Source organism: Mustelus asterias, chromosome 2 (genome assembly GCF_964213995.1).
Source record: "Mustelus asterias chromosome 2, sMusAst1.hap1.1, whole genome shotgun sequence".
Taxonomy (NCBI): Eukaryota; Metazoa; Chordata; class Chondrichthyes; order Carcharhiniformes; family Triakidae; genus Mustelus; species Mustelus asterias.
Genome location: NC_135802.1, coordinates 146,717,076 through 146,824,735, shown reverse-complemented (window position 1 = coordinate 146,824,735; position 107,660 = coordinate 146,717,076). Strand labels below are relative to the sequence as shown.

At 41.3% G+C, this 107,660-nt stretch overlaps 2 protein-coding genes across 40 annotated transcripts; one reads left to right on the top strand and one right to left on the bottom strand.

Annotated features, from left to right (window-relative positions):
• Positions 1–9,731: 9,731 nt before the first annotated feature.
• On the bottom strand, positions 9,732–69,672 carry brd9 (bromodomain containing 9). Of its 39 annotated transcripts, XR_013495518.1 has the most exons (19): positions 69,566–69,655; positions 67,395–67,613; positions 59,691–59,822; positions 55,992–56,052; positions 51,958–52,102; positions 48,071–48,181; positions 47,031–47,209; positions 44,812–44,944; positions 44,418–44,493; positions 40,044–40,148; positions 39,263–39,395; positions 37,395–37,506; positions 33,668–33,727; positions 28,686–28,757; positions 25,919–26,027; positions 23,625–23,795; positions 23,240–23,279; positions 22,895–23,039; positions 9,732–11,657 (listed from the first exon to the last, which is right to left on the bottom strand). XR_013495518.1 is itself a non-coding variant. In XM_078197986.1 (18 exons), the coding sequence occupies exons 1-18, from the start codon at positions 69,612–69,614 to the stop codon at positions 11,640–11,642; spliced, it is 1,959 nt and encodes a 652-aa protein (XP_078054112.1). In that variant the 5' UTR covers positions 69,615–69,655; the 3' UTR covers positions 9,732–11,639. The 39 variants fall into 39 exon arrangements, 29 of the variants coding, with proteins under 29 accessions (XP_078054112.1, XP_078054104.1, XP_078054109.1 ...); XR_013495537.1 differs by lacking the exon at positions 23,625–23,795 and having other exon boundaries at positions 47,031–47,149; positions 59,691–59,826; positions 67,399–67,613; positions 69,566–69,664; XR_013495522.1 differs by lacking the exon at positions 23,240–23,279 and having other exon boundaries at positions 22,895–23,073.
• Positions 69,673–70,213: 541 nt separating this feature from the next.
• On the top strand, positions 70,214–105,547 carry trip13 (thyroid hormone receptor interactor 13). The gene is made up of 14 exons (XM_078198218.1): positions 70,214–70,275; positions 76,699–76,796; positions 79,823–79,988; positions 81,742–81,871; positions 83,100–83,155; positions 84,215–84,305; positions 86,186–86,258; positions 87,622–87,685; positions 90,421–90,507; positions 93,463–93,569; positions 99,032–99,185; positions 99,325–99,437; positions 99,844–99,913; positions 105,226–105,547. Exons 2-14 carry the CDS (start codon positions 76,708–76,710, stop codon positions 105,352–105,354), a joined length of 1,329 nt encoding a protein of 442 aa, XP_078054344.1. The 5' UTR covers positions 70,214–70,275; positions 76,699–76,707; the 3' UTR covers positions 105,355–105,547.
• Positions 105,548–107,660: the final 2,113 nt, after the last annotated feature.

The following is a 107,660-nucleotide window of genomic DNA, read 5'->3' as shown; positions in this document are numbered from 1 at the left end:
GAATATTGGGAGCACATTTTGAGATCTCTTTTCAAGTAGAGCTAATCCGCGGTTGTAGAATTCTAAAATGCACTTCAGTCTGCGATCCCTACGGGGAAGGTCTTATATTTGTAGTTTGGAATGCAGCCAGGTGAATTGGTTTGAAACACTCAGGGGCCTTTGAACTTCATTCTTTTTGAAAGGACAAATGGTTTTTTCATTTCTGATCTAATATGAAGGTCTGAAGATGCCTTTCATCTCTGGTGGATGAAAGTTTTCTCACCTTAATGCTTTTGAAGCCCTGTATAACCTGTAGAGTTTAGGCCAAGTGTTTAGCCCCTGGCTAATTGGCAGTCCCCTGCTTTAATCCAATTGTGTCTCATCAAAGCATTAAATGGTCAAAGGAAGCACTCTGTAGGCTTCCCTTAGGAGATTTGGTATCAATTTCAAATCATGGAAGAAGCATGCCCAGGATTGTTGCACCTAGCGCAACTAAATAAAAAATGGCATGACCTTTGAAAGCAAGCGCACATCAGAATTAGAGAGGTAGGGAAAAGCCTATGCCAGCAGCTTATTCAAAACTCAATCATCTACGACATCCTGTTCCATTGGCAGCAAAACCTTCTGACTGCTGATTACCTTGGCAGTCACCCATATGCCCACCGGGTACCCTATCAAACACCCTAGTTGATAAACATGGTCATTCTCGCCTCAAAGGACAAACAAGAACCTGGACGGCACGGTGGCACAGTAGTTAGCACTGTGACCTGGGTTCGATTCCAGCCTCGGGTTTGATTCCAGCCTCGGGTGACCGTCTGTGTGGAGTTTGCACATTCTCCCCATGTGTGCGTGGGTTTCCTCTGGGTGCTCCAGTTTCCTCCCACAGATGTGCGGATTAGGTAGATTGTCAATGATAATTTGCCTCTTAGTGACAGTGGGATTAGCAGGGTAAATACGAAGGGTAAATACAGGGTGGGATTGTTGTCAGTGCAGGCTTGATGGGCCAAATGGCCTCCTTCTGCACTGTAGGGATTCTAAGAACTGGATATGAAAGTGAATAAAATTTTTGATGATCTTTTTTATTAACTGTGCAAACTCCGAGACTCCATTTCCATATAATTATTGGAAGTATTGGCCAGTTCAATATGACTCATGATTTGACGACTTAGCTTTATGCTCCCGAGGTTAGGTGGATCTGTGGCACCTGGAACTTCAGTTCAAGAATTCCAGAAAAAAGGATGAGACATTTCATTTGAACGTATGGGAAAGGGAAGTGGAGAAGTGCAAGAAAAAAATCAATGATCACCCTAGTCTCTGGGGTCTATAACAAAGGACCACATGCAGTCAGGCCGAGTGGTTAAGGCGAAGGACTAGAAATCCATTGGGGAATTCCCACGCAGGTTCGATTCCTGCTGACTATGTATTTTTCAATTGAGTTGCACCACATCCCTTTCGAAAGCATTGTCCCTTCCATGGGGTGGCACAGTGGTTAGCACTGCTGCCTCACAGCGCCAGGGACCCGGGTTCAATTCCGGCCTTGGATCGCTGTTTGAGTGAAGTTTACACATTCTCCCCATGTCTGCCTGGGTTTCCTCCGGGTGCTCCAGTTTCCCCCTACAGTCCAAAGATGTGCGGGTTAGGTTGGTTGGCCATGATAAATTGCCCCTTAGTGTCAGGGGGATTAGACCTGGGTGGGATTGTTGTCGGTGCAGACTCGATGGGCCAAATGGCCTCCTTCTGCACTGTAGATTCAATGAATCAAAATTAAATGCAAGACATTTGGAATAGAGGGCAGGAGAAACTTCTTTACAGAAGGCGTTGTTGCTAGGCTGTGGAATTTACTTCCAGAGCTAATGGTTAGAGCAGAAGCTATGTCAAATAGTCAAGATTAAAATTGAATAGGTAGATGAAGAAAAAAGGTTGGTAAACATGATTAAAACTATTTACTCACATAGAGGGTAAATATTTAAACAGCTTAAGGAAGCCATCTGCACCATTTATATGTTGTAATTTCTACATATAAATTCATGTATCTCCTTCCCTATTCCCATGGGGAGGCAAACAAATTTAGAGAAAAACTATATTCCTTCTGAACTGCACAAAGATCATAGTTAGCAAGATGTACATTATGAAACCCCTCCCGTTACCCAAAGGAATATAGGATGGGCCACGCCCCAAAAAAGATAATTTTATCCATTGGGCCTAACTATCACAATGGTCACAAAAGGGCGGCATGGTGGCACAGTGGTTAGCACTGTTCCCTCACAGCGCCAGGGACCCAGGTTTGATCCCTGTCTGTGCAGAGTCTGCATGTCTGTGTGGGTTTCCTCCGAGTGCTCCGGTTTCCTCCCAGTCTGAAAGGCGTGCTGGTTAGGTGCACTGGCTGTGCTACATTCTCCCTCAGTGTAACTGAACAGGTGCCGGAATGTGGCGACTCGGGGATTTTCCCAGTAATTTCTTTGCAGTGTTAATGTAAGCCTACTTGTGACATAAACTTTAAGATACTGGAAAAAGGTATTGTGTTGAACTGAGACTATTTAACGAACTGTTGCAAATACTGTAATGCTCTGTAATCTAATTCTCTCATTGTCTTGTATGAATTTCCTTTAAAAACATTTGATTCGTGTCAACTAATATAGTGAGTGGTTGCATGCTAACATGGAGATTGGGCCTGAAGCATGGTACCTCTAATATAACATGGTTAGTTTGCATTCATAAGAAGTTGGCATGCCATGCTATTCATGGGCACTGCTATGCCCTGTCTGCTAGAATAGAATACTTACCTATGTAATTAATGTGACCCTGCTGCTCTGTTATAGGAGGCCATTTGGCTAGAGCCTGTGCCAGTTCTCTGCAAGAGCAATTTAGCCGGTCCTTCGCAACCTTGTAAATTCTTTCTGTTTAGATGCTTACCAAATTCTCTTTGACAGCCACAATTGAATCTGCATCCAGCACTCCCTCAGGCAGTGCCTTTCAGATCCTAACCACTCATTTCCCAAAAAGGTTTTTCCTCGTCTCACTTGATTCTTTTGCCTTAAATCATTCTCCTCCTGTTTTCGCCCCTTCCGCCGATGGGAGCAGGTTCTCTCTATCCATTCCGGATAAACTCCTCATGATTTTGAGCATGCCTCCCCCCTCAAATCTCCCCTCAACCTTTTCTTTCCTGGAAGAGAACTCCAGCTTCTTCAATCTATCCACAAAACTGAAGTCACTCATCCCTGGAACGATTCTCATGAATCTTTTCTTCACTCCCTTCAAACTCTTTGGCCAGAATTTTCCAATGCAACTGTTGCCAGCGAGAACGGAGAATTTGGCACTCAGCCAAATCTCCATTCATGGCAGCGGGACTGGAGAATCCCAGCTGTGGAGGAGCTTGGCAAATTCCAGCCATATTATCCTCCCTAAAGCATGGTGCCAGGAATTGGACACAATTTTTCAGTTGAGGTCAAACTCACTGTTTTATAAAGGTACATTGTAACTTCCTAACTTCTTAACTTTACACCTCCATTTATAAAGCCCAGAATGATATGCCTTTTTATCCATTTTCACCTCTTTCACATGCTTGCCACCTGCAACAATTTGTGCACTTGTACCTCCCCAGGACTCTCTCCCGCTGCTCCCATTTAGAACTGTATCCTTTTGTTTATCTGGCCTCTCCTCACTCCTCTTATCAAAACAAATCACCCTCACACTGTTTTACGTTGAATTGAATTTTCCATGCGTCGATCCATTTCACCAAAATATTTATATCTTCTTATCATTGTGCTCCTCACAGTTTACAATACTTCAGAGTTTTTTGTGATATCTGAAAATTTTTGAAATTGAGCCCTGCATACCAAAATCATTAATCTCTATGAAGAAGGCAATGGCCCGAGTATCGACCTGTGGGGAACACCTTTGTATATACCTTCCTCCCGTCATTCAGCTCGCTTCATATCCAGGCTACTTTTACTCCATGGGTTTCAACTTACCTGACAACCTTTAATGTAGCATCATGTTAGTGGTGCAATGTTCAAAAACACAGGTTGCCATTGGTGCCAAAACAAAATTCATCAGTTGCTTCCCAATGTTTATTCATTTTTTATGAATTTAAGATTAATCCCATCTGAAGATGGCAATCATAAAATACTATGACTGTGCTTACTGTAGTTAGTGAAACTCTCAATCCTACAATTGACAGCCAGACAATGTCCTCTCAGTTTTTAAACTTGAACTATTGATAATTGTACAGTTTTGTTTTCATTCTGAAACTTGAATGCAAAATTTGAGTGGGTTCGATTCTGGCCTTGGATAACTTGTGTGTGGAATTGCACGTTCTCTCCGTGTCTGCATCGGTTTCCTCCAGGTGCTCCGGTTTCCTCCAACAGTCCAAGGATGTGCAGATTAGATGGATTGACCATAGCAAATTGCCCCTTAGCATCCAAAGATGTGTAGGTTAGATGTTTTAGTCATGGGAAATGTGTGGGGTTACGGGGATAGAGCAGGAAAGGGGGCCTGGGTAAGTTAGCCTATCAGAGAGTCAGTGCAGACTCGATGGGCCGAATGGCCTCTTTCTTAACTGTAGGGATTCTATGATTCTATGAAAATAAACTTTTTTTTGGAAAACAAAATCGAGTGTAGGAGAAAATGAAATCTGTTTATCCCACCATTTTATACATTAATGAAGAGGGGCAAATTGTGTTACTGCTTCCACATGGACACGGACATATTTTAGCTCAAACTCTGTTTTTGTATTCGCTGTTATTAGATCAGTGTTACTTAGCAGCATTTAAAAATTCTGTATTAGTCAGGACATGGTGATGCTTGGTAATGCTAGCGAATGAGTAGCACGCAAATTAAATATTTACCTTGGTAAGTTGATAATGCAATTTTATTTTTTTTAAAACTCCATCCATAAACTCTGGGATAAACATAAATGGGTCCTCCCCTCTATAATACTTCAGTGTGACATGGGTAAATTACTGACAATGTCAGCTGGATAGTTAATTTCCTCGCCTATTTATGTGTCATGTCAAACTGTTCATGATTGCCTGATTATAATCAGTTTTTACAGCAGCACAATGTTAAGGCACAAAGCTTGTTGCCTCGCCAGCTTGGACCTAGAATTATGTGAAAAATACATTCTCCATTTTCCAAAACTGTGCAACACAAACATGTCATTCTCAGATATCTAGTTCTTTCAACTAATCTCTGTGAAGCATCAAGTGTTAATGTTAATAAATTGCAAATCATAGAATAGAATCTCTACAGTACAGATGGAGGCCATTCAGCCCATCATGTCTGTACCCACCACAATCCCACCCAGGCCCCATTCCCATAACCCTCATTTACCCTGCTAATCCCCCTGACACTAGGATCAATTTGGCATGGCCAAACAATCTAACCTGCACATCTTTGGACTGTGGGAGGAAACCGGAGCACCTAGAGGAAACCCATGCAGACACGATGAGGAAGTGCAAACTCCACATTGACAGTGTCCCGAGGCTGGAATTAAACCTGGGTCCACAGGCACTGTGAGGCAGCAGTGCAAACCACTGCGCCACCGTGCCGTCCATCCAAATGCTGGCCTAGCTATAACACCCTCATCCTGTGAACAGATAAAAAAGTATTAGTCATTTTTGACATTGTTTCATACTAAGTCAAGCAATCCGAATACAATTCTTTAAAAAAGTTACTTAAGCTGTAATTTATCTCTGGTATTTAACAGCAGTTAAGTCCCCCTTAGTATTAGGGGGACGAGTGAGGGTAAATATGTGGGGTTACAGGGATATGGCCTGGATGGGATTGTGGTCAATGCAGGCTCGATGGGCCAAATGGCCTCCTTCTGCACTGTAGGGATTCTACGATTCTAAGTTGGCACCTTCCCTGGTGTATTTAGGCTCTGCACCCCCCACCCCCCCCCTCACCCCACCCACCCCCCCCCCCCTCACCCCACCCACCCACCCCCCCCTCACCCCACCCACCCCCCCCCCCCTCACCCCACCCACCCCCCCCTCACCCCACCCACCCCCCCCCCTCACCCCACCCACCCCCCCCCCCCCCCCTCACCCCCCAGCACAAACCTCTCAGCTGTCAGAAAAACTGACAAGAGTGCTGGAGGTTGAAGTGCCAAGTTCACCCAAAAGACCGGCATGGAGGACTCCCGTTTTTACGTTGTTATGACATTTAAGAACTACTTTGGGAAAATTCAGCCCAATACCTCCAGCAGTGCAATGGTGCAAACCCTTTTTTAATAAAGGATGTAAAGATAAGCCCAGCAATTGCAGGCCAGCTAGTTTAACCTCACTGGTGGGGAAGCTTCTCGAAATGATAAATAGGGACAAAATTGGGTAAATGCAGATTAAATTACGGAAAGGTAGCATAGATTTGTTATGGGAAAATTGTGTTTAGCTATCTTGCTCAAGTTTTCTGATGAGGTAACAGAGAAGATTGATGAGGTTAATTTTGTTGAAATGATGTACCTGGGCTTTGAGAAGGCATTTTATGAAGCGCTACACAAGCCTTATGAGCAAAGTCATCGCTCATGGAATTAAGCAGACAGTAGCAACAGGGATGCAAAATTGTCTGTGACAGGAAATAGGCTAATGGATGATTTTCAGACTGGAGGAAGATTTATTGTGGAGTTCCACAGGGATCAGTGTTGGGACCCTTGCACTTCCTAGTATATATTATAGGCTTTGGAGGATAGGCACAGTTGCACATTAGTTAGCACTGCTGCCTCACAGTGCCAGAGACCCAGGTTTGCTTCCGGCCTTGGGTGACTGTGTGGAGTTTGCATGGTCTCCCCCTGTCTGCATGGGTTTCCTCCAGGTGCTCCGGTTTTCTCTCTCAGCCTAAAGATGTGCAGGTTAGGTGCTTTGACCATGCTAAATTGCCCCTTAGCATCCAAAATGTGTAGGTTAAGTGGATTAGCCATGGTAAATTTACTGGGTACAGGAATAGGGCGGGGGGAGTGGGCCTGATGCTCTTTGGGAGAGTTGGTGCAGACTTTTTTGGGCCAAATGGCTTCCTTTGGCACTGTAGGCATTCTATAAAGGATAAAGTTCACAGGGTTTCAGTGCTCTTGCTCTGAAGCTCCTAATGTGGAGACTGGCGACTGGTCCCAGTAGATGTCTGGAGGTTCTCACCAACAAAGTTAGAGTTTAAAATTTATTAGTCACAAGTAGGCTTACATTCACACTGCAATGAAGTTACTGTGAAAATCCTCTAGTTGCCACACTCCGCCACCTGTTCGGGTACACTGAGGGAGGATTTAGCATGGCCAATGCACTGAACCAGCACGTCTTTGGACTGTGGGAGGAATCCGGAGCATCCGGAGGAAACCCACGCAGACACGGGGAGAATGTGCAGACTCCACACAGACAGTGATTCAAGCCGGGAATTGAACCCGGGTCCCTGGCGCTGTGAGGCAACAGTGCTAATCTCCGTGCCGCCCCAAAGCTTTGGTGTGGAGAATAGAATAAAACTGCATTAATTCTTCTCATCTCGGCTTTTCAGGTTTCCACATACAGACAATTTATACTTGGATGAGGATTCTCTGGCTGCAGGTTGATAACCACACACTGAATTTCAGGCCAGGCAGGGAGAGAGTGTTAGGGCATATTTCCTTCTCAGGTTATTCCCCAAAATACTGAGTTCAAAAACAACAGGTCCAAAATTTAAAGCTTGGCTGTCATGTGATTTCCAGCAAACCACTGCCCTTACCAGTTTTGCCCCCATGAATTAAAGTGATGAGGATGTCTCCTGGTTCACTGGTATATCAGGGTGCTCTGCGCGATGGGGCCCGAGCACTCTGAAGTTGGGGCCTCACAGCTCCAGTGACCCAGATTCGATTACGCCTCGGGTGACCGTGTGGAGTTTGCACGTTCTCCCCGTATCTGCATGGGTTTCCTCCCACACTCCAAAGATGTGCAGGTTAGGTGGATTGGCCATGTTAAATTGCCCCTTAGTATTAGGGGGACTAGCTGAGGTAAATACGTGGGGATATGGGGATATGGCCTGGATGGGATTGTGGTCAATGCAGGCTCGATGGGCCAAATGGCCTCCTTCTGCACTGTAGGAATTCTACAATTCTAAGTTGGCTCTTTCCTAGGGTATTTAGGCTCTGCCATCCCTCCCCACCCCCCAACCAGCACAAACCTCCCAGCTGTCAGAAAAACTGACAAAAGTGCTAGAGGTTGGAGTGCCGAGCTCACCCAAAAGACAGGCATGGAGGACTCCCGTTTCACACTGTTATGACATTTAAGAACCACTTTGGGAAAATTCTGCCTGATACCTCCAACTGTGCAATGCTCCCCTAGTACCATAATGAAATATCAGCCTAGTTAATGTGCTCAAGACCTGGAGTTGGGCTAGAACACACACCATTCTGACTTAAAATAGTGCTACCACTGAGCCACTGTAATTTATACAGGTGGTAGCATAACAAGGCCCAGTCAGTAGTTCTGCCAAGACAAAATATTTCAAAAATTCCAATAAAGCAGCGATGGGAGAAGGGACATCCGAAAGAAAAGTAAAAACCTAGGTCTAAGTAATTTTAAACTGGTTTTGATTAAAAGTCTACATAACTAAAGAAAATTTGCTACATTTTCTGAATGTCGGAATTGTGTCATCAGAACTAGCAGAAAAGCAGCTGTAAATAGCAACTGGGTTTTAAGCAATACCTACAGTCGCAGTTTTAGAATGGCTTTATTTCGAAAGCTTACTTGGTGGAGTTGAAAATTTACCAAAGCAACTTAACTGCTGTCACATACCAGAGATAAATTACAGCTTAAGTAACTTTAAAAAAAAATTGTATTCGGATTGCTTGACTTAGTATGAAACAATGTCAAAAATGACTAATGTTTTTTCATTCGCTCACAGGATGAGGGTGTTATGGCTTGGCCAGCATTTGTTGTCGTTGATAAGGTGATGGTGAGCCACCTTCTTGAACTGCTGAAGTTTGTATAGTGTCATTACACCTACAGTGCTGTTAGGAAAGGAGTTCCAGGATTTTAATCCAGTGAACATAAACGGCAATCCAATTTCAAGTCAGGATGGTTTTTGCTTGGAGGGAAACTTGCAGGTGATTGTATTCCCATGCATCTGCTGCCGCTGTCCTTCAGGTGGTAGAGGTTGCAGGTTTGAAAGGTGCTGTTGAAGGAGCCTTGGTGAGTTGCTGCAGTGAATCTTGTACACAACACACACTGCTGCCACTGTTCATGAGTGGTGGAGTGGGAGAATGTTTAACGTGCTGGATGGAGGGTGCCAATCAAGCAGGCTGCTTTGTCTTGGATGGTCTCCAGCTTTGAGTGCTGTTGGATCTGCACTCATCCAGGCAAGTGATGAGTATTCCATCACACTCCTGATTTGTGCCTTGCTGATGGTGAACATGCTTTGGAAGAGTAGGAGGTGAGTTACTTGCTGCACGATTCCTATCCTCTGACCCAGACACCTCGCCACATTATTTAAATGGCAGGTCCAGTTCAGTTTCTGGCAACCCCACCGCAGGATGTTGATAATGGGGGAAGCAGTGTAAATGCTACTGTACATCATGGGGAGATGGTTATTCATGCCACACAAGTGCCGGGAATGTTTTGCCACTTGTCAGCCCAGGCCTGGATATTGTCCAGGTCTTGCTGCAAATAGACATTAACTGTTTCTGTATCGGAGGGATCACAAATGTATTGAATTAAAATTTCCAGAAGTCAAAGAAAACAAACTATTTTGGTCATCGCCAGGTTCAGTTAACTAAATGTTTATAGAATGCAATGTTTCACCATGTGACTTTTTCTTTCATTTTAATAAGTGGTTTCATGTTTAGCAATAACACTCCATCCAATAAAAATTATTAAAATTCATAATATGCATGTTACAAAGGCTTTGATTTTTTTCTGCAACAAATTCTGATTTAGAATATTTATTAAGTAGAAACAATTTCTTGTAAGCACATTATTTCAACGTTGCAAGTGTGATGGTGGACGTGTAACATTGTTATTCAGGAGCTGTAAAACTTAGAAGAGTCACATTTCTGTGCACCTAAACTTAGGTTGTACCTGAAGGAAATATTTTGAGTAAATAATGCAAGGATGAATTACTGGCATTGGGAGCAAAGAGAAGAAATGAGTTGGCGTAGTCCACAATAATGCGTATTGTAATGCGTAACTGCGTCAGTTTAAGTTGAATTGCCGTAAACCGTAAGTACCACCCAGTACTATGACAAATAAACCTAGCGTAACAGTGTATTTGGTTAAACCGCAGGACATCAATATTCCAGTGAAACCAAGAGTTGTGTTAGAGACTCTGGAGAATATGGGAGATATTCCTAAAACTATGAATTGCTAGGGTGCAGCAAATAGAGTGGATCAGATGAGTGCTTGCACAACAGCCATCCCATTTTCCTCCATTTAAAGTGACAACAGAAAACTGGACGGATTTCTTCACAGGAGTTATGCTCTAATAATTGTTGGCCCAATCTCCCAAGTAGTGGTGTAAATATCCCCACAAAAAATAAGTCAGGCTAATTCCTCAAATGGTTAGGTTGGCAAATGCCAAAAATTAAGCGGCACATCACAAACGCTGTCAATCGGAGGTCAGCAATACCAACAAAGAAACCATGCTGCAATGGGAGCTTACAGAACAAGTTATAAGGGTGAGTGTAAAATCTGCAACCCAACCCCACACAATTTCAACAGATACTGAATCAGGTGATTCCTGGCTGTAAGTCTTGGTATACTTTCTGAAATCATAGCAAATACACATGCTGAAACAAACTGCCACACAAAGCTGTCATTCAGCTTAATGCTAAAGAATTAGCAAACCAAGTTGGTGGTCACCATCTCATTTACCTTTCTAAGTTATGCATAAATCCTGATATCACAGTCCTGTAGTGTATCAAAGAGGAATTCAAACTAGTTGGAACCCTTCTAATTATACCCAGTTCTGATGAAAGGTTACTCAACCCGAAACGTTAACTCTGTTTCCCCCCCACAGCTGCTGCCTGACCCGCTGAGTGTTTCCAGCCCCTGTTGCTACTGTATTACCTTTTTGAAGTTTGTTGGACCTATTCTCAACTGTCTTAGGGGTTGCCAAGACTGGAGAGGAAGGAAATGAATCTATTGTGCACACATTAAGTGTCATTTTGCCAAGAAACATCAACAAGTTTTTGAAAAGGTGAAGGGATGCCTGAAAATGCATACCATCGACACTGATGAACAAGATTAAAACCAATAAATCCTATGTACAAAACTACTTTTAAAAACTGTACATTCTTCAAAAACTATAGCACACCTACCTGACAAAACCAAGTGAAAATTTCTCAATTCACATAACAAACACTTGTGGTTATGTACAGAATGGACAATATATGTTATATGATCCAATCACTTCTGTTCATTCAATGCGTACTGAAATGAGAACCGGAGACTTCCCTTGAGTTGCAGCACATTTCAAGTTAGAAATTGTCCAGCTTGCATTTAAAAGCTGATGGAAAAATCTCTTTCCCATGGCTCTCAGGTCTGTATGTAAAAGTGAAGAAGAATCCATTCTTTTGTTTGACACAATGGCACAGTACGTGTACTAGGAATTTTCACTATTCCTGTTTAGGCTGCCTGCAGCTGTATTACTCGGAGACTGAAGAAATTCCCGGAAGTCTTGGACTAGGTCTCCTTGTTCTCCGACACTCAGGTGAGGAGGGCTACCTACAGGGAAAGAAGAAAATTAGGGTGCCATTTTGACAAAAATGTCAACAAACAAGTTCAAAGAAACCTTTAATCAGCAAGTCAAACACACGTGTTTATTTTAGCAATGCAGAATCTGGTTCAACTTCTTGGGTAAACCTAAGCTGGTCTAGTTGTGAGCACTGCTTTTACCAAGTTACCAAAATTCTGGTGTCATATTAAATATTAAGATAATTTTTTGAACTGTGAAGTTGAGATAATAACACTGTCTTAACATTTAAGCACAGTCCATAGATCACCACTTATCCAAAGTCTATAGATCATAATAGAGGCCAGATTTAAAAATTAAACCTGCAAATGTAAAGGCACGCTCATAATGCACCCTGTTACTAACAGGCAAACTGGCCAGCAGCTTGTAGTGAGGAAGAGGTACCTTGTGACATGCAAATCACAAGTTGCTGGAAAACCACTTGTTATCTTCACGGAAACAACATTCTTTCGTTAATCGAAAATTGCTGTATTTGCACAGTAACTGCCTATTAAAACTCAACACAAAGTCTAATCATATAAATAGTCTTTAATGACAGAAAATGTTAATGATTGTCACTCATCTCTTGCCTAGAAAGTTAACAATTCCAAGTGCAGTCTCATTCTTTCTGGTTATAAATTGAACTGAGTTTTGAAAATGTAACATTTAAAAATGTAGACTTCTTTCTTTTCTGTTTCTTTTCCACAAGATTCCTATAGTGCAGAAGGAGGCCATTTGGCCCATCAAGTCTGCACCAACTCTCTGAAAGAGCATCTTGCCCAGGCCTAACCCCCTGCCCTATCCCTGTAACCCCGCGCATTTACCAAGGCCAATCCACCTAACCTACACATCTTTGGAGTGAGGGAGGAATCTGGAGTGCCCAGAAGAAACCCACACACACATGGGGAGAACGTGCAAACTCCACACAGACACTCACCCAAGATCAGAATCGAACCTGGGGTCCCTGATGCTGTGAGGCAGCAATGCTCACCACTATGCCACCCTTTTCTTTTCTCTCTCACTCCAATCTTTCCATCTCATTTTGTACGTTTTGACATTGAATTCATCCACTTTAATTTGCCCTCCTGCTCAGTTGATCCTCTGGAAAAAATTTTAATCCTTAAATCTCACTGGTTTGGGAAATACTATTTGTTTCATTATTCACCAAAGTCCAAGATGCCCTGGATAAAAGCTTTGACAAAGGGTCATCTGGACTGGAAACATCAGCTCTTTTCTCTCCTTACAGATGCTGCCAGACCTGCTGAGATTTCCCAGCATTTGCTCTTTTGGGTCCAAGATGCCCTGTTGGCCTCGCTACTGTTATCAGTTCACACTTCCAAAACTTTGAGAGAATAAGTTTTTAAAACCCAAACATGCACGAACAAGTCTAACGGAGCATGCTACAAGCACCCCACTGTAGCAACACACGTTTAAATTACATACATTCAATTTGAATGCCAGATTGGGTGGTTCCGAAATGCACAGTTGTGCTACAAAAAGAATCTACAGACTTGTTTAAAAGGCTGGGCTTTTCCATTCAAATATCAATGGGTCAAGTGGAGGAGTCTTCAGCAGTAAAACAAATCGAAAGAAAGCAGTTCCCAAATTACTACTTTCATTGTGGAGCATCGAATTACCAGCAATTTTGCAGAGGAACTGTTTCTAAAATTTTGAAACTCAATGCATGGAACTGGGAGCCCAGTAGATCAGTAATCGTTTGGCATCGGAGGCATTTGGCCAATCGGGCGTGCTCTTTGAAAATGTTATTGAATAACTGCCACTTTACCCATGGACCTGAACATTTCTGTTCCTTCATGTTTATCCAATTCCAAGTTACAAGTTTCCACCATGCTTTCCAGAGGTAGTACATTCCAGATCATGATTTTTACTTCATGTCACCTCTAGTTCTTTTGCCAAGTACCTTAAATCTGTGTCCTCCAGTTATCACCCTTCCACCATCAGAAACACTTTCTCCTCATTTGCTCTATCAAAACCCTTCATCATTTTGAACATCTCTTGTCAAATAATTCTCCTTGACCTTCTCTGCTCTGAGAACTTTTCTGGGGTCAACACAGAACTGCAATCCCACATCTCTAGCATCATTCTCATACATGTCCCCATCTTCTTCCCAAAGCCCTGGCACCCTATCAGAAGTGTGGTTCCCAGAATGGAACACAACACTCCAACTGGGACCTAGCCAGTGCTTTATAAAAAAGGTTCAACACAATCTCCTTGTTCTTTTCATTTGCCATGGATTCTGTATGCCTCTTCAACAGCCTTCTCCTGCCACCTTCAATGATTTATAGACATAGACCACCCCCCCTCCCCAGGTATCTCCGTTCTTGCAAATAGTTTAAAATTGTACCATTTAGTTTACATTGATTCCCCTCATTCTCCGTCAAAACTAAATCACTTCATGGCTTTAAATTTCATTTCCCGATTTCACCAGTCTACGTCCTTCTGAAAATTACTATCCTCTGCACTAATTTGCTTCTGCCAAGTTTCACAGCTCATCTGAAAACTTTGAAATTACACACTGTATGCCCAAGTCCAAGTGATTTATATCAAAAAGAGCAGTGGTTCAGATGCCAAATCCTCAGAGATGTCACTGTATACTTTCCTCCATTCTGAAAAACAATGATTCACCTCTATACTCTTAGAATCCGTGCTGGCACTATCGCTTTAATCCCATGGGTTTTCTCAATCAAGTGCGTCAAACATGATTTGTATTGAACAAATCCACGCTGGCTTTTATTTATTAACTCATAAAAAGTTCAAATTCTGGTGCAATTAGTTGTTGTTGGGTTTATCGCTTTCATTTTTGAGCCTCTCTAGCATCATTCCTATTCTGCAAGGATTGTAATCTTGTAGTCAGAGCATCCACAGTTTCCACCTTTACTTCTCTCCGAGCTGCAATTCATCCTATCCGGATCAGGAGACTTTTCTACTTTGAGAACTGTCAACCTTTTAAGTACTTCCTCTTGATCTATTTTTAAACAGATCCGATCTTTCCACTACCTCCTCTATAAATGTGACACTGACAGCATCCTCTCCTTTATAAACAGATGCAAAGTACTCATTTAGTTCCTCGCCAAGCCCTCCATCTCCACAAGATAATATTTCTGGTCTCTAATCATCATTTATCTACTCAAGTACTGTAGGGCTGAGCTGTCCTCTTTTGGATTTTTAATCCAATGCTCAGATTTTAAATTTTAATCATATTTTGAATTCATAAATTCCCGAGGATATCCATTTGCTGTGTTCCAATGATGCCTCTATGATGCCATTGAAGGAGGTGAGATGTTTTGTACTGACTGCGTCTACTTACCACAGCAGGTACTGCTACTCAAGTTTCCAAACAGCAAAATATTATAAAAAAGATTAAGATAACAAGGAATTCAACTACTTACTTTTGGATGCATTCAGTGCAAAAGTTATACATTTGGTAGAGTTTGCATGGTTAATCTTTTGAAAAAGGTTTATAAAGCTATTCATTACTGGTAAAATTGTACAATGCACACTATAAACAGAGCACCGGATAAGCAAATAAACAATAGGAGTTGTAACTAAAGCAGATGCAGACGGCGTGCAGAATGAAATCCTCAACCTGAAAGGTTACATTTCTATTATCTGAAGTACCGTACATTTCACAATCTATTAGACCATGGCCATAAGGACTAAATGAGGACCAATTACAGAATGATTAATCCTGCTTTTACTCTTCAGATGCCATAGCAACATAATTACTGAGCAGCCATCAGTTAGGCCAGAATGCATTTAAAGTAACAATATTACAGAAACAGGTCACAGGGTAATTAGAGATGAAGGGTATTCGACCCATTTTAACTCTCCCATATTGCTGCATCCAATTGCTTAAATGATTACAAGATTTTCATCTCTATTTATCAGTCCTTTCTAAGTATTGATCCCTTTCTGCATGAAGAACTATTTTAAAAATATTACCAGTTTGAAGCTGTGTTTCTCATCTTACTCCCAGTTTTATTTAAGCTTATATTTTAGATTTTCCTTATGCATACCATCTACTACTGTAAAGTTCTCCAAAAGATCGCGTTTCAGGCGTCTCATTTCTGGGCTTCAAAACCCAAATCTCTCTGCTCTATTTGCATACCTGACCTTGCAGAACAGCCTTGTGATTTTTTTTTCCTGAATCGCCTTGCAGGCTCTTAATGTCTCCCTTTTTTCTTGTACAGCTGTTGTAATGCAGGCCAGGATAGACAAAAACAATTTCCAGTGATTCAAGGGTGGCAGGACACTGATTTAAAAGGTGCATGAAACTTGAGGGTCAAAGAGTAAGAGAATCTTTTTCTTTTAAACACAGATGGCTACAAGGGTGTGGAATCCATTTTCAGAGTTATTCATTGAAGCAGCAACCATGCGAATATTAAGGGGGGTAAATAGGCAATTAAACAAAACGCAGAATTAAGGTATCTGGAAACAAGGCAGGCATTTAGGATTAGGACCACTGATCAGATACACACCAACATGGATTAGTTGAGTTGAACAGCCCGCTTCTGCTTTGTAATATTTATCTAATTCTATATTAAGCAGGGAGCTATAGGCTTCAGCGGTTGCCTTTTAGAAGTAACAACAGGAAGGAAAAATATCGTGGTTAAAAAAAAACTAGTGACAGTGGGCTTTCAAATAGCAACCAATGGTTGAGCTAAAAAAAGTTGTTTGCTATTCTGGCAGGTTGGTCTATTCACGCCACCATAAATAGCAGACCACAGATGATACAACTCTCAGCTTTAGCAATCTGTTGCCAAAGGGTTTGCAAGATGACTCCTGGAAGATAGGGGAGTGAAAATATTTGCAAAGTCTACTCCACCTGTGTCACATCATTGCCAGCACTTGCAGCTTATAGCAGAAACCAGAGGGATTGCAGAGATACAGCTCTGCTGCTACATTCCCTTTAAAGATAGGGAATGTACAAACGCAAGCATCCCTGTACTGGGAATGATAGATGCACAAGAAAATTTAATCAAAGGGTTCTAAGCATGAGGGTAGAATTGGGGTTAAAGGAAGATTAAGAAAAGATTTAATAGCATCAGTCTGCATGGTAATGCTGACCTCAAAAGAGTAATAGATGCAGGTGGAATAAAGAATCTGCCAGCATCTGACTTCTGCTGATCAAAGCACGCTTCAGTGAAATTTTCTAAGAGTCCTTACAATTTCCTTTACTTTATTAAAAGGACATTAAAGACAGATGAAACTATGCAGCAAGATTTCTTAAATATCATGGAAATGAGGACAATTGAGGTAAATTGAAAGACTGCAATATCATACACAGTTTAAATGTTGTCACTGATACATGCATCACACAGGCGATGCATTTTGGTAGACTGAACCAGGGCAGGACTTACTCAGTTAATGGTAGGGCATTGGGGAGAGTTACAGAGCAAAGAGATCTAGGGGTACATGTTCATAGCTCCTTGAAAGTGGAGTCACAGGTGGACAGAGTGGTGAAGACGGCATTCGGCATGCTTGGTTTCATCGGTCAGAACATTGAATACAGGAGTTGGGACGTCTTGTTGAAGTTGTACAAGACATTGGTAAGGCCACACTTGGAATACTGTGTGCAATTCTGGTCACCCTATTATAGAAAGGATATTATTAAACTAGAAAGAGTGCAGAAAAGATTTACTAGGATGCTACTGGGACTTGATGGATTGAGTTATAAGGAGTGGCTGAATAGACTGGGACTTTTCTCTCTGGAGCGTAGGAGGCCGAGGGGTGACCTTATAGAGGTCTATAAAATAATGAGGGGCATAGTCAATATCTTTCCCCAAAGGTAGGGGAGTCTAAAACTAGAGGGCATAGGTTTAGGGTGAGAGGGGAGAGATACAAAAGTGTTCAGAGGGGCAATTTTTTCACAGAGGGTGGTGAGTGTCTGGAACAAGCTGCCAGAAGTAGTAGTAGAGACGGGTACAATTTTATCTTTTAAAAAGCATTTAGATAGTTACATGGGTACGATGGGTATAGAGGGATATGGACCAAATGGGATTAGCTTAGGGGTTTTAAAAAAAAAGGGTGGTATGGACAAGTTGGGCCGAAGGGCCTGTTTCCATGCTGTAAACCTCTATGACTCTTATGACAAAATGCTGACAAGTTAGGTTTAAATACATGGACTTTCACTGTTTCTGCTTGTTGGCACTGGTTTATAAAAATTCTAACTCCTCTATCACAAACACAATGTCATCTGCTCATGTACATAGAATCATAGAACACCTACAGTGCAGAAGGAGGCTATTCGGCCCATCCAGTCTGCACCAACCACAATCCCATCCAGCCCCTATCCCCGTAACCCCACCTATTTACCCTGATAATCCCCCTGACACTAAGTGGCAATTTAGCATGGCCAATCAACCTAACCCACACATCTTTGGACTGTGGGAGGAAACTGGAGCACCCAGAAGAAATCAACGCAGACACAGGGAGAATGTCTGTGCAGAGTGTGCATAGTCGCCCAAGCTGGGAATCGAACCCGGGCCCTAGTGCTGTGAGGCAGCAGTGCTAACCACTGTGCCACACAACAGGTTGTCAAGAAAGAATACTCACCTTACACTAAAGCTGAAAATTACTGTGGAAAATGTTTCTCGTTTGGTAACTAGTATCTCTGAGCATGACTGATCAAAATTACAACCTATCTTTCTGCAGATATTTTCCATCTGTTACACAAATAAAACTTGACCAGAATGACAATTATCACCTAGCACCGATCAATCTTTTCCCCCCAAAGTTCTCCTCTGGACATGAAGGTGTACAGTTTCATAGACACCTCTGGTACCTATTTATCATGTACGAGCTCAGGCAGCCAGTAGTGGAGGGATCACGGCCTAGGTTGGCCCTGGCATTTAGCGCATGCCGATAACACACTGCTGGTATATATAAACACCTCTCCCAAACATTGAGAAAGACCTGCAGCCAAATGTGGAGTTGGAACTGCACAGCTGTTTTTACGCTGCTGTCCAAAGTTCTAAGATCCGTCTCAATTGTAAAGAGGGGATAATGAGAGCACTCAAAACTGGTCCCATTTGAAGTGGCTCTGTACGAATTAAGACACATTCACATGGCAAGACTGCCTTTCTACTCTACAATTTTTGGACGAACAGGTATGGTCTTCAGCACAATTTTTGTACACGCACACGCGCACACGTTAGTCAAGGAAAGACAATTTTCTTGCATGACTTATTGATTCTCACTTTCACCACTTCAACTTTAACATTATTTCCTGTGCTTGCAAAGATGCTCAAGTTAAATCTATTCTCCCACCACTGATGATAGTTAAATTAGCTACATAATGCAGTACTGAATGAAAGCAGTAACATGTAGTTGCATACAGCATTGATGAATTAGGGAATTGAACTTAATGACATGTGGCAATAAAAAGTCTTGATGTCACTTATATTTGAATAATTAACAAGCAAACCATTAAAGTTCTCATACAGACCGAAAAAACCCTTCGTTCTAACTTGATAACCACAGATGATTAGTGGTAGCATTCAACAGATTGATCATGGGATTTACGTCAATGCAACAATTAGCAATTTGTCACTCGTTCGATAAACGTGCAGCAAAGTCCAACAATCACTCAATCGGAATGCAATTCTTCCCAATCTATCCCTATTCACACTGATGCGCATGTCAAGAGTCATTAAAATTAGTTCTGAAAACCTCCAAGTCTAGGCAATATGAGGATGAAAGATTTTACTCCAAAATATGACCACACTAAGTATCTTCCTGTAATTAATAACTGGCTACTTTCAAGATTTGTTTGCATTGTGCAGCACACCTCGGGTAGCTGTTATATTGAATGTTAGTGTCAAGCACTGAAAACTCAGGTGAACCTGCTGCTGTAGATCAGGGGCACTGATCAATACATACAGAAGTGCAGAAAGTTAACATTCTGCTAATAATTTCTTTTCTATCCCAACGTCTCACCTCCAGTCTAGCTGGGACAGCAGAGTAGCACAGTGGTGAGCACTGCTGCTTCACAGCACCATGGACCCAGGTTCGATTCTCAACTTGGGTCACTGTCTGTGTGGAATTTGCACATTCTCCCCCGTGTCTGCGTGGGTTTCCTCCGGGTGCTCCGGTTTCCTCCCACATTCTGAAAGACGTGCTGGTTAGGTGCATTGACCTGAACAAGCGCTGGACTGAAGCGACTAAGGGAATTTCACAGTAACTTCATTGCAGTGTTAATATAAGCCTTACTTGTGACTAATAAATAAACTTTAAACTCTAAGCTCTGTGGTGCTGCTCTTTTCTGGAGTCATTGCTCCCTATCATATCATGGATGTAACAGCCCAAATATTCTGGTTTCTGGATCATTGGAGACCAGACAAGATAAGATGTAGGACCCTTTGGAAGTCCCAACACAGTCTCTGTGGGAATTTCCCAGGAAGTTTGAACTTCTGGTGGGCATTTCTCGTGCTTCCCAGGACCCTCTGAAAATTCTCCAACACAGAGTTAGATTTGTAGACTTTGGATGGTTCCGAGCTACTTGTGTGAACAGTTACCTACTAAATGTGAGACAGGAAAATCCTGATCCGATTGGTCCCCACCATCCAACCCACCCATGGCCCTCCGACTCCCGCTCCCTGATCGACTAGCCCCCACCAACCGACTAGCAACCCGCCGACCCGCCCTCACATCCTTACCCCTTTACTATTTATCTCATCCACTGTCCCCTTACCATTAACATTTAAACTCAGTGGTTACCAGAATACAGCTGCTGGTACTGTAAGAAGGGGACATGGCTTCTGCATGGATTCCCTTCGCTGATATCTCAGAAATTCCTTTTGCTGAGTGAGTTTGGAAGCATCCTCCTTTGGAAGATCGCCCAGAAAAAAACAACGGAGGAGGTTAGGTGGTTATTTCTTTGTTTGATCAGTGTCATAAATTGGGGTTCAAACCCTGAATGCAGACTTGAGCAAATATTGCTTAGAATAGTCCCATCCTGGCATAGCATCCTTTTACTGAATCTTTTGGTTCCAGCTTTGACTTCCTTGCCCATAGTTTGCATTCTACCCCTCATCTGTAAACATGCAAACAGCTTTCATATGCAATCTTCTCGCTTTCCCCCCACAACCCTTTTTATTGCCACTGTTATTGATTGTGTATTGACATTAACTTGAGATGAGCTGCAACTCCAGGTTAATGCCAGTGAAACCAAAGTTTCACACTTTGGATTGTACAAACCTCAGCTTCAACTATACCCCTGGCTACTAGCTCAGGCAAAACCCAAAAGGACAGATCAATGCTATGTTGCTTAGTCCAAGCTCAAATGCCTCAGCCAACATCTGTGGCAGGACTTGCTTCCATTCCAACCTTCGACTGCTGCCTTCTGGCTTTCACTTTTTGCAAATTATTTGCCCAGAATGTTGTAGTCTACACTCGCAGCTGTACCAAGGTACACAGTGTCATTGTTAATGTATTCACCAAGCTCCACGCACTCCAGAAAACCAACCATCATGTTCAAATCCATCTACAACCACAGCCTCTCTCACCATCAGATCTATGTTTTTACTCTACTCCTCCAACCAGCTTACTGTTCCCGAAGCTTGATCATGAAAGGCTCTTTCTTCAGGCACTAGGCAGCCATCACCTGGAACATTCTCTCAGGATCTCACTCCAGTTACTTCACTCTATGCTTTCAAAAGGCCCCAAGCCCCTGAAGTCCCTTCTCCTCGAATAAATGTAGACCCTTCCACACCTATTCCCTCCTCTCCTCCCACCCCATTGGCCAATTGTTTTCCCAGAAAAGAACTCGTGCCTCCATGCGAGCAGCTTTATAAAATTAGAAACTGATACTCATTCCTAATCACCTATCCAGACCAGCCTAAAAAACCGTGAAGCAATTTCTGTTTTCTCCAATAAGTAGCTAATCTTTATCATTCGTGCACACACCACCATGGAGGCTGCCAGTATTTCAAATATATAATTCATATGATTTCATTGTGATATTAAAAATAGATAACTGGTGTTGTTGATTTGATTTTCACCTAAGAAGCTTCCTCCCATAATCTCGCCCAATCCAGTTGCTAAGCAACCCCTACAGGTTCCATACAAGAGACCATTTGGCCCAACTGATCCATTCTGCTATTATGCTTGCCAAAAGCCTCCTTCTATCCTCTTTACCTTACCCTATCAATCTAACTTTCCGTTCCTTTCCCCCTCATGTGATTATCCCTAACGCAAAAAGGATGCATGATATGGCACAATGGCTCACAGAAAATACTTAATGCAATCAAGTATTAACAGACCAATCATCTTTATAAGAACATGCCAATTAAAATATACTCCGTACTGAATGATTCAATTGTTGATGGAGACTTAAATTGAAAGAAAAAATTTAAAATGGACTCAGGACTTCAGCCAACATGAATACAGAATGCTCAAAATGGGTAGGAAACTTATGCAGTAAGTACAGGGGAAAACCACTGGAGTTTCATAAAACTTCAGATTTTACCGACCAGTACTGTAGACAATTGCTTTTGAAGCTAACTTAATGACTCCCTTTTCTTACCAGCACTTGGCCCAAGAATGGCATTTGTCCAGGAGAGGATAGTTGTGCAGGTAAAATATTGAGGAAAAACAAAGCAGAAGACGATAGATAATGTTCTGGAGGCTGAATGACAAAAAACTGGATTTCTGCACCAGTCTCACTGCCGCTACACTTTTAGCATTGCATTTTCTTCTTAGCTAACGATTTGCAACATATTACACCTTAACAATATCTACTTTGGTTGAGACTGCTATTCCCAAAATTACGCATAAGCATGCTAGAGACTTCCGAATCAAAGGCAAGATCATTACTTTTAGTGCCAATGCCCTTTTTGTAAAGTCGCACTATACCTCATCCATTTTTTATTTCCACACATTTAGCACACAAGGTCACGTTTTTTTACACATACTTCACACATGGTCACGCATTTCTTTTGTAGAAGGATGTGGGTTTGTGGTAGTTATTTTGCCTTCAAGCAAATAGCCAAAGATATTTTACACTATCAGAGAAAACTGTTCAGGCAACATGTGGCAGGCTTTTTGGGTCGCATACAAGAACAGAATTTTCACTCGCAAAACCCCCTGCATACATTTAGATGTGGGCAAATTTACATTAATATTCTTTTATTATCATATCATTTTCACACATCACGGCAGGGTCTTGTGAATAGAATGCATGCAAGATGAATGAGTCTCAAAACCGTACATAACATATTGCAAGACGATCTGCAGTTAGCTTAAGAAACAATGATGTATCCAAACAGCTGAACCTAGAGTTCGGCAGAACCATGATTAGCTGATTAAAGATGGACTCCAGCTGTCAGAGGATCTGGACTAGAAAAGCTTCCACTCTTCAACCATGAAAGGAAGCAAATGAGAGAGGACCTTAGAGGTAAAAAAAAAAGCATCAAGTGGAACAGGAAACATAACCCCAGAGTACTATTTTAAGTCATACCCCCTGATTCTGCAGTCAAGTTTTAAGTGTAAACTGATAAAAAGCAATTACAGAATTGATACCTGGATGCATTTCTTCACAGAAAGTGAATAATACCTGGAATAGTCTTCTGGGTTGGTTAGTGGAGACAATATCTCTGGAATAATTCAAAAAGCAGTTAGATACAACGATTGGAATGGGGGGTGGTGGTGGGTGCAGGGGAGAAGGGTAAAAGGGAGGTGGAAAAAAAAGGAAGAAAATAGGAAGAAAAGTCAACAGCAGAATTCTACAAAAGGAAGAGCAACTGGATAAAATGGCCTCCCTCATCTGCAATTATAAATCTACAGTACCACAACAGAACGTGCAGAGACATAAATTGAATCCCTCATACTTTTCCTCCCAAAAACTGAGAAGGGTCTGGAGGAGGGCTACTGAAGAATAATCAATCCTTATGCACTGCAGGCACAAACTGAACCAAGGCTAATTTTAACTTAGCTTATACCTAGGTGATGCTGCTCGCGGTCGGAGTTACTGGAGATTGAGCTGAGATTTGAGGAAGGTCGGGAGCCGACACGTTCTGTCTGAGCCTCATGCAAATCTTGCAGCAACTTGGTGGTCTCATCCAGATTTCTCTGGTTATCATCGTGATCAGGCTCCTTCTTCACTACTTTCCCTAAAACGTGACAAATTTTCAATTAAGGTATGGCTTTGGAATCTCAGGAAACCGGACAAGCTTTTATAAAAAGGGACAGGGTATGCAAAATGCTATCTGTAAAAGTTTTATTTTGCATTTTGTAAAAAGAAATGATGAATTTTCTGGGGGCATGGGATGTTTGCGATGAGAAACAGAATGTTTTCCATTTCAATTACCCAGTCAACATTAAGCAGTCTCAGGTCTAGTATAAGTAATGCTGCACTTACTGTAACCCAACAATCCATCTTAGCCCCTGCCTCCTTACCACTCTGCCATGACAGCTTTCTATTTCACATACCAATCATCCTATGGTCTCAAGATAAGGCTGCTGACTTAGCACTGAATTACAGATAGATTTTGTGCACTTGGAACCCAAACCCAGCAGAAACTGAATTGACAATAGACAGATTAATTTTACCTGGGAACTTTGCAGACAAAAGTCTTCTGTCTCAGTAATAGTCAGTTTTAAACTTGCAACCCAGAGCTGAAAGTATGTGCTAACCTACTGGACTATCCAACTCCCCATTATGGCATTATTTCAACAAGTGAATTTGAGCGGACAAAGACTTGGATGCATGACTCCAACGTTTACTAATATTTGACAGCATTGGACATTTCTTGCTAATTTTCTGAAGTATCTCAGTTAGAAAATTGAAACTCTTAGAAAATTCACTATGGGAAATTATATACATAATTAATCACCTTAAAATTATTTAAGCAATTGACCTGCAGTGCTGTGGAATGCCATAATGCATGTTCATTCAGCTGCTCAAGGATATGTGGAAACAAATGATTCGAGAAAGGAAAGAACAAAAAACTGAAACAGAAAACTAGCAAGAAAATCTCGTTCAAGAAGATCTGAATATTTTAGATTGAACTGAATATTGCAACAATCTTGGAAAGTCCCAACAATAGACACAGAAAAGTTGGCAGTGTTTGAAGCTGTCATTTCAGCAGTTCAGTATGAAACCATGAAGAGCAAAAGACTTGTATTTATAAAGCACTTTTCACAACCACAATGTGCCAAAGCGCTTTATAACAAGGGAAGTACTTTTGAAGATGTAGTCATTGTTGCAATGTAGGAAACACCACAGCCAAGGTGTACACAACAAACTCCCACAAACAGTAATGTGATAAAAATAGATAATCTGTTTTTAATTATGTGGGTTAAGAGAGAAGTTGCAACCGGAACACCAAGGACCACTCTCCCGCTCCTCTCAGAAGTGATGTTGTAGGTTCTTTTACGCCTACTTGAGAGAGCAGACAGAGCCTCAGATTAACGTCTCATCCAAAAGACGTCACTTCCAACAGTGCTGCACTCCCTCGGTACTGTACTGGAGTGTCCAGATTTGTGTGTTCAAGTATCTGGAGTGTAACCTGAACCCACAGTTTTCTGATTCAGGGATGAGAGTGCTACCACTGACCCACGGCAGACATTGCAGAATTGAACTACTGTCTTCAACTCTTTGTTGGATCATTAGAAGTACTATACTGATACATTTCCTCGATACACAAACTTTTAGGAAAATATAATATATGCGTTATGTTTAAGGAACTAATATGAAAGTTGTCACAAAGTCATGGTTTTATTCCTTACAGAATCATTGAAGGCATAAATAGATTGCATACATTATTCTTCTCCCTCAGTCCTCTCCTTCCATTCTAATGACCATGAGATAACTTGGAGTCGTCAAGATTACATGGAGTAAAGTGGCTGCCAATCGACGAACTTGTATCAATAATTTGCTTAGAACATTTCCTAGTATCTGAATAGCTGCCATAAAAGGACAGGGAAATTCAACAACTAGATATCACAAAAATACTCCAGATCCCAGATAAGCAATGTCAGAGGATACCATCTAGGAGCAATGCATTGTGTTCAAGTTAATAGCACATCAAGGTAAATCTAGGAGTGAAGCAAAACAAGACTGGTAACTTCAACTGTATGTGGTCAACAGTGGTTTAAGGAGATTACTTCTCCTGAAGAGAATGTTTAAAATTACACTTTTTAATTGAATACAAGTGTCTGTTAGGATTCAAGTAAGCCAATCCATACAAAGTCATTTAAAAAAGAACTGGGTTCAAATCAGAGTTGCACTTACCGAGTGAGTTCAATAAGGAAATATCCAAGGAGACATCAGAATAAGACTTTACAGGGATGAAATCCAAGCCACTCCTATTGTCGCCTGCACTACCATTTGCCGCTCCAGCCTGTAGCGATTAATAAAATACTAAGTTTTAACCCATTTTAAATTATCCTGTAGTGGGTCTCGATGTTAATTTTCATGGGTTATGGACAAATGAATATTTCACACTTCAATAATGGTTTTCTGCAGAAAACTATAAGTACTGCCTGAACCCATTAATACAGGTAGATCAATTCACAATTTAGATCGGTGAAAATCTATCCAACAAATTATGTTCAAGATCAGAGACATTTTGTTAATACATTTCCCAGTCAAACACTAATGTGTAAAATTGTTGAAACATCCTGCTAGTTCTGTGTTTCTGAGATCCATAATGCAAACTCATACTCTAAAATGATGAACCAGGACACCACACCTTCTGTCTATTGGACCACAGCATACCATGAAAAGAATAAAACTCAAAGATAATAAAGCCTGTCCCATACAGGAGGAGGAATTTAATCCAGGGGGTGGGGGCCTCGCCTGCAAACTGGAGAGCTGGCAAGAGCCACGTTTTACCTCCTTTGGGAAAGGCCACCATATTAAGTTCTAGTTAGGTACTTAAATAGTCAGTGGTAGGCCTTTTGTGGGATCAAGGACCCCCAAGGGGGTTAGAAATCCCTCCCACCACCTCCTTCAAGAACTGTTAGCCCCCTCATTGCTATCAGCACCACCAGGAGGGGGCTGGAGGCGAGGGGGATTTTTGCTGCTGGCAATACACCAACCAGATGCCCAGGATCAGCAAGGTACCCCAGGTCATCGATGAGGGTAGGTCGCTGGCTGGGAGAGGAGTTCAGAACAAGCAATGGTTAGCTCAGAACAGGGCTCTCCTCTTGATGCCAGATTCCCTTGCTGTCATGCACTTGGTCAAGAGACATCCACCCAGGGCCTCAATTGACATCAGTGATAAAGCTGTCCACAAGCCTTCCCGTCCTGTCGGGGCAGAGGTGGACTGGCAGTGGGGTCCACACCTAGCACCCTCCAGCCAAATTAAATGTTTTTCCCACCTCTAAATTCACACTGGGGGAGGGCACTAAATTCCATCAATAAGTTTGTATTTCAAAAAGCCCATCACATCAATACTGAAAGGTACAAGTCTGACAGGTAATACTTTTGGTCTTCCACCTTAAAATTTAATGCAAGTAATCTGTCTTAGTCTAAATCCTTCTTTTCTCAGACCTTTGCATTTACTTTTTAGTTCTATCTTCCATGGTGGATTTGTAGCATTTGCTGCCAATCGACGAACTTGTATCAATAATTTGCTTAGAACATTATCCTAGTATCTGAATAGCTGCCATAAAAGGACAGGGAAATTCAACATATAGATATCACAAAAATACTCCAGATCCCAGATAAGCAATGTCAGAGGATACAATCTAGGAGCAATGCATTGTGTTCAAGTTAATAGCACATCAAGGTAAATCTAGGAGTGAAGCAAAACTTATATATAATTCTAAAGATATTATGCCTGCTCCCCTTTAATTTCCACGGACATTTGTAGCTGTTTCTGAAAGGTCAAAGTAGAGCTGTACTAGAATGATTATTTCCACTGCTTGGTCTCATACGAGTGTTATCTTATCAGATGGCATTCACCACTGTCTGAGTTCTGACTAATACCAGCTACAATATCTGATGCTATCAGCTATAATGTCTGATGCTTGTGCCAATTCCTCTGCCTCCCTCCAATACAAAAACCATCTTACCACAAATGCCATAGTTCCGGGTTACTCATTAGCTCAATCCAAACACTTAAAATAATGGGAAATTTGTCATTGTTTTCTCCTCTCGTGCTTCTCCCAGTTTGCTGGTTCTACAGTAACAAGGTGAAAACTACAAATGCCATGTGCATCACTCAGATCAAATTCATCAACAGGAAAATTAACTTTATTGTGCTTTTCTACCAATGTGCTGTATCCTGGGTATTAGAAATCCATAGCTGCAAGATGCATATATATTCCTTCACAGACCTGTGTGAAACTTTCCAACTGAAGGCCCAGATTCTACTCATCTTCTCAAGGTGCTGCACAGTGGTTAGCACTGTTGCCTCACAGCGCCAGGGACCCAGGTTCGATTCCTGGCTTGGGTCACTGTCTGTGTGGAGTTTGCACATTCTCCCTTTGTCTGCGTGGGTTTCCTCTGGGTGCTCCGCTTTCCTCCCACAGTCCAAAGACATGCAGGTTAGGTTGATAGGGAGAATTTATCATGGCCAGTATACCTGAACAGACGCCGGAGTGTGGCAACTAGGGGATTTTCACAGTAACTTCATTGCAGTGTTAATGTAAGCCTACTTGTAACTGATAAACTTTAAATTTCTTCAGCAAGATTTCAGTCACTACTCCCAAGTCTTTTGCTGGCCCATTATCTACTTTTTGGAACATTAAAGGTCCGAGATAAATGCAAGCTTCCAATCAAGAGAAGAGACCGTTTTGAGTTGTATTAACTTGTAATACAATATAATTTTCTGTTCTTTATCTCTTTGAGACAACTGATTGTGTATAAGTTGACTGCCATGTTTCCTACATGACAACAATGACTACATTTCAGCAAGTACTTCATTGGCTATAAAGTGTGCAGAGATGGCATGAAGTTATGAAAAGTGATGCATAAATGCAAGTTATTTTTAATTAAAATACTATTTGCACATAACTTTCAGCATAACCTAGGAAAACTCATGCCCTCTCACCATTATTGGTTTAGATGCTTCTGGACAGGCAGGCTGCAGTTTGGGTTCCTCTTTTATAAAAATTGTTGGAGCCTGCAATAAAATAAATAGTTAGTTACGACATTGGCAGTACAGGGGAAAGGAAAAGATGAGGGAGGGAGGGGTAAAAGAGATAAATGCGTGTGCAGTTGAATTAGAAAATAGGGCAATATACAATAAAAGTTAACAGTTATCTACTGAAAAATTAATTTTGAGACAAGTCTAAAATTTGTTGCACATTATAAATAAGAATTATCGCAAGAGTACTGGCCAGCACTTAGATTAACAGTTTTAAGAAATCTTACTGTCATTTTAAATCAGCTTGCAGCAGGTTATGCTGAAGAGATTGTATGTCCTAAGTACAGACCAAATTTTATTCTCGTCTAGAAATTAGAGTTGCTCCAGCAAGCAATCCCAGAAACTATCCAGTCATATCATAATGTAACCAGAGTTGTACAAACTGGATATCATCTTGCATTTTCTTCTATTTTCTGGAAGAGGCAGTCTGACATCACAAGGTCTATTATAAATCATGACCAAGACTTGGATGTACAGGGCACAATTTCAAAAGTTGTGTGTCCATCTGCAAGTTATGTGAACTGCAAGGAGGATAGTAACAAGACTTCTAGAAGACATAAGCCAGATGGTAGACACGTGGCAAGTGTAATTTAATGCAGAGAAGTGCAAAGCGATACATTTTGCAAAAAACCACAAAGAGAGGCAACATAAAACAAAGGGTGCAATTTTTAAGGGGATGCAGAAACAGAAAAAATCTGGGGAGGTATATGTGCATAATCATAGAATCCCTACAGTGCAGGAGGCCATGAGGCCCATCAAGCCTGCACCGACAACAATCCCACCCAGACCCTATCCCCATAACCCCATGTATTTACACCGCTAATCCCTTGACAGTAAGGGGGCAATTTAGCATGGCCAATCCACCTAACCTGCACACCTTTGGAATGAGGGGGGAAACCGGAACATCCGGAGGAAACCCACGCAGACACAGGGAGAACGTGCAAACTCCACACAGTCACCCAAGGCCAAAATTGAACAGAAATCATAGAAGGTGGCAGGGCAGACAGAGGAAGTGGTTAAAAAGGCATATGCTAGGCTTTACGAAAGAGACGCAGAGTACAAAAGCAAAAGTTATGAACCTTTATATAAACACTGAGGTTTGCCTCAATTGGAGTCTTGTATCTAATTCTGGGCACCATCCTTTAAGAAGGATGTGAAAACTTTAGAAGCTGCAGAAAAGGTTTACGAGAACAGTTCTGAGGTTAAGGAACCTTAGTTAAATGGATAGATTGGAGAATCTGGGTATGTTATCCTTAGAAGAGAGACAGCTGAGAGGAGATTTAATGAAAGTGTTCAAAATCATAACAGGTCTCGAGAGAGCAAATATGAAGAAATGGTTCTGGTTAGTGGAAGAGTAGAGAACCAGGAGAACATCTATTTAAGGCGATTGGCAAAAGAAGTAATGGCAAAGTGAGGATTTTTTTTTCTTTTAAACGTAGCAATCATTTGCAGGATCTGAAATAAAGGCCAAGCTGCTAGTAAAGTTGCCACAGTCCCAGATTACCATAGGTTTTGACTGGTAGTGATTTAACCTGAGGATCACCACACCTCAGGCGAAGGGCAAAGTTGAGAAGGTGGGCCTGCATAACAAACCTCAGTCGGGACAAGAATTGAACCCGCGCTGTTGGCGTCACCCTGCATCACTAATCAGCTGTCCAGCCAACTGACCTGAACACTGCCTGTGAATGTTATAGTGTGGAGATGCCGGCGTTGGACTGGGTTGAACACAGTAAGAGTTTTAACAACACCAGGTTAAAGTCCAACAGGTTTATTTGGTGGCAAATACCATTAGCTTTCGGAGCGCTGCTCCTTCGTCAGGGTTCGTCAATGACGAAGGAGCAGCGCTCCGAAAGCTAATGGTATTTGCTACCAAATAAACCTGTTGGACTTTAACCTGGTGTTGTTAAAACGCTTACTGTGAATGTTATAGTACAGGTTCTATTTTGGCTCTCAATAGGGAATTCGATGAGCGTCTGAAAAAAAATACTTTGCACGGCTGGGGGGAAAGGGTAGGGGAATGATACGAATGGTACCAGATAAGCTGACCTTGCAAAGAGGTGGCAGAAATGTCATGGGCCAACTGGCCTCCTTCTATACTATAACTATTCTTTGAACAACATAATGGGGGGAATTTTCACATCCTATCGCCACAGGAATCATAGCTGTGGGGTGGGGGTGGACCATGCAAAGGTCCGTTGACCTCTGTTTTGGAGCGAGTGCAGCCGGCAAATCCTGCCCCAGGACTCCAATGTCCCCATCTGCCAATAACCACAAAACCTCTGGTGGAGGCAAAACAAAAAAGCAGAAAATGTCCTGGACTAACTCAGGGAGTGTGATGTGAGGGGGGTTTTCTTTTTGATGGGGGGAGGGGTTGGATCTAAATTTGCCTGCGAGATAAGTGGGAAACTTGTTCTTTAAGTTGTTGAATTTCAAAAGGGAATTCAGAAGTGACAAGGAACATTTGCATTTTAAAAGGTTTCATGAGTAAACAAGATATATTCAATTTTACTGATCCAAAAACAAAGGCAAAATATAAAATATGAAAGATTTATATATTTGGAGATGTTAGATTCAAAGAGGTGGTTGAAGACAATGTAACCGGAGATGAAAGTGGGAAAAAGATAAGGAATGATGTTTAACTGAATTGAAACGGCTGTTGGGGGAAAACCCTGAAGACCAGCTTTTTTGTGTGTGAACTGCTGCAGAGCTACAAGTTTTAAATTGGAGGTGGTCACCCAATCCTAAACCAGAAGAGTCATCGCTTTCAAAAGACAGTTTGTTTCTGAACTTCCTTTTGCAATTCCACAAAGAGGAAATGTTCGAGAAGTCGTATGGCATACCTTTATTAAACGACAACAATTCCTCGACTTGGATGATATTACTGGACTTTTTAAGGTTTAAAAACCTACAAGGGGGTTATTGCCAAGAAGGTAGTTTACTTGTGCACTTTTGACCAAGCAGGTTTTTTTTGAAGGGGCGGGGGGGAGAATTGTTCTGTAAGACTGCTATGAGTAATTACCTTAATGTTGTGTGCTTCATTTTATTTATAAATCTTTTAATTCCTACAACCCTGGAGTTCTAAGCTTTTGGGATCAGTAGCTCTCCCTCCTTTTTTCCCCAATACTTTTCATAAAAAAAGGTTTATGATCAGTGAGACAGGCGCCACAATGGGGTCCAGCTTGCTCAACAATAACATCTGCTGTAGTCATAACAGGAGGGAAAGGATTTGGAAAGGCCTCTCTAAACCATTGTGATTAAAACATGCAGGTCACTGACCATGAGACACATCACCCAACACGTTGCCCACCTATTCCATGTTGTGATATCTGCCATAGTGACCCTTACACCAACTAAACATTAATGTGCAGTGCTTACAATATACATTTCAAAATACTCCGACTAATCTAGAAAATAAATCATATTATCCCCAATAATAGGTTAAGTATATTTTTCTGAAAATAACTAGCAGTCTCTTCCTTGAGCTATTAACTGTGGTGCTAAATCACAATAGTTCACCTTGCTTTTTAGTGATATGCAGATTCTCTATCTAAATACTGTACGTGCATACTAATTATTTGAATGCTTCCCGTTGTTTGTCTTTAAATTACTCTAACAGCTCTGTCAACATGTGGTTAATTACTCATCCTTCCCCAAATCTAAAATGTTAAGTGTGTGGCTCTCTCTTCCTCTCAAGCCTAATATCAAATTCAGTCATGTTCTGGTAGCTAATTTCACAAAGCAGGGAGTTTCCATTCTCTGACTTTTTCTGGTTGTTACAGACTGCCTGGGCTCTTTCATTTGGAGAGGAAACCAAAGACTTGACCTCTGACACAGTGTCATGCTTTGGTGTTTTTATAGTGAATTTAAAGTCTCTGAATGCAGTTTTTCTTCATACACACCCTAGAATGAGTATTTTCATTTAGAAGTATCAAAACAATAACATACGATTCTTGATCTGATCATGCCAGTGACTGTAATGATTCTACATTGGTCAAACATTGGCCCAAGGCAGGTATTGTTGAGTCACATAACAACAGAATAGGACTCGCCAGCTGGCAAAAGTGTTAAAGGCAACCTCTGGAATAATATCCTTTCTTCAACTTACTAACTGAAATCATATGATCTTATTATTTCTTAATAACGTGAATATAGAATGACAAAAGTTCTTGGTGCCTTGCTCTTAAGACAATGTTCACAACCCAAGGAAACCATGAATGAGAACAAGTGTTTAAAGTCACCTTTGAGACTTGTGCGATGCTACAATTATTGCCAGTTTCTAGTTGCTTTACAACCACGTAGCTTCAGAAGGCACCAAAAGTCAACCCTGTATTTCAGGAGTTAAGTCAGAAGTAGGTAGCTAATCCAGCATCATAACTGCAGTCTGCACCACTCTATGGCTTAAGCCCCAACCTCAAAAAAGTAGGCCTTATTGCACCAACATGCAATATCCCATGTGGAATATATCTACAGCCTGAGTGTGAATGAATTTGCACAAAATTAGAGGCAATTTTGCATTCTACACAAGTACTTTGGAAACTAGACTGAAGACAAGCCAATTGAATCGATTTAAGCAGCAGAGAGACGAAAGCTTCCTTATACAATATGGGTTGCATTCAAACCCAGGTCCAAACTCAAACATTCTAATCAACTGTAATGTTCAGCATTCTATTTGGACCAAATACCCTTGCACTCAAGCAGCATACATGCTTAGCCTGTACTACGGGCATAAGGAGATACTAGCTGGGATGATCAACATACACACAGTACCACCTCAAACTTAGCCCTAAAACAGTTTAGGCCTTTATTTAACTGTGCATTGTAATTTACAATAGTTACGGTTTGCATAAAATTAATTTCCCAAGATAATGTTAATTCTGTGGACTCACCTGCACTTCATCAAGACTCATATTGATATCTTTACTTGCTTTTTGCTCAATATTTCTTGTCTGAAAGAAAATATGCTAATGTTGTAAAAATCATTCAACAGAATGTAAAGCACAGAAACATTTGGCCTAGTTTATACTCTACATGAGATTCATGTCACCCAACTCAGCATCTCTCGTGCTCCTTTTCTCCCACATGCACTTACCTGAATTCCCGTTAAATAAGTCAATGCCATTTTCCCCCAACATCTCCAAGTGGTAACAAATTTGACATCCTAAACACTCTCCAGATAGAGAAGTTTCAGATTCATTAGTATCTGATATTTGTGATCTTTTCCAACCAACATTGCAGCACAAAATATAAAATTGGTTTTGGCGTAGGAACAATTTTCATGTCATTTACATTTTTTTTTAAAAAGCAGAGCAAAGCCAGGAAGTGTGTCTTAATGACTATCATCCTGTGGCTCTGACATTCATCATTGTGAAGTTCTTCGAAAGATTAGGCATGGCACGAATCAATTCTGGCCTCCCAGATTGCCTGGATTCACTACCAGAAAGCCCACCAATCCCTCTACTTTCACAGGACGCTAAGGAAATCTGGTATGTCCGCTACGACTCTCACCAACTTTTACAAATGCACTATAGAAAGCATTCTTTCTGGTTGTATCACAGCTTGGTATGGCTCCTGCTCAAAGACCGCAAAAAACTACAAAGGGTCATAAACAAAGCCCAGTCCATCACTCAAACCAGTCTCCCATCCAGTGACTCAATCTACACTTCTCGCTGCCTTGGGAAAAACAGCCAGCATAATCAAGGACCTCACACACCCCGGACGTATTCTCTTCCACCTTCTTCCGTTGGAAAAAGATACAAAAGTCTGAGGACACATACCAACCGACTGAGGAACAGCTTCTTCCCTGGTGCCATCAGACTTTTGAATGGATCTATCTCGCTCAAGTTGATCTTTCTCTACACTCTAGCTATGACTATAATGCTACATTCTGCACGCTTTCCTTCTCTTTGTACATTTGGAAGAAAATGGACTAGTTAGTGACAGGCAGCATGGTTTTGTACGGAGAACGACATGTCTCACCAACTTGATTGTCACCTCTTCAAAAAAAAATCAAAGATAATTGGTGAGGGAAGGGCTGTGGATGTAGCTTATATGGACTTTGGTAAGGCGTTTCACAAGGTCCCACAAGGCAGACTGGTACAAAAACTAAAATCACATGGGATTCGGGATGGGCTGGCCAGGGCTAGCTAGATGGATACAGAACTGCCTTGGTTATAGAAGACAAAGACAGAGTAGCTGTAGAAGGGTGTTTTTCAGAATGAAGATCTGTAGCTGGTGGTGTTCTGCAGGGATCAGTGCTGGGATCCCGGTTGTTTGTAGTATAGATAAATGATCTGGAGGAAAATGTGGGGGTTCTGATGGGTAAGTCTGTGGATGACATGAAGATTGGTGGAGTTGCTGATAGTGCTGGGGATTGTCAGAGGGTATAACAGGATATAGATAGATTGGAGAATTGGGCACAAAAATGGCAGATGGAGTTTAATCCGGACAAATGCGAGGTGATGTATTTTGGAGGATCAAGTTTAGGTATGAATTGTACTGTAAATGGCAGAACCCTCAGGAAAATTAACATAAAAGAGGGGTCTGGGCATGCAGGTCCACAGTTCCCTAAAAGTGGCAACACAGGTGGCCAAGTGATTAAGGCCGCATATGGCATGCTTCCCTTCATCAGCCACGGTATTGGTACAGTCCAGGAGTTGGGAAATCACGTTGCTGCCATATAAAACCTTGGTTAAGACTGCATTTGGAGGATTGTGTGCAGTTCTGGTCACCACACTACCAGAAGGACGTGGAAGCTTTGGAGAGACTGCAAAGAAGGTTCATCAGGATATTGCCTGGTCTTGAGGGTGTTGGCTATGAGGAGAGGTTGAATAAACTAATATTGCTTTTACTGAGAAGACAGAGGCTGAGTAGAGACCTGATAGAGGTCTACAAAATTATGGGAGGCATAGACAGGGTGGATAGTCAGAGGCTTTTTCCCAGGGTAGAAGGGTAAATCACAAGGGGGTACAGGTTCGAGGTGAGAGGGGGAAGTTTATGGGAGATGTGCGGGGGAAGTTTTTCCACACAGAGTGGTGGTGCCTGCAATGCACTGCCAAAGGAGGTGGTGGAAGCAGGCACATTAGTAACATTTAAGAGGCACCTAGGTGGGTACATGAATAGGGAGGGAATACAGGGATACAGCGCGAGTCCAGGCGGCACGGTGGCACACAGTGGTTAGTACTGCTGCCTCAAAGTGCCAGGGACCCGGGTTTGATTCCCGGCTTGGGTCACTGTCTGTGTGGAGTTTGCACATTCTCCCCATGTCTGCGTGGGTTTCCTCCGGGTGCTCCAGTTTCCTCCCATTGTCCCAAGATGTGTGGGTCAGGTTGATTGGCCATGCTAAATTGCCACTTAGAGTGAGGGGGATTAGCAGGGTAAATATGTGGGGCTAAGGGGATAGGGGCTGGGTGGGATTGTGATTGGTGCAGACTCAACGTGCCGAATGGCCTCCTTCTGCACTTCTGGATTCTATGAGCAAGGGCAGAAGATTTTTTTAGTGTAGTTAGGGCATCATGATCGGCACAGGCTTGGAGAGCTGAAGCGCTGATCCTGTGCTGTACTTTCCTTTGTTCTTTATTCTCCATCTATGGTATGCTTTGTCTGTTTATGTGCAAGAAACAATACTTTTCATTGTATACGAATACATGTGACAAAAAAATCAAATCAAATATGGCTACTGAGGACAACTTGCAGATAATTTATTTTCACTCGGAATTGTTTGGACTTCACTGTGAAAGAGGCATTAGATTATCATCAAGTTGAAACAGATGACTATATGTGATCAGAAAGATTTGCATTTATATGGCACGTTCCACAAACCCTGGATGCTTTAAAGAGTTTAACAGTTAACGCAGTACTTCTGAAATGTAGTTGCTGTTGTAATTTTGGAAACCTGGCAGCCAATTTGGACACAGCAAAACAGCATTATGACAACGACACGATGATCTGTTTCTGGTGTTGTAGATTGAGGGATAAATATTAACGAGTACACTGCAGATAACTCCCCTATTCTCCTTCAAAGCAGCGCCATGGATCTTTTACGTCCACCTGAGAGAAGCTGGGGCCTGAGTTTAACACCTCACCCAAAGAACAGCAGCTCTAACAATGCAGCAATCCTTCAGTACACTGGAACATTAGTCTTGATTTTTAGATTCAAGTCCTGGAGTGGCACTCAAACCTGACTCAGAGACAAGAGCACTAGCTATTGTGCCATGGCTGACACACTGATCTAACTGTCTCTCCCAAAAATGGTCAAGTTTGTTTAGAGTTTGAAATTATCCTAGGACAGTGTTCAAATTGCAGATCTTGTGATACGTTATTAAATCAAAAGCTTATTCACTTGTACATTTTCCTTCAACGCCCCTTACTCCCAAGAGTTGCAAGGTCAAACGGTCTAAGCATTAACTCTGTTTCTCTACCCACAGATGTTGCTTGACCTGAGTATTTCCAGCAATTTCTGTTTTGATTCTAAGTATTAACTGACTAACAAGTTTGCCGCCCCCTGCTGACTCCATTCTCCAGCCCTCCCTTAGGCACTCCCACTAAAAGCAGAAGCGGCTCATGTGAGAATAACCTGTGGTAAGAAAAGTTCCACCATGAAAAAAATGTTCTTACCTGTGATAAATGATAGACAGCTTTGGAATGTTCCCCCGCTGTGATCTGATTCAACAAGTCATCAACCATTTTCTTTGTGGAGTTACCACAGTCTTTAACAAATTCTTGTAAGCTGTAGAGAAACATGCATTATAAAAAAACTACCAAAGTTTTGGGCTCTGCATTTTCAAAATATTTCTTGCAATTGAAAGAATAAAAAGTTACAATTTTATTATACCAACGAAAAAAAACAGGGAGGGGGATGTTTTGCTGCAATTGTGTAGGACATTGGTGAGGCTACACTTGGAGTACTGTGTGCAGTTTGTGTCCTTATCTGAGGAAGGATATCCTTGCTTTAGAGGGAGTACAGCGATGGTTTACCAGGCTGATTCCAGGGATAGCATATGAGGAGAGACTAAGCCAGTTAGGATTATGTTCACTGGAGTTTAGAAGAGTGAAGGGGGCTGTCTTGGAAACGTATAAAATTCTAACAGGATTAGACAGGGCAGATTCAGAAAGAATGTTCCCAATGGTGAGGCAGTGCAGAACTAGAGGTATAGGGTCAACAGGATAAAGGGTTTTTAAGAACTGAGGTGAGGAGAATTCACTACCACAGAAAGTAGTTGAGGCCAAAACGTTGTCTGATTTCAGGAAGGAACTAGATATAGCTCTTGGGGCTAAAGGGATCAAGGGAGATGGGGGAAAGGCGGGATCAGGATATTGAATTTAATGATCAGCCATGATCAAACTGAATGGTGGAACAGGCATGAAAGGCTAAGTGGTCTACTCCTGCTTCGAGTTTCTATGTTAAAATTTTTTTTTGCAGTTAGTTGATTTTGGGCATTAGTGATGAAAAATTAACATTGCGAAATTTAACAGGTAATTGTAAAAATACATGTTCCCCACAATCTGCTTTGTAGCAAGGGAAAAGGAATCAATCAGTACTGGCACATTTATATCAAATGTTTACAGTTAAAGGTTAGAAGCTCCTCTTGCATAATGGTTTGCTGCCATCTGGTGACCATTTTTACACCTCTACACTGTCAGCTATTTAGCTCTGCCAGATTGCACTGAACTGCAAGCAAATCATCTTTCAACAGCACTCCTGGCCAACGATAACATTGGTTCTATTTCATCCTGTTCTATTAGCATTTAAAAGTCCACTGAAAAATGCATCTTCCTGAGCAGGAAAAAGTCATCGAATTATAGAATTCTACAGTGCAGAAGGAAGCCATTCGGCCCATCGAGGCTGCATCCAGCACAAATCCCCCCCCCCTCTTAGGCTCTATCTCCATAACCCCATGCATTTACTCTAGCTGGTCCCCCTGACACTAAGGAGCAATTTAGCATGGCCAATCCACCTAACTCTCGCATCTTTGGACTGTGGGAGGAAACTGGGAACACCCGGAGGAAACCCACACAGACACCAGAAGAATGTGCAAACTCCACACAGTTACCCAAGCTGGGAATCGAACCCGGGTCCCTGGCACTGTGAGGCAGCAGTGCTAACTGCTATGCCACCATGCTGCCCCACTTAAGTCACTTTAAAAAAGAACACAGCGCTGCACAAGTTAAAGTTGTGCTTGTCAAATAATTCAGCCGCCATTTTCTTTCCCCACAATGGCTTTGTACTGCACATGAAATTAATTAATATTTGGAGTTATAAAAGATAACACACTGACCATCAAGGTGGTTCCTCACTGCTCCGAGGATAATGCGGATTACAATACGAACACTTACTGGTCGACAGCACTATGCCACTATAGACTCGCATGCAAATTCAAGCATAAGCTTTTAAAAAGCAAAACCACTTGTATACAAGATCTGCTCTCCCTTCGATAATAAAAACAAAGGCTTTCTCTGGAGCACAAATAAATAAATGCGTTTACCTTAAGGCACACTGCACCCCAGTCTCTTCTCCGTATGTGGAATATAGGAGTTCAGTCTCCTCTGGGGTAAGGTTGGGGAAGATGGTATTGTTCTCAATGGACTGTGCTGTGTACACACAGTTCAGGTAAGTAACTGTAATGGGTAAAGAAAGGCTTCTAAATGCTTTTACATCCAACCTAATTTTCATTTCGAACAAGAGAAAAATGGGTATTGGATCTGACACATTCACGCACACATCGGGTCATGCTCAATTTGAACAATACTCTTGATTTTTGTTTCTTACAGGTTCAATAAATAGTCCAAAACATTTCTCCAATCAAATTTCTTTCAATAAATTATATAGCAAAGAGAGATAATTTCCAACACCCCCTAAATTTGCAGCTTTTCCTCCCAATTCTCAATATTCTCCCCTCTTGCCCTCAAATGTTGATTTAACATGAAATGGAAAGCATTGGTGCGATAAGAAAGGAATGAATCGTGAAGTGAATGGTATATATTCACAAGATAACGTGGTCTATTGTGAAAAAACACAAGAAACAAATTTGCACAAGAATTTTGTTAAGAACATACTTGGTGCCCCAACACAATACTTGTTACTGAACAGTAACGCAAACAACACCAGGTGCAATATTTGCAGAACAACCGGATATAAAGATTGACATTGTACGTACTGAATTGCAAAAGCCAAATTGAAATAAATTTCAGAAAGGTTCAAAGCAACATAGATTCCTACTCGAAAAAGAAACAAAATTTGGGCTGGAGAAATAGAGCAAACCTTACCCGACAAAGCTTTGTTTCTCCTGTCGTCTTTAAATCCCATAGTATTGATACCTGGTTGGAGTTTAGTTGTCAGGGAACTTAGATCAACTTGGTGAACCTCTTCCTCTGCAACACCAACAGAGAAGTCTAAATATATATTCAAGCCAGAAACAAGGCTGCAAGAAATAAATCTGTCACATTATAGAATTTCCCATGACAACATATATTTATCATAAACAAAAATGGGTCCACATAAACTATGTTGATTTCCACTAATCCTAACAGCGAATGACCTGAAGTAGTATTTTTATGGTGCCAGCAAACGGGTGACATCTACGCCCGGAAAGACAAAGAGCATGGGAACATCAGGACCTGCAAGTTCCTCTCTAAGCAGCACATCATTCTGACTTGGAACTATGATTGCCATTCCTTCACTATCACTGGGTCGAAATCCTGGCACTACTTTCCTGACAGCACTGAGGGTGTATCTACACCACATGGGCTGCAGCGGTTCAAAAAGGCAGCTCAGCACCATTTTCTCAAGGGCAATAAACGCTGGCCCTGCCAGCGACAGTTCACATCCCGTGAAGAAAGAATAAATAAAATACTTTGGTTAATGAAGAGCACTGTTCAATAATTGCACTTTTGATTCTCAGTACGCTTATGTTGTATTGTTTAAGAAAGGCTTTTATGTTCTGGGGGATTTTACTGCAACAGTTTTTGCAACATCTTGCACTTTAAAGCTACTTAACGTGCAACATCTCACTAAGAAAAAAATGTCGTGAACTTTTTTTTTAAGATGTAGTGAAGAATTCTGTAAATTTCTTTTGCTGGAGATCAGGAGTCATCAAGCTTCACACTTTCCCTTCAGGTGCACAAGTTTAAACAATATGGGCGGCACTGTAGCACAGTACTCAGCACTGCTGCCTCACAGCACCAGGGACCCGGGTTCAATTCCGGCCTCAAGTCACTGTCTGTGTTGAGTTTGCATATTCTCCCCACGCCTGCGTGGGTTTCCTCTGGATGCTCCAGCTTCCTCTCACAATCCAAAGATGTGCTGGTTAAGTTGATTGACCATGCTAAATTGCCGGGTAAATGCGTGGGGTTACGGCAATAGGGCCTGGGTGGGATTGTGGTCGGTACAGACTAGATGGGCCAAATGGCCTCCTTCTGTACTGTAGGGATTCTATGCTTCTATGATCTCACTCTCTTAACTTGACAAATCAATCAATAATGCACAGTGCAGTATCTAACTTTTGAGAATCTGCATATACATCCTTCCTCTCTGATCCCAGCTCCACTGGTTACCAACCCCGAGGACTTCCAAACCCTGGCCCTGCTGCTCCCCTCCTGACCCCTTTTGAACTTCAGCTCCACTGCTCGACCCACTCACAAGCCTGTTGCACCCTGTTGTTCCACCAAGTGGCCAACAGCAGAACTGCAGTCAACTCCCAGTGGAATAAGTGGCAGCTTATCCAAGGCTACTCCTGGCCTTCCGAATGGCAGAGATTTTCTGGGCTTTCTGAGACAGTATTCTCTCAGCTTGAAGGCAGTGGTCAGAAAAAATTGAAAGGGTGGAATTTTATTATTCCAAAGTAGAGTTTTGTCAAATGACAGAAATTTTTCATGCCTCGCAGTTTTATTGAGCACTAAAGTGTACTGAGTGCAAATGTATTTCTTACATATCCTGTGTGAGAGTATAGTGTAATGAAGCATTTAAATCATCAAATTTAATGAGTTAGTTTTATTAAACCAAAAACCTAAAAGGACCATTTCAGTGCATTTTGGTAGAGCATAAGAATTAGGATTAGTGGTAGGCCACATCATCCATTGATACCATTCAATAAGATCATGGTTCAATTCCTATACTAACTCACTTTCCCTCCCTATCCCTTTATTGTTTGATAGATTTTTGGATAATAACTATTAATCTTGGTCTTGAATATATATACTGACTAAGCACCCGTAGTTCCAGATTTACAACCTTTCAGGCACAGAAATTCCTCCTCATTTCAGTCCTAAATGGTTGATTCCTTACCCTGAGACAATGCCCCCCTAGTTCTAGACTCTCCAGCCAGGGAAGATAGTCTGTCAACATCTACTCTGTCAAAATAATTTTTACATTACAATGTAATTACCTCTCATTTTTCTGAACTCCAGAGAACATAAATCCATATTACTTAATCTCCCCTCTTGAGCCGGCTTTCTTATGCCAGGAATCAATCCAGTGAATCTTTGTTGCACCCTCCCTCTAAAACGTGCATCTCCATCCTTAGGAAAGGAAACCAAAACCGTACACAGTACTCCAGATGTGGTCTCACCAAAACTTTATATAACCGAAGCAAGACTTTATTACTCTAACACACCAATAACTTTGAAATAATGACTAACATATAATTTGCTTTCCTAATTGCTTGCTGTACCTACAATGTACCTGTGAACTTTGTGATTCACATACAAGGACTCCAAACCCCCCTGAATACCAACATGGTAGTCACTAACCTTTTTTTAAAAAATAAATCTGATTTCCCATTTTTCTTACTCAAATGGTTAATTCCACGTTTCCTTCTTTCTCACTTATTCAACCAATGTATATCCCTTTGCAACCTTGTAGCATCCTCCTAACAACTTACTTTGCCACTTAGCTTTGCATCATCAGCGAATTTGGATACATCTATATAGATTGAAAATAGCCGAGGCCCAAGCACCGATCCTTACAGCGTTCCATTGTTACAACTTGCTGTTGTGAAAATGGCTCATTTATTCCTATTCAATTTTCTGCCCATTAACCAGTTCTCAGTCCACCTTGATATAGTGCCCTCAATCCCATGAAATACCTGTTATGACCACCAATACTTAATAGCTGTTGCATTATGCTTAGTTGCACAATCACATCAGGTTATCAGATTGATTAAATTATTCTATTATAGTCACAGATGAAAATTATATGAAGATAGGGAGTGAAATAGTTCTGTGCCAATAACACCAAAAGTGCCAACAGTGATTTAGCAGTCTTTATTACATTGTGTCCACTTGAAGTTAGTGGGGAGAAAAGGCTTCATATAATGATACGAGTCGCAGTCAGAATGGAGATGGTTGGGTTATTCTTCCGTCAATTGCAGTTGGAGACTTGATTTTACATATACAATTTCTATTATATGATTATCTTCCACGCACTCATTTTGTTGGAAATAAAACATTGCTATTCTTCGGGAAATCTTGTTTTTGCTGTAGTTTTGGTCATGAGTGAGAAGTTGTTATTTGTGAATGAATGAAAACCACAAACCCCATTCCACCTCAAGACCATTGATTGACCCGGATGAGGGAACCAAATGTAATATTTCCAAGTTTGTTGATGACAAGACTGGACGGAATTGAGAGTTATGTGGAGGATGGAGGAGGCTTCAAGGTGATTTAGACAGGTTGAGTGAATGGGCAAACATGGCAGATGCAGTACAACGAAGCTAAATGTGAAATTACACACTTCGATGTGAAAAACAGAAGAGTATTAGTTGTGGTGATATATTGGTAAGTGTGGATGTACAAAGGGATCTGGGTGTTCTTATACTCCAGTCAACGAAAGTGAGAGGCAGGTGCAGCAAGCAATTAGGAAGACAAATGGTATGTTGGCCTTCATTTCAAGAGGATTTGAGTTCAGAAGTAGGGATGTCTTACTATAGTTATACAGGGTGTTGGAAAGACCATACTTGGGAGTATTGTGTGCAGTTTTGATCTTCCTACCCAAGAAAGGCTATATTTGCCATAGAGGGAGTGCAACAGAGGTCCACTAGGCTAATACCAGGGTCCGTGGGATTGTCCTTTGAGGAGAGATTGGTTCAACTGGGCCTATATTCACTAGAATTTGGAAGGATGAGAAGAAATCAGATTGAAACGTACATACTTTTAACAAGGCTGGAGAGACTGGATGCAGAGAGGATATTTTCCGTGGTTGGGGAATCTAGAACCAAGGGGCACAGTCTCAGGATACGGGGTAGACCATTTAGGTCTGAGACGAGGAAAAACTTCTTCACTCAAAGGGTAATGAATCTGTGGAATTCTCTGCCTCAGAACTGTGGAGGCCAAGTCACTGTAGTCAAGAAACAGATGGATTATTTTTTAGATTTCAATGGCTACGTGGAGAAAGCCATGATCATATTGAATGGTAGAGCAGGCTCGAAGGGCCAAATGGCCTACTCCTGCTCCTAGTTTTTATGATTGATATAGCAATGTCAATATTTAGTTTGAAAAGAAAATCAAACATGTTATGATTCGATTCTATGGTTCTATGCTGTGGAAGAGCTGTCAATGTTCTACCTCCTATTCTGAACAAGTGCACAGACCACATTTCACCCCAGGAATATTTTTTTTAATAATCCAACGTTAAAGCCAACTTGCCTTCTGTTTCTGGGTCAGACTGGTTCACAACAGCAAAGAGCAGAGGACCTTCACCTTCCTTTCTGAGGTAGCCAATCTGCAACAAATTACAGTTAAATTGTGTGCTGGATCAAATTTACAGTTTCTAGTTAAAGTCAGAATAAAAGTAAATCAAACTAAAATACCCATCCATTATAGAATGGATAGCTGTTTTGAAATTTGCACAGGACTAAATGACTTACTTCTGCACTGTATGGTTCAATAATTTTACAACATAAACTGCTCCAGTCAGAGGCCATAAAAATGCAGCCAGCAGAATAAAACTTATTTGTTATACATTTCCAGTTATTTCATAGGTGAGTGATATTAAATACAGGCATGTTAAATCCTTTGTCCAATGGTTGCACTGATATACCTTGCTGTTGGCAGCATTTCTGCTAATTCTATCTCGAGCTTCATCGGCCGCATGTTCCACCAGGGCTAGGACATGTTCCTCAGCTGTACTGTCCGTCGAGCTGCACGCGTTCCCTTCTGGCTCATACAAGTAACTGAAAAGAGAAGAAATTATCCGTGTAAAGCTGGATGGCAGGAAGTGCGCACTGTAGTAAATTAGATGCACCCATGTTACTCTATTCTAAGTACATTGCACACATCTTCAATCAATCTAGCTGATAATGGCAGAACCAAAGTGGTGTAACTTTGTTACAGGATCTCAAAACGTGAACCCAATTACATAGAGCAATGTGGAGTATGCAGCCCACCACAAGTTAAACTTATCTCAGTCAGCATAGAGAAATTGTTCTTCAATTGGCTTCAGTATTCTGGGATCAAAGGAACATGAATTAGCCAGGGATCTTGGTCCAGTGTGTGCATGTCAGCTGAGAACTGGATCAAAATTACTCACTGTCAATGTCGCATAAGGGAACACCTTGTCACTAGGACAAGGTGACCAGTACCATACCACTACATCCTAGCAAGAAATCAATGTTTAATAGGGTAGGAAAAATGTACATGCTACAAGGGCCAGACCATTGAAAACCACATCAGAGAGTGATATTTCAAGACCACAAGCCATGAATGACCTTGAATCATTTTGGCTATCCATCACTTTATTGGGTATACTAGGCATCCTATGCACTGAATAGTCAGATTCTAAAACAAAATGTCATCCAATAGGACCAAGTTACGACAAGTCTACTACAGTGGGGTAATATTATGGTGAAATTTAAAGACAACCAACTACAAATATCTGGAATTGAAAACTAATCGCAGTAATGACGACCACAAAAATATCAGATTGTTGTAACAACCCATCTGATTCATTGATGTCCTTTAGAACATAGAACATAACAGCGCAGTACAGGCCCTTCGGCCCTCGATGTTGCGTCGACCAGTGAAACCAATCTAAAGCCCACCTAACCTACACTATTCCAATATCACCCATATGTTTATCCAATGACCATTTAAATGCCCTTAATGTTGGCGAGTCCACTACCGCCGCAGGCAGGGCATTCCACGCCCTTACTACTCTCTGAGTAAAAAAGAACCTACCTCTGACATCTGTCCTATATCTATCACCCCTCAATTTAAAGCTATGTCCCTTCGTGCTAGCTATCACCATCCGAGGAAAAAGGCTCTCACTGTCCACCCTATCTAATCCTCTGATCATCTTGTATGCTTCTATTAAGTCACCTCTTAACCTTCTTCTCTCTAACGAAAACAGCCTCAAGTCCCTCAGCCTTTCCTCATTGGGTAGGAAAAATGTACATGCTACGAGGGCCAGACCATTGAAAACCACATCAGAGAGTGATATTTCAAGACCACAAGCCATCAATGACCTTGAATCATTTTGGCTATCCATCACTTTATTGGGTATACTCGGCATCCTATGCACTGAATAGTCAGATTCTAAAACAAAATGTCATCCAATAGGCCCAAGTTACGACAAGTCTACTACAGTGGGGTAATATTATGGTGATATTTAAATACAACCATACCATACCAGGCAACATCCTGGTAAATCTCCTCTGCACCCTTTCCAATGCTTCCACACCCTTCCTATAATGCGGTGACCAGAACTGTACACAATGCTCCAAGTGCGGCCGCACCAGAGTTTTGTACAGCTGCAACATGACCTCCTGGCTCCGAAACTCAATCCCTCTACCAATAAAAGCTAACACTCCGTATGCCTTCTTAACAACCCTATCAACCTGGGTGCCAACTTTCAGGGATCTATGCACATGGACACCGAGATCTCTCTGCTCATCCACACTACCAAGTATCTTACCATTAGCCCAGTACTCTGTAATCCTGTTACTCCTTCCAAAGTGAATCACCTCACACTTTAGGAAAGGAATAAACCATGCTTACCTGGTCTGACCTACATGCGACGCCAGATCCACAGCAATACAGATTAACTGCTCTTAAGGACAATTAGGGATGGGAAAAAAATGTTGGCCTTGCCAGCGAAGGCCACATCTCATGAATAAATTAAAACAAAATCATCCAGCATATTTCTAACTGTGGCCTCTTAAAGGGCCTGCAGCCTCTCCTCTAAAATGCATCACCTTATTTGCAAACATTCAACAGCTGCTTTGGAAAAGAGGCAGCGATTTCAGATCAAAATCAATTTACCTGATGACTTCTTTAATTTGTTTCTTGGATTTCTTGGTTGTTGTTTCGACAGGTACTACAGTAACCTCCGCAACAGTTTCCTCTTGCGTTATATCTTCATCGCCTAACAGTGCTGCCTGCTGAGAAAAATCGATCTCCTGCATGAATGTCATGCTGCGCTTCAAAGCTAACAGACGCTCCTGTAAGCAAAGAACACAGAGGGCACGCTTTTTACTTCTCCCCAAGTGCTGGGGTGAACTGCATGCACATGCACAGCATTTATTAATAGCTGGTCATTGATGTGTACAGTGTTTAATGACTGACACTCTGTGAATGAGTGATTATAGATGAGCGTTGCTGTTGCTCAATGGAAAAGAACACCAGTGGTGGCATATGGATCACAGACTATGGCATGTCTTGGCAAAGACTCTACCATCCATCAACACCATAATGCAAGGTCGTGAATGGAGAAAATAAAATACATTCAAGGTAGCGTTGAACACAGTTTAGGAAACATTAAATTGTTACCCTTCACAAACAAAACACAAACACAAAACACGTTGTAGCATTATACTCCATGCAAACACAACGAAAGCTTTAAACGTTAACTTACTTCAATTATGCATCATGATACCAAGTATACTTGGTTTACAGCCCTTTTACGTTATGCATTCCTAGCAATACAAACTATGGTGGAATAATTGAGTCATGTACGCATTGGATTAGTCATGATAGTGATGATTCAACACAAATATCAGGCTTATCTGACTTAGTTAAGTGTAGTATGCAGCAAGAGACCAATTTCTGTATTCCAAGATTGTACCAACACCAGAACAGATATATGGTTAATAATTTCCCTCCCTCTCCACATAGCATGTTTCTCAGCATTAGTTATATGATGTTTCACCCAAATGATGACTTAATCACATCAATGATGGCCAGATACTAATGGGCAGCAGAATGAAAATCTGAATTTGCTCGTGCTTTCAGTAAAATACTGTGCTGATCCATCACTAGTTGCATCATACATCAGACACCCAGGTCACAAAAAATCATCTTACTTTACTCATCATTTTAAATCCTGTGTGAAGTAGCTTCTTTGCTGCCTTGTAGTACACTGTTTCAGGTCGGTTGTAAGTCATTGCGTTATCACACATTAGCTTGAAATCACCCTGGCGAGGAAAGCAACAAAACCAAATTACTTCAATTTTTCGACAATTTCTATGTTCAATTTTCTGCAGCGGATAGAAGGGACTAGCAAGAGAATTCACTAATAGTCTTGGAAACTAACTATAACCTGATATACAGGTCATTTCACCTCCGCCATGCCAGATCTTCCTCTCCTCCTCCCACCACATCACTGGCACTAAACAGTCAAATTTGACTTCAAAGATTGTTAATTTAAAAATAGCTTTAAAGTTCATTTTAACATATTCAGGAATGATAAATGAACTTCTGCAACTTTGTCACTGTATTTTCAAATTGCACTCAGATTTCCCAAAACAGCCTGGCAACGGAATTTCATACCTTCTAGGTATGTAAGGTAGCCATTAAGAAACATAAGAACAGTAGCAGTATGCCACGGCTGCTCTGTTTCTCGACTTTGTCTACCCATCTTGTTTCCGCAATCCTTAATACTCTTGCTTAACAAAAAATTAATCTCACTTTTGAAATTGCCAATTAACACTTGAAGTGCTACTTGACATTACTCTCGAACTGACTGGTTCTAATTTTAGGGTTATGCCCTGCCCACAAGTGAAATAACATTTTCTGTGTGGACCCTATTAAATCCTTTAATCACCTCAAACAAATCAGTTAGATTACCCCTTAAATTGGAACACAAGCATAGTCAATGCAATTAATTCTCATAATTAAATCCCTTCAGCCTCAAGTGCACATTTTCACACTTGCAAGAATAAACCTGGAGAGTCTGGAACTCATTAATTTCTACAGTAATTCACAAATTCTGCAACCATTGTTATACAGCATCAAACACCACGTTTGCAGCCAAGTTCTAATGCATTAACGAATGCTATCTGATCATGCTGTTTAAACATGTTGCTCGGGCTGTTAAAGTACACGAGGAATCAATTACCAGTAAAATGCTATCTTCAGGTCCTATTCCATTAGTAATTATAGATTACACTAAACAGAAAAATATATATGGCGGTTAGTTGTATAGGCAAGTAGTTTTCTGTTATGGATAGTTATGTTCTCCCAGAAAAAAGTTTTTTTTAAGAAGAGCTTTCAATTATTAAGTTATGTAGTCAGTTTTAATACCAACTTCCTCATGTTACACAAGAGTATCTGATAGATTTAATTACTCTTCACTGTAGAAGTAAACTGAATGCATCTAGCACAGATTCAGGCCACTTAAGCCCAACCCATTCAATTAAGGAAATAATTCCAGAATAATAAGTGTGTAGAAACTAAATTGTCATTAATGACAGAACTTTAAAAAAAATCAAGACAGACAATGTTACAATTACATCACATAAAATTTGAAAAAAAGCAGTTGTCACCTTAAGAGCTCCTTAGAAGAACTGATAAGCCTCAATGCTTCAGGCAGCATCCTCTGTCTGCCATTTGGAGGAATGACTACAGCAGGTGAAATAAGTAAATCTAATGAAGTGGAGGACAGGAATATGGGTGGAATCTTACTGCTGATTGGTCAGGCTATTGTGGCTGTACAGATTGGAAGGTGTTCCAAGATTCTTGCTGCTGATTGGTCAACTGTGCAAAATGGATGGTCGTGTCTTTCTTAAGGGTGGCCAGATGTCACTTATGAGAAGGTCACTGTCTCGGAGACAGTGTGGTGTTGGTGGATCTCGATGGCCTCTTTCATGCACCTTGTATGCCAATGCATGAGATAAGTCTTGATTTGGACAATTAGATCTAGTGATTATTAAGTTGAGTGCATTTGACAATAGCTGACACGTCCCATTCATTGTATTTGAAGCAGGTTTGATGTTATAGAATCCCTAGTGCAGAAGGAGGCCATTCAGCCCATCAAGGCTGCACCAACCACAATCCTACCCAGACCCTATCCCCTTAGCCCCACATATTTACCCTGCTATTCCCCATGAAACTATGGGGCAATTTACCATGGCCAATCAACCTAACTCTCACATCTTTGGACTGTGGGAGGAAACTGGAGCATCTGGACGAACCCACGTAGGCACGAGAACGTGCAAATTCCACACAGTCACCCAAGGCTGGAATTGAACCTGGGTCCCTGGTACTGTGAGGTGGCAGTGCTAACCACTGTGCCACCGTGCCATCCGTTCCTTGAGTCTAGTTTCCCAATGCAGATGAGTTCACAATTCCATGGTATGCTGTAATCCCTGGTTTATCATGAGATGGTTTCTTGTTTTTGTATGATTGTGATCAGAGTCAGAGTTTACATTACAGATTAACTGAATTGCTGCTTGTGCAAACTCTTCTATAAAGATATTAGTGGCAACTGGTGACAATGAAGTTCCCATAGCAGCACCATTTGTTTGAAATAGGAACCATTGTCATCAATGTTGCTAACATCTTTGTGGACTCTTTGCTCATATGACCCTAGAAGGAGGGAACTCAGTTTCCTTATCAATATTTGAGAATTAAATTTACCATACAGAATGACAATTGTCCAAACCATTTCTTGATGTTCTCATCACCAAGTCTCACAGTGGCACACCGATACATCAAATCTACCGTAGGCACACTGACACATACCTGAACTCCTGATCTTCCCTCCAATCAGATTCCAACACCCTCATTAGAAGAGCCTAACTCCATCAGTGACAAGGAACATCAACAAAAGCTTTGCCATATTAAGACTAAATAGATTCCCTTCATTCAAGATTAACACTTGTCTATTTGTTACCTTGCTGTATAATAACTCCATTAAGGCAAGAGTCAGTCTGCCGTATATTGGTTCCACCTTACACAGACTACTAATACACAATGTAGCAGACATAGAAATCTGACAAACGTCATCTAATAAGCTGCACTCCATCCTTCAGCACACCATGGGATTAGACTCATCTACATTGGGGAAACAGGCCAAAACTGTGAATTCTCTCCTATGGGCAAATGGTCCACAAAGATGTTAGCAAAATTGATGACAATGGTTCCTTTCCCATTTCAAACAAACAAATGGTGCCGCTATGGGAACTACATTGTCACCAGTTGTCACTAATATCATTATGGGAGAGTTTGAACAAGCAGCAATTCAATCAGTTAATCTGTAATGTAAACTCTGACTCTGTTGTGTTGCTCCATCAAAACAAGAAACCATCTCATGATAAACCAGGGATTTACAGCATACCATGCGAATGGGCACTCATCTGCATTGGGGAAACAGGCTGCAGCCTACACATAGACTCAAGGACATCAAACCTGCTTCTAACACACTGAATGGGACATGTCAGCTATCGTCTCAACTAGATCGAATGGTCCAACTCCAGACCTATCTCATCCATCATGCAGTAGCATTAAAAGACTCATCAGAGAAGCCGTGGAGATCTATCAAGACCACATCATCCCCTAAGATGACTTCTTTACTCAAGAAACACCTGACCATCCATTCTGCAGAGTTCATGAAACAGCAGCAAGAATGTTAACATATACAGATCTATTACAAACACAACAGCCTGACCAATCAGCAGTAAGATCCTGTCCATCCTCCACCATGTGTACGCTTCTTTCATTTGTGCCAGTCATTCCTCCAGAGTATGTTGCCCGAAATGTTGAGTCCTGCCAGTTCTTCTCATGAGGTCCTGTAAGGGAACTCTTCAAACCAACCTTTCATGATGAAACTGTAAAATTGTCTTAATGATATAGCTTTTACCATGAAAACCTTCAAACAGCTTTTCAAAAATAATTGCTGAACGAGAAATTGGGGAAACACAGAAGTATGAATGAAAGTATAACTCATGTCTAGCTCCTGTGTTAACCTTACCTTAAATTCTGTAATGGAGTTGTATTCATTTGCCAGGATTTTATCCTTCATGGTGCTGAAATCCATTGGATGTTTTATTATCATAGAATAACCAGGGGCAATACTATCCGTAACAGGGAATGCAAAAAATCCATGAGGATCTTTCCTAAAAGAAAATGATTTTTTGACAATAAATTAGGTGATACCTAATACACATTTCCAACAGTCACTCCTCTTTTTTTCCCTTCCTCATCTCTAATGGATATCAGCTTTAGTGGTATTGTATTCAACCATCAGTACTTTGGTCTCTGCCAATTTAGCAGATCACAGCTAGGCTGGTGACATTGGTTAAGTTGGGTTGGTCTCAGTGGTCTGGACTATGGTAGGCAAAGGGAGTCGATCACGGTTCCATTCCTGACTGGGAAATATTGCCTCAGGCAATATGGTCAACATTTTAAACATATATTTGAGAGGATTTATTTGACAATGCATTAATGATTTCACTAGATTGTAAACAACCAGAAAGTTCCATCCAATGTCTTGTCAGAGAAAGCTTCCCATCTAACCAAACTGCTATCCAGAAAATCGTAATGACAACTATGCATAATGAGTTTGGGTATGAGGACAGGATAGGTTTGATTGTAATTCTCTCATCTAACCTGCAATGAAATAAGCTCCCACTCAAGGAAATATGATATAGCCATTAGTGAAACTTGGCTACAGGAGGGGCAGGACTGGCAGCTCAATGTTCCAGGGTTCCAATGTTTCAGGCGGGATAGAGGCAGAGGGATAAAAGGTGGGGGGGTGGCATTGTTGGTCAGGGAAAATGTTACAACGGTACTCAGGCAGGATAGATTAGGGAGCTTGTCTACAGAGGCCCTATGGGTGGAGCTGAGAAACAGGAAAGATATGACCACATTAATGGGGTTGTATTATAGACCACCCAATATTCAGCGAGAATTGGAGGAGCAAATCAGCAGAGAGATAGCTGACAATTGCAAGAAACACAAACTTGTGATAGTAGGGGCTTTTAATTTTCCACATACAGATTGGGACTCGCATACTGTTAAAGGTTTAGACTGGGTCGACTTTGTAAAATGTCAGGAGAATTTTCTACATCACTATAGAGAGGTGCCAACTAGAGAGGATGCGATATTGGATCTCCTATTGGGAAATGAGTTGGAGCAGGTGATAGAGGTGAATGTGAGGGAACACTTTGGATCCAGTGATCATAATGCTATTAGTTTCAAACTGATCATGGATAAGGATAGATCTGGTCCTCAGGTTGAAGTTCTAAACTGGAAAAAGGCCAAATTTGATGAAATGAGAAGGGATCTGGGAAGTGTGGATTGGCACAGGCTGTTCTCTGATAAGGATGTAAATGGAAAGTGGGAGACCTTCAAAGGAGAAATTTTGAGAGTGCAGAGTTTGTATGTTCCTGTCAGGATTAAAGGTAAAGTAAATAGGAATAAGGAACCTTGGTTCTCGAGGGAGATTGTAACACTGATTAAGAGGAAGAGAGAGTTGTATGAAATGTATAGGCAGCAAGGAACAGATCAGATGCTCAAGGAGTATAAAAAGTGCAAGAAGCTACTTAAGAGGGAAATCAGGAGGGTTAAAAGACATGAGGTTGCTTTGGCAGACAGAGTGAAGGAAAATCCAAAGAGCTTCTATAGGTATGTTAGGAGCAAAAGGATAGTGAGGGATAAAATTGGTCCTCTTGAAGACCAGAGTGGTAGACTGTATATGGAACCAAAAGAGATGGGGGAGATACTAAATGGTTTTTTTGCATCCGTATTTACTGAGGAAATGGGCATGGAGTCTACGGAAATAGGGAAAACAGGTAGGGAGGTCATGGAACCTTTACAGATTAAAGGGGAGGAGGTGCTTGCTGTCTTGAGGCAAATCAGAGTGGATAAATCCCCAGGACCGGACAGGGTATTCCCACGGACCTTGAGGGAAGCTAGTGATGAACTTGCAGGGGCCCTGGCAGACATATTTAAAATGTCAGTATTCACGGGGGAGGTGCCGGATGATTGGAGGGTGGCTCATGTTGTTCCGTTGTTTAAAAAAGGTTCCAAAAGAAATCCGGGAAATTATAGGCCAGTAAGTTTGACGTCAGTGGTGGGCAAGTTATTGGAAGGTGTGATAAGGGATAGGATCTACAAATATTTGGATAGACAGGGACTTATTAGGGAGAGTCAACATGGCTTTGTGCGTGGTAGTGCATGTTTAACCAATCTATTAGAGTTTTTTGAGGAGGTTACCAGGAAAGTGGATGAAGGGAAGGCGGTGGATGTTGTCTACCTGGATTTCAGCAAGGCCTTTGGTAAGGTCCCTCTTGGGAGGTCAGTTAGGAAGGTTCAGTCGCTAGGTAGACATGGGGAGGTAGTAAATTGGATTAGACACTGGCTCAATGGAAGAAGTCAGAGAGTGGTTGTGGAAGATTGCTTCTCTGAGTGGAGGCCTGTGACTAGTGTGTGCCGCAGGGATCGGTGTTGGGTCCATTGTTGTTTGTCATCTATATCAATGATCTGGATGATAATGTGGTAAATTGGATCAGCAAATTTGCTGATGATACAAAGATTGGAGGTGTAGTGGACAGTGAGGAAATTTTTCAAAGCTTGCAGAGGGACTTGGACCAACTAGAAAAATGGCAAATGGAATTTAACGCAGACAAGTGTGAGATATTGCACTTTGGAAGGACAAACCAAAGTAGAACGTACAGGGTAAATGGTAGGACTCTGAAGAGTGCAGTTGAACGGAGGGATCTAGGAATACAGGTACAGAATTCCCTAAAAGTGACGTCACAGGTGGATAGGGTCGTAGAGTGCCTTTGGTACATTGGACTTTATAAATCGGAGTATCGAGTGTGTTATGGTAAGGTTATATAAGGCATTGGTGAGGCCGAATTTAGAGCATTGTGTATAGTTTTGGTCACCTAGTTACAGGAAGGATGTAAATAAGGTTGAAAGAGTGCAGAGAAGGTTCACAAGGATGTTGCCGGGACTTGAGAAGCTGAGTTACAGAGAGAGATTGAATAGGTTGGGACTTTAGTCCCTGAAGGGTAGAAGAATGAGGGGAGATTTGATAGAGGTGTATAAGATTTTGATGGGTATAGATAGAGTGAATGCAAGCAGGTTTTTTCCACTGAGGATAGGGGAGAAAAAAACCAGAGGGCATGGGTTAAGGGTGAAAGGAGAAAAATTTAAAGGGAATATTAGGGGGGGGGGCTTCTTCACGCAGAGAGTGGTGGGAGTGTGGAATGAGCTGCCGGATAAAGTAGTAAATGCGGGGTCACTTTTAACATTTAAGAAAAACTTGGACAGGTACATGATGAGAGGGGTGTGGAGGGATATGGTCCAAGTGCAGGTCAGTGGGACTAGGCAAAAAATGGTTCGGCACAGACAAAAAGGGCCAAAAGGCCTGTTTCTGAGCTGTGATTTTCTATGGTTCATGGTCTACATTATGTGCACTTGTGAGGTATATGGGTGTATGCGGCAGGGGAAGGAAGGAGAGATAGTCGGCGTGGGGGCGGGGGGGGGGGGGGGGGTGGGTGGGGATGGTTGGCGGGTAGGGGGAAAATAGTGGGGCTGGTGGGCAAGGAGGGTAGTTGGCAGGGGAGTTTGCGGGGGTTGGGGTGGGAGGAGAAAGTCAACGGGGAAGAAGGGTGTGGGGGCAACTTGGCTGGGAGGAAGTCAGTGGGTGGGGGTAATTGGCAGGGATAACTATTCCACTAAGATAGGTGGAACCATCAATAGGCTGCAATTTAAATTCCAGTATCGAATGCTTCCCAGTTCAGGGTAATTGCCCAGAGGAACTTTGAACTTCCCAGACAATTGCTGTGCAATCCCTACATGGGGACATCCGGGTGGTGTTCCCCTCAACCTCTTTAGGGTCTCTCTCACACCTCCATCCTGTGTACAACAACCCAGAAATTGGAAATCATGGGCCATAGTTAAAGTTGCTACTGAATTGCCAGATGTTTAATTATTCCTAGGTTTGACTTACGATATTTTGTTATTTCATAGTGACAGTACGACTGTCTAACTTACCTCTGTAACTGGCGCAAAAAATGCTCCAATAGCTGCTGCAGAGGTGTATTCTCGCTTTCCACTTTTAACACAAACACAGGTTTTATTAGTGCTGAAGGTTAATGCTATGTAAATAATCTGTACTTGTTTACATAAATAACTGCACTTTAAAAAGTAATGAAGTAATGCAATCCCTGGCATGTTTTGTGATCTTTTGATATGAATGCATATATTATTTACCAATATTGTCAGAAAATTCTAGCATTTAATAACCGATTGCAGGAATGTTATTTGGGTATTTGCACAATTAAGCAACCTGGCATGTTCAAGAGAGAATAGAGCCAACGTTTTGAGTCTGGACGACCCTTTGTGATGATGTGTCATCCAGACTCGAAACGTGGCTCTATTCTCTCTCCACAGATGCTGTCAGACCTGTTGAGATTTTCCAGCGTTTTCTGTTTTTGTTTCAGATTCCAGCATACGCAGTGTTTTGCCTTTATCTGGCATGTGCAAGAAAGTGGCAGCTCAATACCAGGTTGCTCTATCATGCCAGGTTACGTCCTGCTAATGCAGCCTCACACTTGTTACCCTCCAAATCAATGAAATAGTTCCCTAATCAGAGCTGGTAGTCAACTGGACAATGCTGCAACCCCACAAAAGAAGCGGATATCTAGCTGTGTAATTTACTGCTAGTAAATAAAGGTAAACAAAATGCAGTTAAGAAAGATTTTGTTTTGCTATTTGCCAGGCTGGGAGTAAACCAAAGCTGAATATGGGAAATTATTTGTCCAGTTTATCTTGAATATTCAGGGAAGAACCAGGCAGTATATAACTTCAAAGCTTTCCTATATTACAACAGTAAATACATTAACAAACGACTTTATTGACTATTTTGGAACAGCCTGAGGTTGTAATAGGTGTTATATCTTTGGTAATGAACAATCATCTTTTACAATCCAAGCAGCAACTTGATATTCATTTATTAGCCCTCTTTCCCTACAGCAGGTATCACGTTTAGGCGTTGCACTGTATCGACCCGTAGACTCTCCAGTGCCTGGTTTGTAAACGCAAACCCGATCACAACTGCTGACAAGCTGGTTGACCACTAGTGTCATCAGAGCACAGTGTTACAAGGAACAGTCACAAACACCCATTTATAGTACTGAGGTCACTAGAGAATGGTCAGGAGTGAGATTCTCTGCTTGCTATTTCCCCTGCTTAGCCCAGAATACTTGTGACAATTGCATTACTGACCCAGCAAAATGGCCTAGACAACACATTAAAACTTTGCATCTTTGTGATTTACTTGGTTTAACGCAACCCAATGCAATATAATTACGTGCAAAAGATTTTGCTGAAATTGTATGGACTATCTGCTTATTGAAAAAGAAAGTAAGAGTTTTAACAACACTAGGTTAAAGTCCAACAGGTTTATTTGGTAGCAAATGCCATTAGCTTTCGGAGCGCTGCCCCTTCGTCAGATGGAGTGGAAATCTGCTCTCAAATAAGACTGTTCTCTTCCTGTGGGGGAGCACTTCAGCAGTCACGGGCATTCGGCCTCTGATCTTCAGGTAAGCGTTCTCCAAGGCGGCCTTCACGACACACAACAGCGCAGAGTCGCTGAGCAGAAACTGATAGCCAAGTTCCGCACACATGAGGACGGCCTAAACCGGGATGTTGGATTTACGTCACATTATCAGTAACCCCCACAGCTTGCCTCCTGGAGACAATACACATCTCTTTAACCTGTGCTTAATGCTCCCTCCATCCACATTGTCTGTATCTTTAAGATCTGGTTGGCTGTAGGGAATCGCATTCTAATCAGTATTCTGTAATTTGATTTTGTGTCTGTGCCCTGTTTGAGAGCACATTTCCACTCCATCTGATGAAGGAGCAGCACTCCGAAAGCTAATGGTATTTGCTACCAAATAAACCTGTTGGACTTTAACCTGGTGTTGTTAAAACTCTTACTGTGTTCACCCCAGTCCAACGCCGGCATCTCCACATCACAAATAAGGCATACAGAGACACAAACTCAAGTTATAGAATACTGATGAGAATGCGAATCTTTACAGCTAATCAATGATTCGCATTCTAATCAGTATTCTGTAACTTGATTTTGTATCTCTGTATGCCGTATTTGTGAGCAGATTTCCACTCCATCTGACGAAGGGGCAGCGCTCCGAAAGCTAATGGCATTTGCTACCAAATAAACCTGTTGGATTTTAACCTGGTGTTGTTAAAACTCTTACTGTGTTTACCCCAGTCCAACGCCGGCATCTCCACATATTGAAAAAGAAAAGCAGGTTTGGTATTAAATTAGCAGTTTATCAGCAGTGGGGCAACCTTTGTACCTGAAGCTATAGCCATGAAAATCTATTGTTCAAATAATGAAAAGGTAAAGCAATAATATTGAACCAGTATCAACCAAATTAGGTACTTCCTAGCCCATGTCAGCATTCTGCCATTCCACAATATTAAAACTGCCACCAAAAGCCTCATCTGAAGGCACTACAAATGCAGTCTACCGTAGATGAAAGCTTTCGTAAAACATTACATCTCTGCCAATTTTGCATACAACTTTGCCCCACTTGGTGAAGCGAATCTCAGAACTAAGCTACGGGGAACACAACAGTGACAGTAAAGGAAGAGACTAACCCATAATTGTAAAGCTCAGCAGCTGTTTTGAAATGGCAACTTCAAAAAAATTATAAAGATATCTAGGCATGTTCTACATTCAGTATGATCCATTTGAGTCCATTACAGTTTCAGCGTACTCTCTAGTATATTTGACATCTTATTGCACATGATAATTGTGCTTCATGTTATGATAAAAACCTTTGAGTACAGTTGATATATTTGGGACCTTGTTCTCATGTTTCGTTCAAATGATAAAGTACTAAATCTTTCAAGCCTGAATAAAATGACATGCCTTCAGAGATTTAATAATCACTTTTAAATAAACTATTTTACATTCCCCAAACAGAAATTTAATTAACTATACATGATCTTAAGCTATTTTCCATAGAATCCCGACAGTGCAGAAGTGGCCATTCGGCCGATTAAGCCTGCATCAATTCTCTGCCAGAGTATCTTACCCAGGCCCTCTCCCCCAGTCCTATCGCTGAAACCCCACACATTTACCATGACCGATCCACCTAACCTACACATCTTTGGATTGTGGGAGGAAACCACAGCACCCGGAAGAAACCTACGCAGACACCGGGAGAACGTGCAAACTCCACACAGACAGTCACCCAAGGCTGGAATTGAACCTAGGTCGCTGGAGGTGTGAGGCAGCAGAACTAACCACTGTGCAACCATGCCACCCATTAAATGACTGTTGTAACATTACAGAAGAATGATTATTTTTGTGCACTCAACCATCTCAATTTTAAGAGCTTAATATGAATCCATGGTGGGAAAAAAAAGGTGAAGTGTGTGAGTATTCTAAAATAAAAACATCAGCACCTCTAAAGGGAAAGATGAGTTAATGTTTCGGGTGTGTAAGGCTCTACAGTTAAAAGGTTACACATAAAACAAAAGCTAAATACTGTGGCTGTTGGAACTCTGAAATTGGGCTCTGAAATATTAACCAAATTTTTCCCTGTAATTGTATCATTTGTAGAAACATGCTCTCATGTAATACTTTCCCCTACTTATAGCTGCACTTTGTATTGGCGGTCCACCCAAAGAAACAAAAAAACCCCCATAAAGTACCTTGTTCCTTTGTTCTGCATGATCGGACTGGTCGATCTGTTGGGGGTTCAACTTCAATTCTTTTTCCCGGATCAAACTCATCAGCATCAGCCTCACTGTCTAAGTGTTCTTTCTCACGTTTTCGCTTCTTCTCTTCCTGTCATAAGATAAGCAATGTCAGTTGACAGAATACATCATCACATCTGATTCCAATAAGGATGTCACTGATACAGATGATCAGTGAATGTCCTGAACTCTAACAATCTATGGAAGAGTACAATTAGTTTTGTGCCACCATGGTACTAATAGGGTACAAACATGCAATAGTGTAAAAGGTCACCTTCCAGCAAAAGAAATCCCAGAAACCACGTGCTAAAAAGTTGTCTACCTTAGAAGAATGTGCAAGTACCAAGTATGGTGTGCCGTGTTTTCAATTTGCTTGTTTTCCTTTGAGTACAAGTAGACAGATCATTAAGCCAGTTGGAACGAATAGGGTGTAGTACTGCATACTTTGCAAACAAATATGCATGTTTGTATCACTGCTAAAGCACAGCAAGCAGAACAGTACGATGCTTTCAGTCTAGTTATGCAAAAAATAAGGATCAAAAAGGTATCCAGCATTTTCTGTTTTTATATGCAATAAGCTGAGCCTTGTTCAGTATGGCACTAATAAAGTGGTGTGCAAGATACTAAACATCCAGTCAATTGTAACAAGTACAGGGTTGTTTTATTATGAAATATTTTATGCTTTTTCTAATATGATCATGGTTGTCCAAGGCAACTGATGTGATTCACACTTTGAATTGAAATCAGTCAATAAAGTATTTTATAAAAATCTGGACAGTTTTGAATACCAGAAAATATTCTAAAATGTGCAGTCATTGGTCTTAATGTCTTGACCAACCCAAAGTGTGCATGAAAACCCCTGGCCCTTGCGAAGTGTTCAATCTTTCTTTCAGTTCCAGATATTGCCTAGAGCTACCACAATACGTACCTGGTCTTCAAGATATAATATCGGCGAACAAAAGTTGGCTACTGCCAACTGGTCTTGAACCTGTAACTAAGTGAGATTAAGGATTTGTTTAGTATTTAACAAGACTACCTGTTCCTTCAGGAAAACTACACAGTCGCACAAGATCCTATGGTGTCCAGATAATTAGCATTGCTCTACACAAAAATTCAAGACATGTTTCTATACTCAACTCTTTTGCACAAACTGATTTTTGTCAGCTATATGCTCCTGGGCTAATCTCTAAGTTGTATTCCTCCCTGCCTCCATTACCTAGAGATGGATGCAATTAGCAAGTGTGGAATGCAAGATACTAAAGTTAAATTCATGATCTATCCATTCATTGCAATGCCAATCTCCAATCGTGAACATTTGCAGAAGATTATTATTAAGTACTGACTGCATCTCACAACTTTAGAAACCATTTCATTACTTATTCCTTGTAAAAAAGCTCTGCTAACAATGAGATAGATAATCTGGTGAGGCAACAATAATCTCTCCCTCAATGTCAACAAAATAAAGGAGATTGTCATCGATTTCAGGAAGCTTAAAGGAGAACATGCCCCTGTCTACATCAACGGGGACGACGTAGAAAGGGTCGAGAGCTTCAAGTTTTTAGGTATCCAGATCACCAACAACCTGTTCTGGTCCCCCCATGTCGACACTATAGTTAAGAAAGCCCACCAATGCCTCTACTTTCTAAGAAGACTAAGGAAATTTGGCATGTCAGCTACGACTCTCACCCACTTTTACAGATTCACCATAGAAAGCATTCTTTCTGGTTGTATCACAGCTTGGTATGGCTCCTGCTTTGCCCAAGATCGCAAGAAACTACAAAAGGTCGTGAATGTAGCCCAATCCATCACGCAAACCAACCTCCCATCTATTGACTCTGTCTACACTTTCCTCTGCCTCAGCAAGGCAGCCAGCAATAATTAAGGACCCCACGCACCCCAGGACATTCTCTCTTCCACCTTCTTCTGCCGGGAAAAAGATACAAAAGTCTGAGGTTATGTACCGACCGACTCAAGAACAGCTTCTTCCCTGCTGCTGTCAGACTTTTGAATGGACTTACTTTGCATTAAGTTGATCTTTCTTGCACTCTAGCTATGACTGTAACACTACATTCTGCACTCCCTCGTTTCTTTCTCTATGAACGGTATGCTTTGTCTGTATAGCGCCCAAGAAACAATACTTTTCACTATGTTAATACATGTGACAATAATAAATCAAATCAAATAAAAATCAATTCTTTACAGATAGTATTAATATTTCAACATTTCATCAGGAGCCACAATAGGAAAAATCTAAAAACGATCTCCTTCCCAGTTTCTCAGGTCTCAAGGGGGAGACAACATCACCCTTTAGGGTCAAGGCTAAGATTCAAACTTAGAAATTCTATAGATATTAAGGTGCTACAAGAACAACATGATAAGACAAAGCTCAGCACGTTTCAGAACATTGTTTATCTGGGGTTCAGGAATATTTTATTCTCTCAAATGTGGACAAGCAGGAGAAATATGTACCAAAACCAGCAGTCAGGCAGGAAGACTTACCAGGCACTATCTACCACTCATACAAAAATGATGGATCATGATTTCACGTTTTCCAACAGGAACCAGTAGTGAAATTAAGCAAACACTTGCCCCCTTCCATTTCCCTTAGCCACCATGTTTTTTTTGGTCCCTGGCCCTGGCTCCATTGATCCCAGATCTTCAATACTACCAAACCCATTCTTATCCAGCACATTGATGCCCCAGCTCTCACCCTGCATGCTCCTAGTCTCAGCACCCTGTTGTGCTTGAAACCTCACCACCTGGATTACAAATAAATTCCAATGACTTTTGCCCCTTCTCACCGTGTAACCCCAGAGCACTCTCCAACATCCCTCACACAGCTCTCCCCTGCTTAACCACAAAGCCACCTTCAATTCAGGTCAGATATCAATTTGCAATATTCCAAATTGCAGATTCGCATATAATCCAAATGCTATAGATCCAAGATCTTTCCAGCACTCTTAAACCAGTTTATGCCTCGAAATCTGAGCTGAGTGTACATCACAGAATGAGCTCGGCGGTGAACAACAGTAAGGTCCTAATTTGGCGAAAGCAAGATTGAGATACAGAGAAGAAATGGATTGCCAGACAAGCTATCTGATATTAAATGGCAGCAGAGGAAGAGACAGAATTGAGTGCAAGGTGTTGACGCAGGAAATGTCACCAACTCATCACTCAAGCTCTAAAATTTCAGATTTTGAGAAGGAGATGGAGACAATTTGACACATCAGGAAGGCAAAGCAGTTTCGGTGCAAGAGTTTGAAAGGACAATCTCAGCATTTGTCCCAGCTGTTCTGTGCTGTTTATATGCAAACTTCCTATCTACTATATACATTTAACTCTTCAAAAAAAATTAATTAAGCTGATCTGATAGTAACCTCAAATCAGCATTCCATTTACCCACAATAACCTATCACCACTTTGCTTTTCAAAAATCTATCCACCTCAGCTTCAAAGACTCTGCTTCCACCACCTTTTCAGGAAGTTCCAACAGCTCGCAAAACTTTAAATATTTCACCTTACCTCTATTTTAAAGAGGCGACCCCTTATATTCAAATAGTGACCCCTAGGTCTAGATTCTTCCACAAGAGGAAATACCCTCTCCACATTCACCCTGTCAAGACTCTTCAGGATCTTATATGTTTCAATCAAGTTGCCACTTACTCTTCTAAACTCCAGTGGATACAAGTCCAGCCTGGTCCAACCTTTCCTCATGAGATGACTTGCCCATTCCAGGTATTAGCCTGGTAAACCTTCACTGAACTGCTTCCAACGCATTTACATCATTCCTTAAACAAGGTGCTCAATACTGTACACAGTACTCCAGATGTGGTCTCATTAGTGCTCTGCATAACTGAAGCATAACCTCCCTATTTTTTGTATTGAATTCCCCTCGCAATAAATGGTAACAGATAGTAGCTTTCCAAATTACATGTTGTACCAGCTTACAAGCCTTTTGCAATTCATGCACTAATTCACCCAGATCCCTCTGCATCTGAGCTCTGCAATCTGTCACCATTTAGATAACATGCTTCTCTTATATTCTTCCTGCCAAAAAGTGAGCAATTTCACATTTTCCTACATTATTCTCCATTTGCCAGATCTTTGCCCACTCACTTAACCTATCCATATCCACTTGTAGCCTCGTTATGTCATCGTCACAACTTGCTTTCCTACCTATCTTTGTGTCATCAGAAAACTGGCAACTATCCCATCCATCCCTTCGTCCGTCATTTATATAAATTGTAAAAAGTTGAGGTCGCAACACTGATCCCTTTGGCACAGCACTCGTAATATCTTGCCAACCTAAGAAAGACCCATTTATGCCTACTCTCTGCTTCCTGTTGCCAGCCAATCTTCTATCCCTGCCAATATGTTATCACTATACCACAAGTTTTTATTTTTCACAATAACCTTTGATGTGGCATTTTATCACATGTCTTCTGGGACTCTACGTGCAATATATTCACCAGTTTCCCTTTATCCACAACACATGTTACTCCCTCAAAGAACTCCAATACATTAGTTAGTTATGATTCCATTGCACAAAACCATGCTGAGTCTGCCTGATTACCATGAACTTATCCAAGTGCTCTGGATAGCTTTTTAAATAATGGCTTCTAACATTTTCCGTATGACAAATATTAATAGGATAACAGGCTTGTAGCTTCCCACTTTTTTTCTCCCTCCCTTTTTCAAAAATGGAGTTACATTTTCCATCTTCCAATCTAATGGGATCTTCCCTGAATCTAGGGAAGTTTGGAAAATTAAAACCAATGCCTCAACTCTCTCACTTCCTTTAAGACCCTAGGATGAAGTCCTTCAGGGCCTGGACATTTGTCAGCCTGCAGACCCAACAATTTATTCAGTATGACTTCTCTGATAATTGTAACTTTCCCGAGTTCCTCCCTCCCTTCCATTTCTGATTTATAGCTGCTTCTGGGATGTTACTTATATCCTCCATAGTGAAGACTGATGCAAAATGCCTGTTCAATTCAGCTGCCATTTCCTTATTTTCCATTATCAATTCTCCAGACTCATTTTTATAGGACCAGACTCACTTTCTTTTTAAAATATTTTAGAAGTTCTTGCTATCTATTTTTATATTTCTGCTATTTTTCTCTTGTACTCTAATTTTCCCCTCCTTACTAACCCTTTTAGTCAGCCTTTGATGTTCCTTATATTGTCTAATCTTCTGAATGTTCAACTGGCTTTGCCCAATTATATGCTTTTTCTTTAAGTTTGCTATTATCTTTAACTTTTCTAGTTAACCACAAGATGGTGTGTCCATTCCTTGGACGTTTTCTCATAGATTAGTGGCACAAGTAGAGGTAATCACCATTACAGAAACATGGTTACAAAGTGGTCATGGTTAAGAAATTAAAATTTCAGAGTACACAATATTTCAAGAAGACAAACAGAATGGCAAAAGAAGTGGGGTAGCCCTTATAGTAAGGGATGATGTAAGGACATCATTAAGAAAGGATCTGGCCTCTGAAGACCATGACGTAGAATCAGCCTCGGTGGAAATTAGGAATAGCAAGAGTCAGGAAACACTGGTGGGAGTATTTATAGTCCTGCTAACAGTAGTTATGCCTTTGAGCCGAGCATTAAACAAGAAATTATCGGAGACTGTAACAAGAGAAATATAATTGTGGGGAATCTTCATATAGACCTGAGGCAATCAAATTGGCAAGAATGGTCTACAAGCTGAATTTGTAGAATGTTTTTGTGATAGCTTCTTGGAGTAGAACCTGGTGGAAACGACAAGGGATAAAACTATCTTAGATTTAGTATTAGCTAATGAAGCAGGGTTAATTAGTAAAGGATTCACTGGAAAATAGTGACCATAATACCATTCAATTCCATATTATGTTTGAAAGTGACATATTCCAATTGCAAACAAAATTCTTAAATTTAAACAAAGCCAATTACATAGGTATGAGGGGAGAACTGGCTAAGGTTAATTGGGTAAATTGACTAAAAGGTATGGAGGAACATGAACAGTTGGTAACATTAAAGAAATAATTCAAAATGTTCAAAAAAAACATTCCATTGAAGAACAAAAACTCCAAATAGGATTCATCCTTGGCTCACTCAGGAAGTTTAAGGACCGTAATAAGGCCACAAGATGTAGGAGCAGAAGTAAGTCTTTCAACTAATTGAGTCAGCTCAATCATTCAATGAGATCATGACTGTTGTGATATGTTAATCCTCAATGACACTTTCCCACCTTATCCCCATAACCCTGTACTACCTTAATGATTAAAAATCTGACTATCTCAGCCTTGGACATATTTAGTGACCCAGCCTCTACAGCCAACTGCGGTAAAGAACTCCACAGATTCACTACCCTCAGAAGAAATTTCTCCTCCCATCTTAAAAGGTTGACCCCTTACTCTGAGATTATGCCCTCTGGTCCAAGATTCTCCAATAAGAAGAAACAACCTCTCAGCATCTATCCTGTCAAGTTTCCTGAGAATCCTAGATGTCTCTATAAGGTTGCCACTCATTCTTTTAAACTCCAAAGAGTACAGGCCCAAATTAGTAAATTGGGCTTATGTTCTCTGGAGTTTAGAAGAATAAGAGGCACTCTCATTGAAGCCTACAAACTTCTGAAGGAGCTTGGCAGGGTAAACCCTGAGAGATTGCTTCCATTGGTCAGGGAATCACAGTCTTAGGATAAGGAACCTAACATTGAGGACTGAGATGTGGTGAAATTACTTCAAAGGGTTGTGAATCTTTGGAATTCTCTACTCCAGAATTATGGATGCTCCATCGTTGAATACATTTAAGACTGGGATAGGCAGATTTTTGGTTTCTCAGGGAATTAAGAGATATAAGGAATGGGTGGGAAAATGGAGTTGAAACCCAAGATCAGCCATCATTGAATGGAGGAGCAGGCCTGATAGAAGTTGTGGTCTACTCCTACTCCTCTTTTTAATATTCTTGTATTGCTTCTACAAGACCAAATTTCCTTTTCTAGTTCTCACATTGACTTTGCTAAAAAAAAATTCTCCTCAAGCATTTCTAGTTTACAAACCCAAAACCTCAAGAAGACCACTACCCTCTGTTCCTACCCATCCCTCCATGGCTAAAATTCTTATCCAATGTTGCCACATCTCGATTTGATTATGTCAATGCCCACCTTGCTTCCCAATCTCCATGCTCCATTCACTTTGTGCGAAATTTAGCAAATTACACCTTGATCTGCACAAATTCTTGTTCATCTTTCATTTCACCTGACCTACAATAACCTTCTTACTCACTGCACCAATTTCAATATCACCAAATCATCCCTAGCTACCACTGCCCCATAACCCTTCAAATCAGGCTTCCTCAACTACTTTCCTATGTTCATCAGTCCTCTCATCTCTCATGTATCCAATATACCCTTGTCTCAACATCATTGGCAAAGCCGTCAGCCATCTTGGCTCAACATTGTGGAACTCCCTCACTAAAAGTCTCTATCCTACCATTTTTACGCACCACCTTTTAAAGCCTTTTCAACCTACATCACAGTCATTCATGCCAATCTCCCTCCCACTAACTTGGATGCCGATTTTATTATTTATTTCTAAAGAATGCTGGGCCTTTTATTTAAACATCAAAGGCAGTACATAAATGTAAACTGTCCTTGATCAAACCAAGTTTGTCAACTTGCCTTCCTCCTCCTACGTTCTTCATCTGAAATGTGTTTATCTTTCTCTGACTTCTTTTTCTTCTTCTTTTTCTTGTCTTTATGTCGTTCTCGCTCATGATCAGACCGATCATCATAATAGCTGGAATCGTGGCCCGAACCAGAGAGCTCAGTAACTTCACTTCCTCCCACCTTCAGCACCAGCTTAAGTGGCTTTTCAGGGGGTTTATCGCTAAAGCCTGTAATGAAGAGGAAAATACTTCACACATACACGAATAAAAAATTTACGTAAGAATTTGCTCTAAATTGAGAGGCAGTAAAAACAGATTGTCATTAATAATCACTTCAAAAATCTAATTTGAGTTTTATACAAGTTATTTTGTATTTTTCCCCTCCTCTTTTTCATGACAAGAGCATGTATAATCAATTGATTACTTTGAACTTTAATTACTTTGTTTTGCTGTCAAATGTAGCAGCCAGTCCATACATAGCAAGCTCCCACAAACAGCAATCTGTTCCTGATGTTTTAATAATCATTGGCTAAGACACAAGTACGACACCCCTCTTTTGCCTGACTAATGCCATGGACTATTTTCCATTTTGACAGGCAGATTTGTGTGTCTCTGTTTAAATCTCATCTTATGAGAAATGTCATCTCAGTATTGCACTGAAGTACCGAAGGTGAGTTTAATCTAAAAAACCTTCTGGCTCAGAGGCAAGAATGCACTGAATCAAGTTGTTCTAAAGCCCAAGTAACATGAGTTTGTCCCTCAATGTCATCCCATATCAATTGCCAAATCAGTGGCCTTACATTAGCATTAAGCAGGGCTTATCTGAACACAAGATGTTTATTAAATAAGAATCTAGCCTGTGAAATGTTTTGGCACATTTTCTCAGCAGATCAGTGTGGACTAAAGAGCTTCCAACTATAATCAAAGCTGCTGCTTAAAACATAATTTCACTTCATGACAATGGAGCAGAGTTGGTGGCCTTTTAGTTTGTCCAATCCCAATTTTTTTATTGTGAGCTTAATGTCTTCCTTCTTTTCTCCCCAAATAAATATTCAATGTCAATGTTATTCTGCAATTGCAGTTAAGAAACTCAAAAGCTAATTTTAATGTACCTTGCTGTAGGTTTACCAGTTTGCAACTGATTATACTGCATTTGCTAAGTATTTTAACACAAACAAGAGGGCCCGAACAAAAATATAAAAGGACTGTGATCTAGATTGTCACTAATAAATCAATGAAGAATTCATAAGAAACTCAGGGATAAGAGCATGATATGCAGGGGTAATTATGTTTTCAAGTAAGATGTCTTTAAGGGGAGGCTAGATATGTGAGGGGGAAGGGACTTGAAGGATATGTTGATTAGATTAGGAGGCTCATATGGAACAGGAACATGGCAAAGGCCAATGCTGTACAGCAAATTCTAGGATCAATAATTGCCACTGTCCACAGCACCAAGAATTTCAAACAAAAAGGAGGCAACAACAAGGGTTGTGAATGAAAAGGGAACAGATGGCTCAGGTGCAGATGCTGCAAAACATTCTCTCTCTCTCTCCACAGATGCTGTCAGACCCACTGAGATTTTCCAGCATTGTCTTTGATTCAGATTCCAGAATCCGTAGTAACTTCGGGTTGCACATGGCACAGTGGTTAGCACAGCTGCCTCACAGCCCCAGGGACCCGGGTTCGATTACCGCCTTGGGTCACTGTCTGTGTGGAGTTTGCACGTTCTCCCCGTGTCTGCATTGGGTTTCCTCCGGGTGCTCCGGTTTCCTCCCACAGACTAAAGACATGCGGGTTAGGTTGATTGGCCATGCTGAATTGACCCTTAGTGTCAGGGGGATTAGCAGGGTAAATCTGTGGGGTTAAGGGGATAGGACCAGGGTGGGATTGTTGTTGGTGCAGACTCGCTGGGCTGAATGGCCTCCAGTTGCACTGTAGGATTCTATGATTCTCTCTGAATTTGGGGAGTGTAAACAGGAGGCCCCTCCCCCTCACCTCACCGGCCGGCCGGCCGGCCGGCAGGGGGGGGGGGGGGGGGTCCAGGTCTCTCTCTGATTTGGACGCTTTCATTTCCCATCCCTCCTGAGTGATAGCTCCGCCTCCCTCTTGACTCTGCGTCATTACACAGCGAGTGAAGCCCACTCGGCTGGGCTGGTTCGCTCCCTCCACCCCTCACTCACCATCATACGAGCGCCACTCGCACTTGTGTTTCTTGTGCTTCTTCCCCATCTCTCTGGGCCTCCCCGGCAGCGCGCAGGCGCACTCGACCCTCCCCCTCCTTTTCCGCTTGCGCAGGCGCACTCGCCCTACCCCGCTGTTCGCGCAGCCGAATCGGCGCAGACACCTGCGCGCGCTCAATGGTGTTCGTCCTCCTTCCCCTGACCCGGACTCTTCCTGTGGGCACCGATTTTTTCTTTTTTTTAAAAACAAGACAATATGATTTAACGATTCCTGGATCATTCAATCCATTGGGTGTTCGATATTTGCCACCTCCCTTTCCGTTCGAGTGCCCACCCCCCTCCCGACTAAGCAACTAGCCAATCCGGCTGCGAACCGATGAGTGACAGATGGCCTCGGCCAATCCGGCTGCGAGCCGATGATGAGTGACAGGTGTCTTCAGCCAATCCGGCAGAGAATGGACGAGTGACAGGCCGCCTCCGCCAATCGGGAGCGGTATCGCCGGGGATGAGGGCGGTCCCGGCCAATGATGGACGTCGCAGCCAACCAATCATTCCATCGGGGCTGGGTGACCGCTGGCCAGTGGGGAAGGTCGGGCGGGCATGGGTCCCGCCCCCTTTGATATGACGCCCATGCGCGGCCTTGGACCTGTTGTGCGGCGGGCGGTGGATTTGAATTGCAGCCTGCTGGCGGTGAGGGAGCCGGAGGAAGTGTGAGTGCGAGGGAGAAAGAGAATAGGTGTGGGGAAGCTACTCCTTACACCCCTCACCTGTATTCAGGTTGACACTCCAGGGCGGTGCTACATTGTCGACGGTGCTGCATTTTGGATGAACGGTTAAACCAAGGTTCTGTCTAGGGGCCGGGCCGGTGGGGATGCAAGGAAGTTCTTCCAGGCGTCTTGGGTCGATATTTATCCTTTAACCAACACCACTGATATATGCTCAGGACTGTTCGTGGAATCCTGCTGTGTGCAAATTGGCTACTGTGTTTCATGCATTGTAACAGTTAAGCTGGTTAGACAACAAGAAAAGAAAAAATGCTGGACAATCTCAGATCTGACAGCAAAAGAGAAAATGCTGGAAAATGTCAGCAGGTCTGGCAGCATCTGTAAGGAGAGAAAAGAGCTGACGTTTCGAGTCCGGATGACTCTTTTTGTCAAACCCTTTCTAGCTTTGACAAAGGGTATTTTGGACTTGAAACGTCAGCTCTCTTCTCTCCTTACAGGTGCTGCCAGACCTGCTGAGATTTTCCAGCATTTTGTTTCTTTTGGTTTCAGATTCCAGCATCCTCAGTAATTTGCTTTTATCAGGTCTGACAACATCTGTGGAGAGAAAATAGAATCAACGTTTCAAGTCTGGATGACCTTTTGTCAGAGTTGTGAGATCCACTGAGATTTTCCAGCAATTTCTGTTTTTATTTCAGATTCCAGTATCCACAATATTTTGCTTTTAAGTTAGTTAGGCATCTGTCCATCTTCGAAGACATTGGGCTGTGCCTGTGGTGCATGTTACCTCTGTATTGCAGAAGCTCATGCATGTCTTTGGGAATGTGGCTGCCATCAGTTCGGTTCACTTGACCCAGCCAACAGAGTTACTGCTAACTTAAGAGGGTAGACACGCTGGGGATCCTTGCACACTGGTGTATTTCCATACTCGGCATTCTGCCTTGCCAGGAGATGCCCAATATTCATCTGAGGCGGAGGAAGTCGAAGCTGTTCTGCCACTTTTCATGGTCTGCTACTGTAAAGGGGGGTGCTGAGAACACAAGCCTGGTACACACAGAACTTTGTATTTTTGGTTAGTTTGCTGTTAGCCCACATTCGACTTCTCAACTTTAATGTGACAGCTGTGGCCTTGGCAACCCTGGTGCTGATTTCAGCTTCAAGCGACACTTTGGATCAACAATTACCAACCTATGTAAAGCTGTCAGACACCTCTATGGTGAGCTTGTCAATATTGATGGAAGGTGGCGTCTCTATATTCTGGCCTATAAGTTTGGTCTAACTGATGCTGATTGTCAGTCCGACTCATGCAGATCAGGGAGAGCCAAACTAAAAGCTTTTGCAAGCGAACTTTAGTATGAGATGCCAGCATAGTGTCATCAGCAAGGAACAGCTCTCAGACTAGGGCCTTATCCACTTTGGTCTTGGCACACAGTCTTCCCAAGTTGAACAGCTTGCAGTCAACTCTGGCATGCATGTAGATGTACTAATTTGAATTGCCGAATGTGTACAATAACAGCATGGAGAAAAATATACCGAAGAGTTGGTGCCAGGACACAGCCATGCTCTATTCCGTTGCTGATCTGGAAAGCCTCTGATGGTGCTCCATTGTAACTGATGAAACTGCATGTTCTCGAGGAGAGAGGAAATGGCACCCAGGAGTCCGAGCATGCAACCTATTTTCTGTAGCAGTTTGGAGAGTCTGTCCCAGGTGGATAAATCACCTGAACCGGATGTACTGCACCCCAGGGTTCTAAAAGAGATAGCTGAGGAAATTGTGGAGGCATTGGTGGTGATCTTTCAGGAATCACTGGAGGCAGGGAGGGTACCAGAGGACTAGAAAGTAGCTAATGTAACACCGCTGTTTAAGAAGGGAAGGAGGCAGCAGACAGGAAATTATGGGCCAGTTAGCCTGGCTTCGGTCATTGGCAAGATTTTAGAGTCCATTATTAAAGATGAGATCGCAGAGTACTTGGAAGTGCATGATAAAGTAGGATTGAGTCAGCACGGCTTTGTCAAGGGGAGATCATGTCTGACAAATCTGTTAGAGTTCTTTGAGGGGGTAACAAGGAAGTTAGATAAAGGAGAACCAGTGGACGTGATTTATTTAGATTTCCAGAAAGCCTTTGATAAGGTGCTGCATAGGAGACTGTTAAATAAGTTAAGAGCCCTGGTGTTAAGGATAAGATCCTGGCATGGATAGAGGATTGGCTGATTGGCAGAAGGCAGAAAGTGGGGATAAAGGAGTCTTTTTCAGGATGGCAGCCAGTGACTAGTGGTGTGCCTCGGGTCAGTGCTGGGACCACAAATTTTCACAATATACATTGACGATTTGGAGGAAGGAACTGAAGGCACTGTTGCTAAGTTTGCGGATGATACAAAGGTATGTAGAGGGACAGGTAGTATTGAGGGAGCAGGGGGGCTGCAGAAGGACTTGGACAGGTTAGGAGAGTGGGCAAAGCAGTGGCAGATGGAATACAATGGAAAAGTGAGGTTATGCACTTTGGAAGGAGGAATGGAGGCATAGACTATTTTCTAAATGGAAAAATGTTTAGGAAATCAGAAACACAAAGGGACTTGGGAGTCCTTGTTCAAGATTCTCTTAAGGTTAACGTGCAGGTTCAGTCGGCAGTTCGGAAGGCAAATGCAATGTTAACACTCATGTCGAGAGGGCGAGAGTACAAGAGCAGGGATGTACCTCTGAGGCTGTATAAGGTTCTGGTTAGAGCCCATTTGGAGTATTGTGAGCAGTTATGGGTCCCATACCTAAGGAAGGATGTGCTGGCCTTGGAAAGGGTCCAGAGGAGGTTCACAAGAATGATCCCTGGAATGAAGAGCCTGTTGTATGAGGAACTGTTGAGGACTCTGGGTCTGTACTCGTTGGAGTTTAGAAGGATGAGTGGAGTGGTGGGGTGCGGGGCGCAGCGTCTTATTGAAACTTAAAGGATACTGCAAGGCCTGGATAGAGTGGATGTGGAGAGGATGTTTCCATTAGTAGGAAGAACTAGAACCAGCGGGCACAATCTCGGGCTAAAGGAACGATCCCTTAAAACACACACGAGGAGGAATTTCTTCAGCCAGAGAGTGGTGAATCTGTGGAACTCTTTGCCGCAGAAGGCTGTAGAGGCCAGGTCATTGAGTGTCTTTAAGACAGAGATAGATAGGTTCTTGATTAATAAGGGGATCAAGGGTTATGAGGAAAAGGCAGGAGAAAGGGAATGAGAAAAATGTTAGCCATGATTGAATACTGGAGCAGACTCGATGGGCCGAGTGGCCTAATTCTGCTCCTATGTCTTATGGTCTTATGATCCCGACTGATCGGGTGAAAGGCTCCAATGAGATCTAAGGTAATGTAGAGTAATTATCTGCGCTGTTCGTATATCTTCCGCTGTAACTGCAGAAAATCATGTCAATTGTCAATCCCCCAGCTCTGAAGCTGCACTGAGACTCGATAGATGCTTAATGTCAGAGTTTGCAATCTGGTCAGAGCAACGTGAGCAAAGACCTTCCTCACAATACTTGCGAAGGAGATGCCTTGGTAATTGTTACAGTCATTGCGATCCCCTTTGTTTCTGTGGTGACTGTTTTTACATCACACATGGATTGAGGCACAAATCTTTCCTTCCAACAACACCACAAAAGTTCATGGAGATTCGAGATGCTACAGCAGTGCAGGATTTCCACTTTTGATATCGGGTTGAATGTCATCGTTTCGTGGGGCTTTACCACTGGCAAGATTGCCAGTGACCTTGTCGAGCTCTACTATGGTGGGCTCACTGTCCAGCCCCTCCAGACAGGAGAGTCTGGAATGGCGCTACGAGCTTCTTCAGTGACGCTGTTCTCCATTGCATAGATGTTGAGAGAGTATCCTACCCATCGTTCCATCTGCTTCCTAGGTTTAGTGACAATCATCCCTTTCTTTATCTTTAAGAGGGCCAATTTGGTTGCTGCTAGGCCTATTATTTTCTTGATTCCTTTGTATATCCCACTAGCATCCCTGGATTCAACAGCCTATTTTATGCTGTTGCAAAGGTTCAACCAGTATTGATTGGCACAGTGTTGAACCATCCATTGAGACATGATTCTGGCAGCTCAGAACATTTAGGTTTTGTGTGCTGGGGATTTGCTTGTAATTCATGAGGCTGTCCTCTTGGTTGCAGTTACTGGCTTAATTGCAGTCCAATAAGCCTCAAGTCAGTCAGCATTCCTCTGATATTTTTCATGTATAATGAGTAGAGTGCTGTGCAGATGATCCCACTTTTACATTGCAGTCTGGCCTTGGACATTGCTGTGCTGAAGAACCTAATCAAGGATACAAAGGAACTCCTAGGTCCTTTCTGGGCCTGTGGTACGAAATAATTGACTTGCTTGAGGGTTTTAAAGTCATGTGGCATCTAAGGGCTATACAGACGCCCCTAGCAGGTTTGAAAATGTTACAGTTCTTTCAAAAACAACTCTTTGATTCATCTCTTGATGCATCTCAGCTCCAGCAAAGCACTGATAACTTGCTCATGATGGACTTGCTATTGTTTGGATGAAATCCAAATAGTGGTTGTATCAGGACGCAGATGAATAGCTGGAGGAAAAGCACTACACAGCCATTGAATTACATTTGAAATATCATCACTGTTATAAAGGTGCAAGCCTGCACCTTGGAGAGAACACGCCAGCTTTGTGGTTTACATTGGCACAACACAGGAAGAATCCGTTACCATCTTGCTCAATTGCAGTAAAGCAGGAGTGTTCAGGGTCACTTCCAACAGTGGGAGAGATTATCATTTGATTTGATTTATTATTGTCATATGTATTAACATACAGTGAAAAGTATTGTTTCTTACGTGCTATACAGACAAAGCATACCGTACGTAGAGAAGGAAAGAAGAGGGTGGTAAATGTTAATGGTAAGCATTAATCTGAGGATGACCTCTCTTCTTGGATTGATATAGTTTCCTTGACTGAAGTCTGACCTTGCTACACATCAGACGGTGGTCAATGTCGCAATCAGCACTGAGATATCTACAAGTGACGAAGCCACAGTTGATGAGATCTAACTGTGCCATTGGTGTGATCTCTCATGTCTCCAGTACACTTTATGGCACAGCTTGGTTTGGAAGTAGCTGTTCATCACACAAGACCATGATAGCAGCATAGCTCCAGCAATCTACCCATTTTCATTCATCATACTGATTCCCTATTGCCCTTTGCACGTTGGCTAATCTGTGTACTTGGTAGCCATCCTTGCACTGAGTTCCCTAGACGGCACTATCCCTCAGTGCTGGAAATTCTGCGCTGGCAGCATTAAGTGCCTCATAGAATTGATCCTTGACATCTGGGTTGCAAGTGAGTATTGGGACATAGATGCACATGAGGTTAACTGGGCCCACGCATCTTTACAAGCAAAGAGTAAGAAGTCTCTCTCAAACTTCTGTGGGCAATTCAATCATCACGAATAGTGTTTTTTACTGCAACAACTACTCCATGCTTACATGTTGCCTCAGATATAGGGGTTATAGTGTACCTTGGTTGACTTGAGACTTAATGCTGTATTCCTAAGTAGCCTACAGAACCTAAAATACTTGATAATCCTACTTTGTATTGTTCAGCTCGAGTGTCTGAAATTTGTGAAGGGACCCATTCATAATTGTTTATATTATTAAAATAATGCTATAAAATGATATACCTTTGTTAGAGGGAAATAATGAATATGGTTTAACTCAACAATTTCTTAAGTCAAATAGTGAGTATGGGGTATTAAGGGATCTCTATAAAGGTTAAATGTCTCATCACAAGGGAGTGGGGAATCTATGTAAAACTGTTAGAAAGTTTAAGTAAAATTCCACAATGAAGGGAAAAGAACATGTTGATATAAACAAAGACTGCTCATGTGGGTAAACAGCTAGCTAGTATGTCTGGAAACCTCCGTAATACTTAGAATTAGCAGACAAAGCTAGCAGTGCAAGGCCAAGCCTGGTAACAACAAACACTAGGGATGAGGTTGCAAGGAACCAAAGGGAAATACAAAAGACAGTTCTTGGGATAGTAGACACCCTACCTTGTGAACATCCGCAAATTGTTTAATGTAAAACCTGAACCAGACAATATTGCAATGTAAATAATGCCTTACCTATGTGATGTATAAATATTGTACGGCTCTTTTGCTAGGTAGAGTCTGCCTCAGGACCTTTCTCTGAGGTTGTGCTCTCCCAATTGGCTAATAAACAATTGTTCTATACTGGGATTATTTTGCATAATAATCTGCTGCACAACACCTTTATTTGAGTGTGTGTATAGTTGGGGTATAACCTAATGTATGTTCTTGAATGCATAGCCTGTTATTGATGAGAAAATGAATGAAGGAATTGCTTCTGTCATGACTGCACATTAGTTTAGTTTCTTTTTAAACTTCTGTTTCAGTACTTATAAATGGATGCAGCAGCTGGAGAATTAAAACAAGCTTTACCAGCTTTTGAATCCATGCAAATACACGTGGAAGTCTGTGTGAAACAGAATAGGTAAGTCATTTTGTTTCATGCAGTGGAACTGGTTAGTTTTGAGTTATGAGGTACTTGAAGATAAGTGATGATCCTGCTCAGAAGGCCTTTTTTAACCACAAAAGCAAATGTACTGCAGATGCTGAAGTGGAAAAGCCTGTGACGTTTAATTGTTCCCTCTAAAGTATTTTCCAAAAGAATTATAACAGTTTTTGAGAAATCATTACACCAAATTCTTGTTACTGGTAAGACAACAGGCTGTGTCTTATTTCACACTTTCACTATCAGTGTATTGTATGTCATTGATCCTCAGTAGTAGAATGCTTCAAGCAAAGCATCAAATTGAGTTCTTTGATCACGTAATGAATCTCCTAAATTGTTTGAAACAAGATTTTAATCTCTTAAGAAATATCATTGCATTACATATGGTATGCAGCACAGAAATAGGCCATTTGGCCCAATCAGCTTATGCTGTTGTTCATGCTCCACTCCAGCCTCCTCCCATTTTAATTCTACCATAGTAATCATCTATTCCCTTCTCCCTTAAATGCTTGTCTAGCTTCCTCTTACATGTATCTATATTCATTTCATCTATTCCCGAGTTCCACATTCTGACCCTTCTTTGGGTAAAGCAGTTTCTTATGAAGTCCCCGTTGGATTACTTGGTGAATATCGTGTATTAATGGCCTCTAGTTATGCTCTTGTGCGCGAGAGGAAACACTCTTGCTGTATGCACTCATCCTGCATTACATACACGTATTGAATGTTGAGGCTACTATGGTGATTTGACAAGAATGCATTAGACCATAGTCTTGGTGGTAATAGAAGGTAAATGAAGGGAAAGCTAATGTTTATACCCACTCAAAGTCTAATCGTTACACCTTTTTGAAGTGGTCTTGAATCATTTACATTTCCGTACAGATCATAAAAAGTGCTATAATTACATGATTCACATCACAAAACTTCAGATCTTTTTGTCCTTGGCTATTCTCTTCCTTGTCCAGATCATTAACATTGAAATTAGATATGTTTGGTGAAACAATATTTTTTTCTTTGAAATCCATCATTATAATCGAAATTAAAAATCTTATGTCACTGTGCACTTCCTGTCAATACTTTGTATTATAAATTTCTGTGTTACGTAATGGAACTGGCTTGTGTGAATCCGTCACGCTGTAATTGCAGACTCCTGGTGAAGCACTGCCGTGCCACCACTTGCGAAAGCTGTAATTACAACATTTTTTTTTAACTAGGCACCTTGCATTATAAATGCAGACAAAGGAATTTATAATTGACGAATAAAAATAAGGACCGTGTATAGCTTTTACTTTAAAATTGGGGCTGAATTATGTCTTTATCTGAAGACGACATTTGATCTTGACTGGTGCAGTGCCACGGGAGATCAACTTGTTACATTTTAAATGTACAAATAAAAACACTACATTCAGATAAGTATATGCAAATAAATAATTAGACAGGATTAACACTACCTAACAAATTATTTCCGTCTACGAAAATGCAAGTGCAATTAGCAAATCCCTGATATTATGATCCTGTTGGGGATCATTAACATTTAAAGAGAAATCTGAGCACCTTGTTTTAGCCAATGGAACTATGCTGCAAGATTTCACTTTTTTTAAACAAAAACAAATTAAATGAAACAAACTGTCTTAAAACTGTAAGATACATAAATCTTTATTTCTTCTACCACCCATTTACAGACAAGAGTCCTATGGTCATTAATTTAACCCTCCTCAGTTCCAGCTAATCTAAGATATAAGACTTTCGTTTACCATTTGTTGATTGTAGAAGTCTCAGTCCCTTCTTCTGGTTGCCTCCTCAATACTTCCATGCAAATTTGCTGATTGCTTCCATTTGCCACAACACTCTGAGGATCATTGTATATTTTTTCTCTAATTTGAGACAAGGCAATCTTCCAGCTTCTGATCTCTCACAAAAATCAAACTGAGATTAAACGTCGTGCGGTAAATGATGAAGTTATTTTTTTTTCTCTGCTTATAATGTTGGTCAAATTAACTGCCACTTACTTTGATACTTATTTTCTCTCGGTGAACTCCGACTGTGTGTTTTGGATCAAAAGTGTGTCTAACTAACTTTCTCAGCAAGCATATGGATAAATTGAAACTAGAGAATCTCCCTAAACTCCACCCGTCACCATAACAATGTGGCACGCTCTGGGATGTCCTTGAACAGATCTGTCGCATTAAGTATCCCTCATTTAAAATTACTACTTTGATCTGAAGAACAAAATAGATTTTACAACCCACCAGAGTTTACCAAATGCTTTTAAACACGTTTTGCTCTACCTCCCAAAACAAAAGCATCTCTATAGACTGCTCTTACTGTGAGGATTGCAGATGTCATGTCTCCAGTTCTTTACCTAAGTAAGTCCCCCTGCTGTTTTATGATCGACCTTTCTAACTGTTAACCTGTTAAGTCAATCTGCTCCCAGCCGCTTAAATGTAGTTATCTCCAAACTTCTTAGCATGATGCACCCATTTATCTGCATTTCTTTTTCCTACAAGCTGAAAGCTTTATATTCTAAAACACATGAACCATGTATCACGGAACTAAATATTTGAAGCACTAGCAATAGATTAAGATATGAAGCTAGCCAGAAACTTCTTATTATGACATTGTTGTTCAATTAAAAATGTAGCCAGCAGGTGGCATGGTGGTTTGCACTGCTGCCTCACAGTGCCAGGGACGCGGGTTCAATTCCCAGCTTGGCTCACGGTCTGTGTGGAGTCTGCACGTTCTCCATGTATCTGCGTGGGTTTCCTCCGGGTGCTCTGGTTTCCTCCCACGGGCTGAAAGACGTGCTGGTTAGGTGTAATGGCCATGCTAAGTTCTCCCTCCGTGTACCCGAATAGGCGACCAGTGGATTTTCACAGTAACTTAATCACAGTGTTAGTGTAAGCCTACTTGTGACAAGAATAAATAAACTTAAACCGCAAATGTACACTTTTGCAGCAACTTTTATTGCAGGCGATGATCTTTACATGATTTAAGTTCTGTTTTGATAGTACTGTGAAGCAAGAAGATGTGAGGCTGAGCGTGTTACAGCTGCTAAGCAGGCACAGAGTGGTGTTCGGGGATTATGTCTGGATGGAATTTGATGATGAATTTCTGACCAAGCATGTAAACTCTGTGTGCATTGTAGACACAGATCTTTCATTTAAGGAGAGACAGGTAAGAGGCAGATGGAGGGAAAGGTTAAAAGTTACGAGTCATGAACGTTCGTAATAATTCTCTAAAATTGTACTCTGCAAGTGATCTGGAATGTATTACAAGATGTGATACATGCTTAACTGGAAAATAAAGAGAAGCATTATGGAAAATAAAAATTTGCATCCACCTTCGCCTTTGGGGCAGCACGGTAGCACAGTGGTTAGCACTGCTGCTTCACAGCGCCAGGGACCTGGGTTCGATTCCTGGCTTGGGTCACTGTCTGTGTGGAGTTTGTACATTCTCCTCGTGTCTGCGTGGGTTTCCTCCAGGTGCTCCGGTTTCCTCCCACAGTCCAAAGATGTGCAGGTTAAGTTGATTGGCCATGCTAAAATTGCCCCTTAGTGTCCTGAGATGCGTAGGTTAGAAGGATTAGCGGGTAAATATGTAGGGATATGGGGGTAGGGACTGGGTGGGATTGTGGTCGGTGCAGACTCGATGGGCCAAATGGCCTCTTTCTGCACTGTAGGGTTTCTATGATTCTATGATTCTCGACAATTGTAGCAACAGGGAAGCTTTTATCATTGTTGTCAGTTGCCGTCTAAAATCAAAAAGTAGCAACGGTAATGATCTTAAATGTTGAGTCTGGAAAGTTAGAAATTAACTAATTGAAAGACAAGGTCCTGTTCCTCAAGCTTGCATTGCACTTAATCGGAAAGGTGTGGAAAACTGAGGATAGTGGGGTCAGTATGGGATTGGGGGCAGAGAATTAAGACATGAGACAATAGTAAGCATGGGGTCATGCTTGTGGACTGAATGGAGGTGTTTGCAAAATGATTACCCTAGCTACTTGATTCTCTGATATAGAGGATACTGCAGTGAGCAGTGAATATGGTATACTAAATTGAAAGAGGTATATGTTAAGGTCCTGTCTCTCTTCCACATCTCACCTTTCCTGTCTCTGTTCTTACTTAAAATATGTTATATCTCTAATTTTTCCAGTTCTTATGAAAGTGATGGGGTCTAAGGAGGAACTGAGGGATGAATGACTGACAGTCTTATCCCATTGCAGTTCAGACAGTGCAGTGGTCCAATGGGAATGATATGGCTATTATGCTGTCATGTTTGAAGTACATTCCATTTAAACAACCAGAAAGTTAAATATGTCAGTAAGCACAATGAACTAAGAAGCACATCACCTGGTGAAATGCATTTTTAAAATTAAAGCTTTCTCTTCCTGTGATTTAAGTTCCCTTTGACTTGATCTAATGTCATAAAATCACTTGTTCTAGTCACCTGATGTTGGTGTCTGTCACAACAATATTAAATTAAAATATGTATATTTTGTATTTTATCATTATTTGATTAAATAATTACATTCCAGAATTAATTAATTTAAAATGTTGCTCATAAAAAATATCTTAGAGACTTGTGCAAGCTAATTTATATTCTGTAGATGAGCTAAAGTATGAGTCCAAATGGACTAATGTTCAGTATTGAAAATAGAATATTGATCTTACTCCTAGGGACCTTCCCTGTGTATGTGGTTAAAGGTAACTAAGTGGGGGGGTAAAATGGATAGTAAAGCTTTGGTTCTTTTTATTTAAAAAAACAACTTCCACATTTCGCTGTAATACCTCTCAAAAAAACGTATTTACTTTTTCTAATTATTTCTATCTAGTGCATACTGACCCCTAAAAACTGCAAGCTTGTAACTTTTCAGATCCATCAAACATGCTTGCTGCTATTAAACCATCCTTTTTGTTCTCTGTTGCAGCCTATTGACCTGACGAAATCTAACCTTTCAATTTATATATTTCGTCTGAATGAAGAAGGCCCATCCTCTGATGTTTTGGAAGGGGAAGAGGAGAATATGACCGCATCAAATAACTGGCTCCTTCCTGCTGGTATGTACCGCAAAGCTCTGTTGAAGGCTGTTGCTGTATTGTGGAATTTGTTAACCAAGTGCACTGCCCTACCACCTGACTGGGGTGCCAGCAGATCGCAAGTTTCTTTTGTTCGAGTTAAAGGGATCCATGTTGAAGAATTCCTACTAAATATCAAAGCAGTTGCCATGTTATATGATGGATCTGTTGCATCTATGTGAAAATTAGAGCTTGCATTAGAAATCTGAAGTTAAAATAGATGATGCTGGAAACATCTAAGCAGGTTTTGTTGCATCTGTGGAGAGGAAAATTGAGTTAACTAATTCAGGTTGATCACTTTTTTCATCAGATATTAAAACATCTATGTCAACCATGACTCTGATTGTGCTCTTCTTAGAGGGTTGTGGAATGCACAGCCTGAAATGGTGATGGGAAGCTGTTTCAAAAAGGAATTAGATATTTACTTGAAATGGGAGAAATGTAGCGCTATTGGGGAAAGAGTAAGGAAGTGGGACAGATGAGAGAGCTCCAGCAAAGCTACAATGGATAAAATAGCTTATCTTCTGTGCTGTATGATTCTGTAACTCATCAATCGTGTCTTATGGCCCTGGGCTCTGTGTATACATTTTAAGGCTTTGAAATGTCCCGAACAAGTCGCTCAAATGTATATATATTTTTTAAAATCACTATCTCACCACCATTTTGTCAGGTTGGGCAAAAATGGCCACATTCCTAGAGCCACCTGATCTATGCAATGCCAATATAATTAGAATATTTCTTTATTAATATCCTTGCAATCAGGGCTTTGACCATATGTTCAAACCCTTCTCTTAGTGCTCTTCAGTTTAAAGACTGATTTGCAATCATTTAAAAACTTGCACTAAATTTTGAAAAATGCCCTTATAAATCTTATATTCAGTTGATAATGTATAGTACTGTATGTTTGCAAACCATTTTAGCATCTAATGGTGCATGTTATGTTGATTGGTTTTGTTAGCAGGTGTTTATTGGATAATGCGTGAGACCAATGTTACTTTGTATAATTTGTTATAAAAATCATTGCCAGTGTAATGGTGGATTGGCTGTTTATTTTCCTTTAAAGTGTAGATGAGTTTTCCAGTAAATATGGGAATTGTAGAAAAAAAACTGCACACTTTGAGCTCTTGTGATTTCAAATTGTCAATATACTTGAAATGTAATGCACATTATGTTCTCCACTAAGTATAGTTTTTGAATTCCATTTTCGCAGGTGAATTCCATGGTCTCTGGGAGAGCTTGGTATATGATAGTGAGGTTAAATCACAAGTAAGTGCCTTCGAAAATTGCAACGATACCCTGGCTATGATGGCAAAACTGCTTGAAGTGCTATGACTGACTACTTTTTGCTATTCATATTAATCTATCAAGATTAATTGACTTTGTTTAGCATAGGCCTGATCAACTCTTCATGTCTGTATCAATGCACTAAGGAGTCTAACAGCACCAGGTTTATTTGGTAGCAAACGCCACTCGCTTTCGGAGCGCTGCTCCTTCGTCAGGTGAGTGGATCACTCACCTGACAAAGGAGCAGCGCTCTGAAAGCTAGTGGCGTTCGCTACCAAATAAACCTGTTGGACTTTAGCCTGGTGTTGTTAGACTCCTTACTGTGTTTACCCCAGTCCAACGCCGGCATCTCCACATCATGTATCAATGCACCACAGCTTCTTTAAAAATATATTTGAGTGTTGAAAGTCATCCATCACACAATGCTCCCCTACAAAATATTCTTAGAATCTCTACAGTGCAGAAGGAGGCTATTCGGTCTATCAAGCCTGCACTGATGACAGTCCCACCCAGGCCCTAACCCCTTAACCTCAGGTATTTACCCTGCTAACCCCCCTGACTCTTAACGGGCAATTTTGCATGGCCAATCCACCTAAACTGCACATCTTTGGACTGTAGACGCGGGGGAGAATATGCAAACTCCACACAGTGACCCAAGGCCAGAATTGAACTTGGGTCTCTGGCGCTGTAAGGCAGCACTTTGCATCATGCCACTCTGTGGTGCCAACTCTGCTTTAAATAAAGTTTCTAATTTGCAGAAGGAATTGCATTTGAAATAAATGCATGTTGCGTAAATACATTAAGGGAAATTAGTCATAACTTTCCATTTTACTTTGTCTTTATGGAATAACCATCTGCCATTAGTGTTTTAAGGTTTCACAACAGCAAGTACCCTCAAACTGTATTTAAATTGATAGGTTGAAACAGTATTTTATGGATATGTTATCATTACCTTTATATGTCTTTGAAGATTCTATTATTTCTGCACTTTGATAATTTAATTTTGGGAAGTGATAACACATTGATTTTATTTCTTAACAGTTACTTGACTATGTCTCAACCACCTTGCTATTTTCTGACAGAAATGTTGATAGCAATTTGATTACCTGGAATCGAGTGGTGCTACTCCACGGTCAGTCGCGAGTCTTTTACATTCAATGGCTTTTCTCGTATTGTTCCAGTCCGTTTGCTGTGTTTTATCTCCTGCTAATATTGGTACCTGCCATTCATCTGGGGACCAGCCCTCTTTTTGGCTGAACTTTCACTACAATAGGTCTTGAATCTCTGCAGATCTCTTTACCCATTTGCCCAAGCTTGAAATCTTCAAGACTCCACATGGAGACCTCCTGTTGTCATGCCAGGAGATCAAACATCGCAAACTTCTTTCTTGTTATGTTGGTGACATGACCAGATAAAATTCTTGGTTAAAGTAATGGAACTTTGCACTAATACTTAATACCACAGCAATCATGTTTGAAGCAAGCACAACTATAAGTTGTATTGCATTCTGCCAAATCTAGTTTGATGCATACCCAGTATTTGAAAAAGTATTTCACCATCTATAGATCACTCTTGATCCAATTAAATGGTAGAGTAGGCTCAAGGGGTTTGGTGTAAGCCAATCATTCTATTATCATTCAGTGCGTTTTTGGGGTCAGGAAGGAGAAAGGCCAGCCAGATTATGAACTTTTATCAGTGACTCCTATTTGAAAATATGCATGGTTAAATCCTTAGAGAAGGTATTGTGAATCCCTTTGTGCTGGAATAACGTGCAGGGATTCTGTGAAAGATTATATGTAAAGAATGGTCACATGAATGTGGAATCAGGGAACGACCTGCGCCATGGAAATCAGATAGAGTCAATAGTATAGCACAGGAGGGGAGAAAATTGGAGAGAATAAGTGATATAGCTGGGAATAGCTATGGACTATGATGCCACGAACAAGACCAATAATTTGTAGAGTAGCGTTCTGTGTTATATCTTTCTTGCCCTACTACATGGTGTTCTAAATCTTTTGCATGAACAGCAATCCAATTGGATGGAACAATATTCTCTGAAGCAATTGTTTTTGAAAAGTATTGCAAAACTTTGCAAGACAAAGACATTATGATACAGTATTGTATTTCCAGTATCTAAGCAGAGTTCCTGCTTGAACTGTCTGCATCGACACAATTTTGGACGAAGGGTCATTCAGACGCGAAACGTTGGCTATATTCTCTCTCCAGGTGCTGTCAGACCAGCTGAAATATTCCTGCATTTTCTGTTTTTGTTTCAGATTCCAGCATCCACAGTATTTTGCCTTTAACTTCAGGTTCATGTGACTGATGCAGCAAGTGACTCTTCCATTTGAATAGTTAAGGGCTTTGAGTAACATAGGAAGACTATCTTTCAGAAGAAGCAAACAAGGCTGTAAAACTAAACTATTCAAATGTGTTTTTTACTCACGGGAACTCAGTCCACAGGAGCTGGGAACAATCTGTCAGTTAAAGCGTTAGATAAAAAGCAATATATAAAATCAGCTTAAAAATACTTCAGCATTCTCTGATGAGGAAAGCCAAATTCCTGCTTGTGTTTGCTTCCAAACATCTCCTCCTGTGAGGTGCATGTGTATGGAAGTTGCCTGAGGAAAAGATTGTACTTTGTTGTGATACCGTAGCTAAAGGACCTTTCAGGTGCCGTGTCTATGCTGTAATGAAAAATGGCTCATTAAGCAGCATGGCAGAACCACTGTGTGGACATAGCCTGACTGCAAGGGAGATAGCAAAAATCAGCCAGGACCAAGTTGCCCAGATAGAATCCTACAGCACAGGAGACCAATTGTTGCATCATGTATGTGCTGGTACTTTGAAAGACATATCCACTGAGTCCCTCACAATCTTTTTAGGTATATATTAAATTCAAGTTACTATTGAATCTGCTTCCACCCTCCTTTTAGGCAGTCTGCTCTAGATCATAAATAAATCAGAACAACATAAATGTTGCAACTTCTTTGTTTTCTGTACTTATCATAGGTCCCCCGGGAACTGGTAAAACATCTTTATGCAAAGCACTGGCTCAAAAACTTACCATTCGATTTTCTAACCGGTAAGCGCCACAAAAATGTTGCATTGAATTCCACAATTTTTGGGAAGTTTGTCGTACTCGGCACCGTTAATGGCTTAGTTTTTTAAAAATGTAGTTTTGCTGGAAATACAAGAGAACTGATATTTTGTTAGCCCGTACTTAATTGGTGGCCATTTTCATGGATGTTATGGAAGGAAGGGAAGGGAAAGAAGAATTGGCACCCAAAATATTGTTGCCCAATTGATCTATTGTAACATAGAGCCTTAGCATTTTGATGAATTCAAATGTTTCCCAAATCCTGGATCTGCATGATATTGTGTCTTACTATAAACATTCTAACCTTTCATTTTGGGATCTCTGTTTCAATCCATTGATGAGATAGCAATCATATTCTGGTGATTATTAATTTATTTATAAAATGATATTTCACTCGTGACTCAAAATGGTCACAGTTCTTAATAGGCCCAGTAAGTTGAATTAATTAAATTTGCATTGCGCTGTATATTTGACCTCCAATACTTGCAGTGTAGCAAATGGAGATACCTCACTCCAGGATTTAAGATGCTGGCACCCTAGATGAGTTAGCAGCGAAGGTCATAGAGGTTTACAGCATGGAAACAGGTCTTTTGGCCCAACTTGTCTATGCCGCCCCTTTTTTTAACCACTAGGCTAATCCCAATTGCCCGCATTTGGCCCATATCCCTCCATAGCCAACTTACCCATGTAACTGTCTAAACGCTTTTTAAAAGACAAAATTGTACCCGCCTCAACTACTACCTCTGGAAGCCTGTTTCAGACACTCACTACCCTCTGTGTGGAAAAAATTTCCCTTCTGGATCCTTTTGTATCTCTCCCCTCTCACCTTAAACCTATGCCCTCTAGTTTTAGACTCCCCTATGGGAAAAGATATTGATTATCTAGCTGATCTATGCCCTTCATTATTTTATAGACCTCTATAAGATCACTCTTCAGCCTCCTATGCTCCAGAGAAAAATGTCCCAGTCTATCCAACCTCTCCTTATAACTCAAACCATCAAATCCCGATAGCATCCTAGTAAATCTTGGTGATGTAAGAACTTGAATGTTACAACTGTGGGTGTGTTCAGTAATCACAGCTTTTATTGTGCTTTAACCCATGCCTTTATGATGTCCAATTAATAATTATAACCTAATATCAAATTTTTTATTGAGTCACTTTTATGCCTGACTGAAATTTTGTAGTTGGGAATGCAAAATAGCCATAGTTCAGAGGGAGAAACATTCTCGGCTCATTTCATTGTATTTTTATGAAAGCATGTATTGTCCATTAATTGTTTTCAGGATTAAACTTCAATTTTAGTTTAGAGTCTTCAAGGCACAGATATTGCAACTGTATGTGTTTCAGGTACCGGTATGGACAGCTGGTAGAAATCAACAGCCATAGTCTTTTCTCCAAGTGGTTTTCTGAGGTAAGACCATAAGACATAGGAGCAGAATTAGGCCACTCAGCCCATCGTGTCTGCTCCACCATTCAATAATGGCTGATATTTTTCTCATCCCCATTCGCCTGCCTTTTCCCCATAATCCCTGATCCCCTTAGTTATCACAAATTTATCTATCTCTGTCTTAAAGACACTCAACGACCCAGCCTCCACAGCCTCCTGTGGCAAAGAGTGCCACAGATTCACCACTCTCTGGCCGAAGAAATTCCTCCTCATCTCTGTTTTAAAGGATCGTCCCTTTAGCGATCACGGCACAGTAGCACAGTGGTTAGCACTGCTGCTTCACAGCTCCAGGGACCTGGGTTCGATTCCCGGCTTGGGTCACTGTCTGTGTGGAGTTTGCACATTCTCCCCGTGTCTGCGTGGGTTTCCTCCGGGTGCACCGGTTTCCTCCCATAGTTCAAAGATGTGCGAGTTAGGTTGATTGGCCATGCTAAAATTGCCCCTTAGTGTCCTGAGATGCGTAGGTTAGAGGGATTAGTGGGTAAAATATGTAGGGATATGCGGGTAGGGCCTAGGTGGGATTGTGGTCGGTGCAGACTCGATGGGCCGAATGGCCTTTTTCTGTACTGTAGGGTTTCTATGATTCTTGCCTGAGATTGTGCCCTCTGGTTCTAGTTCTTCCTACTAGTGGAAGCATCCTCTCCACGTCCACTCTAGCCAGGCCTTGCAGGATCGTGTAAGTTCCAATAAGATTCCCCCTCATCCTTCTAAACTCCCAACGAGTACAGACCCAGAGTCCTCAACCGTTCCTGATACGACAAGCTCTTCATTCCAGGGATCGTTCTTGTGAACCTCTTCTGGACCCTTTCCAAGACCAGCACATCCTTACTTAGATACACGGCCCAAAACTGCTCATAACACTCCAAATGGGATCTGACCAGAGCCTAATGCATCCTCAGAAGTACATCCCTGCTCTTAAAGTCTAGCCCTCTTGCCATGGGGTAAATCCACCCCATACATATTCACACTCAGATTATTTTCTTATGACAAAATTATTTTGTAATCTTAAAAGCTTCACCCTACAAACCAGAATATCTCTTTTCTTATTTTATTAAAATCATATTGTTAAATGCAGTTAATTTTCTTAGGCACAGAATTTAATGATTACCATTTGCTAAACCACTCGTGCCTACACCTTAGATTATGAATTTTGAGATTAAAATGATTGATTTTCTTTAATATATTCTGAGTAGATCTACACAAATTGTGTTGCATAAGAGATGAGGTGCGAATGATTGCCCTTGACATCAAGGCTGCATTTGACAGAGTGTGGCACCAAGGAGTCCTAGAAGAACTGAAGACAATGGAATCGGAGTGAAAGATTTCACTGGTTGGAGTCATGCCTACCATACAGAAAGATTGTTTGCGGTTGTTAGAGGTCTCTCATCTCCCCCCAGGACATTGCTACAGGTGTTCCTCATGGTAGTGTCCTAGGCCCGACTATCTTCATTAATGGTCTTCTCTCCATCATAAGGTTAGACATGGGGACGTTTTCTGAAATTTCAGCACCATTTATGACGACTCAGATACTGAAGCAGTCTGTGTCCGCATGCAGTGAGACCTGGACGATATTCAGGCTTGGGCTGATACTTGATCAGTAACATTTGCAGCAGACAAATGCCAAGCAATGACCATCTCCAAAAAAAGAGAATCTAACCACCTTCCCATGACATTCGATAGCCTTACCTTCGCTGAATACCTCACTATCGACATCCTGGGAGTTATCATTGACCAGAAACTGATCTGGATCAGCCACACAAATACTATGGCTACAAATGCAGGTCGAGGCTGGGAATTTTGCAGAGAGTAACTCACCACTTGACTCCCTTCAGCCTGTCCATCATCTACAAGGCAGAAGTCAGGAGTATGATGGAATACTATGCACTTGCCTGAATGAGTGCAGGCCCAACAACGCTCAAGACCATCCAAAACAAAACAGCCAACTAGATTGGCACCCCATTTACCATCTACAATATCTGCCTCCTCCACCATTGACACATACTTGCAGCAGCATGTGCTACCTTACAAGATGCATGCTGCAACTCACCAAGGCTCCTTTGACAACACCTTCCAAACCGACCTTTACTACCAAGAAGGACAAGGGCAGCAGATGCATGGAACACCAACACCTCCGAGCCACACACCATCCTGACTTGGAACAATATCACTGTTCCTTCACTGTTGCGAGATCAAATTCCTGGAACTCCCTTCCTTATAGCACTGTGGGTGTTCCGACAACACACAGACTGCAGTGGCTCAAGAAGGTGTACTCACCACCTTCTCCTGGGCAGTCAGGGATGTCTAGCCAGTGGCGTCTGCATCCCATGAACAAATAAATTTTTTAAAAAGAGCATTATTCTAAGTAAACATGGATAACCAGTCATATTTATCCAAAAACTGTTATTAAACACTTGAGGTTTTAGTAATGACTGAACGCAAGGTTGGTTTTACAAACCTTTGAAGTTGTGAACAGATGAGATTTGCAGGTATCAGTTGTCATAGTTGCCAATTTCTGTTGCAGAAATGAAAACAGGAATAAAAACTTTGTGTCACCATTAAGTTAGAATTTGCAAATATTTGATGTTTATCAAGAGGATCAACTTTAGCGCAATAGCACGTTAATACTAACTACATTTTAAAATGTCTCGTCAAACAGAGTGGTTAATACTAACTACATTTTAAAATGTCTCGTCAAACAGAGTGGAAAACTTGTCACAAAGATGTTTCAAGCCATTCGGGACTTGATAATGGACTCTGAATCCCTTGTATTTGTTTTAATTGATGAGGTAAGATGATGCATTCTGTTCTAATGAACATCCAAACTAACACAAACACCATTGAGGCAGGTTTGAATCAGTTCATGTGATGTTTTCCAAGTTATTTTATTGAGTCTTAGGAGATGAAATGAAGTGAGAGGAGGCTTGTGTGGAGCACAATCACTGGCACAGACGAGAATGGTTCAGTTCTGTGCTGTAAAATCTGTGATTTCTGGAAATTCAGCTCAAACATGGTTACCTGCCACTAGGTGTCACTGAACTGCTTTGTACCGCTGTTGTAGCTGACAGAAATTTGGTAGGGAAGTTGATTACTAAATTCCATGTTTTAATAGGTGCATTAGTTTAAAATATATTTTAGCACATTGTACTATTAATAGTTCGGTTAAAAACCCCATTGATGTTGAATCTTCAGTGACTGGACATCCAACAGACTTTGCGACCAAAGAAGTGCAGTCAATGTTATGTAAACAAGCACAGCAGCCTATTTGTGTTGAGCAAAATCCTGCAAACAGCTATAAAATTAATGGCCGGTTATTCTATTTTTGGTGTTAGGGGAATAAACATGAATAACTTCTCTGCTCTGCTTCAAATAGTTACATTATGCATTTAAAAAAAGCCACCTTCACTTCAGGCCAGGAGTTTAACTCTAATGTCCACGACTTTGCCTCGTGTGCGTTGGTTCCGAGCACAGTCCTATAAGTTGATTCTGATCTTAGAGGGAGTATGAAAGTACAAAATGAGGCAAATAAATGGAACAGTGCATCTGTTATGCTTATTGGGGATGTATGCTTTGGAAAAAAATGCAGGTTTAGTGGTAACTTAATGAAGTATTTGAGTCCCGACAGGAAATTGGATCCCCAAACGATGTTCAATATCAACGTAGTTCAAGGACCGGGGGACAGGGATTCAAGTTTAGACAAGAAAAGATATAGACACAGCTGAGGTATAACCTCAAGGTAACAGATGGTGCATATTTGGAATAGCTTACTAGAGGATGTAGTGCCAATGAGGGACATTAAACTTTAGAAAGATGGTCGGATGTGTTTTTGACAGGAGGATGTTATTAGTTATCAAACAAAGCTAGTCTTATATTATGTAGTGTCTTTTGCAATCTCAGAATTGGCTCAAATTGCTTTTCAGCTAATGAGATTTGTCTGAAATGCAATCGCTGTTAAAAGATAGTAAAATATGGCAACCAATATGTGTACAACAAACAACAATGTGATAATCTGCTTTTCTATGATGATTGAGGGCTAAATATTGACCAAGACAAACTCTGCAGCTGTTCTTTGAAATAGTGCCAAGGCATCTTTTATATCTAGCTGAGTCACCAGACAAAACCTCAGTTTAATGTTTGATTGGAAAAATGGCACCTCAGACAATCCAGCACTCCCTCAGTACTGCACTGGACTGTCAGCCTAGATTTTTGTGCACAAGTGCTGGAGTGGAACTTGAACCCACAACCTTCTGATTTGGAAGTGAGAGTACTGCTAACTGAGCCATGGCTGACAAAAGATGTGATTTTGAGACATGGCTCCCATCTGGAACAGGATCAATGAATAGTAGTAGATTGAGGTACAGGTCAGTCATGATTTAATAGAATGGTGGAACATACTTACGGAACTGAATGGCCTACTCCTGTTCCTATGCACAGTCACTTGTTTCTAAAGAAATTTGGACATATAGCAGAATGAAGGAGGAAGTTACTTAAATAAATATTTCTGTGCCAGAGCATGAGGTCATGCTTCATTGCCACATAGAATTTGGGACGACTTGCTCAGCGTTTTTCATTCTTTGTTTTTATTTTTCCTCCCTTGTAACAACTTCTTAGTGATTGGGATGGATGATTCCAACGACTTTACCATCTAATGTGCAATAAGCATCGATTGCCGATTTGCTTGCCACTTTCATGTGCTTGTGTTGCTAAATCTTGGGTTTTGCCGTTTGGCATCATCTGGAACAATTAAAACAACAGCAAATCCGAGTCGGCCTTCGATATCCAATATTCTCGGTTTTAATTGTTTAAACTGGAATCCACAGATCTTAACAAGTTTCATTTTAACCTATTCAAAACTCCCCTACTTTGAATTCAATTCATGCCCTAAAGGGACCTAAAAGGGTCATCAAATTTCTGTTATTTGATTTTCTCATGTTATTAGCCCCTCAAGTCTGTTTCAACATTCATTGAGATTGTGGCTGATCTGTGACCTAACTCCATATGCATGTTTCTTATTTTGTAAGGTCTGGCTCTAATTTTTAGATTATGCTCCCTAGTCCTAGATCCCGAACTAGTGGAAATAGTTTCTCTCTGTCTACCTTTTTAATGTCCCCCTTAAAATCTTGAGAATATTGATCAAATAAACCCTCGACCTTCTAAGTTCCCAGTATACAGCCCCAGTTTGTGTAATTTCCTTTTGTAATTTAAGCCTTGGAGACCAGGTATCATTCTGGTAAATCTACGCTACAATTCCTCTGAGGTTAATATAAGGTGTGTTGCTCAGAACTGCTGACAACACTCCAGATGTAGTCTAATCAGGCCTTTGTGTAGCTACGACATACTTTTATCACCTTGTATTCTAGTCCTTTAGAGGCCAACATTCCATTAGTCTTTTTGATTATTTTCTGTACTTGGCCGTGACATTTTAATGATCTATGTAACTGGATTTCCAAGTCTCTGCTAAAATTACTGCATCTGCGGCACTCTTTTTCCTTGTCTGGGGTGTCACTATTTTTAGGAGTCCTGTATTAAAGATGTTGAACCCATGAATATTATTGAAATTAATTAAATTTGTTAAACCATGCAGAAGAGACTCATGGTACGTCTTTATTCTAAGTGACAAAGAAACCTTACTTGTTCAATAATATACTGATTTTGGAGGAATTTGACTAGCAAACATTATCCGGAAGGCTGAACTTAGACCATGACCTACTTTACAAGGTTAACTCGTGTCCCTTGTGCTACAGGTTGAAAGTTTGACAGCAGCTAGGAATGCTTCAAAGGCTGGCACAGAGCCATCTGATGCCATTCGAGTAGTTAATGCTGTGTTGACACAAATAGACCAGATCAAAAGGTAAGCTTTTAACTGTTACAGCTGTTTGTATATAGCACATTGTACTTTGACAGTTTAACCAGTTAATGAGCCACATTTAGAATAGCTGAATTGATTGTTGATTTATCGGGGCTTAACTCCTGGATGTTTTGTATAGTCCTGCAGATTCCAATATTAACTGATTTTGAATCACTAGTTTTTTTTTACCCTAATAGCAATCTGCTTTGCCACATAATGCTCATCATTGCTTTGCAACTTAGGCTTCAGGGAAAATCTGCAGTTATTAACATCTCATGTTTTACTCTGCCTGCAGAACAGGGAAAGGAATGGAAAGAAAATAAGTACCTTTTATTTTTAATTTTCTTTGTTTGTAGTTTTTCACATCTGCTATCTGAAAGAGGAAAGTTGGATAATATGATTAACCCATGCCCTTTCATTCATTATAACCTTGTGCTGTCTGTTCAGTATACTGCTCGTAGCATGCAGCTGAGTGCTAAACACACCTCTCGGCAGTGGGGCCCCCAAGTTCATGCAAGGCTAGCACCACTTCAGCATAGCCTGGATTACTTAAAAGCAGCCTGCATATGTTATGATCCTAGACCAGACCCCCAGGTTTTTGGTAAGATCCAATTAGGGACCAGTAATGTTTTGTTTAATGTAGACAAAGTTTGAGGTTCAAAACAAGAGAATAAAGCCACAAGATTCCACAGGTTTTGAACAAATAAAAATAAACTTTACTGTACAAAGTCAGAAAGATAGAATACAAGATAAATATTGTAAATTATTTTATAACATTCAGGGTTAATGACAGGTACATGTGAACTAATAGGCAAAGTGTGGTCAAATACACTACACTACACTGCACAATAAACAGAATATGTGACCAAGACAGATTCCATGCATTTTCAACAACCTGTTCTGACGTAAGTAAACGCCAATCTCATTGAAACTCTGTCTCTCTCAAGAAGGACTTCAAATGTTTCACTTTCGAAGATCAAGCTGCTCCAACTCTGATTGCCTCAACGCCTGCACGTCTCCAGGGTTTCAGTCTTGTCTCCTGAGACTCCCTACCCATGGATTTCCAAATATGCTCTCCTGTCTCTACTCACCGACATAATTTCAGCTCTTTAATAACCAGCTAGCTTCACTGGGCTGGCACTGTATCTGGGTTTCACCAAACTCCTCAGCTACACCTAGCTATAAATAGCTTCCAGAACTGTGCCTGAACTCTAGCCATTTTCAGCACAAAGTCAGTGACCTTCCGCCGCCACCATCTCAGCTCCCAGGACTTCTCCTGAGCCTTAATGACAGAGCTAGCAAACAGCTTCTTGGGCTTCTCCTGAGTCGCAACTACACAGATCCAGCTAACAGCAGCACTTTTGCTGCCTAGACTCTGCCAAAATCAATGTATTTTCGGTATGGCCTTTTCCTTGCTACCAAACACTCTCCCTCAGCAAACACATAGATAAACTGAAACCCAATAAATTTCTTAAGCTCCACCCATCTCTATGAAGACATAGCTTTCCAGGGCTCACTGAATGCTTTAAATTAGTTGTAGCTTTAACTCCCAAAACAAAATGACTGCTGGGCTACATTTCTTTGCAAGCAGCGCAGACACCTCGTCTCTAATTCTCCTGCTAAGTAAGCCTACCTGCCGTTTTATGATCTTTTGTAGCTGTTAACCCCTTAAGTCAACATGGTCCTAAACTTTTAAGCCTAATAGTCTTTAAGTTGCTTTAGTTGCATTTACTCTAATTTTCTACAGTTAACTTTAAACTTCCCAGAACTAACAATTACCTCTAAAATATTACGATGAACCAAGAACTCGGTATTTATAATACAAGCCTTAAAGGGGATTTACATTATAATTGCAGATGTTGCTGAAAGTGACTGGGAAAGAGTCTCTGAGCAGGAAGAATAGTACAAATGAAAGAACAGGGCAGAGAGTGTCTCCAGAGTCCTTTGATGCAGCACTCTGGAGATCTTGGTAGATGATATGGACAGGAAAAAGGAGCACCTGTACTCTGATAAAGTCCTCCAGGCAGACATTGAGAGAAGATCGCCATTGCTGTTGATAAAAGCAGTCTAGCTCTGAGCATCTAGGTGCAAACCTCACGAGTGGTCAAGGTCAATGAAGCACCTTCAAATGCCATATCTTTACAAATGAACCACTACCTTCACATGTCCTTCCATTCACCAATACATCAACCTCCCCCTTCATTCGCTTACTAACATTCTCTATCAATCACGACTTAGCGTAACAACGTAACTACACTTCACTTTCACAGACATGGCACAGCTGCAAACCTTACAGCTTACACAAAATACCAGCTATTCATCCATGACAGACACATCACTCAAGCACACTGCACCGCACCCACTGGCACACCTCCCCCTCTTGCAGGACATGGTGGCACATAACCAGAGATGGTAACACCTAACTAGCATGGAACATGTCCTTATCCCGATGGATGTCTAATCTCCTTAATGTCTATTTAGAGGACGATATCCTCATCTCAGGAATCAGTCTCTGAACTGTCATTGCATTCCTCTGAGGCACTTGCATCTATCCTTTAGGTAAGAATGCACAGTACGCCAGGTGTGGTTTCACCAAGGCCCTATCTAATTGCATTAAAACTTATTTGCCAGTACTCCACTCCCTTTGGAATAACACTAATATACCATTTATTTTAATTATTGCTTGTTGCAACTATGGTAACTGATTCATGTAAAAGGACCCAGTTAGCATGAATTGAGGATTGGTTAAATATAATTTAGGAATAAGAGAGTCATTTTTGGGCTTGGCAGGCTTTAAGTGGTGGGATATAACAAGAATCTGGACTTTGTTATGGTTCAAGTCAGAAACTCCAAAGTGTTCTATGGAGCCCGCCTAGATCATAAGTTTTACAACTTGAATTTGGCTAGGATCAGGTATGATTCAAATGACCGACTAGGGAGCTTTTATCAAACAAAGTTTATTTAAGAATATAGTTAACATGTATGGAAAGAAAATTAGCAATAAAATTTATCAATTACAAACAAAAACAAAACAACCACGATAATGTATAACCCTTAACAAATATACCCGAGAGGTTCCAGTCAAACCAAAACCTTCTATAGACAAAACCTTTTTAAACAAGTTCAACACAGCAAAGACTAAAGCTCACGTGATGCTGGAATTGAGTCCTTTTGTTAGAGAAGTGAAAACACTCAGTCTTGTAAGTTCTAGTAGTCCCCTTGATGACCCAGAACAGCTTCCCAGAACCCCAGGCAGACTCTGGTCAAGCCACCGACAGCAGATTTTCTACTCCAGGGGGGCAAGACCTTCAAGATAACCAGCAGAATTTCCAAATAAAACAGAAAGAGAGGGAAACACTTCTTTTCAGCTTGCTGTATCTTCTAAAACCTAACCTGCAGCTCAGAACTGAAAGTGAAAGAGCTGTCACTTGACCTGCCAACCAGTTTTCCTCCTAACAATGCAGGGTCAAAAAACTAATCTCAGAAAGTACCTGAGGCCCCCATTTAAGCCAATTAAGGAGCAATATAAGGGCTCTTAGTAGACAACAATGACCTCAACTAAGGCTGTGAACGGCAGAGAGCATGATTTAAAAAAAAATCTCTTCAGGGTATGCTAATGTCACAACTTAGACCTCAGTTATTTATAATATATATCAATGGCTTAGATTAGGGGACCGAGTTCAACGTATCCAAGTTTGTTAATGATACAAAGCTGGGTGGGAAAATTAGCTCTGAGAAGGCACCAAAAGAAGCTGCAGAATGGGTGATGTGAGTGGACAAGATCGTGGCAGATTGAATAATGTGTTGACTCATGAAGTTATCCATTTTGGTAGGAACATAAGAACATAAGAAATAGGAGCAGGAGTAGGCCATCTAGCCCCTCGAGCCTGCCCCGCCATTCAATAAGATCATGGCTGATCTGAAGTGGATCAGTACCACTTACCCGCCTGAACCTATAACCCCTAATTCCCTTACCGATCAGGAATCCATCTATCCGTGATTTAAACATATTCAACGAGGTAGCCTCCACCACTTCAGTGGGCAGAGAATTCCAGAGATTCACCACCCTCTGAGAGAAGAAGTTCCTCCTCAACTCTGTCCTAAACTGACCCCCCTTTATTTTCAGGCTGTGCCCTCTAGTTCTAGTTTCCTTTCTAAGTGGAAAGAATCTCTCCATCTCTACCCTATCCAGCCCCTTCATTATCTTATAGATCTCTATAAGATCCCCCCTCAGCCTTCTAAATTCCAACGAGTACAAACCCAATCTGCTCAGTCTCTCCTCATAATCAACACCCCTCATCTCTGGTATCAATCTGGTGAACCTTCTCTGCACTCCCCCCAAGGCTAATATATCCTTCCGCAAATAAGGGGACCAATACTGCACACAGTATTCCAGCTGCAGCCTCACCAATGCCCTGTACAGATGCAGCAAGACATCTCTGCTTTTATATTCTATTCCCCTTGCGATATATAGGCCAACATCCCATTTGCCTTCTTGATCACCTGTTGCACCTGCAGACTGGGTTTTTGCGTCTCATGCACAAGGACCCCCAGGTCCCTTTTCACAGTAGCATGTTGTAATTTTTTTCCATTTAAATAATAATCCAATTTGCTATTATTTCCTCCAAAGTGAATAACCTCGCATTTGCCAACGTTGTACTCCATCTGCCAGATCCTCGCCCACTCACTCAGCCTATTCAAATCTCTCTGCAGACCTTCCGCTTCCTCCACGCAATTCACTTTCCCACTTATCTTCGTGTCGTCGGCAAACTTTGTTACCCTACACTCAGTCCCCTCCTCCAGATCATCTATGTAAATAGTAAACAATTGAGGAGAAATATAAGAGCAGAATATTTTAAATAGTGAGAGACAGACGTGCTAATATTTGGGTGAACTTCAGAGGCGTTGCTCTTACATTTACTGAAACTATATTCAAAGAAAGAACAAAGAAAATTACAGCACAGGAACAGGCCCTTCGGCCCTCCAAGCCTGCACCGACAGGCTTCTGTCAAGATTTTACGGTGAATATTACTTTTAAGCATGCCCATTTTAATGGCAGACGTAATAAAATACCTATATTAAGAACTGATGACCGGACCACCGAATATTTTCTCATTGGAAAAACAGAACAAGTCGATTTTAAATTTCGCCTTTGGGTGAGTATTTTTGTGAGCGAAGGATTTTTAGCTAAAATTAAACATGAAGCAAACTTTGGAATGGAAGGTGAGGGGGATTTATAGAGTGCAAATAGAGGAGATAAATGCTTGGTTTGATATATTTTTCTCTCCTGCTGGCTTTCCTATTTACCATGTGTCTCGTGGCAGAGTGCTTTCTGTCCCAACAGAGAGGATAGATTGTTCTGATTCGGTTCTGACTACGAGATACTATACTACACTGACAGTAATGAAGTTTGTACACTCCCAAGCTCTTCTATGTATGATTCCTTTCTCTGGATTCAACCCTAGATTTCCCAATGTTATAATTCTGACTACATCAAACATCACAGAAAAAATAGACTTGGCTTTTGTGGACCGAGCAGATATCAAGCAGTACATTGGACCACCATCTGCTACAGCCATTTTTAAGATCTATCTCACTTGTCTGGAGGAACTGATGAAGGTATGGTACCATTTCCTCAGTTTGCTGAATGACTATTGAGCTGTTGTGCTGAGGTTGCTAATGAACTTCTTTTTTGGGAAAGGTGAGCAAAAGAACAAGATGATGTATTTGGAGTTATTACCTCTATTTTGATTTTTAGTGCCAGATCATCTACCCGAGACAGCAACTTCTCACGCTGAGAGAGCTGCAGATGATCAGCTTCTTGGAGAATGATGTGTCCAGGCTAAGTTTGGCGCTGAAGAATATTGCAGCGTAAGTTTCTATTACTCTAGCAGTACTAGCACCTCCTTGCCACTTGTCCATGTGTACTTTCCATTATTGAGCTAACAAGGATGTATGAGGACTGTGTACTGCTTGTACATCTTTAATTAAGTATATTTTATTTTCACTAGATATATTGGGGGTTGTTAACAGAATAAAAATCAAAATTTGCAAAGTAGTTCTAGTACTTACAGGATAATAACACTACTTGATGGATCATGATCAGTAAGTTCTAACTAGTGGACAAAAAGATGCATTTTCTGAACCTCTCATTTTTAACTAATAAGTTCTAGGCTTTATGATTGAAGTACTGGTAATTGTTTTTATGTAAAAGCTGACATTTTCTGTGGATCTATGTTTCCATCGTGAAGACTTTTCCTATTTTTGTTAAACACAGGAAAAGTGAAGGACTTAGTGGACGAGTTTTGCGAAAGCTACCTTTCCTAGCTCATGCACTGTACATTCAGGTAGGTTCTTTCGCAATCAGTTTGCGAGTGTGTTTACTTCAGTAGCTGGTATAGTGGGTTTAGATGACTATAGAATGATGGAATTATTAGATTACTACATTTAGCAAAGCAAAATGCTTCAGATGCTGAAAACAAAGAATACTAGAAATACTCAGCGTGTTAGGGAGCATCACAAAATTCACAAAATCATCAACCTGAAACATTGGGTGGGATTTTCTGGCCGCACTTGCCCTGAAACCGGAAAATCCCGCCCGAGGTCAACGAACCTTTCCATGGTCCGCCCCTTGCCTGCTCCAATTCCTGTGGCAGGCGGAATGGGAAAATCCACCCTATTAAGTCTGTTCCTCTCTCCACCGAGGATAACTTGCAAAGTTTTTCCAACATTTTCTGAGATGGCTACCTTAGTTTTGTTTTGACACTGAACTTGGGTTAGGTTGGCTGGAATGACTGACCAGGAATATTAGTGATGAGAGGGACACAAATTTACCCAGATTAGTCCAGTCCATCTGATCACACGGGCTTGACTGTTGCTGAAAAAAGACACTGTTGTCAAAACTTCATCTTGTACTCATCATGACAATTCGTAAGAACACAGCAAAGACTAAAGCTCACGTGATGCTGGAATTGAGTCCTTTTGTTGGAGAAGTGAAAACACTCAGTCTTGTAAGTTCTAGTAGTCCCCTTGATGACCCAGAACAGCTTCCCAGAACCCCAGGCAGATTCTGGTCAAGCCAGCGACAGCAGATTTTCTACTCCAGGGGGGCAAGACCTTCAAGATAACCAGCAGAATTTCCAAATAAAACAGAAAGAGAGGGAAACACTTCTTTTCAGCTTGCTGTATCTTCTAATGGTTGACGAGGGAAGGGCCGTGGATGTCGTCTATATGGACTTTAGTAAAGCGTTTGACAAAGTCCCTCATGGTAAGCTGGTGAAAAAGGTTGGATCTCATGGGATAAAGGGGGAGGTGGCTAGATGGGTGGAGAACTGGCTTGGTCACAGAAGACAGAGGGTGGTAGTGGAAGGGTCTTTTTCCGGCTGGAGGCCTGTGACTAGTGGTGTTCCGCAGGGCTCTGTACTGGGACCTCTGCTGCTGTTTGTGATTTATATAAACGATCTGGAAGAAGGTGTAACTGGGGTGATCAATAAGTTTGCGGACGACACAAAATTGGCAGGACTTGCAGATAGTGAGGAGCATTGTCAGAAGCTACAGAAGGATATAGATGGGCTGGAAATTTGGGCAAAGAAATGGCAGATGGAGTTCAATCCTGATAAATGCGAAGTGATGCATTTTGGTAGAGCTAATGTAGGGAGGAGCTATACGATAAATGGCAGAACCATAAAGGGTGTAGATACGCAGAGGGACCTGGGGGTGCAAGTCCACAGATCCTTGAAGGTGACGTCACAGGTGGAGAAGGTGGTGAAGAAGGCATATGGCATGCTTGCCTTTATAGGACGGGGCATAGAGTATAAAAGTTGGGGTCTGATGTTGCAGATGTATAGAACGTTGGTTCGGCCGCATTTGGAATACTGCGTCCAGTTCTGGTCGCCACACTACCAGAAGGACGTGGAGGCTTTGGAGAGAGTACAGAGGAGGTTTACCAGGATGTTGCCTGGTATAGAGGGGCTTAGTTCTGAGGAGAGATTGGGTAAACTGGGGTTGTTCTTCCTGGAAAGACGGAGGATGAGGGGAGACTTAATAGAGGTGTATAAAATTATGAAAGGCATAGATAGGGTGAACGGTGGGAAGTTTTTCCTCAGGTTGGTGGTGACGTTCACGAGGGGTCATAGGTTCGAGGTGAAGGGGGGGGGGGGGAGGTTTAACACAGATATCAGAAGGACATATTTTACACAGAGGCTGGTGGGGGCCTGGAATGCGCTGCCAGGCAAGGTGGTGGAGGCGGACACACTGGGAATGTTTAAGACTTATCTAGATAGCCATATGAACGGAGTGGGAATGGAGGGATGCAAAAGAATGGTCTAGTTTGGACCAGGGAGCGGCACGGGCTTGGAGGGCCGAAGGGCCTGTTCCTGTGCTGTATTGTTCTTTGTTCTAAAAACTAACCTGCAGATCAGAACTGAAAGTGAAAGAGCTGTCACTTGACCTGCCAACCAGTTTTCCTCCTAACAATGCAGGGTCATAAAACTAATCTCAGAAAGTACCTGAGGCCTCCATTTAAGCCAATTAAGGAGCAATACAAGGGCTCTTAGTGGACAACCTGGCAACAATGACCTCAATTAAGGCTGTGAACGGCAGAGAGCATGATTTTTTAAAAAAATCTCTTCAAGGTATGCTAATGTCACAACTTAGACCTCAGTTATTTATAATATATAAATAACTGCCAAGCTTTGTTTAAATTCAAATCAGGTTTGACCAGATTGATCAAGACATTTTCCTGAGGAATGAACCAGAGAATGGCTGTCGCCTATTTTATTTAGTTGAAATAGGTGCAATGTGTGTACATGTTCTTCCTGTCTGCAAAGAACAGGGCCCTGTTTATTAATATGTGTGGCCTCTCGCACACCTAAGTGAGCCACACTACAAACCCGACTGATGATCCTGAATTGGTTGTCAGCATAATTCTTAGCGTGCTCAGGATTGTTTATCAAAATGTAGCAAATAGGACATGTTTGACAACATGTGTCTTTTTTCAGCAATCTTCAAATTTGGTATTACCAAACAACTATTTGATCACAAGGAGCTTTGGCTCAGTGGTAGTACACTCCCTCCTCAGAATTAGGAGTTCAGGCCCTAACCTAAAGACCCAAGCGCATAAATCAGGCTAAAACACATTCAAGCGCAATACTGACGGCGAGCTCTATTGTCGACCTTTCACCTGAGACAATAAACAGTGTCTCAGTATGCCCCCTCACGTGGACATAAAACTCCATGGCACTATTTCAAAGAGGTTGTCACTGGTCTCTTGGCTGTCATCTGATATTTATCCATCTGTCTGCATCACTAAAATGGATTATCTAGTCATTATCATATTGATGTTTGTAGGAGCTTGTGTACAAATTGGTTACTGTGTTTCCATTCATTAAAACTGTGACTACAGTTCAAAAAATACTTAATTGTCCTTTGGGACACCTTGAAGCTATGAAAGGCACTATGTAAATGCAAGTTAACTCTTTAGTTTTGGAATCTCATGATCTCGCAATGAACCTGCTTATTTGGGGAATCCTGTCTGGAATTTTGAGCAACACAGAAGCTTTTAAAATGGTTTCAATTTCCTATTCCCTGTCTTTTGGGTGGTCACAGATGCTTCTTCTTATTTTCATGGTTTGGATAGCAATTTATCCATATCATTCCCCTGCTCAAAAGAGCCGCTCTCTTGCCCAAAGCAGCCTGGGTTATGTTTGTCCTGATGAGAGTTAGTTCTGTCAGATCATGCAACTCTAGACTTCATTACAATTGTTCTCTAAACATGGACAAAAGTGTTGGCTTCCTGAGGTGAGTTGAGAGTGGCTACCCTTTAGGTGAAGGCAGCATCAAGAAGCAGAGTAAAATTGAAGTCCGTGAAGACTGGGAGGATGGGGGGAATGCCTTCAGTGGATAGAGTCATGCCTAGTGCTATAGGAGTTCCTCAGGGCAATGTCGGAGGTCCGGTCATCTTTAGCTACTTTATCAATGACCTTCGCTTAAACTAAAGGTCAGAAGTGGGAATCCATAGAATCCCTACAGTGCAGAAGGAGGCCGTTTGACTTATCAAGTCTGCACCAACTCTCCGAAAGAGCATTTTACTCATGCTCACCTCCTGTAACCCAGCACCTTTATCATGGCTAATCCTGTAACCCAGCACCTTTATAATGGCTAATCCACCTAACCTACACATCTTTAGACACTCAGGCAATTTAGCATGGCCAATCCACCTAACCTGCACATCTTTGGATTTTGGGAGAAACCACAACCAGAGGAAACCCACGCAGAAACAGGAAGAACGTGTAAACTCCACACAGTCAGTGTGTTTGCGGATGATTGCACAAACACACTATGTTCAGTTTCATTCATAACTCATTAGCTAATGAAGCTATCATCATCCTCCATGTGCAGCAAGGTCTGGACACCATTGTGCTAATAAGTGACAAATGACATTTGTGCCATACATGTGCTAGGCACTGACCATCTTCAACAAGAGAGAGTAGTTAACTGCCTCCCCTTGACATTCAATAGCCTCACTATCAATGTCCGGGAACCGAACAAACCTAACTGGACCAACTATGTAAATACTGTGACAAGAGCAGAAAAGAAGACGGGGATTCTGTGGCGAGTGACTCCTCCTAACTTCCCAATGCCTATTTGTACAATCAAACAGGCACAAGTTAGGAGTGTGATTATGGAATGCCTGGATGTTGCAGCTCCAATAATGCTCCAAGCTCAACACCATCCAGAACAAAGCAAGCCTGTCTGATCATCCTAACCCCCATCCACCAACATAAACATTTACTCTCTCCTCCACTGATGCACAGTAGTTGCAGTGTGTACTGTCCACAAGATGCACTGTGGAAACAAACCATCTTCTTCGACAACACCTCCCAAACCTGTGACCTCTTTTCACCTGAAGGACTAAAGGCAACAAGCGCATTGGAACGGCACCACCTGCAAGTTCCCCTCCAAGTTGCAACCACCCTGACTTAAATTTATCACTCTTCCTGTGTCACACTGCTGAGTCAAAATTGTGATGCTTACATAACAACACTATGGAAGTACTTTGTCCACAGGGACATGGACTATAGTGGTTCAAGGCAGTGGCTCACCACCACCTTCTCGAGGGCAATTTAGGGATAGAGGAACAAATGGGGGCTGTACCAATGATGCCCACGTCCTGTGAATTAATTTGTAAAAATGGTGATTAAGAAGGAAATTGGCATTGTGCTGCTGCAAACTGTTTTCTTGAAAGCTGGGAGCCAGCATGCAATAGCAGGTCTCCAGTTAACTTCCCTCGTTTCACATGTAGTCACTACAGGTTAGATCCTGCCAGCGCAGGAGGGTTCATTTCAAAGATTCAGAGGTTGGCATCTTGATGCATTTACAACTATGTTTGAAACTTAGTATTCATGCTCCCTACTTAGCAAACAAAGGCTAAACAAATTGCAATATTGCATCATAAAGACAAATAGCAATATCACATTGGCATTCTTCAAATCCATCTAAATTAACACTTAATAGAAAATTGCATTTTGTTTTGTTCATCCTTAAATTGTTTTTTTACAATTCAATTTTATTTGTATTTGGGCCATTGGTATGTTCCAGTGCATTGAGAAGTGTTTAAATTAATTTTCTTTTTTTTCCCCCCCCCCAACTTTCTTTCAAGTCACCGTCTGTAACTGTGGAGGAATTTCTAGAAGCTCTATCCATGGTGGTGGACAGGCAGTTTGAAGAAAGGAAGAAACTAAACTCGATCGACAAGGGTTATAGTGCCACTCATCAACCATACTGTTAGACAAACATATTTATGCGGTATGCTGTCAAGCCATGATGGATTTTTTTAATGGTTGGTAACATTGACCTCAGTAAACTGCATGGTATTTTGATACTAAAGTGATACTGGAGTAGTTAATACCTTGGATATATTTATTTCTTTCCAAGTTGGTATACATTGATCCTGGCAAGTTACAGTAGGATAACGCTTCAATCTCGACAAGTTAGAGCCATATTAGATGTCTAGCCAAGATCGAAAACGTTCCTGAAACCATATGGTTTTGTCTGCCATGCTTGGCAAAATTGAGTAGAATTACAACACAGAGATAGGTGGCCTGACCAGTCTATGCCAGTGTTTGTTCCACATGAACCTCCTTCCCCATTACTTTACCTAACCCTGTCAGCATATGGCTTCTATTCCTTTCTCTCTCAAGTACTTATCCAGTTTTCCTTAAGTGCATCTATGTCACTGGTCAATCATTAAAGATTTATCAATTTATTGAAATTGAAGATGTGACTCTGCTATTAAATATTGGGAGCTGTTTTACTTCACAAATACCCAATTCACCTTCACATTTTTTTCACTTTTTGACAATGTTTATGACTGCAATGCAACAGATACTGTTGTGAAAGACCTCCGTCCTTTCTTGTGGCGAGACCTGGTCTGTCTTATATAACAGCTGGATGGAGGAATACCAGTGTAAATTCAATCACATTCAGTGAAGGCAGGACATTAAAGCAACTTCAGCTGACTTTTCAGGGAGCACGAATCTCTTGAGCAATCATTTAAAGTTGCTCTTTCACATTGGAACAGCCAAATTGGCCCTGTGTGAGGGACCATGACTAAAAATTCCGTTACTGAGAAATTACCTGTTGAATCACATTAGTGAAGTTATTTAGCTGACCCAAGACATTAATGTTATGCTTAGATTTTTGTTGACGAGCATGTTCTAGTGTATTAGAATTACATAGAATGTATAGCACAGAAACATGCTCCTTGATCCAAATCTTCTTTGCTGGTGTTTAAGTCAGCAAGGGGCACCTCCACTTCCTCTGCCTAACCCCCATCAGATTATCTTTCTGCTTCCTTCTCCCTCTTGCTTCTCAAATTTGCTATTCATCTCAGTTACTCCTTGTGGTAGGAATCTCCACACTCCAACTACTTGTATGGATAAAGAAGTTTCTCCTGAATTCCTTGTTGGTTTGGCCCCTAGTTTTACTCTCCCCACAAACAGGTCGTCTTTAGTATGTGGTAGGATCTCGCTGACCTGACATTACTGACACAGTTCAAAGTGGCATAGGCAATACTTTCTAACAGCATTAAACAAGTTAGTTTCAGTGTCATATTCATGCCGCAAAGAAAACCCCAAGACTCTCTCTTGTAGTTCAACTATACAGCGGTGCAATGGTTAGCACTGCTGCCTCACAGCGCCAGGGACCCGGGTTCAATTCCCAGCTTGGGTCACTGCCTGTGCGGAGTTTGCACGCTCTTTCCGTGTCTGCGTGGGTTTCCTCCAGGTGCTCTGGTTTCCTCCCACAGTCCAAAAGACATGCTGCTTAGGTGCATTGGCCATGCTAAATTCTCCCTCAGTGTACCCGAACAGGCATCAGAATGTAGCAACTAGGAGATTTTCATAGTAACTTCATTGCAGTGTTAATGTAAGCCTACTTGTGACACTAATAAATAAACTTTAAACTTGAAAGATGCTTTCTAGAACTCGAGTTTGTATTGAATTGAGAAATACATTCCATTGCTCTTACAATCGAGTAGTAATCTTATTGTAACTGCAGCACTGAGCGAATCGAGACATCTGAATAAGCAGTTTTTTAAATCCAGCAAAGTTTACTCAAACCCACTACATTCATACTCTTGAGCACAATCCAGATATTGTAAAATACTTTGACTCAAACTATTACGTCACAGTTCGGGGGGTGAGCCAGAGATATGTTTACACAAAAAAGTGCCAAGTATTTAAAAAGGGATAATGTAATTTTTTATGACTAACGTGACACGAATTTGATGATTCCATACCTTGATGACTATATGGACCTAAGAATTAGATGGTGCAGTTTTGTGATGTGCTGATTTTTTTTTAGAAGGTTTAAAGCCTAAACAAATTGTGCAATTTATAGGTGGTTTAAGGCTATCACAATCTTTGTACTATATCAATCTGTTTAGACTACAGATCACTCTTTCATCTCCTACATTGTGGATTAATACAATTATAATTTACTGATGATTGAAGAGGCAACAGGAAAAAACGAGCTAAAGTTTCTTTGCAAACAGTCAGATTATCCAAAATGTTGTTTACATTCTAGCTTTCTTAC

Coding starts and splice junctions, on each gene's coding strand:
- brd9 (XM_078197978.1), bottom strand. CDS start 69,614: ATGGGGAAGAAGCACAAGAAACACAAGTGCGAGTGGCGCTCGTATGAT. Junction 59,823..67,394: donor ACGTAGGAGGAGGAAGGCAA/GTTGACAAACTT, acceptor TATGACAGGAAG/AGAAGAAGCGAAAACGTGAG. Junction 26,028..28,685: donor AAGCATCTAAACCAATAATG/GTGAGAGGGCAT, acceptor TAATCGCTACAG/GCTGGAGCGGCAAATGGTAG.
- trip13 (XM_078198218.1), top strand. CDS start 76,708: ATGGATGCAGCAGCTGGAGAATTAAAACAAGCTTTACCAGCTTTTGAA. Junction 86,259..87,621: donor ACCATTCGATTTTCTAACCG/GTAAGCGCCACA, acceptor TATGTGTTTCAG/GTACCGGTATGGACAGCTGG. Junction 87,686..90,420: donor TCTCCAAGTGGTTTTCTGAG/GTAAGACCATAA, acceptor CTCGTCAAACAG/AGTGGAAAACTTGTCACAAA.